At 39.0% G+C, this 128,294-nt stretch overlaps 5 protein-coding genes across 6 annotated transcripts; all 5 read right to left on the bottom strand.

Annotated features, from left to right (window-relative positions):
• Nucleotides 1-15,158: 15,158 nt before the first annotated feature.
• LOC135469901 (receptor-type tyrosine-protein phosphatase alpha-like) lies at nucleotides 15,159-52,219 on the bottom strand. The gene is made up of 24 exons (XM_064748539.1): nucleotides 52,155-52,219; nucleotides 50,625-50,806; nucleotides 40,993-41,202; nucleotides 39,946-40,095; nucleotides 39,154-39,303; nucleotides 30,921-31,073; nucleotides 27,510-27,621; nucleotides 27,191-27,267; nucleotides 26,810-26,967; nucleotides 26,325-26,412; nucleotides 25,120-25,193; nucleotides 24,836-24,872; nucleotides 24,313-24,410; nucleotides 23,458-23,583; nucleotides 22,973-23,124; nucleotides 22,484-22,619; nucleotides 21,901-22,050; nucleotides 20,627-20,726; nucleotides 18,944-19,017; nucleotides 18,585-18,719; nucleotides 17,869-17,991; nucleotides 17,505-17,662; nucleotides 16,759-16,894; nucleotides 15,159-15,233 (listed from the first exon to the last, which is right to left on the bottom strand). The coding sequence occupies exons 1-24, from the start codon at nucleotides 52,217-52,219 to the stop codon at nucleotides 15,159-15,161; spliced, it is 2,919 nt and encodes a 972-aa protein (XP_064604609.1).
• A 3,553-nt stretch (nucleotides 52,220-55,772) lies between these two features.
• Nucleotides 55,773-67,002, bottom strand: LOC135469902 (protein draper-like). The gene is made up of 7 exons (XM_064748540.1): nucleotides 66,804-67,002; nucleotides 65,458-65,562; nucleotides 64,800-65,030; nucleotides 60,575-60,784; nucleotides 59,728-59,877; nucleotides 56,623-56,772; nucleotides 55,773-55,876 (listed from the first exon to the last, which is right to left on the bottom strand). Exons 1-7 carry the CDS (start codon nucleotides 66,862-66,864, stop codon nucleotides 55,773-55,775), a joined length of 1,011 nt encoding a protein of 336 aa, XP_064604610.1. The 5' UTR covers nucleotides 66,865-67,002.
• A 6,809-nt stretch (nucleotides 67,003-73,811) lies between these two features.
• Nucleotides 73,812-105,707, bottom strand: LOC135469903 (multiple epidermal growth factor-like domains protein 10). Its single transcript, XM_064748541.1, has 22 exons — nucleotides 105,224-105,707; nucleotides 103,881-103,985; nucleotides 103,228-103,458; nucleotides 99,004-99,213; nucleotides 98,156-98,305; nucleotides 95,074-95,223; nucleotides 94,549-94,695; nucleotides 93,853-94,002; nucleotides 92,898-93,000; nucleotides 89,641-89,873; nucleotides 88,794-88,943; nucleotides 85,712-85,861; nucleotides 85,187-85,333; nucleotides 84,491-84,640; nucleotides 83,536-83,638; nucleotides 80,279-80,511; nucleotides 79,432-79,581; nucleotides 76,350-76,499; nucleotides 75,825-75,971; nucleotides 75,129-75,278; nucleotides 74,174-74,276; nucleotides 73,812-73,886 (listed from the first exon to the last, which is right to left on the bottom strand). The coding sequence occupies exons 1-22, from the start codon at nucleotides 105,282-105,284 to the stop codon at nucleotides 73,874-73,876; spliced, it is 3,186 nt and encodes a 1,061-aa protein (XP_064604611.1). The 5' UTR covers nucleotides 105,285-105,707; the 3' UTR covers nucleotides 73,812-73,873.
• A 2,910-nt stretch (nucleotides 105,708-108,617) lies between these two features.
• Nucleotides 108,618-114,209, bottom strand: LOC135471203 (uncharacterized). 2 transcript variants are annotated; one of them, XM_064750324.1, is made up of 4 exons: nucleotides 114,063-114,209; nucleotides 112,922-113,024; nucleotides 110,879-110,921; nucleotides 108,618-108,859 (listed from the first exon to the last, which is right to left on the bottom strand). In XM_064750324.1, the coding sequence occupies exons 1-4, from the start codon at nucleotides 114,202-114,204 to the stop codon at nucleotides 108,812-108,814; spliced, it is 336 nt and encodes a 111-aa protein (XP_064606394.1). In that variant the 5' UTR covers nucleotides 114,205-114,209; the 3' UTR covers nucleotides 108,618-108,811. The 2 variants fall into 2 exon arrangements, with proteins under 2 accessions (XP_064606394.1, XP_064606393.1); XM_064750323.1 differs by lacking the exon at nucleotides 110,879-110,921.
• A 581-nt stretch (nucleotides 114,210-114,790) lies between these two features.
• On the bottom strand, nucleotides 114,791-127,030 carry LOC135469904 (multiple epidermal growth factor-like domains protein 10). Its single transcript, XM_064748542.1, has 7 exons — nucleotides 126,593-127,030; nucleotides 125,245-125,349; nucleotides 124,560-124,796; nucleotides 119,019-119,228; nucleotides 118,172-118,321; nucleotides 115,238-115,454; nucleotides 114,791-114,890 (listed from the first exon to the last, which is right to left on the bottom strand). The coding sequence occupies exons 1-7, from the start codon at nucleotides 126,651-126,653 to the stop codon at nucleotides 114,791-114,793; spliced, it is 1,080 nt and encodes a 359-aa protein (XP_064604612.1). The 5' UTR covers nucleotides 126,654-127,030.
• Nucleotides 127,031-128,294: the final 1,264 nt, after the last annotated feature.

Here is a 128,294-nt window from a genome sequence, read left to right on the forward strand (position 1 = left end):
CATACCTCCTTGCTAGAATACACCACAAACAAAATCTATGGAGCACAAAATATGTCGTGTTTATGGATCTTTATTGTGAAATTCTAAATGTTCTCATGGTGGGATTTTGTGGAAAACTAACACCAACAAATTTTAGCCCCTAGCCAGTTGGCAACCATCGCTATGTAGCACGCTATTGCCAAAACTACATTTAACTACCTACAGATTTCTGAGGCGGAAAAGCAGTTCATCAGCACCCTACATTAAGGTTCTCCGCAGTGGAAATAAATGAAAAGAAAATCAGTTCCCGAAACATTTTAAAGAGTTTTGAAAGTTCCCCCCCCCCCCAATTCAAGGTTGCACTGAAATAATTTAGTCGCATGGAACATTTCAATGGGTTAAAGGAATATTTCGATGGTGTTCAAGCACAATGGAGTCACAGTATGTCCACTATCTATTTTATTTATTTATTTGTCTGATTGGTGTTTTATGTCGTACTCAAGAATATTTCACTTTTACGACGGCGGCATTTATGTATTTTAATCTATATAAAGGTAACAGGTGCAGCTAATAACACTCGTACACAATAATTACCTTTTCGTATTGATCCATAGGTTTTAGCGGCTTCTTGATCCATTGCTTTTGACTTCCATATAAACTTGTTGGTATCGTATCCAGATGTCATGCGAGCCGGAACATGGCTTTTCGTTGGCGTTAGGTTATATCACCCCTTAGCAGACACACGTATACGTGAACGAGTCAATCCGGAACTGTTGCAAGCTCCTGCCGTGTTAATTTAACCTTAAATTTGTCAATTATGTATTTTCGCCTGAGGGCATCAGCAACCGATAGACTTGATGAAACAGATAAAATAGCTCACACAGCTCGCTACTGTGTATCCCTATGACAAAGCTCCCACTATAGAATAGAGGATTTAACCAATAGTATATAATTCAGAAGTTTCCGTCAGAGTAACAGTCCTGTTAGCCAATTGCCTGAGAATTTGTTGGTAAATTGATTTAGTCATTTCTATTAGTGAAGACAACTAAACGTAAAAGATACACAAGAGTTACAAGGTGGAATTTGCGTAACACAAAATGGCAATGTAGAATCAAAAGAATCGCAGTTACCTGCCTTGCTCGTGCTCTGGATCGTGCCTTTCTCTACCGCATGTGCATTGGTAAAACCTAGTGTCAGATCCTACTGTCAAATAGTAAACTCTGTATAGATCAGTGTAAAATATATCACACATATTATAACTGTCGTATGTAAACTCAGACGCCGAAGTTGACTGTATTAGTAATGACCCATATTCTCTATTAGATATGCGGTTAGGTGTTATTCGATATGTTATAATGTACGCATTTTTTCACAATTCTGTTCCCGGACTTAAATGTAGTACTGGTATTTACAAAAATACACAAACAGTCATTTTTACCACTTACATGTACCATTTGGTTCACTAATATACGCTGTTCAAGTCAACGTTGTATATATTTTATATATGGGTAACAGTATATCAAATTTATTAAGCGAGTGGTGTAATTTGTATTTGTCCTGAGGTTTTGATTAGGAAATATGCACCACGAGTTTATAAAGGGTCACGGACTGCATATCATAATTTTTGTTATACGGTTTTGGCGGCTGAAAGATAAGACAACGTGTGATTATTTCGCCAAGTATATAAGTGAGATGTGTACATGTCGACATACTCGCATATTTCTGATAGGTTTAGGACCGAACCAAATATTTCACTTATTGCAATCATAAAGTGAGCCACTACATGTGAATTAATTCCCAAAGTATAGGTTTTCTAAAAATATTTTAAAAACTATACTACGCTTATCAACAGAATGAACAGAAAATGAACACGACGCCATTTTGTCACGTTTTAGATACCCTAACGTGACGTCACAAAACAGCTCTCCTTTACCATCTTTACAAACAATGTACTTGATCGGGCAAGAAAATGAGACACATACAAAAACGCCTAACCCCATGCTCAATATTATTTATTTATTTTATTGGTGTTTTACGCCGTACTCAAGAAGATTTCGACGGAGGCCAGCGTTATGGTGGGTGAAAACCGGGCAGAGCACATGGGAAACCCACCATTATCCGCAGGTTTCTGCCAGACCTTCCCTCCTACGACCGTAGACGAAGCCAGCATGAACTGGACTTTAACTCATAGCGACCACATTGTTGAGAGACTTCTGGGTCATTATGCTACGCTAGCGCGCTAACCAACATTCATGCACTGTCGAACGCCGGATTTTAATCAGCATTTCCGGTTGTCTTTGTTGAGGGCCCACGAAAACCGAACTAACAGGTTACTTCAGGTAAAATCTCTAGCTTTGTATGAGTATGAAATAGCATAGAGTGAAGAAAATACAAACATCTCATTTTACATTCAGCTTTTCCGTTATGTTTTATTAGCTAAAAATGTACAAGTGGCGAATAACAGGATAATAGCCATATAACAGTCATTCGGAAATGAATGTCATTAAATTGCACACCCGCCCTATTGCAAATTAAACCATCAATGTTTTTTTTAAATTTAAAAGTGTGGCGTACTCAGTCCCCGTTCTCCTCAAAGGTCTGTGTTCTTTACGTGGCGTACATATTGCCATATATACAAGCTGTTCCAAATACCAAATGACGATTTTGTGCGGGAGCTGGAGCCGAGTCTCATGTCTACACCAGGAAAGCTAGATGAATAATGTTATTGTTTCTAAACATTTGTTTGTACCGCTCGCCAATAGCACTCCAAAAGCTAGTCCGTTCAAGTGACATAATACTATTTCAATTGACAAAATACTGTTTCAATTGACAAAATACTGTTTCAATTCACAAAAATGTTTCTATTAACAAAATATTGTTTCAATTCACAAAATACTATGTTTTCCGAATGATGACAAAACAGATCGTGCGTTGCTACGAACTAGTACCTTATATATGAAAGACTTGTTTTCTTATGACAACAGGACACTTTTGTTGGTGTAATGGTGTTTTATGTTCTCCATAACATAGTATTGCGTGTCCATTACATAAGATTGTGTTCTCCATTACATAAGATTGTGTTGTCCATAACATACCATTGTGTTGTCCATAACACAACATTGTGCTGTCCACAGCATAACATTGTCTTGTCCATAACATAGTATTGTGTTGTTCATAACATAGCATTGTGTGGTCTATAACATAGCATTGTGTTGTCTATAACATTGTGTTGTCCATAACATAGTGTTGTGTTGTCCAAAACATAGTGTTGTGTTGTCCATATCATAGCATTGTGCTGTCCATAACATACCATTGTTTTGTCCCTATCATAGCATTGTGTTGTCTATAACGTAGTATTGTGTTGTCCAAAGCTTAGTGTTGTTTTGTCCATAACATAACATTGTGCTGTCCATAACATAGCGTTCTGTTGTCCTCGACATAGCATAGTGTTGTCCACAACATAGTATTGTGTTGTCCACAGCATAGTGTTGTTTTGTCTATAGCATAATATTGTGTTGTCCATAACATAGCGTTCTGTTGTCCACAACATAGTATTGTGGTGTCCAAAGCATAGTGTTGTTTTGTCTTTAGCATAGTGTTGTTTTGTCTATAACATAGTATTGTTTTGTCTATAACATAGGATTGTCTTGTCCATGACCTAGGAGAATCGACAAATCCACCAAACCAGTTCCTGCAGATGAATTTGCAAGCATTTAAAAATGCTCACAGTGTAGATCATTTATTACGAATGTTGACTGGACGAATAATCTGAAACTATACAACATAATTCATTTGTTTCAATAGTTTTGCATGTTAGTTATAGGTGTAGCAGCCACTGAAATGAACAGAAACTGAAAGGAACGTGGAAATGTATAGAATTAGACTAAAAAAAATTAATCTGTTTAATATAACAGAAAACCTGTTGTCTGAGTAACGCTAGAATGTATTCTGTTATTATAACTTAATATTGTGTCACATTCAACATAATTATCTGTTGGTCTAATAGGATGGTTATGCTGAATTAATAGAATAATCTGCTGCAATAACAGAATACATTTCAGTCTTACTCAGATAACACACTTTCTGTTTAACAGCTTAATTTTTTAGTGTAACTGTAAGTCCTGTCTTCTAATATACTTATCCTTCATGATATGCTGCCACTTGTTGAATGTTGGATATATGTTCTCAAAATGTCTTTGGTGTTTCACAGATTTTCAGCAAGACTTCCAGCTGGTGTAAAATAGTGAAATCGCACCTGTCGCTTGGCGGATTGGTGGTAATAAAAAGTACCCATATACAGTATCCTCTGGGAACACAGATCCAAATACAGATAGTAAGGATTGACCTCTATTCATACCCGTCAGCTTAATAATTGATAGTCCTAAGCTCTTTTTATTTTACCAATATTAGCATTTTAATTTTCAATAGTTTTAACAATTTTTTTTCAATCACAGCTTGCTGCTGTTAGGATATTTTTTAACCAAGAGTGACTTGGAAACTCCGTATTACTGAACCTGAAAGTTAATTAGAAAACCAAATGAAGTATTCAGAAAGGAAATCACTAATACATATACATATATTTATTTATTTATTTATCTAGTTGTCTATTTATTTATTTATTTGATTGGTGTTTTACGCTGTACTCAAGAATACTCAAGAATCTCACTTATACGACGGCGACAAGCAATATTTTGGAAGGAAACCGGGCAGAGCCCGGGGGAAATCCATGACCATCTGCAGGTTGCTACCAGACCTTCCCACTTACGGCCGGAGAGGAAGCCAGCCTGAGCTGGATTGAACTCACAGCGACCGCATTGGTGAGAAGCTCCTTGGTCATTACGATGCGCTAGCGCGCTAAGCAACTGAGCCACGGAGGCCCACACACTAATATATAGTGTCCAGGATAATTTTCACATGTAATAACCGTAGAATCCCTTCTTTATGAAATGAAGTAAAATAGCTAATTAAACTTTTTACCACAAATAAACAATTTTTTTAACCTAGGTCACTGATTGTATCATCTTCTATTACATCACTGAAACAATATGATGACTAATCCATGATAGCATTCGTTCATTCATATATAACTGTAAGCACCATGTTTTGGTGGTAGAGAGTATACATTTCGTGCAGTATTTTACAAATGACTAAATTGAATAAATCAATTATAGCTTTAGTGGCCAAACTTTGTCGTCTGTACTGGTCTCGTGCGTATTAGTCCGTTTTCGATATAGTTTCTCTTCGGCCTTTAGTTGAACCCGAATATAACAGGCCTCGGACCCCCATTAATTTTGCATAAGCGACAATGTTAACGTCTAGCGCTGTAGCTCAGTCCCAAACATTCCGTGGCTAATAAGCTTTGGTGCATACCTGGCCCAGCCTGTGAGAAAGAAGCCATAAAAATCTTGACATAGGTTGACCGTCAAAATCTGGACTTTTCCATGCGGGCAGCTGGGAGGCGTGCCTAGTAACGCTAAGGGGACGTCACTCGTAGCCTCATCACTACCTCACACCTTGTGTCCTCTCACCCAGAATTTCAAACTTTCATTAATAAAGCTCATACCTCCTCAAAGTTTAGACAGTTTCCAGCATTTTAATACCAAGCATGCACCTGTGCACCAAAAATGGACGCCTGGGAGCAAAAAAAGACTTTACACCCTAAAATTCACAGAACTACAATCGTCCCTACAGAAAAACGGAAGTTGTAATGGGGGCCTGTGTCCAACAGACGTGTAACCGTGTGCGAGACGCACGCTGCAGGCATCTAGGATTTTCAGTCTAATTTTGTGGATAACAGAGGTCTACCAAAACGGTAAAATATTATTATGAACTTTTTGATACTCATGATTAACGAAGTACTGCTTTACAATATATTTTGTAGATAAATTCACTGCTATCAATGAATGTTCTTACGATGTTTGTGTGTCAACGTTAAATGTGGAAAATGTACTCTGACAGCGATAGTTACAAGGAAAGGGAGATAACTCCATGTGAATTGGAGAGCAGCGTGCAGCTTAATTTTCAAACATCTTCTTTCTTGCTTTCAGTCAATCTGACACGGATACTGATTTGAATATTGATACAGAAACTACTGATTCGTATTGGAATGTGGTCCAAGATAAAAGGATGGTTTAAATATATATCACTGGGCACCAACATAAAGGTTACCAGTATCTATATCAGCAGTGGCGTGCAACCTCGTAGTGGAGTACAATAGCCTCATCACACATTTTTCAGCCAAATCAACTTATAGGTGACAGTACCTGTAGGGGCAACGTTCGGCTTCATATACAGTTACCGTTCAAGTTCACCGCACAAGGACCTCTAGCCCTATGTTTTCATCAACTGCATACTAGTATTATTTGTACAGATCCTGCTCAGTGACTGTCACAACAATTCGTGTTGTTCTGGACTAACCATTTAAATTCGATATGTGCATTTAACGTTGCAAACCTTGCGTGAATGAGTGCTTTGTAAGTTCCTTCAAGCAGGTGTTGCCGAGGATAAGCATGTATAGGTCTTTGAGAATATATAACCATAAGGTACAGAGTGTGAAAGCCTATAGCAGCCTTTCTGGCAGGAAAGTGATTTGATGGAAAATCATCCATAGGGAAAAGAAATTTAAGAGGAATTTTGACTAAACATTGAAATATTCAGGGTAGTGCTTTGAGTCCTAACTGCTACTAACTGGTGGGGCGCTGTCTTAAAAATTTTTTTTAAGAAATTTTTTTAAGCCTAGCTTTTTGTGTTTTCTTTGAAAAATAATTATAAGTTCTAAAGGTAATTTTTGTCTGATTGGTTACGTGCAATTAGGTTTGTTGGACAAACTTCACTCACGCAAATAAATCTAACATTTGACCAGGTGAAATATTAACTCTAACCATGTCTATGTATATAAATGAATGATGCACTTTTTCAAATTTCCAATCAACAAAGACCGAAAATAATAAACGATAAACTGCTGGCGATAATTTTTATTTCGAGGATTTGTCTAGAGCAGTCCCACATTATCGCGGTAATCTTTGCTGATTTCTTACCGGAGTTTTCATTTATGAATGATCATTTACGTGTAACACACATTCTAGACCGCAACAGTGCCGAAAATACCACAGACCATAAAGACGATAGCCAAAACCAGTCCAAGATCGACGAATGCTCTAAAATAGTATCACCGTAAACATTACCGTGATATTTACGGTATTAAGGTCGTCATTTATTAGGCTGGTGTTTATTGAAGAGCTTAGGTGTTTTGTACTTTTTAGATCCATGGGTGGAAGGAGAGGTTTATGTGATTGGTGTTTACGCCGTATTCAAAGAATATCTCACTTATTGGCGGTCAGCGTTATGGTGGGACGACCATTTGCAAGGAGAGAGAACTAGATTCATACGGAATATCATGCTGTGCCTTGTTTGACAAACACGTGACGGTTGGCAAACTTAATAGCCATCATCTCGGTCGTTGAGGGCCTCGCCTTCCATGTCCATCTTCATGCCCACTCTCACACACACAAACACCCCTCTGTTCTCACTATCCTCCCTGGTCCGACCATTTATATGCGTAAATGACATCAGGTCATTAACACTAAACTACCCCTATCATTAAAGGTGTAAATGACATCAGGTCATTAACACTAAACTACCCCAATCATTATAGGTGTAAATGGCATCAGGTCACTAACACTAAACTACCCCGATCATTATAGGTGTAAATGGCATCAGGTCATTAACACTAAACTACCCCAATCATTATAGGTGTAAATGACATCAGGTCATTAACACTAAACTACCCCTATCATTAAAGGTGTAAATGACATCAGGTCATTAACACTAAACTACCCCAATCATTATAGGTGTAAATGGCATCAGGTCACTAACACTAAACTACCCCGATCATTATAGGTGTAAATGGCATCAGGTCATTAACACTAAACTACCCCAATCATTATAGGTGTAAATGACATCAGGTCATTAACACTAAACTACCCCAATCATTATATGTGTAAATGACATCAAATGACCAATACTAATAACCCGACTCAGTGACCAAAAGGAACATGTTACAATAGTGTATCACAGCAGTGCGCCCCAGAAAATGGATAGTCTTTTGAATGTACGGACTTCGACACTGCATTGTGTCCACGCCCCATTTATGCCATTTAGAGATTAATAAATTGTGCAGATTTTCAATGTTCTGCGTAAATTTATCGTACTCAAGAATACTTCACGTATATGACGGCGGCTAGGGGAAACGCACGACCATCCGCAGGCTGCTGGCAAACTTTCCCACGTACAGCCGGGAGGGAAGCCAGCATGAGCTGGACTTGAACTCACAGCAACCGCATTGGTGACAGACTCCTGGACCATTGCGCGGTGTTGGCTAACCACCTCGACCGCAGAGGTCCTTCCCATATTTTCTGTACTATTTCAACCCCTTTATAATTTTCTGGTAACCTCTTCCTTCTCATTTACATCTGCTTCTTATTCCTATTAGTTTAACTCCAATTCTATAATGTTTTGTAAGGGAAGGGCCATATCAGATGTGGAACTTGCCAACCAACCCGTTTGGTCTACTTGAGGACATTTTCGAGGCTATAGTCATAATTTTGCAACGAGAGGAGTACATTACATAATCGATACTTGCACAATAATGTCTCTTTCTTACTTTTTACCAGGGAAATAAGCACCGACTGGGTAAGCGTACGTACAAACGTACATCATGGCTCATGTATCAGATGTAATGAGTTGTGATTTAAAATGTTTTAAGGTGTAAATAACTGTAAATGTGTCAATAACTAGAGCGTACGAATGCCCCTACCACAGAACAAGGGACATTACTCATAAATGGTAAAGAATCGTTTAAAAATTCCTCGGTCAATGTAACAGATTGTTGGCTGGCCAAAGTCCAAGCTGTGCACTACATTTCTTCCCAATTCGTTTAAAACTTTCTCTAAAAGTGCTGACCGATAAACAGGCAAGGATCAAAATTAAAACTCCTCTGACGAAGGTAAGCAAAGCTCATCGAAGATATGTATGACTTTAAAGAAAGCTTTGAAACTTTATTTTGTGTTTTAACATCGGACTCAAGAATATTGTATGTAGATGAGGTCTATAAGTTAAAGAAATCCGGCAATTTCACCGGTGAAGGAGCTGGCTTTCGGCAAGTTTCTGAGAAACTTCCTGGCAAAATCCACCCCCACGTCAAAGAAGAAGCTGTAATATCAGACACACAACACTTACCAGTATTACATTTTTGACCGGAGTATCCCGGCATGTGCCTGGGTGTTTTCTGTGGACAATGCCCTGATGTTGTGCCGCAAACAGACGGTCCCTCAGCACAGATCCCACATCTCTCCATGCAGTCTGATCCAAATGTAACTGCGAAGCAAACTAATAACACAATTCTTTGAGTCAGGTTGAAGAAATGAGCATCACTAACATTAACAGACTAGCCTCTTCATATTATCGTGTCATTAGTTATTATGTGTAAATATCAAAATTATTTTTTGGGGGGTTTTCAATGTGTGTATTCCAAACGATGTATAACGGCTTTGTGCTAATTCGCAGTACCAATTCGTAAGCGGCAGTGACAGAAATGATAATATTTATGCTAATTGTCAGTTTGCGATGTGAACAACTCCTGTCCAAGCATCACCGTTACACCGTCAGATGAACTTGGATTCCCAGACCAAAGAAATGTTGGCCATTCAACAATTGACCCTGAAAATGTTGATCGAAACAATTTGGTCAAAAGCTGGGACTATAATAGGCTGGTCACAACGACTTTCGACCGTAATTGTTCTGGTAAAGAGTGTGTATTAATCAAACAAATCTTGGTTTCTCACATGGATTTGCCTATGCTATTGTTATGCTTGATTATGTCCTTGCTATTGTCCTTGACCTTTATTATGTCCTTGCTATTGTCCTTGACCTTGATTATATCCTTGTAATTTATGGTATATGTTGTTTACTTGTGTATGTGAAAGCAAATAAAAAAAGTAAGAGAAGTAACTTCCTAATTTATTGCTTTTTCTTTTTAATTTAATGGAGTTTTTTTACATTAGAAATGGAGAAATTACCAAATCATGCGGGAAGTCAAATAATTCATAGGGGCACAGTCTGACATAGGCGTATTACCGTCGGGTTTGACATTAAAGCACAATGTCTAAAGAAAATCTCTCACTGTAACGCATCATCTTACATAAATACTTACATGATTAAGCAGAAACACAGTTCAGATCGGTGTGAAAGAAAACATCAACTAATAAAGATTGCAAATGGAAAACAATACTTGCTGTAGCGTAGACGCGGTAGAGAGTGTGTCTGTGGTACTTGTCGTCTTCACATGGTTTTCTGCATAGCAGCAACAACATCATAGTCGTACATACTGTATACAATCAGAACTTATCTCTTCCCATAATGTGTATGTAGTACCTGGCATTATTGTGTGGTATCGTGTGGAAGTGGATGTGACAAGCGAAAATATCGACATTAGCTGTATTTTTAAAAGTATAAACAGTTAATAAAGCAGTTAAAAAGGCTCTATTGGAGAATTTTGGGCGAAGTCATTTTCCACTAATCAAATAAAAATTTCTGTATTTAAAGTGAATAGCTCATATCATTGCATGTCCGTAAAGACCAGACTTTCACCTGCAATGTCTATAGTGGTAAAATGATTATAATGCGACCCGGTTTATTTCTTGTAGGTAATACCCGCAAGAGACGATGTTTTGTGAAAGATTATTTTGGTTGTTATAAAATAATAGCGAAATTTGGTTGGAATCACACTGATCGATGTTTGTGCCAAATATGTCCTGTATAGTCTTTCTAAACGTTATTGTTTTGGCCGATGCAGAATAATGCTGGAGAAGTGTTATGGCGCTAGACAAGAATAAAAATAAATGAAACCATCAGAAATGCATTTTGAAATGCAAATTTACACGAAGTAAATAAAACACAGGATATTTTTGCTCTTGGGCAAAAAAGGATTTGTATATACATACATAGCCTATATTATTCATTTCGACAGCAATTATGTAGCGCATTTTGATTTTAAAATCAGTTAAACTTACACGGACCACTTTTACAATTGTAAATCCTGAACGTGTGGATACTGTAAGATTTACCCAGTGTCACCGTCTAGAAGTGGTCCGTGCCGAGTTGGGTGTGAGTACACGGTGATCGCCGCAGATTATGCCCAATCTTCATATCACGAGCCATGTGAGACGTGTACGTAGGCGAATAAGTCGATGACTGTGTTGTAGGGCTATCTTTTCTGCCAACAAAGTTAGCACGAATTATAACAATTCAAATGTGATACACATTTACTCGTTTCTGCATTAGATCTGCAATCCAAGCAAGGAATCATCGATAGTCATCCGCTTCCCGTTACTTGCCAAAGGTTGGTGGTTTTAACAGTTATGAGCCTGATCGCATATACAAATTGTATTGTTCAGTCTCGCTGGGTCACATAAAAAATTGTTAAAATACAAATGGGCGAGAGAATGCACGAAATGCATTGCATACGTATAGCTTGGAATGTGTGCTATGCCATAACTGGTAAACGGCTTGCACTAGTTTGTAAGCAAAGACTTTTGTCACAGGCGCCATGTCTGTTCGTACTACAGGTGAACGCAACCAACGAAAGGTAGATCAATAATGTTACAATAGAGACTCTAACACAGTAACACGTAATAGGCCATTTGTACTTACGCCTTTGGTAAGTGGATCCGTCTGGGTCATTGCCACAGTTTCCGTCACAAACTTCTGTTTTAAGATCGCACGTGCCGAAATACTTGTTGTATAACAGCCTACCCTCTGACATTTAGATTCCATGACCACAGTGTGAGTTAATTCGGGTCCAATCTGTGTAGTCACTTGTTCATTTCTTTGCACTTAAATTTTGTGTGCAATCTGGTGGCATATTCCTCGTGCATTGCAAGATGACAATGGTCAGGTTTACATTGATGCGATTCACCATTAAATAAGGGAATTACCCCCAAAGTATGCATTAATCATTTCACATGTCTAAATTAGACGACTGTTCAGAATGAAAACATCGGAAATGCAGTCGAATGACGTCTACAGAACTGGTACAAGGTTTAAGTAATGTGCTGCTTACCGCTGACTGACATCAATATAGATCCAGTTTTTTTCTCAGAAGCCAGCTTGTCGCACTTGAGTATTTATGTAAACCCAGTTTTACATATAGGTAATTCTTCACAATTGTTACTTAGGCCCACATGCTGGTTCAAATGAACCAATGTATACCAAAGTTGCCATTTTTAAATGGACAATTTTATAACACTAGAGCTACACATACGTGAGGTGATCAAGTTCTGAAAATGTCCCCGGCAAGAAAGGATATTATTCTAGATGTTTCTACATGTTTATGTAACACATTTTTGATAATGTCGGTTATTGTTCGTCCCCTCACTTTTTCATTACACATGCAATAAAGACAATCTGACCCCATTAGTGAATATAATGTAGGCCACTGAATACAAATTTATTGATGCAGTTTTACCACAGAACGATTGTAATTTAAATTCACCCAAACTTATTAAAACAACTGTTTTCATATTAATTTGACAGTCGGCTTACCTTCAAGACAGCGCACAGAGTGCAAGATTAATGGCACTGAAAGAGCTAGTACTTGCACCGTGGTGAGTACTCCGTGGTTTGACTAGAAACAGCTATGCTGGTGGCCAGCTATGTTCACACTGGAGAGTTTAGATTCGTGTTACAAAATGCCAGGGCGAACTACACATAGTTACGTGTACATTGTTATTTTCCTAATTTATTAAAAAATTACTTTCTGTATCTAGGAACTGCAGGGAACAATTTCCCGTTAAACACTTTAATTTAGTGTTCAATTTTCATACACGAGGAAGAAAACGTGCATTAAAAATAATTTTTTTTTTACTTATCATATTGATATCAAACTGAAGAGAGCAAGGCAGTAATCTTGTGGTGGTAAAACTCGTTGTGAAATAAGAAGTTTCAATCCATTGTTTGTGTATATAGATTTTCTCATATCGATTCCAGGCGACGATTCCATACCAGGCAACGAGTCCATACCAGGCGGTTTCCATTTAAGGCAAGTGTCTATTCCAGGCGACTTGTTCACACAAGGCCATTTTTCCATAACACAAACAAAAAAACACTTGTGTTGAAATCAAACACAACAACTTGTGTTGTTTCATTCAACACAGAAATGTGTTCCCTCAACACAAGCATGTGTTAAATAAATGTGAAGCTCACATGCTTGTGAAGGGGCCTCCGTGGCTCAGTTGAGCGTGTTAGCGCAGCGTAATGACCCAGCAGCCTCTCACCAATGCGATCGCAGTAAGTTCAAGTCCAGCTCATGCTGGTTTCCTCTCAAGCCGTAGGTGGGTAGGTCTGCGGATGGTCGTGGGTTTCCCCGATTTCCTCCCACCCTAATGTTGGCCGCTTTCGCAGAAATGAAATATTCTTGAGAACGACGCAAAACACCAATCATAACTACACATGCTTGTGATACAAAATATTGTAACACAGAAAAGAGAGACTTGTCCAAATTGACACATATTAGATAAAAACGTATCTAATTCCAGCAACGAGTTTTCATATTATTCGGCAAATATGTCTACGTGTACATGTGATTCTGATGGGAGGCGAACATGTAACTCTGACGTTACATTATTTCGGTATCATATATTGTTTACATGTAATAGACAATACGTCTACAACCTTTTGCGGCAATATGCCTATATTTTATTCCAGTGACACCTCTACATATCTACGTGTTATTCCGGCATCAATTCTACATATTATCCTGACAACATGCCCACATGTTATTCCGAGATCAACTCTACGTGTTAGCCTGACAACATGTCCACATGTTATTCCGGCATCAACTCTACGTGTTAGCCTGACAACATGTCCACATGTTATTCCGGCATCAATTTTTCATATTATTCTTACAGCATGTCCTTATGTTGTTTTGACAACATATCTACATGCTATTTATCCACATGCTGTATCCGCATGTGATTCCGGCCATCATGTCTGCAAGTAATTCCCACCAAATGGAACGCATAAAATCGCAGCCAAATAAAAAGAAAATCATTAAATAAAAAGTCAGAACGTCAAGGATCGCGTCGATGGTCTAGTGATCGGAGCGTCCGCCTCAAAGCCGGAGACAGTGGATCAAACCCAGGTCTGATGATACCAAAGACTGTGAAAGATGTTGTTGCTTCCTCCCTTGGCGCTCAGGACTGAGAGATTAGAGCAGGGAAACAGGGCTGGTTGGCCTGTTGTCAGTGTAATGTGACTTGGTGAGTTTTCATGTCTGGTGTCTTAGACATGATATTTAATGTCGACAGCACTTTTGCGGCATGGCACAAGAAGACATAATATATGTACAAACACCTAAAAACTCCTCGCTGTAATATGATTGAAACATAGCTAAGGACGAAAGAAATCTCCAACGATACATACAGAAAAAACAGAATGCCAAAGAAAAGAACCGACGAAGTTCAAAGAATATAGAAAACCGTGTTTAATTTTGCATACTATTGCACTATTATGTACAAGAAAGTGGAAAGATTTACCGCTAGTGTCAAGTAGTAGGCTTAGAGCGAGAATCACAAAAAATTCACAATATTGCAAAATTATTCACAGTAACAGTTTATCGTTAATTTTGTAAGAATTTAGCTTTTGTGGCAATCCAAGCATTATTAATCCTAGAAGACACTGTATTTCTCTGACATTCTGAGATTTCAGTCATTTCATGTGCATGTACACGTGTAGCCCAAAGCATTCTCTATTTAAAGATTGCAGTGATGGCCCATTTTAATTTATTTTTTAATTACCAAGACAAGAATGCCAAATTAATACAGTTTTAATCCAAAAGTAACAAATGCTTAAAAAACAACAGCGTTTTATAATAATAACTAATTAATTTAGTGTCAGCATATTGTCTAGATAGCTAAATGGCAATTACCGCTACAACTGCTCTCTACCAATAAATCGAATAATTCCCCAAAATAACAGCTGCATTTGAGCTTAAAGTAGTGCATGAGATAAAGTTAGCTTGAGGATTATCACAAGACCAAATCGTAAAAGTGACGAATGAGCCGTTTAAGCCGGAGTCCTTAGTTACAGTCCATATTTCGGGCAGACCGGGAATGACAAGATGTTCACTCCAGGTTCTCATATGTGTGCGCCGTCTCCAGATACACCTTGGCCACTTGGTGTACGAAATGGAACTGCTCCTGTAAAGAAATTATCGGTGATGGATATACATAACAAAATCCGGTTATAAGTTGTGCAAGACTCTACTGGAGGCTGGGGAAGACGTTGTATTAATTTGATTTTATTTCATTGAGTTACGCCGTACTTAATAACATTTTACTTCTATGACGGAGGTCAGCATTATGGTGTGAGCAAACGGGGCAGAGCTAGGGGGAAACCCACGACCATCTTGTAGGATGATGTCCTGTAGGCATAGATTATTTTGTTTGATTCTTTTCACATGGGCGAGGAGACGTCTCCAATTGTACACAGAATGGAACTGATCTGTACATTCCCATTGTACTGTTGGCTACCGGGCCAATTCACTGGTAGCCTTAACTACCCCACGGATGATCTAGAAGTCTGCAAATGTCTATTTGATAGCTCAAGCACTAAGGTTTATTTTCATTTCATTTTGGCAATTATTCTACTAGACTTTCTACTTTATTCAGGCGTCGTAAACCTGTTCTCTATTGTAAATGACGCTCAGAGCACAGAATGCAGTTTATTCAGATATAGCCGGAAAATAACTCCTTACGGGTAAGATAAAATAGGTCCACGGATTTGTGCCTGAAAAGACCTCTCATTGAGGCAATCTGATTGGCCAAAGAGAGGACATCCGCTTAGACATGGCCTTTTAAGTAGGGCTCTCTTGTATAGACAGTCTTATTTAAAAATCTCATTTTGACTTTATTACTGTGCGTGTAAAGATCTTGTCTTCGAGAAGCAGCAAACAGAATAATATAAGGTTTCATTCTAACTGTTCATGTAAATGCTTTAATAGTAGCAAATTACACATCCGCTAGCACCAGGGCTTCAGCAAAATAAGATGAAAAAATGCAGTGCTAAAATTGCAATTTATTAGGTGTAACTCATCTAGTCTTACTCAAAACCCTGTGTTTTCGTCACATTTAACATACAATAACATTAGTTAACACTTTTTATAAATTCATATAACAAATGACTTATTCAATTCTTTTTATTTTCCATTAATGAAAATAACTGGAAAATCTGCACAATGCAAGATATTATTAGTCTCCATGTTGTGCTCCTTTATAGTCTATGTCCGTATAAAGGGGGATTACTCTGGTGGGCTAAACATCCCCGAGACCTGGTCCAATTGCATGCTTTCAATGTGATGGTTTTCTTAAAACATGATGACAATACAGATTCAGATTATTTCTACGTCAGTCACATTTTACAAGTTGCAATTAACGTCGTCTCTAATTCTAATTTAATTCCGTTTCAGCCCGGGTGCTAGCGGGTATCTAAAGTAATACATTTAATCATTTACATGAACAGTTAAATTAAAATCCCACCGAAGTAAATTGTCTGGACGCTGGATATCACCGGTTATGTGTGACCATTTGTCAACTATCGTGCTCTTGTCGATATTCTCATTTTACTGACTGTTCTGTGGGCTTTTGTATTCACAAGGTACACTACTACCGTGTATCCATGTCTCCAGCTTATATTATTGCCAGTATAGCCCTGTGTATTGCTTACCAGGTCAGTGAAAACCTCCGGTCTATTGGCCCTCATCTGTTTCACCGTGTGGACGATGTTCACTTGCTGGTCCACCTTCAGTCTCTCAATCACCGACGCAGCCACACAGAACACACCGCATTTTGTCACACCGTCTCTGAACATCAAAGCATTCTTTCACAGACAATTTAATAGGTAACTTTCGAACACTTTCGTAACTGAAGGTAAAACAACACAATCCTCATGTATCATTTAAAATGTGAAACATTTTTGGCTTGTCACATGACAGAATATGACATTTGTTTTACCTTTGTCGATAAAAGAGTTCGATCTCGAAATAAGTATTATGATACAGTATTCCTTGTTACTGCTACAACACAGTAACAGTATCCCTAATTACGCCTACAACACAATAACAGTATCCCTGATTACTGCTACAACACAATAAAAGTATCCCTGATTACTGCTACAACACAATAACAGTATCCTTGACTAGTGCTTCAACACAGGCAGTATCCCTTATTACTGCTACAACACAATAACAGTATCCCTGATTCCTGTTACAACACATTAGCGGTATCCCCGAGTACAATAACAGTATCCCTTATTACTGCTACAACACACAGACAGTATTAGTGGTTACAGGTTTCATTACGGCTTCAACTCAATAACAGAATCCATTATTACGGCTACAACACAAATAACCTTCAGTACAATGTTCAATTAAACCAGGACAAAGGCATAATGCTGGTGCAATAACAACTTACCTACAATGCACCAGAACAGGTTCGTTGCCCGTTTTCTGTTGCCATTTGGTCGCTTCGTTTATGATAGCCAGTAGAGATGGTATCGAGGAGGGGTCTGGTACATTTACACCTGGCCAGAACTTACATCGGAACTGCTTGATATGATGCGCTGCATTCTGTTAAATGTATAGAAATTTCATTGAACTTTTTCGATGACAGCAGTGAATCAAACCTAAAATTATTGATGTCGAAAATGAATACCCCGTTAAGTTTTCATAAAATGAGTACATAGTTATTAGACCAAACTGAGAATTCGTCTAAAAATACTGCCTAAATTACTAGGGAACTATACAATGGTTATATTGTACGTTTGTGGAGTCCTTACCGTCTCCTTGTGAGCCAAATGGTAGGTCCATACGGAGAAGCCCTCGCGCTCCACTTTGCCCTGAATTTTCACAACAAAGGGGTCGAACTGAGTCTCTTCTTTTGGCCAGTATACTCCAACATCCTTTGGAAAATATGACATTTTAACCGTTAGCACAAATCTCAGGATTTATTATCATTTAAAATATGGCCTATTAGGTAAAATTATTTAATCTGCTGTTTTTATCGTAAAACACTGATAAAAGGCACACAAAACTTTAAATGGGTTCACCTTCGTCTCAATCCCTGAGAGTTCAGTTATAATCCAGTTGCGGTCAAAAAGTTTTTTGTGAGGTGAAGTTACCTTATTTAGCATATATTTCTCTAATTGCTAAATTCTTTCATTTCAAATCGCTGTCATGTGAGAATACACCGGTCCATTTAAAAGTTATTTTGTAACAAAAATATTTTTGACCTCACTTAGGCTCACATTACTTTTTACGATGGCGACATACAGCCACAGAATCCAACAATTAAAATGGTTATAGCTCACATCTAAAAAAAAAAAAACAAAAAAAAAAATACTATTCCTGTGAGCGGAATTTAAAAGCCGTGATTAATCTCGTCTTTCAAGGCAAGTATCGTTCTGAAGTGTGCATGTGGATAAACCATACATTACACCTTGTGTGACCCAAAACGCCGTGTCTGACTCGTACGTTGATCAGTTACAAAACTAACCGTATCACGTGGCTTGACAACGTCTATCATGACGATAACACTTATGCCGTGGTCATACACCAGGCGCCAGAAATCCAGGACTGTGTTGGGTAGAGGAGTCTGGGTGACAATGAAACCCTTCTTCGATCTGAACGTCTGTAACATAAGAAGCAAGATGCAGGAATTGCGAAGAAACAAAGTCAACCTTTTCTTTTTATTCACTTACAAATAAGTACGGGGTTATGGAAAAGTGGGAATCTGTGACACAAATACAAGGAATACTCCTGTGTTGAATACAGTTAGGTGGCTATTACAACTATGTTTATTTGTCAGTTCATTTCCTGATTTTGTCACCAGGAAAATAAGCTCTCATCACTTACTGGTAAGAACACGGCATTGATGTAGTTGTTGCCCTCAGGTACCGGCGTGGACAGGTACGGTCTGCATATGTCCGCTGTCAACAGAGAAACAGGCGCACTGTCAGATCTCACCACCGCTTCCATCTCCGTATTTATAGCCGCAATCTGTTTTTCGACGACTACGGGGTTGATTGTTATGTTGGAGATGGCCTCCGTGGCTTAGCGCGCTAGCGCAGTGTAATGACCCAGGAGCCTCTCACCAATGCGGTCGCTGTGAGTCGCTGCTCACGCTGGCTTCCCCTCCGGTCGTACGTGAGAACGTTGCAAGCAACATGCGGATGGTCGTGGGTTTCCCCGGGCTCTGCCGGGTTTCCACTCACCATAAAGCTGGCCGCCACCTTATAAGTGGAATATTCTTCAGTACGGTGTGAAACACCAATCACATAAGTAAATAAAAAAATGTTATGTTGAAATCCCGGAAACCCGGGTAGCTACAGTCCCGGGCAAATTTAAGACAACATATTCGATAAATATTTCGTACTAAGGGGAATAGTGTAGAGCTTGTCCGTGGGAGAGCAATGTGTAACACGTGTATGCCTTGACGGTTGGTCAGAATCAAGGTTGTATATCCATTTATCATACACCTATCTGTCTACGGCATCCGATACAAGCCATCTGATACAAATTTTGTGTCAGACGAATACAGTGCTCTTTCTGGGACTACTCAGGAAGTCTCTGAGCTTGCTTGCTTTTGCAACTCTGATAACAAACAAATCGTCATCGGCAATCCTGCGAATTCTTTCCAAGCTGAAATTTGACAGTCACGTACAGCGTTGTTGAGAGCTGCAGTAATTGTGTTTTTTTTTAATCAAATTAGTTCAGTTATATTCCAGTTTGACATTTGATTTCTTTATGTTGTGGCTGTGAATCACAGTTTAGTGAAATTTCCCCTTCACTTCGTTGAATAAAGAGATATAAGATAAATAGATCATCACGACTGTGTATGTTCCGTGAAGTTGTATCAACCTCTCGTTGTCTGAGGTTGGGCTGTTGCATCAGCCTTGCCCGACGACAGCCCGACTCCAGACAACTCGATGTTGATACATCATCGCGGATAGCGCACAGTCATGACAATCTCCATGCGTCTCTACACTGTTCACGCACAGAAGCAAGTCTTTCGGTGACGTGGAACTGGGGAACACTACTCTCACAGGATTTTGGTGACACGATAGGCTACTGGTCTTATTCAAAGCTTATCAGCATTCACTAAGAATGAGGCAGAGTATAAAGATCGAGTCAATTGAACAGTTTTGATGTTACGTGCACTGGAAGAGGGTTTTAGGTGTTACGTCAGGACTATTAGTGAAATTTGCCCCACAACGTGGATAACGGAAGTATTCGCCTGTACCGTTGTATTGTTCCACCAAGTACCTGAAAACTGTTCTCTATCAAATTCACATGTTTCTATTCTTTGAGTACTGGGGGACCACAAAAGCAGCGATCACTTCTTGAGAATGTTGGGTGCAGTTTTCTGAGCTTGTGGCATATCTTATACGGGCAACACTCTTCACACGTGACCTTGCCGTTATGGTGAGCAGAAATACATGATCTCCGAGTATCAACATTTATTTCTCATGCTAAGTACCACAGAGGGTAGACACCCTGCCATGAGTAATTATAATCTAACTTCCAGACTGGACCAACCTGCCAAGATTCGGCTTGATCTGTTTTTGATGACATTGTCCGGATGACGGGCTGTGGTAAGCACGCCTTCGGTCAGAGGAGATGTCAGCCGCTGTAGACACTGTGTGATACACAAAAATAAATGGTATAGGGATATAACTACAATAAGCACGAAGGACCCATCCACAAATATTCTGTCAACTGAACGCCACAGCGTTCTGACACCGTTACACACCATTCACACACATAAATGTTATAGCAATATAAGTACAATAATCACGAAGAACCAATCCACACAAATGTTCTGTTAACTTAACGCCACAGCGTTGTGACACCGTTACACACCATTCACACACATAAATGTTATAGGACTATAACTACAATAACCACGAAGAACCCATCCACACAAATGTTCTGTCAACTTAACACCACAGCGTTGTGGCACCGTTACACACCATTCACACACATAAATGTTATAGTAATATAACTACAATATCCACGAAGAACCCATCCACACAAATGTTCTGTCAACTTAACGCCACGGCGTTGTGACACCGTCACGCACCATTCACACAGGTAAATGTTATAGTAATATAACTACAATAACCACGAAGAACCCATCCACACAAATGTTCTGTCAACTTAACACCACAGCGTTGTGGCACCGTTACACACCATTCACACACATAAATGTTATAGCAATATAACAACAATATCCACGAAGAACCCATCCACACAAATGTTCTGTCAACTTAACGCCACAGAGTTGTGACACCGTCACGCACCATTCACACAGGTAAATGTTATAGTAATATAACTACAATAACCACGAAGAACCCATCCACACAAATGTTCTGTCAACTTAACACCACAGCGTTGTGGCACCGTTACACACCATTCACACACATAAATGTTATAGCAATATAACAACAATATCCACGAAGAACCCATCCACACAAATGTTCTGTCAACTTAACGCCACAGCGTTGTGACACCGTCACGCACTATTCACACAGGTAAATGTTATAGTAATATAACTACAATAACCACGAAGAACCCATCCACACAAATGTTCTGTCAACTTAACGCCACCGCGTTGTGACACCGTCACACATCATACACACAGATAAATGTCTTCAAATCTGCTGCAGTATTTGTGACCACCGATTGGTCGTATTGTGACTTGAAATGATCAATAAAAATCCAAGATGGGTTTACGAATGTCACTAGGTCATATTCTTCACCTTGTGATAAAACGCACAACACACAACAAAAAAACACAAGTTTATCCTAACCTGGAACTGTTCTGCCATCTTGGTCATGCCGGTCTCTGGGTCAGGAGCACACAGCTCGGCAAAGACACGGTGGAATTCCGCCTCGCCAATATAGCTACTCCCAAGAACAAAAGCCTCGGCGAGGGCTTCGTGAAGGAATATGTATTGCTCCTAGATCAATTAACAGGTACAAAACACATATTTTTTAATTTGTAGATACAATCATATCCGTGACGACTTTTTTTATATCTGGGAATTATAGGTGATCAAGCATGAAACGAAGATGGACAAGTGAAAAAGAGCAACAAAAAGGCCAATATAACCGGCGCCAGAAACAATTTCTTCATTTCATCACGTAATAAAAAATTCCTCTTTCCTAGCGGACGGTTATTAAAAAAAACACATCAGTAGGTTTTTTGTAAATAAAGCAGCAGTAAAAAGCTATGCTATTATGATACAGAGAGTGTTTTTACCTCTTTCGGCACAAAATATGAATATCGTATCATTTTATCTTGGATAGACAGCTTCAGGTGGAGAACCTCATCTGAAGCAGTCTAGATTGGTCTGCCATCGGGGACCGGGGTTTGTAAAATGCCATATTTACCAATGCCTGGACCATGTTAACTCGCTGTTCCCGGAGCTGTCTCACACAGGCCGGCACATCCACCACCCCCTCGTCTTGAGCCTGGGAGATCAGATAATCCAGAGCTATGTATGTTCCCGTGCGACCCACACCAGCGCTATGTAAGGGAAAGGAAAATAAACGGCCAATTACTTCTCTCCGAACGACACGGCTACTGCCTCTTCAGCAAACACTCCATTGTCACTGTGATTAATACCGAAGTGAAAAAGTAAAAACACAAAAAATGCGAACAAAAAAAAAAACAGACAAAAGCAATAACAATTATCTCTTTATACTTAGTCGAAAGATACCCGGTTTGAAATAAATACTCAGAACGCGTTGCTCAAAAATTCCTAATTTTGATTGGTTGAAGTGGCGGTGTGTCTTCACTGATATGCATGCCTAACACGGAAGTAGAGTTTCAACCACCGAGCATAAAATCAAAAGCGCTTCCATTTGCAGATGGGTTACCTGCAGTGCACGACGATTGGTCCGTTAAGCTGCGTCTGATAAGCGTTAACTTTGTCCCGAAAATCCAGTAACCCAGTAGGTTGAGCAGGGGCTCCGTGATCAGGCCAGGCCGTAAAGTGGAACTGCTTGACCGTGTGGCTTTCCGTCTTTGTCTGAGCACCAAATAACATATGACGGGCAAGATAACAAATAAATCCTTCACCCTCCACCTCAGGGCAAAATTGGACGTTCGTAAAATGAATGATATAACTTTTTTCTAGGCTGGTCACATAATGTAATAATTTTTCTGTAAAAAAATCCTTACACAAAGAGTGGCTTGGAATTACCAAATGTCATTAAACAACATATACCGTTTGTTCAAAATGCTTAAACTTCACGAAGAAGAATTGAAAGAATATGCACAACGATTCACGATTAGATTTCAGGCATTGATAATATCCTTGAAATTCACAGTACACTTCGCGTAAAACTTCCCATCCACTCACCTGGTTGTGAGTCAGGAGCAGAGTTCTCACGATAAACTCCCCGTAAAACTCCTCATTCAGTAGTGTCACAGTAATCAGGCCAAAACTCTCTGATCCTTCGTCAGGCCAGTATTGGCAGCACTTGGTCTGCAAAACAGAAGAAGCTGGCGTGAAAATCCAAGCAAAACAATACAGTCACAGCTGGTATATTAGTGCCAGAACAAAAGGTGTCGCAATATGAATTCAAGCTGGTACTGTGAGCAGAACTTGTCTGTGTGGTTAAGGTGCTTGATTTTCTTCCTCTTCCGTCCAAAAACAAAAACGTCTTATGTATTTATCACAGAGGAATATTAATTAAGGTGATCAAAAACAAGTAAATAAACAATTAAATAAAGAATCGAGTTGATGTGGTATGTAGGACTATTTGGGGAGCTGTGTGGATCGTGAGCCGTTGTCGTGATGTCTTTAAACTGGTATTGTCACAAACTGTATGTTAACAGGTGTTGTCCCGAAAAGTACTTTAAATGAGATCGACTTTCATTATTTTCTTCAGCACGTGTTGCAGCAGCGTGTATTTCTGTCAGCCATGAAATGTTCTACATTTTATGTGTGTGGTGTATGCAGTTTGTCAGATAATTGAAACAATAGAATGGAGTCCTTAATTATACGTACATATTTCATCGTTAAACATATATTCTGTCAGTAAATATTTATTATAAATCTTATTGTACACTAATTTACACAACCTCGCCCTATCTCCATGGTCTAGACTACATCCCTTTAGTTGAAAATCGTGTATTCGAATAGAGTGAACATGCATAGAAAGATTTGGGGATAATTTTAACAAGATATACAGCAAACCCGCCGTTCACGTGCCTTTGTTGTCTCCATTAAGTTGGTCACCATGATAATCTTTCCAGACTTCTGTTCCCAGATCATGCGCAGAAAATCGTGTAGGATGACGTCATTAGGACCTGTGCAAAAATCAATCCACAGTACATTTGCCAAATGTCAATGTCAAAACGCCACTTAATTGTAAAAAAAATTACAAATTACCAAATTACATCCGTGGGAGTGAAAAAGAAATTAACCGCATTGTTTAAAATTTAGTTATAACTCATGAATCAACTTTCAATTTGGAATTCTTGCGAGGCCGCGAGATACACCATATTATAGAAACCGGAAAAACGATGCCCGTGACCTGCACTTTCTGTGTCATTATATAAAAAACGTATAAGAGGGATCGTGTAACGTAGCCGTGGAAATAGGTGTGTTATTGGGTTGTAGAAAACATTTCACTTGATTGGTTAACGCTGATATAGTATGGTGGCGCATTCCACTTTATGATGTGCTGGATTTTGTTTACTTTGAACTGAGATATCTGCGTTATATTACTTGCCTTGAGATGCGATGTATTTCTTCGGTTCGTTGTAACCCTGTAAATCCACAAAATCGTTAGACATCCGTTCCTATTTTCTAGCGGATAAATACCACGATCTTCCATTAAACCTTGCATTTACTCGAAATGGTTTAAATCGTTTTAACTAATCAACAACTCCGTTAAAAGTCTAGGGGTAACTTAGCTTCCACACTTATAAATCATTTCTGTTTATTGTTCTGTCTCCTTTTATCTTTCTGTGATTAGCAAGACCAATCGGTTGACGTTTAAATATTGTAACCCACATTTATGTAGCAGGCATTGATGTAGTCAGTAGCCTGGCCGTCTGTCACAGATAACAACACCCTGGAATGGTCGTCTGAAAGCAGAATACGAGACATAACTTGAACATTAAGTATAATCATGGATGTTTGTTACATTTGTTATAATAGATGGTTTCACTTTGTCTGAAATAGACGACCCACTTATAGTATTCATTTGCTTCCCATATAAGAAAAGGCTTGTGTTTCGAAATCTCAGTATGAATTATATCAAAACTACATTGCATAATAATACCAGAGGGCAACCGAGCTCTGCGCGTGGATATTCTACAGATAGTAAATAGCAGCCAAAACACTCATCAAAAGTCAAGACACTGGGTTTAGTAATATCTGCACATTTTCTGTTGCAGATTGCAGATGGAAACGGTCTATTGTAACCTCATCAATAGAACATAGATATTGTATATTAGAAGCATATAAATGGATATTTTAAGTACAGAGAAGTACATTTATGTCACACACTCGTTAGATGATTCTTTATCTGCTTACTCTCAATTCACACTGATTGGAGCATACAAGCATGGAAATAATCTCAGGCGTCTTCTCATGGGTCATTGCGTCGCCATTCACTGTGGTAAGATTAACAGTGCAGAAGCACCATGGGTATAACACAGTGGCAGGCCTCTACGAACTTATGTACTGCTGCTCCCATGTGTACAACCCGTACACAATCTTCTAAGGCAGCAATATGTTTAAGATCTCGAAGGATAGGAAAGGAAACAACTCAAGAATGGTGTCATTTGTAGGTCGCAGATCCAGATGTGTATTTTTGGTCTTTAAGTCCGAAGTCGTCTAGCGTTATACATGTACTATAAATTCCACAATGCATGTATATCAGTCATTTCTAATTTTGTCAAACATTTCGATTATTCACTGATATAAATCTGAAGGAATCTAAAACACTACACTAAATTTTCTGTTAGAAGTTTGTCTTTGAACAAAGGTTAGGACGGCAGTGGTAAGCTGTGGGTGATGTTATTGACCTTTCTGTGAAAAAGTAAAGATCTTTATATTGTTAACATCGAGTTTGTCTTGCACTTGACGTTTACACAAAAAGTTTATCTATTGTAGTGTATATATGTGCATGTTTGTCACACGCTTGGCATTTATCAGACCATCGGAGGAAAGCTCTGCACATTTTGTGCACATTCTAAGGGTACCACACTCACACGCCACGAGGCTTCGATAGCGGCTTTTCGCTTTATTCTCAGGTTTGTCAGCCGCGTCATGCTTCGCGTGCAAACCAACGGGGAATTTCTGAAATATATAGATAGTATACGAGGAGTTAGCAAACTCCTATGCGTATATTCAGATATCAGTTTCTGTAAATCTCGCCTGATGACTGTGGAAAATATAACACACTGTTGATAAAGTTTTTTTTCGTGTAAATAATTTGTAATCTATGATGCAATGCCACAAACGAATCCATTAAGTGCTTAAGTAACCAACGGTCATACAAAACAACTGGCAAAGTAACCAAATTTCTATCGTTCTAATCCCGACACTTTTTCATTTGCCGTAGTCAGTTTGTGTGTGAGGTAGAGGAAGTAGCCATAATCGGTTTCTTGCAGAAGAATGGTGGACTCCTAAGCTCTACACAGACTGGGAATGCTAATCATTTCAAAACAATTCAAACGTTTGTGAGTTTGTTTACTTCGAATTCTTTCTTGAAGCCATTCGCTGCTTTCTTCCTCGCACCGTAGTCTGGGAATTCGCTCACAGACACTTCGGTCGGGACGACGTCGGCGTTAACGTATGGATTAACGTCACCCTGTGAGTTGTCTTCCTGATCGTCGCTGTCTTCCTGAAACGCTGCCAGCGTGAAATAGGAAAAGATATTTTATTTCAATATTCACACACTTCATAATTATTTTATACAACACGCTTAATTAAAAACTAATACTTTTTGAGAACAAGATGACATACTTTCGAGAAAATCATCCTTTAAACAAATATAATGTTTAAATGAAGAAAAGTTCAACGCTTAACTTAATGAGTCTATTGGAAGAGTTGGTGCGGAAATGAATATCTATACCTATGTTATTCTGTGGCTGCCTGTCCACTTCTATTTCTTCCCGGCCATCATATTTACAGTGCGCTTTACGCCGTCTCCTGTAAAAGATGTAAAATAAAGAAAACTACTAGCAAAGGCAAAATTGATCAAAGTTGCACGAGATAACTACAAGGAAACTGCAAACTTCCCTTTGAATGAACCTGAATTTTATGAAGCGTATAAAGTATGCTTAGTCCTTACATGTAACAGGAAAGGCATAGAACAACCAAGCAGGATGCTGGTTTGACCACTAAAGTATTTTGATTGTATATTTTGTTGGATTCACATAACAAATACATACCTAAATATGATAATGACAGCAACTGCCACTATGATGATTAAAGCGACAGCTCCAGCCACACCACCTCCTATGTAGGCAGGGTTAACACCACCTTCTGCAGACGCTTTTGCTTCTGGAGTGAAAAAAGAAAGATCAATAAATACTGATGAGAATCTATTGTCCTAATCAGTTATATCTGAATTCAGCTTTATTTCCACTCTAGATTTATGACACGCCATTATATCTCCCTATCTGTTCTAATGATCGCTTTGCTGTTTTGATTTATTTCACTTTCACATACCTTAACTTTATTAGTATCGTTATCGTTATCGTTCTACACTAGGGCTTAGGGTTACTTTCCAACAGTTGGGGTTTTAACCCTTTCCTCTTCAGTTGGGTTTAGAAGATGTTATATACCCACAGGTCATTTGACATGCTTAAATGTAAATAACGTACGACCACACTTAATTAAGATCCGATCCAGATTGCAATCTTCATGCGCAGGAGCAGGTAATTTCCAACAATACTGTATTTAACAGCCAGGTGGCCGTTCCATGTGTTTGATGTGCGTCTCATATAGATATCTATACGAAAGGGACAACATTCGAGAGTTCTTCTTACGAGAAAAGCGTTAATTTCAAGGGTTATTTTATTCATTAAGGTTCATTTCAGATTTATCCATGGGTTAATATGGGTACTTGAGAAAACCGCACATTTATTTCCGGCGAAATAGGAACGATGAAAGGCGCTATATTCACTTGTTTATGTTGAACTTCATCAATTTTTAGGAATTTCAGAAATTTCATTAAGTTTTAACATCAAAATAACAGCAACTGATGGGCTTTAACTGATTCATATCACTACCGTTTTGATGTGCCGAGTGCAATCGTGTATGCTTAAAAACGGCCAATACAAGCTACAAAAGGTGATGTTTTTGAAAATGTATAGGGGTTAGTTCAGCTTACTTTGAGGTCTACTCAGAGGGAGTGAAAACAATGTATAGGCTAACGCACAAGATAAAACTGTGAAAACCGGATGCCAATACATGTATCTCTGGAAAGGGTCGACACCCTGCTTTTCGATGTGCAAACCTTTAGAAAGATTTTTAAGAACCTTTATTGTAAACTGTTTGGAATAGCATTGAGCCAGCGCTTTTCAGATTCTCATAAATGCAGCGATTGCAACCTTTACCATTTTTGTTCAGACGACATTCCCAATCCATTTCTTATATACTTCTGTGACTCTGTCACAGAGCAGTTCTGGCGTAACAGATAATAATAATAAACACCTTCTAAAACATGTCTCTGCTAGACGGACGGACAACGATTGTTTTCTTAAGGCATTGCATTAAATATAAATTCCATACGTGGCACGTTGTCACAATGATTATGTAGAGTTACCTCCCCTTCTTAACTCTCTGCGAGTGGAAGATAGAGATGCTGATGGAGCATAGTTCAGCGGTGCAGATTGTTGTTTAATGGTTTGTTGTTTTGTTATTTTCTTAATGTTTGCAGTTTTTCTAGCTCTAAACACCATTGTGGCATTTGAAAGGAACTGTTCATGGTGCCAGCCATTATCCGATTTCATTGACAAAGTGTAGTGTGAGAGAGCTCTGATGTAGTTCGGAACTTCTTCGCTGTTGTAAAAGTGTTGTTGATGGCGGGAAATCTTGTAAGATGTCATGAATGCCTAGATCAGAGAATTATGTAACTGTATATATTAGCATGAGTTGAACACGTTATAGTATATAACTGACAAGGAAATATTTTTTTTAAATATACAGCTGGTCTAGACTTGCTGGGGGGTTTTGTGAATGTTTGAACATGCTATCGTTGCTGTGACTAGTCGACACCCTGCATTTGCTTATTGTCATAAGGTAATAGTGAATTAAACCTTTCTTAATTTGCTGACTTTATTGCTATTGCTGGTTGTACTAATTTTGCTGTAAACAGGGAACTAGCCACATATAGTTTTATGTAATGTTACTTAGTACACTGTAAAAACCGTTACACCGTAAAAATATGTGTAACTGTGAGATGTCACTCAAGATGTCATTTTTGTTCTCTTATAGCTGTAACCAGCATTATTCTGCCTGCCTTTGATGCTTTGATCAGTCTGCATGGTGAGCAGTGAGGTAATTTTGCTAGTATTTGATGATTATTTCTAATTAAGAGACTAAATGTACAATTCAGTGTATTGCATAATGATGCATTTGTTGTTGACATGTATACTGCGCATGTTCATTTCTCTGAGCTAAGTGAATGTATACTCAATAGGATTTAGCTGTTATGCAGATGTGTGTGTTGTGTTGTTGAAATACTGGTGTAGCATAGCATTTGAATAGTGCAGATAGTTACACTGTTGTGGAACTATTGATGTTTCAGTGAGGACCACTGCGTCTAAGTGAACGCCGTTCGGTTAGAAAATTTGAAAGTTATGGGTCATCGTATTCGTCCATGTATATAGTGTTCAGTGTTACCTAATGTAGGTTACATTTGGTTCTAATTGATATTGAGGTCTTCTCGTTATTGACTTTATTAACGATTTGCAACTGTGTGGCTGCAAATATTTTCTTTTGTTTAACAATTTCTTGAAATCTTGATGTGATGTAAATGTAGTTTTGGAGTTGATAGTTAATTCAATGCAAGCTGATATTGTATGGCAGCACTAAAGTGCAGGGTCAATGATATTTTGAGATGTGACACCAGTAAACTCATGGCTGTAAGTTAATAAGGTTATAAGTGAATTAAGTTTCTGATAATCCTTTTCATTCGCTCTACAGTATACCAAAATACTGCGCAGTTATGTATGTGAATGTTTTTTCATTTGGATAACCACTATGTTGTACTCAGGTGATTGATTTAGTGTGATTAATTACTTTTAATAGCTCCCGATAGGTTCTAGGTGTAGTGTTTATGCACAGAACTAATTAAATCGTTCTGTCATTGTACAGGCTCCATGAGGTACCCGACCCTGGTCACGTTTCCCATGTTTCACCGTCACTGAATAAACTTGACCATGTACATCAGCCATGATGATGTCTTTATTATTTGTTGACATTTCCCCCAAGAACGAACCTAACCGGTCACACACATATAGGTTCACAGCTATTTGCTCTAGCCTCCAAATTGATGTAGAAAACTAGATATAAAAAAGGAACAAATAACTACAAGCCCCCCACAAGAAAGCTAACTTAACTTTACTGATATTTTGGAGGATTTAGATTCAATACTGATATTTTGGAAAGTGCAGGGGAAGGGGCAGTCATGCATTCCGATCTGAGATGACCGAGATGATTCTGTAACACTGGTATACTTAAAAGTGAAAGTTTTAAAGGTTGCTCTTGTTGTGTTTGTCACGTATTGTTGAACAATTAAAGCCAGAAAATTCAATGAAATAAGAATCCATCGCTTTTTAAATCTATATACTCACGTGCCACACAGTCCCTTCCGGAATACCCTGGGTCACATCGGGGATTCCGCGCATCTATAAGGCAATCCCCAGTTGTTGTGTTACATTGGCTATTGTTGTAACATTGTCCACAAGACTTTGAGCAGTTAACTCCCCACGTGTTGTTACTGCATTCTGTAAAATACATCAACACAGAGATGATGCCGGTGAACAATTTATTAATAATATCGATTATGTTATGTTATGTTGCAGACTTACATGTTCACGACGTTTGGATTGTTATTTAACAGTAGACGCATAGGTATCACCCATAAACAAGCTATTCACACGAACTTGTGTCAGCTAATTTACTATAGCATTATTAGGTGTCATTTAAGACCCAAAAGTGCGATACCTTTACAAGGGAGATAACCTATATGGCTATGTGTAGTAGGACACAGACCCCCATTACGACTTACGACTGTAGTTCTGTGTATTTTAGGGTCAAGTCATTTTTTGCTGCCAGCCTGCCGTTTTTGGTGTACAGGTGGATGCTTGATATCAAAAGGATGGACACTGTCTAAGCTTTAGGCAGGTATGAGTTTTAATGATGAAAGTTTGAAATTCTGGGCGAGAGGACACAAGGAGACAGGTGGTGATGAGGCTGCGAGTGACGTTCCCTTGGCGTTGGGACTAAATGGTTGGGACTGAGCTACAGCGCTAAACGCTAACATTGGCAACTAATGGGTTTCTGACGCCAGTAGAGTAAGATGGCGTGTGGACACCACCGATGTCTTTTTAGTGAAACTGGTGGAAAAGCTGGAGGTTGAAAGCGTTATTTCTTGAATTTCGGAGACACTGCGTGGTGGTGATCGAAAGTCGTTTCATACCTTTACTTCTCGTATATACGTACGAGGCCATTATATATCATATATAGGGTTTACGGACTGAATTCGAGCGCCTGCGTTTCATCTTTTAATCCAAAGCTGCAAAAGTGAAGCAAAAAATCCAACGACAGTAAAATGTCTAGATCAGGCCAACTGATGGTTAGATTTATCTCCATTTCCTAGAGAATTGAGCATGAATCCAGTTGTACATCTATCCTGTTGTAGTCATGTAACATTTATTACGGGTCAATATCATATCAGTGAAGTTTGCTCCCAGTTGCCGGTTCCTGCTTTCATATCCAAATCAGAATATCGAACTGGGAACTGGGAGCTAACTTCAAATATTTATTGTAATATTTTGCTCTTAATGTGGCACCTAGATGTATTGAACGTAGCACATGTACACTTTCAGACATGCCACACCTTATGGTACCAGCAGTTCCAAGTTACGACGCTAGGGGGCGCATATGCAGATGAACATCAAAACGGGAGCTGGGTCTGAACAGCTATTAACATTGTATCTACGTGTATCAAACTTAGTATGTGCACACATTAAGGCATGCTGCGCCTGATGGTATCAGTACTTCTAAGTAATGATGCTAGGGGGCGCATGTGCAGATTAACATCGAATCGGGAACTGGGTGTGTACAGCTGTTAATGTTGCACCTAGATGTAGTAAACGTTGAATATGTACACTTTAAGACAGGCCCCAGCTGAGGGTACCAGTAGTTCCAAGCTTTGACAGTAGGGTGACATGTACCTGAACATCGAATTGGGAACAAAGTTTTTAAGGCTTTTATTATTGCACTTCGAGATACCCAACAAAGTACATGCACACTTTAGGACATGCCACATGTAATAAACTTGATTGACCCGCACGTATTGTAAGTTGTCGGCTGTGATTGTCGCCCTTGAATTTATAAATCACCAGGAGACGACCAAAACACGTGTAACTCACGTGTAAAGGAAAGCCATCTTGATCCAATCATTCATCTAACGTTCCCTATAACATGAAAATCTCACAGAATGAACAAGGTTTTGACATGAGGCGCAAACCTTTTCTTTAACCGTTGTCGTAAGTTCACATGAGAGTATTTAGTCAATAACCTATTTATTATACACCACACCAAAAAATTCACCTATGGAACAAAAATTAATTAATCTTAAACACCGAAATGACAATTCGACACAAACGTTTCACGAACCATAATTAAGTAAAATTCATAGTAACTATTTTACAAATTGCGCAAGAATATGTACAAAGAACAGACACAGCGTCACTGAATGACGTCATGTAGCTAATGTTGAAGAGATGGTAAAATTACAGTGGCCCTTTTGTGTCATTCGAAATTCCTAACATTTTTTTTACTGATTTACAATCATTCACTTTCTAATAAAACTTGTCATTACGAACAAACAATTTGAATTATATGCAAATGCAGATTAAGGCAGACACAAAAATATTTTAAACACAACTGATAAGTTCAACTATAAAGTTCTCTAAGTTTAGAGAAAAGGCTTACAGCTCCGAGAAAACCTTCTCGCCGCGGAGAAAACCATTACACTGCGGACAAAAATTTGTAGCGCGTTGAAAATGTTTAAACCGCAGAATTAGGTTTACACAGGGGAGAAAACCTTTCTACCGCGGAGAAAAGGTTTAGACCACAGAGAAAAATTTTGCACCGATGAGAAAATGTTTTCTCCTACGTCTAAATCTTTGTAATTCGTGGGGAAACGTTTGAACCGCGGAAAAACCTTTTCACTACGAAGAAAAGGTTAAACCCCCGAAGAAACGTTTATCATTGTTTGAAATAAGTTTATGGTCGTATTTATCGTTTTTATAGCTTTTGCTTCTTTGTATGCGCTAGTTCATTTTTTGTACGCTCTTTTTAAATTGATTCGTCGGTTTAAGTAGTCAAAAGGTGTCACTGCGAACAAAGAATTAAAAGTATACACAGCGACCTTTTCTTTGCGGAAGAAAGAGGTCTTTGCGATGCGAAAATTTTCTTCGCGTTATAAAGTATCAAACAAAAAAATTAACATAAAAAAACTGTATGACCGTGATTTTGTTAATATCTTGACAGGTGCAATACACCAGTACATTGAAAAACCAATTCATTGACAAAACAGCAATCAAACCAACTATAAACCAACCATTTCATTAGCATTCAATCCATTATACAGTAAGCATACCTATTGGACAACACTAAATCGTCATCTACCGACTTCATATTTATCATTTTTGCTCACAATTCGATCGATTATTCGCTATTTTTCGGTGTTCTTAAAGGAAAACGTTATACTAAGGAGAAAATCCAAACCAGTTAAAACTTCCTGTTCGCCAAAACGTTAAGCGCTTTATAAACACTTGCTGGGAGATGTGCCGACGGATGTCGGAACCGGTTGAGCAGTTTACAGGTCTAAACAGCTGTTCATCCCACATGACAAAGCCTTTGGAAATGCCATTAAACATCTTGTCGGATGTTTCTTTTGTGCAACTCTACTGAACCTGACAATGTCAAGGCAGTATATCCTGTGCTTGGTTTTGTTCTCGTGTAGGTTGTGACAGGACGTCGCAAAAACACAGCACCAAATAGCAGTGTTAGCACATATGACGAATACATACATAGTCCTTAAGAGCGTTGTTGCAGAGATGGGTGACAAGACAATTGCCCGGTGTTGTCCATTCTAAGACCTATTCGGCAAAGACAATCCCCTGCTCTGCCCTGCAGCTCTTGAAAAGTACATGTCATTTTACCCTTTATTAAGAGTTAATATGCTTGAGCCCTTATACCGATATATCCCTGGAACAGGCCCCAAAATTGTCATACAAACAAGGTCATCGAACGCCTCAGTAGAAAGTTAGCCTTGACAAGGCTGTCAAACTAGATGTACTGAAACGGAAAACAAAACTGTCACCGCTCTTCTTATTTCTAAACTGAAATAGTCCTCCATTGGGCGTGTGAAAGAAACTCAGTATACTGACATCCTCGGGCCTAAATTTCGCAGAAAAAAAGCCTGACTACATTTGCTTAAGTGAAGAAAACTGGTGTCGCCGAAAAGCACGTAAATGTAACAAATACCACCCAAGACTAGTAACGCAACGAGGAAGTGAATAAACGTCTGACAAGGAGAGCCTTCTTACGGTACCGAAGTGCGGAGGCGAGCATCATGGAAAGGTACTAGTAAATACATGGGCGCTGGACAATTTTTTGGCCATTTTTCGTGTCATTGACATGGAATGTGGGGATCTTCGGGATGCGTGCAACAATTTGAATCAGCTGCGTGGTACATTACTGAAACGTTTGGATTCCCTGAGAGAATCAACATTGGATGCAGCAAAGCTGACATGGGCCATCAGGCGACCAGACATTCCTCTTAAATTTTCAGGTAATCTTTGTGGGTCTGAAGCAGATGTGTTCGCAAATGGTTTTGTGACAGAAATCAAAAGTACACTGGTAGCCACCTGTACTAATCCTACATTCCTTGAAGCTCAAAGACGAAGAACCCTGAGAGGCGTATGTCTGTGGTAAGTGAAAGCTTTTGGTGCAGCAGTAAACATCATAGCTATGATTTTAGAAGTAAATGCTGTATGCATTCTATACACCCAGTTGCTAAATCAAGATGATTATATTCAGAGAAGTATAAAACAAAGTTTAACCTGATATTTCCGACCCTGACATAACAAAGTTGGGCCCCCAATTAATCAATGACAGTGTCACTGAATCTCGGTTTAAGCAGGCATAAATATAAGACTAAAACCTTACGAGTTCATAGTTAGCTCTTGTAGCTCTATGATCACGTATCTGCCTTGGGGACAACACTCCAGTTCTGTTTCTTGCACACATACCGCTGCGAACGTTTCGAGGAAGCGATATCTGTTCCTAAAAGTGTTATTTAGAGACCTACCTTAACGCCCAAACTAACAAATATGGAAGTTACATTGTTGTGTTTTTTTTTCTTTGCTTTCTTAGAGCGCAAAGAAGGCACCCAGGATATGAGTACAATCTCAGAGATGGTGGATGCATGGCTGTTTTGAGACCCCAGCCCACGCACTGCGTAGTCAGGAGACAGATGTTCCAGAAAAGACGTCTTTGCTGACGCTGAAAGGATTGAAAGGTTCAACCTCTTCAGCTATCGCCTCGATATAGCTGAAATATTGCAGATGTGGCGTCAAGCCATAATCATTCATTCATTACTTTAAATCTGCAACCCCGTGCAGGGAAAATGAGACTAAAGGCGGGATGAGCTGGCGGATATTTTATCTTACAGCACGCCATTAATTGCCCACAAAATACATCGACAGAATTCGCAGCATAGTTGCAGACACATTTGTCGTGGACAACAAACCCTGTCATGTGACCCAGTAAATCATGTCAAACAAACTAAACGTCACAGGCCAACACAATACCATGTTGTCTGATTGGTCAGTTAGGTGGTCCCTATCTCGCAAATTCGCTGGAGCGGACAGAGTGGAATTGACGGCGTCTTTTTTCTCTAGTATCTGACATGTTTGATGCCAGTAAATTTCAGAGCGGACTAGATCGCCGGCGAGATACGCAGTTGCCAGAGCAGACACATTAAGCGGATATAGTGTGTCCCCGGCTTAATGAATAATTGATTAATGCAATGTTTTGATTCGATTGCAGTAATTTTGTTTTAATTTAGGAAAACACTGCGATGTCGAGGTATAACACATTAGACGAGAAGCCTGGAAGCACTGCCACCAATCCTTGTGTTCTATATCTGAGACCAAGTCGCACTGGAAAAGACTTCCTCAAAGGTTCAAGAGTTCTCCGGAGAGATAGAACTGAATGAGCAGATGTTTCGCCATGCTGGGGTCAGACAGCATCGACCTGACTACTTCACTTGTGTTGTAAGTTCCATACGACAGGGCTGGTTGTATTACGACGACATTGTGGTCAAGCTGGCAAATTTCAATCCGTCTACTATCCTAAACTATACTTCAAGTTAGGTGGCTTAAATTGCAAGGAGGATGTGAGCAAACTGTAGTCTGAATTCTTTGAAGGCTATGTCCCCACACCAGATTGTAACACGCGTGTATATTTGACACAAAACGGGTACAAGTACGCCCTAACGCAGGTATTTGCAATTGATAACTGATCTAGCTTTGAGGATAACTTCTAGCCCTTGCACCCCAAAAAACAAAGTTAAAAAAAAGCCACAATAAGGTTAAAATGACTCGTATTTACGTAGGCCTTCACAGTCGTGCAAAATTTCACACCTGAAATTTCCTGGGGTGTATTTTTCGCCCCAACACGTGCCGTTATTATTCTTTCTGTGCTTATAGGTACACGTTTGCCAGATACTCGTCAAATTCTTCTCGCACGAACTTTGATAATCGCCCGCGTTCGTGTGTGTTTGTGCCTGTAAGTTGACGTGCTAGCGCAAAAATTGCCGCTTGCACTTAGCAGTTTTATAAGCTGCAAATTGTACCACTGAAGATGAAGAGTAAAGGCTTCAATAAATGTCAACTTACAAACAGGATATGTGGTATAGTCGTTGTCTTACCCAAGTGTGGTGTGTGGCAAAGTCAGGTAATCAAGCTAATCTTATAACCTTTCTAACTTAATACAGAGTAAGGTTTTTTTGGCCGCTGAACAAATTTGAGTTTGACCCATGTTCCTTATCATTTTTGGTGTTTTAAGAAAAGATACCAGTTTTCATAGGTAGTATACATTATGTTACTACTGTCCTTGTTTTATGCATTTCTTGTTCTGTCATATTTCTTGTGTTGGTACATGTACTATCATGTATGCCGTTATAAACGTCTATTCACGTGTAAAGATTTCAAACGTAACGTTTGCTGAGTATATATCTCATCTATGTACTTCGTTTTCTTTTCTAGCCAAGAATGAATCCGTGTTTTCTCGAACCTATAGTAGGACTTTAATAGATGTGGAGAGCAAAATTGTCACTGGAAGCTACAGGCTATCATAAGAGATCAAAATTGTTACCGGAAACTACAGGCTGTCATAGGAGATCAAAACTGTCACCGGAAGCTACAGGCTGTCATGAGAGATCAAAATTGTCACCGGAAGCTACAGGCTGTCATAAGAGATCAATATTGTGACCAGAAGCTACAGGCTGTCACAGGAGATCAAAATTGTTACCGGAAGCTACAGGCGGTCATAAGAGGTCAAAATAGTCACCAGAAGCTACAGGCTGTCATAAGAGATCAAAATTGTCACCGGAAGCTACAGGCTGTCATAAGAGATCAAAATTGTCACCAGAAGCTACAGGCTGTCATAAGAGATCAAAATTGTCACCAGAAGCTACAGGCTGTCATAAGAGATCAAAATTGTCACCAGAAGCTACAGGCTGTCATAAGAGATCAAAATTGTCACCGGAAGCTACAGGCTGTCATAAGAGATCAAAATTGTTACCGGAAGCTACAGGCTGTCATAAGAGATCAAACTTGTCACCGGAAGCTACAGGCTGTCATAAGAGATCAAAATTGTCACCGGAAGCTACAGGCTGTCATAAGAGATCAAAATTGTTACCGGAAGCTACAGGCTGTCATAAGAGATCAAAATTGTCACCAGAAGCTACAGGCTGTCATAAGAGATCAAAATTGTCACTGGAAGCTACAGGCTATCATATGAGTCTGTGGACTGATGGACAAATAGGGTAAATGTATGTGGTATTGAAGACAATGTCGCATCCACATTGTTTGGTGCATTTCTTACACGGCGGGATGAAGTAATTCGGAAAATGTCAGAACTTGGAACTACCGGTACCATCACGTGCGGGATGTCTGAAACTCTACATGTACCACGTTTGTACATATAACTGCAATATTAAGAGCTGTAAACACCCAGCTCCCGATTCGATGTTCATCTGCAGATACGCCCCCTAGAGTCGTAACTTGGAACTACTGGTGCCATCACGTGCAGCATGTCTAAAAGTGCACATGTACCAAGTTTTGTACCTCTAGGTGCAATATTAAGAGCAGAATAGAATAAATATTTGAAGTCAGCTCCCAGTTCCCAGTTCGATATTCAGCTCTGAATATCGAACCAGGAACTGCGAGCTAAGTTCACATTTGAATGTCGAACGAGGAACAGGGAACTGGGAGCTTACTTCACTGACAATTCAAAATTACCAGCACAGTCCCTCTTGGTGGCCCCAACGGTTCAAGAAATATTCTTCCAGTATGTCCAATTTCCGATAAAACTGTGTATATTTTCTTGAGACTTCATCGCCTAAGTCCACAACTTTTATCTACCGCAGGCTACTGGTTATACTATTATAGGGAAAATACCTTCGACGTTAGAGATCTAGAGTAAAGGCGCTGGAACTTACTAATAGATTGCCAACAGTTACATGTTTGGACATGGTGAAACGTCAACAATCTAACAACACACCTTCATCACATTTCTCAGTGCGGTATCCCGGCATGCACCTTGGTGTTCTCTGTGGACAATGCCCGGATGTTATGTCACAGACAGACGGTCCCTCACCACAGTTCCCACATCTCTCCCCACAGTCTGGTCCGTATGTCCCGGGTGTGCACACTAATAAACACACCCACAACATCATAAAGATGGACGTGGATTTAGGGGCACGATATATTACCACATATCCACAAACAAACAACGAAAGTGTAAATAAACATAGTATACATCTTTAAACTAACATTATATAATTTTACCTCTCTAGTATTTATTTTATCACTGTATCCAAATACCACAGCCATTGCCATTCTGTGCAAACGACTGTGTCAAGACGAAGTTTCACTAAGCTTTTCTTGGGTTTTAAAAATCAAAAAATATATTTAATGTTGTTTTCAGGTACGTTCAGTCTGTCAGTGGACATAAACATTTAGTCAGGTGCTGTCATTCACTTTAAAGATATTTTCAGGAACTTATGCACTTTGGTGTGATGTCGAAAGGTTGAAGTAAACTGAAGAATGATTAATGTGATTACATATACTATAATACAGTAAAGATGCAAGTGTCATTTTAAATGCTAAGGTAACTTTTCCGACACCGTTCACTTGACGAAGAAGAAAGCAAACACAACATGAGTTTGTAGTGATCGCGATGCATGAAACTTGTAATGTACTAACCACAATCCTTTGTTGAGTTCTACACTAGATTTCCAAGAAGTACATATTTGGACATGATGAAACATCAACAATCTAACGAACAACACACCTTCATCACATTTCTCAGTGCGGTATCCCGGCATGCACCTCGGTGTTCTCTGTGGACAGAGCCCGGATATTGTGTCACAGACAGACGGTCTCTCACCACAGTTCCCACATCTCTTCCCACAGTCCGGCCCGTATGTCCCGGGTGTGCACACTAATAAACACACCCACAACATCAAAAAGATGGACGTGGATTTAGGCGCACGATATATTGCTACATATCCACAAACAAACAACGAAAATAAACATAGTGTACATCTTTAAACTAACATTATGTAATTTTACTTCTCTAGTATTAATTTTATCATTGTATGCAAATATCACATTCATTGCTATTCTTTGCAGACGACTTTAGAACTTTGTTTAGAGGTTTGTCAAACTCCTCAAAGAGAGCATTGGTTTACCAAGTACATTCGGGGGCCTCCGCGGCTCAGTTGGTTAGCGCGATAGCTCGGCGTAATGACCCAGGAGTCTCACACTAATGCGGTCGCTGTGAGTTCAAGTCCAGCTCATGCTGGCTTCTTCTCCGGTCGTACGTGGGAAGGTCTGTCAGCAAACTGCAGATGGTCTTGGGTTTCCCCCGGGCTCTGCCCGGTTTCCACCCACCATAATGCTGGCCGCCGTCGTATAAGTGAAATATTCTTCAGTGCGGCGTAAAACACCAAACAAATAAATCAAATACTAAGTACATTCCGGTTTGTTGACTGCCATAAATTCCTAAGCATAGATTTTATCATCGATCATATGGGTAAGTGAATATCTCTTTGACAGAGGGTTCAGCAATTTGGTTCTCACTTGTATTTCTCTTACTAATTGTACGTTTGCTTTTGAAAGTTCGCCTGTTTATTTCCTAAATACTAAAGTTTTGTCAACTACAAATCTCCACATTTTACCATCTTTTTGCCTATTTACATTTGCTTTGAGAGTATCATTGAAGAAAAGATAACTGAAGTATTTTGTCCATGGGAATGTCTAAGATATATTTACGAAATGAAATGCATAATCACTTCTATTTCATAGTAACAGAATTCTTCCCATTCAGACACCATACCGAATATCTGTACTTCACACAGGGTGAGTGGCCAGGAATTGTTGATCATAATCTTCACTGTGTCTCCTAATACCGGGCTGCTGGTGTTACAAGATCCATCAATAATGTCCACTGGGCCGGTGTAGTTTGTGGTGGTGTCCTGGTAACACACTGTGTAATTCCGGGAGGAGTTTCCCACGGACAGCTTAAAACCGTTAAGACGGTTACCGCCTGAAATACAAACCAAAGAGTTTTCTGAATAATGTAATTACCATCAGACATTTAACCGGAAGCAGCAAGCACCAGGACAACTTTTGTTAATGCGCACAGTGATGTTAATTATCAACCCAGGGTGTACTGTACCACAGATAAAAAGAAAACTGTGCCACTGATGATTGAAATCTTGTGTAAGACATGAAAGTGATACAACATCACAGATGAAAGAAATCATGTTCCACAGATCACAAACACATCGTCACATCCAGCAAAGTAAAGAATTACTTTGCCATAGATTAAAGGAACCCTGCACTAAAACTGAAAATCCCGCAAATCTTTCCAAAGAAGTAATGTACCACAGATCCACGGACCTATATCTGTATCACAAACGAATGCTCGGTCACAAATAAAATTACGACCATTAGCAAATGTAGCTACTTTATACTATTGGTTATCGTGAAGTGTTGTGCACATTATTGAGTGGTATTGCATGAGTCACAACCTGGACGAATACAGTACCAGCCCATGATTTACAAAACGCGTCACATTGACCTCTTTATTATATAGCTGAACTTGTCTATGGATTTTCACCTCCCACAAAACAATTGATTTGCTTTGACATTCGCTTTACTATTTAGCAAATAATACTTATACCAGTGTGTTTAGTGCGTACACGGCCTGACATTTCGTCGAAATGATCAACAATTCAACGAGCCCGACGTGCGAGTGTAAATATTGATATTCGACCTTAATTGAGCCAATAGAAAAAATATTTGATTTAAGTCAACTGCTAGTTAGCCATTTTCGATTTAATTTGCAAGGGTGTGGAATTTAATTGTGTCAGATATATGTTAGGAGATGTTTTCCTCATATTTTTCATTAAAACCCTTTTAAAAGTTGTTGACTGGTACATTGCCAACGGGTGTTGCTATAAGCCGGCACTTGCATTCCTGATTTTGGTTTCATGCTTAATGAACCTATGTGTTACTTCTCGGTAGAGCTGCTCTATGGCCTTAGCGGCTGACCACGGTTTACATATCGTTTGTCTTTTCTGCAGTTTAATCTGGTGCAGGTATACACCTGTATGTATTGGGTTGATTACTTGTTTATTGGATAAAAGAGTTAAGATGGTGGAATTTCATAATACAATACCAACATTCAAATTTGAGTTCTAGATATTCGTGAGTTTTTTGTGAGGATTTCGAATCAGAGGACCTTGTGTGCTTGCTGTGAAGGATGTATTTTTTTTCCATTTTTTTTTATTACAAAGTTACGCTCCATGAACTCAGTTTGGAGCGTGTGCAGGACATATTGGTAACAGTAATCCTACCTATCATCATATCGAGGGTCGTTTTGTAACCTTCTTGTATAATACCATAATAGCACTTTGATAATATGTAGCATTGCAAATATTATTCACTGCCTTATGATAATATTTGATTACAATTAATAATAATACGAAATGCTATGGAGACTGATGAACTGAAAGATCTGAGTTATTACGTCATTTCATCAGGAGAAACGTTTGATCTAAGATGTAATGATGATATCCAGTAATGGCATGTTCCTGACGTCACAGAATCCAAGGACACGGAAACCGTTTAGTGGAGACCGTTTACTGTTTCCGTGACATGTCACGAATAGCAAAATTTGGGACAACCAGTGGCAGAAGTTCAAAACTCATTAGTTCAAGCTCGGATAAAAGGAAATAATACTATAGGCCTAGTAGTCTAAACGCAAGAGATAATTAGTTATTGCCTCGTGGTCGATGGCTGTTTTTCTTGAATGTGATTATTATGTGACTTTACTTCGTTGCACATCAGGTTTTGAGGAATACAATTTGACCGTGTATTAATCTTTAAATATCTATCTATGATGACAATTCTTCTCAAGCATAACAGTCTAATTGGGTGTTAGTCCGAATATCTTGACTAAAACTTGCAGCAGTTACTGTGATAAGCCTGCCTCTTGATTTCCTCAGAAGTCCATCGTCAGGTTAGAATAAAACAGTTTAGAGTACAGCTTTAAGTATAAAACAAAAAAGAAAAATAAATAAATCCATGGCATAAGCGATCGTCAACGACCACAGTGTGACGTACACCGTTGGAGTGTGTACGCACTATCAGCCATCCAATTAATGTGCGTTGGATTGTATTTAGAGTGAGTGAGTGAGTGCTTGGGGTTTAACGTCGTACTTAACAATTTTTCAGCCCTATGACAAAGAAGGAATCCTTAGAGTGCATGTAATGTGCCTCCTTGTTGGAGGTCGGATTTCCACCGGTCTTTTACCTATTTCTGCTTCACTAAGACGCCTTACCTTAGGCGAGTAAGACGCCCCGCCCGAGCCATTATACTAATACGGGTCAACCAGTCGTTGCAATATCCCATTTATGCTGAACTTCCTCTTTAAAGGCATTAGGTGTGACTTGACCCAGGATTGGATTGTATTTAGAGACCAAAGGCTTATCAAATTAATATTGTGGTGAATCAGTATCATCCCAATCAACCTATCCTTTCTGTTAAAGATACCCATTTTAATTTAAAATATCGAGCGAAAACTTGCTAATTAATGTTCAATCCAAAAACAATTTGAAAATTGTACACAGAGATTATTATGAGATAACTACCAGATAATTAAAATATGCATCATCTGAAATATATGTGATTAAATCTTTATTTGCAGAATCAAATAATGGATCACATTATTAACATTGAAAAGAATTTGCTGTATATCATTAGTGCCATATTACTAGTTTTACTCATTGGTTACTTTCTTACAGATTTCAATCACAACAGAAAGGCAACAAAAAGGGAAAAATACGAAGACAAAATAACCTGAAATGGTTTTCGCAGAAGATATATTTCTTTGGCGTGGAAATATTTGCGAAAAAAACCTGAGGAAAATGTTTATAATCAGTCGGGTAACGCGTTCTTCAGTAAGATTTACACTTCAGTGCCAAAACTAATCTCTTTATTTTATTTGAGAAAACATCAAAATTTGTAATCATCATCACAGCATGTTATGTGCACAATTGCCGTCAGCTTCTAAATTTAGCTTGCTCCTGTTTACATATGCTAAGTTCAGGGCATGCTGTCTGACTCTACCTTAGAATGTTCCAGAATACGCTCAGTTCGGTTCCTGTTTGTTTACATCAAGTGTTCAGGAATTTTCTTATTCTAGACAATTCCACCAGGCTATATAAGACCTATGAAAGCAGGTCAATTGGGATAAAGGAGAATTATTGAGAGTTTTGGATGCTTTCGCTGTGTATTACTTTAGTAGGCCTTTTGTGCTGAATTTTGGTGTCTTTAAAGCCTCTGGCTTTGTTATATCCTGTCTCCACCGAGCACTTGTTCAGTCTGAACTTAAAATATTTAATTTGTGCTCTTGTGTGCACAGTGCTTATTAGTACACGGGCCCTGTCGGTGGAATTTTGTGTATATTTCGTCATACACTCAGTTATACTGTGGATTTTCCTTCTTATTTCTGCATTTATGCCTGTATGGTTTTCCGCATTGTGGAATATATGCGTCCGTTTGGACTTGACACCGTTGTACATGTAAGTACTTTAGTATTTGTATAGATACTGCTATCCTTTCTTGTTAAATTTAAGTACTTTAGTATTTGTATAAGTCTTATTATCTGTTCTTGTTAAAGCTAATAAATTGTTGAAAAATAAAATCTGCTGGTTTTGGTTACTTTTTTGTGCGGCTAAACTGTCGTGTATTTCGAACAAGTCATCTCTTTATAATACAGACAGTTTGGGTCGTAACACAGCAACATAAATGTTTGTGAACAATCAGATTTCAAAGGGTATCAATGTTTTAGCAAATATTCACATTCAAAATTATTATAATATTATTTAATCTCATGAAGGTTGACTTTTGAAAGACCATAAGTCTATTTATTTGTAACATGTCGCCAACGCCGGGTATTTACAAATTTTTGGTTGTTGTAAAGATAAGTAAACTCACATGGTCCGCCTGCACAACGCTCCTTTCTGTTATAGATCCTGAAGCTGTAGATGTTGTACTGTGTGTCCAGTGTCACTGTCCAGTTCGCGGATTGTACTTTTTCTCGTGTGTGAGTACATGTACTTACAGGGGGTGTCCCAAACAATTCTTGTACTGTCCCACCGTCCACGGCGAGTTCGGATGTGTATTGGCTATAGGTCGATGATTGTGTGGTGTTTCTCTTCAATGCCACATTCTCTGTTAACCAAAATATTAAAACAGACAACTATTAGACAGAACAGTTTCTTAGCATCGTAACGTTTGTTACACTAGAATTACTTTTATACAATAATATGCTGATAAAGACACCTAAACATTTGAAACATAACAGTGAGTTCGTGCGCCTGTACTATATAACATCATAAAAACAATTGACAACATGTGTTCTAAGCAAAATAATGTTTTGTATATTAAGCATTTTAAACTCCTCCGTCCAAGTCGTAGTTTTTTGCGGAGAGTGTTCAGTGTTACAGCTCCACTCCAGCTATCAGCAGTAAAAACAGAACAATGGCTGATTTTGAAGTTCTAAAGCGGTCAAGCGACACTTGTCTGGCTTTGCGTAACGGCATACACGTTATTATCAGTTAATGCATTGTTACGTTTGTTACATTATACGGTGATGCTTACCTCTGGAGCAGATGGGACCATCCCAACCAAGACTACAGCTTCCGGAACATTCACCTGTCTCTTGATCACACCCACTCTGACAATTCTTGCATAGCTGCCCGAAAACTGAAATTAAAGCTGTTTATCTATAAACACGCATAGCCAAAAATTAATGATATCTCTACAGTGAAACGTTGTGACGGCTATAGTTCTACAGCATACCCTGTTGTGTAAAGACATATTGTAGGGAGATCAACAGCACGGCAAATGACCCAGGGGCGTCCTACTGATGCGGTCTCCTTGAGTTGAAGTCCAGATCATGCTGTCTTCCTCTCTAGCCGCACGTGAGACGGTCTTCCCGCAACCTGCGGGTTGTCGCCGGTTTCACCCCCCCCCCCCCGGCTCTGCCCGGTTTCCTCCCACCACAATTCTGTATAAGTGAAATATTCTTGAGTACGGCGTAAAACACCCATCAAATTAAATAAATAATTTTATGCAGAAAATGCTGACTAAACCATGATAGGTAAAGCGAACACGATTATGTATATGACAAACACATACGATTTTAGGATAATCAACTGGGTACCTTCAATGTACTGTTATACATTCAAGGTAACTATCTATATGGGCACCTGTTATACATTCAGGGTAACCATATGGGCACCTATTACATTTAGGGTAACTATATGGGCACCTGTTATACATTCAGGGTAACCATGTGGGCACCTGTTATACATTTAGGGTGACCATATGGGCACTAAAGAGTGTTCACCCAGTACACAAAGGCACAATTTAGTAGCTCTATACGGAAAAACGCTTTCTCTGTCAGTATTATAAAAGGCATCAGATTTGCATGCCGAGGAAGCTGCATTAACATGGAGGTTTCTGTTACGTACATCATGTCCCGAATTATCGAGATCAATAAAGTGTACTTGAGATATTTGATCTCCAATGCAAGGAAAGAAATGCTGTCTAGTGTACTCTTACAACGCCTTGTACTTATCACCACCATGTACAGCCGGTGACTAACGAATGTTACACACATCGTCTTCATGTAATATTTATATACTTATTTCATTGGAGTTTTACGCCGTACTCAAGAGTATTCACCTATTAGACGGCGACTGCATTATGGTGGCAGGAAATTGGGCTGAGCCCTGGAGATACCGAAGACACAAGCAGGTTACTGACAGGCAATCCTTCGTAGGGCCAGAGAGGAAGCCAGCATGAGCTGGTCATAATTTCACAGCGATGATAAGAGGGGTCAATGCATGCACTAGCGCAGCAACAGAGGCCTCCACTTCATGCATTAGCTGAATAACTAAGTAATATACAAGTAAATACCAATTTACCCATGACTTACCTAATGTTATGTACATCATCACGAGAAACACTCTGCTGATCTGTGGCTTATGTTTCCCCATGTCTACCAGGAATCTTCGTAAACCGCCTTTCGATTACAAAAGGTTGTTCATCTCTATCCAGAGAGGATTTCCCACCATGAAGCTGTTCTCACGAAACATACAATGCTTCTAAAAGTTATTATCTTCACATATACAAGTTCTATCCATATGTAATTTAGGAAAATCCAATCGAAATTTGCAGATTCAATCACTAGTCCATCTGAAATATATCATTAGACATGAGATGAAGTAGATCTAAGAGTGTGTACCAGTCCCACTGGTAAGGCGTTCTTGTCAGTTTTTAAACTGTTTGCCTGTATACAGACAGATATACGTGCTGAGAATTTGTATATGTGTGCAGCATTTCACAAAGGCATGCCCTGATGTCTTTGTGTTCACTTTTGTAGATATCTATGTCGTCGTGCAAAGCATAGATCCACGATCGGCAGAATAGCAGATACTAAACTTACGTAAAGGGACACAGTCTGTATTCTTCTGTTGATCTTAATGTGCTGTGTATGGTTGTATACATCGTCAATGCCCAAACTAAATGCAGATCATAGTGTTACTGAAACATCTTGAGAATGGCATTAGGCAACAAGTAAACACCTACATGTACCTGGCCTGGCTATACTGTGCTCTATTGAGATATTCGTGTCACTAACCAGGAAGTCACGCTCCCATTGCGTTTAGTATACAGCTGAATAAGTAAAAAAATGAATGAGTGTGTCTGTTACGCATGCGCAAATACACCTTCAGCTTTAAACCATAGTGATTACCCCTTTATACACAAATCCCTTCTATAACTATATGTACACGACTTTCAGGTTGGTTGAAGCTGCAACTTTTAACACCCGGCTGTATCCACACAGAAATGGTCATTTTGGATTCAAATACCCATGGTATGAAGGAAATGTCAGCCTACAAAACAGTGTATGATATGCAGATTTAATGTAGTCCTTTCATGTCTACCTGTAGCAGCTTGTTTTTCGCCATGCTTTCTAGACGTATTTCTGTCTGGATAACTTTCACCAAGTGTTAGTCTGTGGTAAGGTAATCACTACAGAACGTTTAACGAATATGTGCCGTCCCTGGTCTACTGACACAAAAAGGGATTGTAGGGAAACATTAACAAGAACAACAACAACACAAATGTCATAAAGTATAACAACCTTCTAATCGATGCGACTGCTGTATTATATGTAGGTGTTTTGCCCATAAGACTTTTCTTATGTGCTATCGTTTCACGCATACCATTCACCAAGATCTGGATTTGAACACCTGTCCCTAATCAACAAAATGTTTTCTGTCTATAGTCACGTTTCATTCCAAAACACATTTACATATTTTACATGTAAGAGCTGCTACATATGTTAACACACGTGCTCTTCATGCAACTTGGTCCAAGATTTTCCTTCAAATATAGTAACTGGAGCAAGGATTGGACAATACCACCACACAGACATTATAGATAGGGAATGCATTAGAAATGTCAATTTTGTTTTGTTGCAACAAGTAGCCGGAATTTTGTTTGTTTTGGATTGAACCCTATTTGCCCAGGATTACTACCCAAGCCCAGTGGTACCACCATGGTGACATAAATGGTATCATTTTAATTCCAGCGTTAATAGTTATAAACATGGTGATCGTGTTGTGTATGTTGGTTTATTAATTTGACAGGAAGAGTGGATTTGATTTGATTTGATTAATTCATTGGTGTTTCAGGCCGTGCTCAAGAATATTTCACTTATACGACGGCGGCCAGTATTATGGTGGGTGGAAATCGGGTAGAGCCGTGTATATATATATACACATGCATATCTGTATATATAAATTTACCAATGTGTGCAGCTGAACTTTGATAAACACCTTATTCTGATCCAAGACTAGCTTTAGTGATACACAATTATACACTGCCAATCACTTACATGTACTGTGACTCACAAATCATTAATTAGACACAATTTTATCTCCAGATAGTTGACGTACCAATTAGCAATAAAGAGCGCTCAGGTATGGTTTTGTGACTTTAATTTCTGTTTTATTCTAACAATGTTGAGCCATTTAATATTTTTTATGTACTAGCATCATATAAAAGGATTCTCACCAAACGTTTTAAAAGAAAACTGTCAGTTTATGGTTTCCAAACGTCCAGTTCCTTGATTTGGTCCCGAATTGAAGATATTTGCCCCCGAATTCTGCACTGACTGAATAATATGAACACACAGATATTATAAAAGGCGGTGACACCGCATATTTCTTTACTGTTACTTGGCTCATGTTTAATATTTGGACGAATTTGTAGGGGGTTTAAAGTTGTTACATACTGGCGTTAAACACAATTTAAATATATAATTGAAAGATAATAAAATAATTTCTGCAAGTTTTCAGAGCCAAATAAAATATGAAACCACGAAAGAAATTATTACTTTATTGCATCATTTATTGATCATATTTAACACCACCTACATACATATTGTATAATCTCTCCCCAGCTTGTACAGTGAGAATAATATCCAGGTGGTGGAATTGTTCCAACTCATGGTGGAATATTTTCTAAATTCCTCAAGTATGTCAAGAAATGTGGATTAACCATGAAGACAAAATGCTGCGATGGAACATATTTGATGCTGATTTTGTTAAGATTTTTGTTCTCCGACATATTTCGTAAAACACGTCATGAGTAGGCCTATAATTCAATATCAGCAGGGGAAGCCAGCGTGAACTGGACTTACATCACAGTGATATCTTTGGTAGGGGGCACCCGGATCTATGCTTCTGTGCTAGCACGCTAAACACTCGGCCACACATGCCTCAGTTTAAAATTTTAACAAGAGTACATGTATATAAAAAGGCTGTGTTGAAATTCTCCGATGTATACAGCCAGCCTACATGTCAGGCAATAAAAGAAAATAATTAAACGACAGATCTGCCGCATGCAGACTGTACATGACAATTTGTGGTTAGTATTTTGGCCAGTTTTGTGAAATTTTGACTGGATAGGCAAATTGAGAAGGCTTGAATCGAGCTCCATTAATAAAGCCTTTTTGGACAGATCTGTTATATTAGTCCCAAGACATAAGTATCATTTATTGCACAGCTGAAAGGATAACTTCCAGCACGGAATAACTGAAATGGGCAAAACAACCTCATTGTGTAGGACCTGGAACTCCAAGTGATACGCTGTCCTGTCTCCACATTGTTCTAAATCATTGAATTAAACCGTTAATATGTGTTAATCAGTTAAAAATATCCCATATTGTGACAAGCCCAACGCTAACGACGGCTTACACATTAGGTCAACATTCTACATCCCCACATCAGTACACTAGGCTCTCCAAGTCATTCACAACTGTCTATCGTGGATTATCTTGATCACACGTCTCTACCATTAAACTCAACGGCTGTCCTGACGAATGGTTTCATAAGGGTGTTCTTCTACCGAATTCTGGTTCCATGCATCATACATCCGTTCTGGCTCGGGTATTTCATTTCCTTCTTCAACTTCCGACGGAGCGGATCTCTCCTGGGCTGCAGCACTGTTTGGTTCAGACTGCGTAGCGCCGCCTGTCTGTAGGTTTCGCTGAAACCTCCTCCTGAAAAATAAGCAATTAAAAAATAAGTGACTCAACGCTAGAGTAATATGAAATAGACAAAGCCTAGGTTGGCAAGCAGTGCATTACTTAGCCTACAGTGAATTATAGACATTGTGTGCTAACAATACAATGTATTCATTGTTCTACAACATACTCTGATTAACTATGTATAACTATGTAACTATGTATGTATATGTGGAATTTTCAGGAGCTTCATCTATTCATTAGTACCTCTTTCTTGCCTGATAAGATAGCCATTGGCTTTTCCCAAGACGCACTAGATATACACCTTTACCCTGATAAGATATACTGGAGATATACATACTTGAGCTACATCAGGGGTGTACCACTGAGGTATAACATATCTGATCTGAGGTGTATGTGAGGTATAATGAAGGTGTAACTGAGGTTCTGACAATTATGCAAAGTAATACCCCCAGTACACCTAAAGTACACCTCAGTGCAGGTGTAACCTGGGGCGAGTAGGTGAAAAACTGAATGTCTGAGGTGCAGAGCTTCGATAGAGAACAGCTGCAAAACACTTAGATTTTGGCTGAATAAATTATAGATCAAGTTGTAAGTTGTAATTATTTGTTTACAGTAGGCCTATCCGTAAATCTCAGCTGGTTTACAACATCAACATTCACATACATTTACACGAGGCTTCCCAGCTGATTCATCAACATTTATTACTACTCCTTTTCCGTGAAATTTAAAGTTTTTCGTGTGCCCACACAGGGTACAAATTATGCACCAGAAAGTATCGGCCAATGCATAATTGGGTTTGTTTTCCCACAGCCTAGACATGCACATTGTTAGGGGCAGTCATCTTGGAATAATCGAGGGGACAATATATTTATGCTGGCTCATTGGTCAATATTTGCCAAAAAATGCGAAATCAGTATAAGGTGTGGAAAAGGTTGTATTCATTTCGTAAACAGTGTTGTTTTGCACATGCATAAACATTTGTAATTTTGTAGTCTCCTTTTTCTTTATAGTAAAATGTGAACATCACATTTCTTATTTTAAAATTGTCCAAGGTTCGAAGGTGTACCTGAGGTACATCATTCAATTTTTTGAACTTTCAATGTTTCTGATTTGTACATCAGGTATATCTTCTAACTGTTTTTTTTTCAACCCATATTAAGTGTAACCATGATATACGTGAGTATTTGTCACAAATTTTCAAATTTGTGCTTGACTAGGTTTGTTCCAGCACTTACACATTTTCAAATACTGTGTAATTATCTTGTAAGACAGTGTTATATCCCTCCAGGCCATTGACCCTATCAATAATTCTGGAAATTTCTGATAGTAATAATCATTCATAATTGATTATTTATCTCACTGTACACCAGTTTTGTCAATATGTTCAATGCTATGAACTATGGAATTTTCAAACATCACAATCATGGTACCTTACATGAATATGTGAAGACCACTGTAGCTTTTAATTTACACTTATGAGAATGAAAAGAGATTTACTCATTGTTTTAGTGCAAGCTTTTTTCTTAGGTACGTCTTCATTAAGATTTTGTGTGTATTTTCCATGCAATAAGGATTATTTTGAGTCAGTATAAGCAAAATATAGTTGACTATGAATTTACAGAAATATCACATACCATCAAAGTCAGTTGGATAGATACAGGCAGATATGTGATGTGAGAACATGCAGACCACATTGAGGTCTTCAAGAAACGTTTAACTTTGTCGAACACTTATCGCCACCAAGGTCCCTACTGAAAGCTGGGATTGAACCCTCACCTTGTGTATTGAAATACAGGACCAATCAGCCATGACCCGCTCTCTATATGAATAATAGCATACATGTATATAAATATCTTAAGTGGTGATTATGAGTGGGAGGCTTTTCATCTGAAGAACCTGTAGAAGAATCTGTAGTTAATGGTTAAAGAAATCAGTTTGAGGACTTCACTGGGTTATTTTATTTTGTAATAAATTCTGATTTCGAAGAATATGTTGGCTGTGTGTAGGCATCTGGCTATGCTAGGAAAATAAGATCATACCTCAGTGACTTTCAATTTTATTCTAAACGTCTCAACTTTTTAAATTTCTTTTTTGATCGTGAGGAAGTGTGTTTGATGGAATTTATTTATTTGATGAGCCTGATTTTTAACACACACATCTGTTCTTAATGATTTCCATTCATAGTCAAAACTATTTCATTTTTTATTTCCTAATTATAAAACTAGCGGATATGACAAAAGAGAAATTAAAGCAAAATAGTGCATAGTCAGTAAAATGAAAGTCACTGAAAGTATCACTTGCAAAGATTATGTGTGGGGGAGGGGGGAGGGGGCGTGCGTGTGTGTACGTGTGTACGCAAACGAAGCTGTAGAACCTTTCAGAAAGTCTAGCGATATGGCTCACTGAGGAGCGCTCTGGTATCAGGATGAGTGAGGAGATTCCCGCTTAAGTGTTACGTGATTGGTTGGATGACATCGTGTGGTCTTACCAGTCCACCTGTTCAACCTTCCGTCTTTAAACGGAAGAGCAAATGAGAGACTAGAGAGTAAAACTGATGTAGATTTTAGCAAGTAGTAGCTTAGTGGTTCGAACTTTGTTGAAGGTGGGGATATTTTCGTGGAAAGTTTTGTATGTTCTGAGAGATAAATCGGTGTATGTGCTCAACAACATCGGAAGGAAACGGGCATTTCCGATTTGAGCGTAGACTGGACAGGCTAATGTTCGAATAGTTGCTGGAATTGTGTACTGGCGCGAATATAATTTGGATGCATGGTGTTTTCGAAAATAGACCTTTTCTAACGCGATCATCTCGGGCTGAATGAAATTAAAGTGCCGAGGGACTCTCCCAGACTATAACATTCCAAAATGGATGTGTGACAGGAACTTTAAATTCAGAACGAGGTTCGTTCTGAGACGTTCGATTCTGCCAGTACTTTTTCACTTCCCTGCACTGTGCATAAGGGTAGATAACTGTGTTATTTGTCTATTTTCCCCCATCCGTACTCTTGTGTTTACCTGTAGCTCCCACTGCGAGCGTTACCACAAATTCTTGACAGCATAATAGTCAATATGCTAATCTATAATATTTTCCCGTACATAACTTACAGATTTCACCCACAGAGTGAGCGCAGTTTATTTGTGATATTGATGAAAGTCAAGTAGTATCCATCAAACTTCTAGTAAAAACCACATAAACAGCTCTCACAGCGGTGTTGACGGTTGGTCGATCTCAATACCTCAGAAAGTGGTTTCATCTGAATGTTGCAAATTCCTTCAGAGGCTTGGGTCGAACTAACACAATCTGGCTGAACGATTCAAAGAGATTCATCTGGACCGAGGGGCCTCCACCCACTATTACACACCTATGATTGATACCTATGTGGTAGTAATGTGAAACAATAATGATTTATTTATTTATTTATCTTTTATTTCGTGTTTTTATCCGTACTCAAGAATGTTTCACTTTTACGATGGAGGACAGCATTAAACTTGGAGGAAAACATGGGGGAAATCCATGACCATCCGCAGTCGAACAACAATGAAAAAGAAATTAACAGAAGATAAAGGTTAAACATGTTTAAGTGTGCAACCCTCAGATGACTATATAAATACAATCATAATGTCAAACCAACTTACATACAGTAAAACATTATCAGACTTACATCAATATTGCAATGACAACGACTCCGATGACTAAGACAAGGATGATTCCAACTGCACTGCCGGCAATGACTCCCGTGTAATTCGGAGGGTTTACGGGCAATTCTGAAAATGTAAGACCGATTACGTCTGCAATAAGCAGGATTTGGATGGTAATGGTATTGTCCATTGTCGCAAGATTTTCATTTGCCTGAGTTGAATTGATTATCGGTCATCAATCTGTTGAATTGGTTTATATGAGCCCGTAAGTGTAATTCCGTTCTGTTGAGGTATAATGATGGCTTGACGATACTGTAAATCAATATACTGGCAATGATCTACCTTATCGTATGTCTCAACAGACAATGGGAATGAAGACTAACAAGACAATTTGCTGACAATGGGAAAATGACACTTGGAGGCAGCTTGCTTCCTTGTTACTTTCAAGCATGGACAAAATTGCTGTGTGTTACTGAAGTGCCTAACAGTGGCATTTTTGTGATCGGTACAAATTAATTTCAGAGTTATTGTACTCAGTTGAAGCCACGATATATTAACGGCCGATCTGTGCTATAACGATCTCTTGCCAGGACTTAATTAATTTGCTACTTTTACATCTACATGAACAGTTAGAATAAAACATTAAACGATTTATTTGATGGGTGTTTTACGCCGTAGAAATCGGTGGGAAGAAACCGGACAGAGTCCGGGGGAAACACATGACCATCCGCCGGCTGCTAACAGACCTTCCCACGTACGGCCGGAAAGAAAGCCAGAATGAGCTGGACTTGAACTCACAGAGACAGCATTGGTGAGATTCTCCCGGGTTATTACGCTGCGCTAGCGCGAACTCTAAATGAGGAAAATTGACAATTTCATCGCTAATTTCATCGTAATTCTTCTATTATATTGAGGGTAAAATATTTATAGAAGAAAACCAAAGAGGAAGACACTTTTCACATGCAGCACTTGAAATACCTGATTTGCACCAGAGCTCGTAATACCCTTCTGCACATCGTGGTTCTCGGTCGGGACAGTGCCCGGATGTGGTGTTACACACAGCGTTTCCTTCGGCACAGGAGCCACAGGTTTCTATACAATCCGGACCATAAGTGCCCAGAGTACATTCTGCAGCAGAATTTACAAACCTTTTATTCGAAGCATCGAATATGCAGACTTGTCTGAAATATTCAATATTTCTAATAATATAAATAATCAGGTCATTTAAAATATTTGGGGAGACAATTTTTCAAATCATTTCTACGGTTTAAACATATTTTAACTGACCAGCCAAACACCAGCTGTTCGGCAGTACAGTCAGGAGTGAAATACGACTACCCTATATATAGTCATGATAACTACTACGCGTACTCCGCCTTACTAGGGAGGTTAGGGCCTCTGTGTCAGAGTGGTTAGCCCAGAAGCCTTCCACCAGTGCGGCCGCTGTAAGATCAAGTCAAGAGGTCAATGAAATAAATAAAGAGATTAAATAAACAATTCACATTTTTACAGCAAAATCGGCTCTTGGCAATCAGACATTTTGGGTTTGAGGGTGGGGAGGTGGGGTTGGTAGATGGAGGCAGGGATACTAATGGGAAATGCAACAGAAGCGGGGACTCTTGTCGTCAGTAATAGCTATCCGTCTATCACAATGACACCCCGCGCTGACCTAACCTGTATCACACTTTACACCGGTGTATCCCGGCATGCACTTGGGTGTTCCCTCTGGGCAGTTCCCGGATTTAGCGTCACAAACAGATCGGCCTTTGGTACAGTTCCCACATCTCTGCAAACAGTCAGGACCGTAATTTCCCTCGCAAGCTAAACGAACGAGATTTATGACCGATTTACTTCGATGTTACACTGCACTGTGATCAAACCAGGACATGGCCCTTGGTATACGGCATAAAAAAAGGTGTATTGTTACCTAGGAATTGGACAATGGTAAAAATGATTCTGACTGAACTTACGTCTGTTCGCCTAGAACATCTATTCAACACACACCTTTACAACACCACTGAATCATTTCAACAGAACATTACTTGACATTTCAGTTGTCTGTCTGATTTTGAATCTACGACGTTTTAGAGAAAGCCTAAGATGCCATTTACTCGCGTCATACTCTGTGATAGATACCAAGAGCGTCAGTGCCTTAAGTATGCGTCTAGAACAGGTAACAGATAAAGTACCTGTATCACACTTCGGACCAGAATATCCCGGCATGCATCTGGGCTTTGTGTCGGCACACGTTCCGGATACAGTGTCACAAGATAATTGGTCATCCGCACAATGTCCACATCTCATAGCACAATCAGGTCCGTAGTTTCCTAAGGTGCAGACTGATAACACAGTGATAACACAGTTGAGTGTGGTTATTCAACATTGTAAGGAGTCTGGTAATTTTTGGCACATAGGCGTATGAAGGCTGACACATTTAGGAAAGGAGGAAAGTAAAGATGTAGAGAGTAAGCCAACGGTTTCACCACGTACATCTAATTGGCGAAGACCCTAACTAATCTGTGAACTTATTCCTTTGGAGAGAATTGAATGCCGCTGTAAAATATTTTAATATTAAAAAACATATCTTGAGAAGATATTGGTGGCATTTGTATAATATACTTGCGGTGATACAAAAAGGAAATATATTTCAAAACACGAGTTGACGTCTCTTAAAGTAAAAAAAGACAGCACCTGACTAATGTTTATGTCCAATGAAAGACTACAATTAAAAGTACAGTCAAACCCGTTGTATGCGGCCAGTCAAAGGACACGTTAAAAGTAGCCGCATATGACAGTTGGCCACATAAGACAGGTTGTGAAGACCAAGCCAGATCACAATAGAATTAAGTTTCAGGAAATCAACACATGTAGACCTACATAATAATCTTATACATAATTGTTACAGCACTAACTTGGTCAGCTACATAAATTTCATAGAAATATAACAATTGTAGTAAAATAATAACTCAATAATTTCAAGTTTTGGGGGGTAGACCTATGGATTTCACGCACTTAACAGCCGATTACACAAAGAGTTTCAGGTGAGGGCACGCATGACAGGAGAACTTTCTTCTCGTCATTGTCAAGCCCTAAAAATCCGTGTGCTAGTTTGGCCTACGTAGCTATAAATGACTATTCTAACAGAGTTTTGGACTGTAAATGGCAAACTGCTGAGATGTTCAATCACATTTGCCATTACCGGTGAAACAACAACATGTACAAGTGAAGGAAGATCAATTTCTCCATGTGTTCGTTACAGGTAATATTTTGGCCACGCAAAATGAAAACACAGCACCATTTGCCTGCAAAGATAATGGCCAAGCAAGTCAGATAATTTGTCAAAGAAACCATTCATGGGAGGAACCACAGGAGGTCAGATTATATCCGATTATATCGAGTCTGCCCGCTGTTTATGGCATTCATTGCGCGAACCTCAGCATGGAGCAAATCCACTGCCACAGTGCAGGGGTGTCCGGACAATAACCAGCTAGGCCTGATTAAAGAACAGTAGAGTTCACTGCTATTGACCAATAATGTTATCGTTTTACTTCTCATCACAAAGTGGCAGATTGTAAGTTTTAATCACTATAAAAACTATTGAAGTCGGGTGGTCGCCATTTTTAAATTTTTGATTGTCCGATGCGGCAATCATCATTACAGTTGAAAGTCTCGGCCGCTCAGGACAGGCTGATATAGAATTTGGTGGCAAAATATGTTGGCCAGTGGACGCGTTGGACAGGTGCCCACATATTACAGGTCGTTTAACATGGAAAATTGTTTGGTCGCGGCAGAGAGTGGCCGAATACGGCAGATGGACGCTGATTACAGGTGGCCGTAGGTACAACTTTAACTGTATCTTAAACTGGCATTAAATATTTTTTTAGATTTTTGTCAAACCCACTAACAGTTTGGTGAATCTTCGTCTTGACACAGATTCAGTACGTCTCCATTACCGAGAGCAAGGAGACGTCACGTTTACTCTAGCTCTCTGACGTTGAAGTTATTTTTCGTATGATAGTCTAAGCAGTAGCCTATGGCAGATAAAAGTTGAAGTCTTCAGCAATGAAGGACAAAGTGATCAATATAGTCTTTCTCGGAAAATGGACATACTGGAAGATTGTTTCTTTCACTGCTTGAACTATTGATACAGTAGACCTACTATATCAATTATAAGGAACTCTAGCGACCCTGTTTAAATAGAGATATTCCTGGTTCAGGTCGTATCCTACGGAGGGGCTGTGCTGGTGATTTTGACCCCTGTTAAATGTTTACAAAGTTACTATAGGGTTGTTGTACAAATGTATCCATGGTCACCTCTGAAAGAAATGGAACTAAACCTATGCACCACTGAAGCTGGTCTAGGTAATCGACTGTCCCTAGTCATCGTGGACGTCAAAGAAAGCACATCGGCTTGAACACGGCGTTTCAATAAATTTACTGTATTTTATAAAGAAAACAGAAAAATACCCCTTATAATGCGAGAAAGACGAAGGAGCAAAATATAAATTCTCAAGTTGCAACAGATTCAGAGAAAATTGTATAATCAGGTATAGCCTAATGAAGTTTAAGTGTTGTCCGGTGACATGCCGTCTTCTCATTCCCACAAACCTTCGGCATTCCTAATGAATTTTGCACTGACTCTGATATTTGTTTTTTCGAAAACGCAAAAATGAACAACAAAATTTTTTGGGGGGAAATGAATGTAGTTTGGACCGTAACGGTATACTAGTGCCTGACATAATTTAATTGTGATACCGTCGTTGAATATTACACGGTTTGTAAATCAACTGAATTTGCGTCTGTGGTGATTCGTAAATAACAGAGACCTGCCCTACAACATTTGGTGAAATCCCACTTCGATATTCAGCTTTGAATATCAAACCAGGAAATAGGAACTGCGAACTAGGTTCACATCTGATTGTCGACGCGGGAACTGGGAACTGGGAGCTTACTTCACTGACATGTCAAAATCACTAGCACAACCCCCAGTGGCTACGGCAGCGTGGCTGGAATACCCTGTCAGTGATACAGTACGACTACTGCATCAACGGTTTAAGCAGTGAAAGAAATATTCTTCTAGTGTGTCGAATTTCCGATAAAACTATGTTTATTACTGGGGGCTTCATCGCTGTAGACCACAACTTTTATCTACCAAAGGGTACAGTTTAGACTATTGTGCGGAAAATGGCTTCGACGTTACAGATAAAGAGTAAAAGCGCTGGAACTTGTAATTTATCAAGAACAGGCACATGTTTGGACATGGTGAAACTTCAACAATCTATCAAACAACACACCTTCATCACATTTCTCAGGGCGGTATCCCGGCATGCACCTCGGTGTTCTCTGTGGACAGAGCCCGGATGTTGTGTCACAGACGGACGGTCTCTCGGCACAGTTCCCACATCTCTTCCCACAGTCTGGTCCGTATGTCCCGGGTGTGCACACTAATAAACATACCCACAACATCAAAAAAGGATGCTGATTTAGGGGCACGATGTATTGCCACATATTCACATACAAACAACGGAAAAGTAAATAAACATTGTATACATCTTTAAATTAACATTATGTAATTTTACTTCTCTCCACACTTTACTACCTTTCTACACATTTACTTTGAGAGATTCATAGAAGGAAAGACAACTGAAGGATTTTGTCTATGTGTTATTAGAGAGATCAGTTTATCGAACAGGATAGCCGTACGACAAAAACTGGTCATGATAAGTAAAAAGCAAGGAGCCATATCCAGATCGCGCCATGACTGAGCTGGCGTCTTTTGGGGACAGTAAAACACATTGTCAGAATCTCCACTTTTCTGGACCGTTTATTGTATTGAGTGTTGAGCCAAACCTATTTGATTTGCTCAGAATAAACATTAAACCTAGAGCAAAGGAGATTAAATAGTTACTTCTACAGTTGTCAAAAATATGGAATTAAATATCACTTGCTCGTTTGTTTTGTGATTTTTATCGACATTGGCCTACTTTCATGAAGGAATATTTACAGACATACAGGTAGTGTTCTTTTTCGTTTTCTGTTACACATTTATCTCCGAAACAATATCGAATGAAAGTAAAGAAATGAACTGGAAAATCAGTTGCATTTCTTAGTCATAGAATTCTTCCCATTCAGACACCATACCGAATATCTGTACTTCACACAGGGTGAGCGGCCAGGGATTGTTGATCAAAATCTTCACTGTGTCTCCTAATATCGGGCTGCTGGCGTTACAAGATCCATTAATAACGTCCCCTGGACCGTAAATAGCCCTGGTGGTGTCCTGGTAACACACTGTGTAATTCCGGGAGGAGTTTCCCACGGACAGGGTAAAACCATTAAGACGGTTACCGCCTGCAATACAAGCCAACAGTTTTCTAAATAAACGAATTACTATCAGACATCTTTTGTTAATGCGCACAGTAATGTTAATTATCAACCCCGGGAATACTGTACCACCCATAAAAAGGAAACTTTACCACTGATGACTGAAAATCTTGTGTGAGACACGAAAGTAATGCACCATCACATATGAAAGAAATCATGTTCCTCAGATCACAAACACATCGTTACGTCCAATACATTAAAGAATTCCTTTGCCATAGATTAAAGGAACCCTGGACTAAAATTTAAATTAATCCTGCAAATCAGACCAAAGAAAACATGTACCACGGATCAATAGACCTCTATCCTGTATCACAAAGGAATTCTCTGTCACAAAGAAATTTTCGATTAGCAAATGTGGCTACTTTATACTATGGGTTATCGTTAAGTCTTGTGTACATTATTTAGTGGTATTGCATGAGTCACAACCTGGACCAATACAATACCACTCCATGATTTGCAAAACAGGTCTAAATGACCTATTTATTATATAGCTGAACTTGTCTATGGATTTTCACTTCCTGTTAAAATAACGCTTTATATGCTTTGATGTTCGCTTTACTAATTTGTTTAATTTGGGAATAAATCTATACTACTTATACCAGTGCGTTGTGTGGGTATACGGTATACATTTCGTCAAAATGCTCAATAGTCCCACTAGCCCGATGTGCGAGGGCAAATATTGATCTTCGATCATAATTGAGCCGAGAGAAAAATGCTAGCTAGATATTTTCGATTTAATTTGCAAGGGTGTGGAATTTGATTGTGTCAAAAATATGTTAGGGTATGTTTTTCCACATGTTGTTTATTAAAACTCTTTTGAAAAGTTATTGACTGATCCATTGCCAACGAATGTTGCTATTAGCCGGCACCTGCTCGTCCCTCACTCCGTGGGTATGCAGCCAAGCGTTGCTATCCTCTGGCACGTGCATTCCTGATTTTGGTTTCCTGCTAAATGGATTTATGTGTTACTTTAAGGATCTATGCTATAAATCTTCCGAATCAGATGAGCATTGGGGGGGAGGGGGTCCATTTTTTTATGACAAAGTTACGCTCCATCAGTTCAGTCTGGAGCGTGTGCAGGACATATTGGTAACAGGAATCCTACCTATCATCATATCGAGGGTCGTTTTGTAATATGCTTGCATAATATCATGATAGCATTTTGATAATATGTACCTTTACAAATATTGATCACCGCCCTTTAATAATATTTAATAATTATAATGGGAATCGCTATGGAGACTTGAGTTATTACGTGATTTCATCAGGAAAAATGTTTGATCCAAGATGTAATGATGATAATCAGTAATGGCATGTTCCTGATGTCACAGAATCCAAGGTCACGGAAACCCTTTACTGGAGACTAACAGTAACCGTTTACTGTTTTCGTGATATGTTACGTAAAGTAAAATTTCGAACATCCAGTGACACTCATTCGTTCAAGCTCGGCCTAGTAGTCTAAACGCAAGCGATCATAAGTTATCGCCTCGTGGTCGATGGCTGTTTCTCTTGAATGTGATTATTATGTGATTTTATTTCGGTTTGCTATCGCTGCACATCAGGTTTTGTGGAATAAAATTTGACCGTGTATTGATCTTTAAATATCTGTCTATGATGACAATTCTTCTCAAGCATAACAGTCTAATTGGGTGTTAGTCCGAATATCTTGACTAAAACTTGCAGCAGTTACTGTGATAAGCCTGACGACATGCTACAGTTCTAGCCAAAAGTCGTTCAATTTATTCATTAAGAGTTTCAGCTTTGTCGAAGACTTCGTTGGTCAAAATATTGATCAATATCAACTTACCAGGCACAAAACTATGGACGAGGAGAGAACGACTAAAAGTAGTTGGATGTAACTTCTGGTCAGAAAATTCGGACTACATATACGTGGCTGTATGATTGTCACGACTAAGACAGAATCTTGCTTGCCGTTTTGCCTGGAGGTATGTCAGTTACCTCTTGATTTCCTCAGAAGTCCATCGTCAGGTTAGAATAAAACAGTTTAGAGTACAGCTTTAAATATAAAACTAAAAAGAAAAATAAATAAATCCATGGCATAAGCGATCGTCAACGACCACAGTGTGACGTACACCGTTGGAGTGTGTACGCACAATCAGCCATCCATTTGATGTGCGTTGGATTGTATTTAGAGTGAGTGAGTGAGTGCTTGGGGTTTAACGTCGTACTTAACAATTTTTCAGCCCTATGACGACGAAGGAATCCTTAGAGTGCATGTAATGTGCCTCCTTGTTGCAGGTCGGATTTCCACTGGTCTTTTACCTATTGCTGCTTCACTAAGACGCCTTACCTAAGGCGAGTAAGACGCCCCGCCCGAGCCATTATACTAATACGGGTCAACCAGTCGTTTCACTATCCCATTTATGCTGAACTTCCTCTTTTAAGGCATTAGGTGTGACTCGACCCAGGATTGGATTGTATTTAGAGACCAAAGGCTTAGCATAATCAATATCAAATTAATATTGTGGTGAATCAGTATCATCCCAATCAACCTATTTTTTCTGTTAAAGATACCAATTTTAATTTAAAATATCGAGCGAAAACTTGCTAATTAATGTTCAATCTAAAAAAAAATTTGAAAATTGTACGCAGAGATTATTATGAGATAACTACCAGATAATTAAAATATGCATCATCTGAAATATATGTGATTAAATCTTTATTTGCAGAATCAAATAATGGATCATATTATTAACATTGAAAAGAATTTTCTGTATATCATTAGTGCCATATTACTAGTTTTACTCATTGGTTACTTTCTTACAGATTTCAATCACAACAGAAAGGCAACAAAAAGAGAAAAATACGAAGACAAAATAACCTGAAATGGTTTTCGCAGAAGATATATTTCTTTGGCGTAGAAATATTTGCGAAAAAAACCTGAGGAAAAGGTTTATAATCAGTCGGGGAACGTGTTCTTCAGTAGGATTTACACTTCAGTGCCAAAACTAATGTCTTTATTTTATTTGAGAAAACATCAACATTTGTAATCACCATCACAGCATGTTATGTGCACAATTGCCGTCAGCTTCTAAATTTAGTTTGCCACTGTTTACATATGCTAAGTTCAGGGCATGATGTCTGCCTCTACCCTAGAATGTTCCAGAATACGCTCAGTTCGATGCCTGTTTGTTTACATCAAGTGTTCAGGAATTTTCTTATTCTAGACAATTCCACCAGGCTATATAAGACCTATGAAAGCAGGTCAAAGGGAGAGAACGGAGAAGTATTGAGAGTTTTGGATGCTTTCGCTGTGTATTACTTTTGTAGGCCTTTTGTGCTGAATTTTGGTGTCTTTAAAGCCTCTGGCTTTGTTATATCCTGTCTCCACCGAGCACTTGTTCAGTCTGAACTTGTATATTTAATTTGTGCTCTTGTGTACACAGTGCTTATTAGTACACGGACCCTGTCGGTGGAATTTTGTGTATATTTCGTCATACTCTCAGTTATACTGTGGATTTTCCCTCTTATTTCTGCATTTATGCCTGTATGGTTTTCCGCATTGTGGAATATATGCGTCCGTTTGGACTTGACACCGTTGTACATGTAAGTACTTTAGTATTTGTATAGATACTGCTATCCTTTCTTGTTAAACTTAAGTACTTTAGTATTTGTAAAAGTCTTATTATCTGTTCTTGTTAAAACTAATAAATTGTTGAAAAATAAAATATGCTGGTTTTGGTTACTATTTTGTGCGGCTAAACTGTTGTGTATTTCGAACAAGCCATCTCTTTATAATACAGACAGTTTGGGTCGTAACACAACAACATAAATGTTTGTGAACAATCAGATTTAAAAGGGTATCAATGTTTAAGCAAATATTCACATTCAAAATTATTATAATATTACTTACTGTCATAAAGGTTGACTTTTAAAAGACTATAAGTCTATTTATTTGTAACATGTCGCCAACGCCATATATTTACAAATTTTTGGTTGTTGTAAAGATAAGTAAACTTACATGGTCCGTCTTTACAATCTCCCTTTCTGTTATAGATCCTGAAGCTGTAGATGTTGTACTGTGTGTCCAGTGTCACCGTCCAGTACGCGGATTGTACTCTCTCTCGTGTGTGAGTACATGTAGGTGGTGTCCTTAACAACTCTTGTTCTGTCCCACCGTCCACGGCGAGTTTAGATATGTATTGGTTATAGGTCGATGATTGTGTTGTGTTTCTCTTCAATGCCACATTCTCTGTTAACCAAAATATTAAAACAGACAACTATTAGACAGAACAGTTTCTCAGCATCGTAACGTTTGTTACACTAGAATTACTTTCATACAATAATATGCTGATAAAGACACCTAAACATTTGAACATAACAATGTCCGTGTGCCTGTACTATATAACATCATAAAAACAAATTGACAACATGTGTCCTAAGCAAAATAATGTTTTGTATATTAAGACTTTTAAACTCCTCCGTCCAAGTCGTAGTTTTTTGCGGAGAGTGTTCAGTGTTACAGCTCCACTCTAGCTATCAGCAGTAAAAACAGAACAATGGCTGATTTTGAAGTTCTAAAGTGGTCAAGCGACACTTGTCTGGCTTTGCGTAGCGGCATACACGTTATTATCAGTTAATGCATTGTTACGTTTGTTACATTATACGGTGATGCTTACCTCTGGAGCAGATGGGACCATCCCAACCAAGACTACAGCTTCCGGAACATTCACCTGTCTCTTGATCACACCCACTCTGACAATTCTTGCATAGCTGCCCGAAAACTGAAATTAAAGCTGTTTATCTATAAACACGCATATCCAAAAATTAATGATATCTCTACAGTGAAACGTTGTGACGGCTATAGTTCTACAGCATACCCTGTTGTGTAAAGACATATTGTAGGGAGATCAACAGCACGGCAAATGACCCAGGAGCGTCCTACTGATGCGGTCTCCTTGAGTTGAAGTCCAGATCATGCTGGCTTCCTCTCTAGCCGCACGTGAGACGGTCTTCCCGAAACCTGCGGGTTGTCGCGGGTTTTCCCCTGGCCCTGCCCGGTTCCTCCCACCATAATTCTGACCGCCACTGTATAAGTGAAATATTCTTGAGTACGGCGTAAAACACCCATCAAATTAAATAAATAATTTTATGCAGAAAATGCTGACGAAAACCAATATAGGTAAAGCGAACACGATTATATATATGACATGCACATACGATTTTAGGGTAACCAATTGGGTACCTGTTATACATTCAAGGTAACCATATGGGCAGCTGTTATACATTCAGGGTAACCATATGGGCACCTATTATACATTTAGGGTAACTATATGGGCACCTGTTATACATTCAGGATAACCATGTGGGCACCTGTTATACATTCAGGGTGACCATATGGGCACTAAAGAGTGTTCACATGTATATAGTTACCCAGTACACATAGGCACAACCCAGTAGCTCTATACGGAAAAACGCTTTCGCTGTTAGTATTATAAAAGGCATCAGATTTGCATGCCGAGAAAGCTGCCTTAACATAGAGGTTTCTGTCACGTACACCATGTCCCGAATTATCGAGATACACTGTAGTGTACTTGAGATATTTGATCCCCAATGCAAGGAAAGAAATGCTGTCTAATGTACTCTTACAACGCCTTGTACTTATCACCACCATGTACAGCAGGTGACTAACGAATGTTACACACATCGTCTTCATGTAATATTTATATACTTATTTCATTGGAGTTTTACGCCGTACTCAAGAGTATTCACTTATTAGACGGCGACTGCATTATGGTGGGAGGAAATTGGGCTGAGCCCAGGAGATACCGAAGACACAAGCAGGTTACTGACAGGCAATCCTTCGTAGGGCCAGAGAGGAAACCAGCATGAGCTGGTCATGATTTCACAACGATGGTAAGAGGGGTCAATGCATGCACTAGCGCGGCAACGGAGGCCTCTACTTCATACAATAGGTGTATAACTAAGTAATATACAAGTAAATACCACTTCACGCATGACTTACCTAATGTTATGTATATCATCACGAGAAACACTCTGCTGACCTGTGGCTTATGGTTCCCCATGTCTATCAGGAATCTTCGCAAACCGCCTAAGATTACAAAAAGTTATTCACCTCTATCCGGAGAGGATTTCCCACCATGAAGCTGTTCTCACGAAACATAAAATGCTTCTAAAAGTTATTATCTTCACATATACAAGTTCTATCCAGTTGTAATTTAGGAAAATCCAATCGAAATTTGCAGATTCAATCATTAGTCCATCTGAAATCCACCATTAGACACGAGATGAAGTAGATCTAAGAGTGTGTATCGGTCCCACTGGTAAAGCGTTCTTGTCAGTTTTTAAACTCTGTGCCTGTATACAGACAGATACACGTGCTGAGAATCTGTATATATGTGCCCTGGTGTGTTTGAGTTTACTCCTGTAGATATCTGTGCTGTCGTGTAAAGCGTAGATCCACAATTGGCAAAATAGCAGATACTAAACTTACGTAAAGGGACACAGTCTGTATTCTTCTGTTGATCTTAATGTGTTGTGTATGGTTTTATACATCGGCAATGCCCAAACTAAATGCAGTTCATAGTGTTAGTTCACGCGTCTCGAGTATTGCATTAGGCAACAAGTAAACACCTACATGTACCTGGCCTGGTTATACTGTGCTCTATTGAGATATTCGTGTCACTAACCAGGAAGTCACGCTCCTATTGCGTTTAGTATACAGCTGAATAAGTGAAAAATGAATGAATGTGTCTGTTACGCATGCGCAAATTTACCTCCAGCTTTAAACCATACTGATTACTTGATACACAAATCCCCTTCTATAACTATATGTACACGACTTTCAGGTTGGTTGTTGCTGCAACTTTTAACACTCGGCTTTATCACACAGAAAAGGTCATTTTGGATTCAAATACCCATGATATGAAGGAAATGTCAGCCTACAAAACAGTGAATGATTTGCAGATTTACTGTAGTCCTTTCATGTCTACCTGTAAGCACCTTGTTTTCCGCCATGCTTTCCAGACGTATTTCTGTCTGGATAACTTTCACCAAGTTTTAGTCTGTGGTGAGGTAATCACTACAAAACGTTTAACGAATATGTGCCGTCCTAGGTCTACTGACACAAAACAGGATTTTAGGGAAACAGTCCATTAACAACAAGAACAACACAAATACCATAAAGTATAACAACCTTCTAATCGATGCGACTATTGTATTATATGTAGGTGTTTTGCCCATAAGACTTTTCTTATGTGCTATCGTTTCACACATACCATTAACCAACATCTGGATTTGAACACTTGTCCCTAATCAACAAATGTTTTCTGTCTCTAGTCACGTTTCATTCCAATAACACATTTACATATATACATGTAAGAGCTGCTACATATGTTAACACACGTGCTCTTGATGCAACTTGGTCCAAGATTTTCCTTCAAATAAAGTACTGGAGCAATGATTAGACAATATCTCCACAAAGACATTATAGATAGGGAATACATTAGAAATGTCAGCTTTGTTTTGTTGCAACAAGTAGCAGGAATTTTGTTTGTTTTGGATTGAACCCTATTTGCCCAGGGTCACTACCCATGCCCAGTGGCAATACCATGATGACATAAATGGTAACATTTTATTTCCAATAGTTATAAACATGGTGATCGTGCTGGGTATGTTGGTTTATTAATTTGTTAGGAAGAGTGGTAGCTGTGTCACGTGCATATCTGTACATATATACATTCACCAATGTGTGCAGATGGACTTTGACAAACTCCTTATTCCTATCCAAGACTTTCTTTAGTGATACACAATTATACACTGCCAATCACTTACATGTACAATGACTCACAAATCATTAATTAGACACAATTTTATCTCCTGAACATTGTATTCCAGATAGTTGCAGTACCAATTAACCATAAAGAGCGCTAAGGAACGCTTTTGCAATTTAAATTTCAGTTTTATTCACACAATGTTGAGCCATTTAATATACTTTTTGTACTAGCACCATATAAAATTATTATAAAAGGTTTTTTTCAAAACTGTCTGTTGGGTTGCAAACGTCCAATTCTTTGACTTGGTTCCGCGTTGAAGACATTTACCCCGAATTCTGCACTGACTGAATAATATGGACACACAGATATTATAATAGGCTGATGTCACACCACACATTTCTTTACTGTTACTTCGCTCATGTTTAATATTTAGGCGAATTCGTGTCAGGTTTAAAGTTGTTACATATAGGCGTTAAACCCAAGTCAAATATATAATTAAAATGTAATAAAAGAAATTATGCAAGTTCTAAGAGCCAATTAAAATATGAAACCACGAAAGAAATTATTATTTTGTTTCATCATTTATTGATCATATTTTACACCACCTACATACATATTGTATAATCTCTACTCAGTTTGTACAGTGAGAATAATATCAAGGTGGAGGAATTGTTCCAACTCATGGTGGAATATTTTCTGAATTCCTCAATTATGTCAAGAAATGTGGATTAACCATAAAGACAAAATGCTGCGATGGAACATATTTGATGCTGATTTTGTTAAGATTTTTGTTTTCCGACATATTTCGTAAAACACGTCATGAATAGGCCTATAATTCAATATCAGCATGAAAAGCCAGCGTGAGCTGGACTTACATCACAGTGATACCTTTGGTAGGGGGCACCTGGGTTATGGTTCTGTGCTAGCACGCTAAACACTCGGCCACGGATGCCTCAATTTAAAATTTTAACAAGAGTACATGTATATAAAAAGGCTGTGTTGAAACTCTCCGATGTATACAGCCAGCCTACATGTCAGGCAACAAAAGAACATAATTAAACGACAGATCTGCCACATGCAGACCGTACATGACAATTTGTGGTTAGTATTTTGACCAGTTTTATGAAATTTTGACTGGATAGGCAAATTGAGAAGATCTGTTATATTAGTCCCAAGACATAAGTATCATTTATTGCACAGCTGAAAGGATAACTCCCAGCACGGGATAACTGAAATGGGCAAAACAACCTCATTGTGTAGGACCTGGAACTCCAAGTGATACGCTGTTCTGTCTCCATATTGTTCTACATCATTGAATAAAACCGTTAATATGTGTTAATCAGTTAAAAATATCCCATATTGTGACATGCCCAACGCTAACGACGGCTTACACATTAGGTCAACATTCTATATCCCCACATCAGTACACTAGGCTCTCCAAAACATTCGCAACTGTTTATCGTGGATTATCTTGATCACACGGCTCTACCATTAAACTCAACGGCTGTTCTGACGAATGGCTTCATAAGGGTGTTCTTCTACCGAATTCAGGTCCCATGCATCATACATCCGTTCTGGCTCGGGTATTTCATTTCCTTCTTCAACTTCCGACGGAGCGGATCTCTCCTGGGCTGCAGCACTGTTTGGTTCAGATTGCGTAGCGCCGCCTGTTTGTAGGTTTCGCTGAAACTTCCTCCTGAAAAATAAGCAATTAAAAAATAAGTGACTCAACGCTAGAGTAATATGAAATAGACAAAGGCTACATTAGCAAGCAGTGTATTACTTAGTCTATAGTGAATTATAGACATTGTGTGCTAACAATACAATGTATTCATTGTTCTACAACATACTTTGATTAACTATGTATAACTATGTAACTATGTATGTATATGTAGAATTTTCAGGAGCTTTATCCATTCATTAGTACCTCTTTCTTGCCTGATAAGATAGCCATTGGATTTTCCCAAGACGCACTAGATATACACCTTTACCCTGATAAGATATACTGGAGGTATACATACTTGAGGTACATCAGGGGTGTACCATTGAGGGATAACATATCTGATCTGAGGTGTATGTGAGGTATAATGAAGGTGTAACTGAGGTTCTGACAATTATGCAAAGTAATACCCCCAGTACACCTAAAGTACACCTCAGTGCAGGTGTAACCTGGGACAAGTAGGTGAAAAACTGAATGTCTGAGGTGCAGAGCTTCGATAGAGAACAGCTGCAAAACACTTAGATTTTGGCTGAATAAATTATAGATCAAGTTGTAAGTTGTAATTATTTGTTTACAGTAGGCCTATCTGTAAATCTCAGCTGGTTTACAACATCAACACTCACATACATTTACACGAGGCTTCCTACCTGATTCATCAACATTTAGTACTACATGTACTCCTTTTCCCTGCAATTTAAAGTTTTTCATGTGCCCACACATGGTACAAATTCTGCACCAGAAAGCATCGGCCAGTGCATAATTGGGTTTGTTTTCCCACAGCCTAGACATGCACATTGTTAGGAGCTGTCATCTTGGAATAATCGAGGGGACAATATATTTATGCTGGCTCATTGGTCAATATTTGCCAAAAAATGCGAAATCGGTATAAGGTGTGGAAAAAGTTTGTATTCATTTAGTAAACAGTGTTGTTTTGCACATTCATAAACATTTGTAATTTTGTAGTCACCTTTTTCTTTAAAGTAAAATGTGAACATCACATTTCTTATTTTAAAACTGTCCAAGGTTCTAAGGTGTACCTGAGGTACATCATTCAATTTTTTGAACTTTCAATGTTTCAGAGTTCTACATCAGGTATATCTTCTAACTGTTTTTTTTTTTCAAACTTACTGAGGTGAATTCTGGGGTATATCTTTTTAGTGCTTAGTTTTTTCAGACTTGCTGAGGTGTCTCTGAGGTACATTATCTCATACTCAAAAAGGGCTCTTTCCTGAGCAATATCTGATGTATATACATGTGGGTGGGGTATACTTGGGGTACACCTCATCTATGCTTCACACTCCTTCACAAAGTGAGATATGGCAGTTAAGTTAAGTACAAAGGGTTTTTTTACCTTTTTTTTACTCCACCCATATTAAGTGTAACCATGATATACGTGAGTATTTGTCACAAATTTTCAAATTTGTGCTTGACTAGGTTTGTTCCAGCAATTACACATTTTCAAATACTGTGTAATTATCTTGTAAGACAGTGTTATATTCCTCCAGGCCATTGACCCTATCAATAATTCTGGAAATTAGTAACAATCATTCATAATTGATTATTTATCTCAAGGTACACGAGTTTGGTCAATATATTCAGTGCTGTGAACTATGGAATTTCCAAACATGGTACCTTACATGGTACCTTACATGAATATGTGAAGACCACTGTAGCTTTTAATTTACACTTATGAGAATGAAAAGAGATCTACTCATTGTTTTAGTTCAAGCTATTTTCTTTGGTACGTCTTCATTAAGATTTTGTGTGTATTTTCCATGCAATAAGGATTATTTTGAGTCAGTATAAGCAAAATATAGTTGACTATGAATTTACAGAAATATCACATACCATCAAAGTCAGTTGGATAGATACAGGCAGATATGTGATGTGAGAACATGCAGACCACATTGAGGTCTTCAAGAAACGTTTAACTTTGTCTAACACTTATCGCCACCAAGGTGCCCACTGAAAGCTGGGATTAAACCCTCGCTTTGTGTATTGAAATACAGGACCAATCAGCCATGACCCGCTCCCTATATGAATAATAACATACATGTATATAAATATCTTAAGTGGTGATTATGAGTGGGAGGCTTTTCATCTGAAGAACCTGTAGAAGAATCTGTAGTTAATGGTTAAAGAAATCAGTTTGAGGACTTCACTGGGTTATTTTATTTTGTAATAAATTCTGATTACGAAGAATGTGTTGACTGTGTGTAGGACTCTGGGTATGCTAGGAAACTAAGATCATACCTCAGTGACTTTCAATTTTATTCTAAACGTCTCAACTTTTTAAATTTCTTTTTTGATCGTGAGGAAGTGTGTTTGATGGAATTTATGATGAGCCTGATTTTTAACACACACATCTGTTCATAATGATTCCCATTCATAGTCAAAACTATTTCATTTTTTATTTCCTAATTATAAAACTAGCGGATATGACGAAAGAGAAATTAAAGCAAAACAGTGCATAGTCAGTAAAATGAAAGTCACTGAAAATATCACTAGCAAAGATTATGTGTGGGGGAGGGGGGAGGGGGCGTGCGTGTGTGTGCGTGTATACGCAAACGAAGCTGTAGAACCTTTCAGAAAGTCTAGCGATATGGCTCACTGAGGAGCGCTCTGGTATCAGGATGACTGAGGAGATTCCCGCTTAAGTGTTACGTGATTGGTTGGATGACATCGTGTGGTCTTACCAGTCCACCTGTTCAACCTTCCGTCTTTAAACGGAAGAGCAACTGAGAGACTAGAGAGTAAAACTGATGTAGATTTTACTCTCCACTTTTGTGCAAGCAAGTAGTAGCTTAGTGGTTCGAACTTTGTTGAAGGTGGGGATATTTTCGTGGAAAGTTTTGTATGTTCTGAGAGAAAATGTGCTCAACAACATCGGAAGGAAACGGGCATTTCCGATTTGAGCGTAGACTGGACAGGCCTATGTTCGAATAGTTGCTGGAATTGTGTACTGGTGCGAATATAATTTGGATGCATGGTGTTTTCGAAAATAGACCTTTTCTAACGCGATCATCTCGGGCTGAATAAAATTATAGTGCCGAGGGACTCTCCCAGACTATAACATTCCAAAATGGATGTGTGACAGGAACTTTAAATTCAGAACGAGGTTCGTTCTGAGACGTTCGATTCTGCTAGTACTTTTTCACTTCCCTGCACTGTGCATAAGGGTAGATAACTGTGTTATTTGTCTACTTTCCCCCATCCGTACTCTTGTGTTTACCTGTAGCTCCCACTGCGAGCGTTACCACAAATTCTTGACAGCATCATAGTCAATATGCTAATCTATAATATTTTCCCGTATATAACTTACAGATTTCACCTACAGAGTGAGCGCAGTTTATTTGTGATATTGATGAAAGTCAAGTAGTATCCATCGAACTTCTAGTAAAAACCACATAAACAGCTCTCACAGCGGTGTTGACGGTTGGTCGATCTCAAGGCCTCAGGAAGTGGTTTTATCTGAATGTTGCAAATTCCTTGGGAGGCTTGAGTTGAACTAATACACTCTGGCTGAACGATTCAAAGAGATTCATCTGGACCGAGGGGCCTCCACCCACTATTACACACCTATGATTGATACCTATGTGGTAGTAATGTGAAACAATAATGATTTATTTATTTATTTATCTTTTATTTCGTGTTTTTATCCGTACTCAAGAATGTTTCACTTTTACGATGGAGGACAGCATTAAACTTGGAGGAAAACATGGGGGAAATCCATGACCATCCGCAGTCGAACAACAATGAAAAAGAAATTAACAGAAGATAAAGGTTAAACATGTTTAAGTGTGCAACCCTCAGATGACTATATAAATACAATCATAATGTCAAACCAACTTACATACAGTAAAACATTATCAGACTTACATCAATATTGCAATGACAACGACTCCGATGACTAAGACAAGGATGATTCCAACTGCACTGCCGGCAATGACTCCCGTGTAATTCGGAGGGTTTACGGGCAATTCTGAAAATGTAAGACCGATTACGCCTGCAATAAGCAAGATTTGGATGGTAATGGTATTGTCCATTATCGCAGGATTTTCATTTGCCTGAGTTGAATTCATTATCGGTCATCAATCTGTTGAATTGGTTTATATGAGCCCGTAAATGTAATTCCGTTCTGTTGAGGTATAATGATGGCTTGACGATACTGTAAATCAATATACTGGCAATGATCTACCTTATCGTATGTCTCAACAGACAATGGGAATGAAGACTAACAAGACAATTTGCTGACAATGGGAAAATGACACTTGGAGGCAGCTTGCTTCCTTGTTACTTTCAAGCATGGACAAAATTGCTGTGTGTTACTGAAGTGCCTAACAGTGGCATTTTTGTGATCGGTACAAATTAATTTCAGAGTTATTGTACTCAGTTGAAGCCACGATATATTAACGGCCGATCTGTGCTATAACGATCTCTTGCCAGGACTTAATTAATTTGCTACTTTTACATCTACATGAACAGTTAGAATAAAACATTAAACGATTTATTTGATGGGTGTTTTACGCCGTAGAAATCGGTGGGAAGAAACCGGACAGAGTCCGGGGGAAACACATGACCATCCGCCGGCTGCTAACAGACCTTCCCACGTACGGCCGGAAAGAAAGCCAGAATGAGCTGGACTTGAACTCACAGAGACAGCATTGGTGAGATACTCCCGGGTTATTACGCTGCGCTAGCGCGAACTCTAAATGAGGAAAATTGACAATTTCATCGCTAATTTCATCGTAATTCTTCTATTATATTGAGGGTAAAATATTTATAGAAGAAAACCAAAGAGGAAGACACTTTTCACATGCAGCACTTGAAATACCTGATTTGCACCAGAGCTCGTAATACCCTTCTGCACATCGTGGTTCTCGGTCGGGACAGTGCCCGGATGTGGTGTTACACACAGCGTTTCCTTCGGCACAGGAGCCACAGGTTTCTATACAATCCGGACCATAAGTGCCCAGAGTACATTCTGCAGCAGAATTTACAAACCTTTTATTCGAAGCATCGAATATGCAGACTTGTCTGAAATATTCAATATTTCTAATAATATAAATAATCAGGTCATTTAAAATATTTGGGGAGACAATTTTTCAAATCATTTCTACGGTTTAAACATATTTTAACTGACCAGCCAAACACCAGCTGTTCGGCAGTACAGTCAGGAGTGAAATACGACTACCCTATATATAGTCATGATAACTACTACGCGTACTCCGCCTTACTAGGGAGGTTAGGGCCTCTGTGTCAGAGTGGTTAGCCCAGAAGCCTTCCACCAGTGCGGCCGCTGTAAGATCAAGTCAAGAGGTCAATTAAATAAATAAAGAGATTAAATAAACAATTCACATTTTTACAGCAAAATCGGCTCTTGGCAATCAGACATTTTGGGTTTGAGGGTGGGGAGGTGGGGTTGGTAGATGGAGGCAGGGATACTAATGGGAAATGCAACAGAAGCGGGGACTCTTGTCGTCAGTATCAGCTATCCGTCTATCACAATGACACCCCGTGCTGACCTAACCTGTATCACACTTTACACCAGTGTATCCCGGCATGCACCTGGGTGTTCCCTCTGGGCAGTTCCCGTATTTAGCGTCACAAACAGATCGGCCTTTGGTACAGTTCCCACATCTCTGCAAACAGTCAGGACCGTAATTTCCCTCGCAAGCTAAACGAACGAGATTTATGACCGATTTACTTCGATGTTACACTGCACTGTGATCAAACCAGGACATGGCCCTTGGTATACGGCATAAAAAAGGTGTATTGTTACCTAGGAATTGGACAATGGTAAAAGAACCTTTACTGTGATTCTGACTGAACTTACGTCTGTTCGCCTAGAACATCTATTCAACACACACCTTTACAACACCACTGAATCATTTCAACAGAACATTACTTGACATTTCAGTTGTCTGTCTGATTTTAAATCTACGACGTTTTAGAGAAAGCCTAAGATGCCATTTACTCGCGTCATACTCTGTGATAGATACCAAGAGCGTCAGTGCCTTAAGTATGCGTCTAGAACAGGTAACAGATAAAGTACCTGTATCACACTTCGGACCAGAATATCCCGGCATGCATCTGGGCTTTGTGTCGGCACACGTTCCGGATACAGTGTCACTAGATAATTGGTCATCCGCACAATGTCCACATCTCATAGCACAATCAGGTCCGTAGTTTCCTAAGGTGCAGACTGATAACACAGTGATAACACAGTTGAGTGTGGTTATTCAACATTGTAAGGAGTCTGGTAATTTTTGGCACATAGGCGTATGAAGGCTGACACATTTAGGAAAGGAGGAAAGTAAAGATGTAGAGAGTAAGCCAACGGTTTCACCACGTACATCTAATTGGCGAAGACCCTAACTAATCTGTGAACTTATTCCTTTGGAGAGAATTGAATGCCGCTGTAAAATATTTTAATATTAAAAAACATATCTTGAGAAGATATTGGTGGCATTTGTATAATATACTTGCGGTGATACAAAAAGGAAATATATTTCAAAACACGAGTTGACGTCTCTTAAAGTAAAAAAAGACAGCACCTGACTAATGTTTATGTCCAATGAAAGACTACAATTCAAAGTACAGTCAAACCCGTTGTATGCGGCCAGTCAAGGGACACGTTAAAAGTAGCCGCATATGACAGTTGGCCACATAAGACAGGTTGTGAAGACCAAGCCAGATCACAATAGAATTAAGTTTCAGGAAATCTACACATGTAGGCCTACATAATAATCTTATACATAATTGTTACAGCACTAACTTGGTCAGCTACATAAATTTCATAGAAATATAACAATTGTAGTAAAATAATAACTCAATAATTTCAAGTTTTGGGGGGTAGACCTATGGATTTACACAAAGAGTTTCAGGTGAGGGCACGCATGACAGGAGAACTTTCTTCTCGTCATTGTCAAGCCCTAAAAATCTGTGTGTTAGTTTGGCCTACGTAGCTATAAATGACTATTCTAACAAAGTTTTGGACTGTAAATGGCAAACTGCTGAGATGTTCAATCACATTTGCCATTACCGGTGAAACAACAACATGTACAAGTAAAGGAAGATCAATTTCTCCATGTGTTCGGTACAGGTAATATTTTGGCCACGCAAAATGAAAACACAGCACCATTTGCCTGCAAAGATAATGGCCAAGCAAGTCAGATAATTTGTCAAAGAAACCATTCATGGGAGGAACCACAGGAGGTCAGATTATATCCGATTATATCGAGTCTGCCCGCTGTTTATGGCATTCATAGCGCGAACCTCAGCATGGAGCAAATCCACTGCCACAGTGCAGGGGTGTCCGGACAATAACCAGCTAGGCCTGATTAAAGAACAGTAGAGTTCACTGCTATTGACCAATAATGTTATCGTTTTACTTCTCATCACAAAGTGGCAGATTGTAAGTTTTAATCACTATAAAAACTATTGAAGTCGGGTGGTCGCCATTTTTAAATTTTTGATTGTCCGATGCGGCAATCATCATTACAGTTGAAAGTCTCGGCCGCTCAGGACAGGCTGATATAGAATTTGGTGGCAAAATATGTTGGCCAGTGGACGCGTTGGACAGGTGCCCACATATTACAGGTCGTTTAACATGGAAAATTGTTTGGTCGCGGCAGAGAGTGGCCGAATACGGCAGATGGACGCTGATTACAGGTGGCCGTAGGTACAACTTTAACTGTATCTTACACTGGCATTAAATATTTTTTTAGATTTTTGTCAAACCCACTAACAGTTTGGTGAATCTTCGTCTTGACACAGATTCAGCACGTCTCCATTACCGAGAGCAAGGAGACGTCACGTTTACTCTAGCTCTCTGACGTTGAAGTTATTTTTCGTATGATAGTCTAAGCAGTAGCCTATGGCAGATAAAAGTTGAAGTCTTCAGCAATGAAGGACAAAGTGATCAATATAGTCTTTCTCGGAAAATGGACATACTGGAAGATTGTTTCTTTCACTGCTTGAACTATTGATACAGTAGACCTACTATATCAATTATAAGGAACTCTAGCGACCCTGTTTAAATAGAGATATTCCTGGTTCAGGTCGTATCCTACGGAGGGGCTGTGCTGGTGATTTTGACCCCTGTTAAATGTTTACAAAGTTACTATAGGGTTGTTGTACAAATGTATCCATGGTCACCTCTGAAAGAAATGGAACTAAACCTATGCACCACTGAAGCTGGTCTAGGTAATCGACTGTCCCTAGTCATCGTGGACGTCAAAGAAAGCACATCGGCTTGAACACGGCGTTTCAATAAATTTACTGTATTTTTTAAAGAAAACAGAAAAATACCCCTTATAATGCGAGAAAGACGAAGGAGCAAAATATAAATTCTCAAGTTGCAACAGATTCAGAGAAAATTGTATAATCAGGTATAGCCTAATGAAGTTTAAGTGTTGTCCGGTGACATGCCGTCTTCTCATTCCCACAAACCTTCGGCATTCCTAATGAATTTTGCACTGACTCTGATATTTGTTTTTTCGAAAACGCAAAAATGAACAACAAAATTTTTGGGGGGGAAATGAATGTAGTTTGGACCGTAACGGTATACTAGTGCCTGACATAATTTAATTGTGATACCGTCGTTGAATATTACACGGTTTGTAAATCAACTGAATTTGCGTCTGTGGTGATTCGTAAATAACAGAGACCTGCGCTACATTTGGTGAAATCCCGCTTCGATATTCAGCTTTGAATATCAAACCAGGAAATAGGAACTGCGAACTAGGTTCACATCTGATTGTCGACGCGGGAACTGGGAACTGGGAGCTTACTTCACTGACATGTCAAAATCACTAGCACAACCCCCAGTGGCTACGGCAGCGTGGCTGGAATACCCTGTCAGTGATACAGTACGACTACTGCATCAACGGTTTAAGCAGTGAAAGAAATATTCTTCTAGTGTGTCGAATTTCCGATAAAACTATGTTTATTACTGGGGGCTTCATCGCTGTAGTCCACAACTTTTATCTACCAAAGGGTACTGTTTAGTCTATTGTGCGGAAAATGGCTTCGACGTTACAGATAAAGAGTAAAAGCGCTGGAACTTGTAATTTATCAAGAACAGGCACATGTATGGACATGGTGAAACTTCAACAATCTATCAAACAACACACCTTCATCACATTTCTCAGGGCGGTATCCCGGCATGCACCTCGGTGTTCTCTGTGGACAGAGCCCGGATGTTGTGTCACAGACGGACGGTCTCTCGGCACAGTTCCCACATCTCTTCCCACAGTCTGGTCCGTATGTCCCGGGTGTGCACACTAATAAACATACCCACAACATCAAAAAAGGATGCTGATTTAGGGGCACGATGTATTGCCACATATTCACATACAAACAACGGAAAAGTAAATAAACATTGTATACATCTTTAAATTAACATTATGTAATTTTACTTCTCTCCACACTTTACTACCTTTCTACACATTTACTTTGAGAGGGTCATTGAAGGAAAGACAACTGAAGGATTTTGTCTATGTGTTATTAGAGAGATCAGTTTATCGAACAGGATAGCCGTACGACAAAAACTGGTCATGATAAGTAAAAAGCAAGGAGCCATATCCAGATCGCGCCATGACTGAGCTGGCGTCTTTTGGGGACAGTAAAACATATTGTCAGAATCTCCAGTTTTCTGGACCGTTTATTGTATTGAGTGTTGAGCCAAACCTATTTGATTTGCTCAGAATAAACATTAAACCTAGAGCAAAGGAGATTAAATAGTTACTTCTACAGTTGTCAAAAATATGGAATTAAATATCACTTGCTCGTTTGGTTTGTGATTTTTATCGACATTGGCCTACTTTCATGAAGGAATATTTACAGACATACAGGTAGTGTTCTTTTTCGTTTTCTGTTACACATTTATCTCCGAAACAATATCGAATGAAAGTAAAGAAATGAACTGGAAAATCAGTTGCATTTCTTAGTCATAGAATTCTTCCCATTCAGACACCATACCGAATATCTGTACTTCACACAGGGTGAGCGGCCAGGGATTGTTGATCAAAATCTTCACTGTGTCTCCTAATATCGGGCTGCTGGCGTTACAAGATCCATTAATAACGTCCCCTGGACCGTAAATAGCCCTGGTGGTGTCCTGGTAACACACTGTGTAATTCCGGGAGGAGTTTCCCACGGACAGGGTAAAACCATTAAGACGGTTACCGCCTGCAATACAAGCCAACAGTTTTCTAAATAAACGAATTACTATCAGACATCTTTTGTTAATGCGCACAGTAATGTTAATTATCAACCCCGGGAATACTGTACCACCCATAAAAAGGAAACTTTACCACTGATGACTGAAAATCTTGTGTGAGACACGAAAGTAATGCACCATCACATATGAAAGAAATCATGTTCCTCAGATCACAAACACATCGTTACGTCCAATACATTAAAGAATTCCTTTGCCATAGATTAAAGGAACCCTGGACTGGATTTAAATTAATCCTGCAAATCAGACCAAAGAAAACATGTACCACGGATCAATGGATCTCTATCCTGTATCACAAAGGAATTCTCTGTCACAAAGAAATTTTCGATTAGCAAATGTGGCTACTTTATACTATGGGTTATCGTTAAGTCTTGTGTACATTATTTAGTGGTATTGCATGAGTCACAACCTGGACCAATACAATACCACTCCATGATCTGCAAAACAGGTCTAAATGACCTATTTATTATATAGCTGAACTTGTCTATGGATTTTCACTTCCTGTTAAAATAACGCTTTATATGCTTTGATGTTCGCTTTACTAATTTGTTTAATTTGGGAATAAATCTATACTACTTATACCAGTGCGTTGTGTGGGTATACGGTATACATTTCGTCAAAATGCTCAATAGTCCCACTAGCCCGAAGTGCGAGGGCAAATATTGATCTTCGATCATAATTGAGCCGAGAGAAAAATGCTAGCTAGATATTTTCGATTTAATTTGCAAGGGTGTAGAATTTGATTGTGTCAAAAATATGTTAGGGTATGTTTTTCCACATGTTGTTTATTAAAACTCTTTTGAAAAGTTATTGACTGATCCATTGCCAACGAATGTTGCTATTAGCCGGCACCTGCTCGTCCCTCACTCCGTGGGTATTTTGTGTGTATTTTCCATGCAATAAGGATTATTTTGAGTCAGTATAAGCAAAATATAGTTGACTATGAATTTACAGAAATATCACATACCATCAAAGTCAGTTGGATAGATACAGGCAGATATGTGATGTGAGAACATGCAGACCACATTGAGGTCTTCAAGAAACGTTTAACTTTGTCTAACACTTATCGCCACCAAGGTGCCCACTGAAAGCTGGGATTAAACCCTCGCTTTGTGTATTGAAATACAGGACCAATCAGCCATGACCCGCTCCCTATATGAATAATAACATACATGTATATAAATATCTTAAGTGGTGATTATGAGTGGGAGGCTTTTCATCTGAAGAACCTGTAGAAGAATCTGTAGTTAATGGTTAAAGAAATCAGTTTGAGGACTTCACTGGGTTATTTTATTTTGTAATAAATTCTGATTACGAAGAATGTGTTGACTGTGTGTAGGACTCTGGGTATGCTAGGAAACTAAGATCATACCTCAGTGACTTTCAATTTTATTCTAAACGTCTCAACTTTTTAAATTTCTTTTTTGATCGTGAGGAAGTGTGTTTGATGGAATTTATGATGAGCCTGATTTTTAACACACACATCTGTTCATAATGATTCCCATTCATAGTCAAAACTATTTCATTTTTTATTTCCTAATTATAAAACTAGCGGATATGACGAAAGAGAAATTAAAGCAAAACAGTGCATAGTCAGTAAAATGAAAGTCACTGAAAATATCACTAGCAAAGATTATGTGTGGGGGAGGGGGGAGGGGGCGTGCGTGTGTGTGCGTGTATACGCAAACGAAGCTGTAGAACCTTTCAGAAAGTCTAGCGATATGGCTCACTGAGGAGCGCTCTGGTATCAGGATGACTGAGGAGATTCCCGCTTAAGTGTTACGTGATTGGTTGGATGACATCGTGTGGTCTTACCAGTCCACCTGTTCAACCTTCCGTCTTTAAACGGAAGAGCAACTGAGAGACTAGAGAGTAAAACTGATGTAGATTTTACTCTCCACTTTTGTGCAAGCAAGTAGTAGCTTAGTGGTTCGAACTTTGTTGAAGGTGGGGATATTTTCGTGGAAAGTTTTGTATGTTCTGAGAGAAAATGTGCTCAACAACATCGGAAGGAAACGGGCATTTCCGATTTGAGCGTAGACTGGACAGGCCTATGTTCGAATAGTTGCTGGAATTGTGTACTGGTGCGAATATAATTTGGATGCATGGTGTTTTCGAAAATAGACCTTTTCTAACGCGATCATCTCGGGCTGAATAAAATTATAGTGCCGAGGGACTCTCCCAGACTATAACATTCCAAAATGGATGTGTGACAGGAACTTTAAATTCAGAACGAGGTTCGTTCTGAGACGTTCGATTCTGCTAGTACTTTTTCACTTCCCTGCACTGTGCATAAGGGTAGATAACTGTGTTATTTGTCTACTTTCCCCCATCCGTACTCTTGTGTTTACCTGTAGCTCCCACTGCGAGCGTTACCACAAATTCTTGACAGCATCATAGTCAATATGCTAATCTATAATATTTTCCCGTATATAACTTACAGATTTCACCTACAGAGTGAGCGCAGTTTATTTGTGATATTGATGAAAGTCAAGTAGTATCCATCGAACTTCTAGTAAAAACCACATAAACAGCTCTCACAGCGGTGTTGACGGTTGGTCGATCTCAAGGCCTCAGGAAGTGGTTTTATCTGAATGTTGCAAATTCCTTGGGAGGCTTGAGTTGAACTAATACACTCTGGCTGAACGATTCAAAGAGATTCATCTGGACCGAGGGGCCTCCACCCACTATTACACACCTATGATTGATACCTATGTGGTAGTAATGTGAAACAATAATGATTTATTTATTTATTTATCTTTTATTTCGTGTTTTTATCCGTACTCAAGAATGTTTCACTTTTACGATGGAGGACAGCATTAAACTTGGAGGAAAACATGGGGGAAATCCATGACCATCCGCAGTCGAACAACAATGAAAAAGAAATTAACAGAAGATAAAGGTTAAACATGTTTAAGTGTGCAACCCTCAGATGACTATATAAATACAATCATAATGTCAAACCAACTTACATACAGTAAAACATTATCAGACTTACATCAATATTGCAATGACAACGACTCCGATGACTAAGACAAGGATGATTCCAACTGCACTGCCGGCAATGACTCCCGTGTAATTCGGAGGGTTTACGGGCAATTCTGAAAATGTAAGACCGATTACGCCTGCAATAAGCAAGATTTGGATGGTAATGGTATTGTCCATTATCGCAGGATTTTCATTTGCCTGAGTTGAATTCATTATCGGTCATCAATCTGTTGAATTGGTTTATATGAGCCCGTAAATGTAATTCCGTTCTGTTGAGGTATAATGATGGCTTGACGATACTGTAAATCAATATACTGGCAATGATCTACCTTATCGTATGTCTCAACAGACAATGGGAATGAAGACTAACAAGACAATTTGCTGACAATGGGAAAATGACACTTGGAGGCAGCTTGCTTCCTTGTTACTTTCAAGCATGGACAAAATTGCTGTGTGTTACTGAAGTGCCTAACAGTGGCATTTTTGTGATCGGTACAAATTAATTTCAGAGTTATTGTACTCAGTTGAAGCCACGATATATTAACGGCCGATCTGTGCTATAACGATCTCTTGCCAGGACTTAATTAATTTGCTACTTTTACATCTACATGAACAGTTAGAATAAAACATTAAACGATTTATTTGATGGGTGTTTTACGCCGTAGAAATCGGTGGGAAGAAACCGGACAGAGTCCGGGGGAAACACATGACCATCCGCCGGCTGCTAACAGACCTTCCCACGTACGGCCGGAAAGAAAGCCAGAATGAGCTGGACTTGAACTCACAGAGACAGCATTGGTGAGATACTCCCGGGTTATTACGCTGCGCTAGCGCGAACTCTAAATGAGGAAAATTGACAATTTCATCGCTAATTTCATCGTAATTCTTCTATTATATTGAGGGTAAAATATTTATAGAAGAAAACCAAAGAGGAAGACACTTTTCACATGCAGCACTTGAAATACCTGATTTGCACCAGAGCTCGTAATACCCTTCTGCACATCGTGGTTCTCGGTCGGGACAGTGCCCGGATGTGGTGTTACACACAGCGTTTCCTTCGGCACAGGAGCCACAGGTTTCTATACAATCCGGACCATAAGTGCCCAGAGTACATTCTGCAGCAGAATTTACAAACCTTTTATTCGAAGCATCGAATATGCAGACTTGTCTGAAATATTCAATATTTCTAATAATATAAATAATCAGGTCATTTAAAATATTTGGGGAGACAATTTTTCAAATCATTTCTACGGTTTAAACATATTTTAACTGACCAGCCAAACACCAGCTGTTCGGCAGTACAGTCAGGAGTGAAATACGACTACCCTATATATAGTCATGATAACTACTACGCGTACTCCGCCTTACTAGGGAGGTTAGGGCCTCTGTGTCAGAGTGGTTAGCCCAGAAGCCTTCCACCAGTGCGGCCGCTGTAAGATCAAGTCAAGAGGTCAATTAAATAAATAAAGAGATTAAATAAACAATTCACATTTTTACAGCAAAATCGGCTCTTGGCAATCAGACATTTTGGGTTTGAGGGTGGGGAGGTGGGGTTGGTAGATGGAGGCAGGGATACTAATGGGAAATGCAACAGAAGCGGGGACTCTTGTCGTCAGTATCAGCTATCCGTCTATCACAATGACACCCCGTGCTGACCTAACCTGTATCACACTTTACACCAGTGTATCCCGGCATGCACCTGGGTGTTCCCTCTGGGCAGTTCCCGTATTTAGCGTCACAAACAGATCGGCCTTTGGTACAGTTCCCACATCTCTGCAAACAGTCAGGACCGTAATTTCCCTCGCAAGCTAAACGAACGAGATTTATGACCGATTTACTTCGATGTTACACTGCACTGTGATCAAACCAGGACATGGCCCTTGGTATACGGCATAAAAAAGGTGTATTGTTACCTAGGAATTGGACAATGGTAAAAGAACCTTTACTGTGATTCTGACTGAACTTACGTCTGTTCGCCTAGAACATCTATTCAACACACACCTTTACAACACCACTGAATCATTTCAACAGAACATTACTTGACATTTCAGTTGTCTGTCTGATTTTAAATCTACGACGTTTTAGAGAAAGCCTAAGATGCCATTTACTCGCGTCATACTCTGTGATAGATACCAAGAGCGTCAGTGCCTTAAGTATGCGTCTAGAACAGGTAACAGATAAAGTACCTGTATCACACTTCGGACCAGAATATCCCGGCATGCATCTGGGCTTTGTGTCGGCACACGTTCCGGATACAGTGTCACTAGATAATTGGTCATCCGCACAATGTCCACATCTCATAGCACAATCAGGTCCGTAGTTTCCTAAGGTGCAGACTGATAACACAGTGATAACACAGTTGAGTGTGGTTATTCAACATTGTAAGGAGTCTGGTAATTTTTGGCACATAGGCGTATGAAGGCTGACACATTTAGGAAAGGAGGAAAGTAAAGATGTAGAGAGTAAGCCAACGGTTTCACCACGTACATCTAATTGGCGAAGACCCTAACTAATCTGTGAACTTATTCCTTTGGAGAGAATTGAATGCCGCTGTAAAATATTTTAATATTAAAAAACATATCTTGAGAAGATATTGGTGGCATTTGTATAATATACTTGCGGTGATACAAAAAGGAAATATATTTCAAAACACGAGTTGACGTCTCTTAAAGTAAAAAAAGACAGCACCTGACTAATGTTTATGTCCAATGAAAGACTACAATTCAAAGTACAGTCAAACCCGTTGTATGCGGCCAGTCAAGGGACACGTTAAAAGTAGCCGCATATGACAGTTGGCCACATAAGACAGGTTGTGAAGACCAAGCCAGATCACAATAGAATTAAGTTTCAGGAAATCTACACATGTAGGCCTACATAATAATCTTATACATAATTGTTACAGCACTAACTTGGTCAGCTACATAAATTTCATAGAAATATAACAATTGTAGTAAAATAATAACTCAATAATTTCAAGTTTTGGGGGGTAGACCTATGGATTTACACAAAGAGTTTCAGGTGAGGGCACGCATGACAGGAGAACTTTCTTCTCGTCATTGTCAAGCCCTAAAAATCTGTGTGTTAGTTTGGCCTACGTAGCTATAAATGACTATTCTAACAAAGTTTTGGACTGTAAATGGCAAACTGCTGAGATGTTCAATCACATTTGCCATTACCGGTGAAACAACAACATGTACAAGTAAAGGAAGATCAATTTCTCCATGTGTTCGGTACAGGTAATATTTTGGCCACGCAAAATGAAAACACAGCACCATTTGCCTGCAAAGATAATGGCCAAGCAAGTCAGATAATTTGTCAAAGAAACCATTCATGGGAGGAACCACAGGAGGTCAGATTATATCCGATTATATCGAGTCTGCCCGCTGTTTATGGCATTCATAGCGCGAACCTCAGCATGGAGCAAATCCACTGCCACAGTGCAGGGGTGTCCGGACAATAACCAGCTAGGCCTGATTAAAGAACAGTAGAGTTCACTGCTATTGACCAATAATGTTATCGTTTTACTTCTCATCACAAAGTGGCAGATTGTAAGTTTTAATCACTATAAAAACTATTGAAGTCGGGTGGTCGCCATTTTTAAATTTTTGATTGTCCGATGCGGCAATCATCATTACAGTTGAAAGTCTCGGCCGCTCAGGACAGGCTGATATAGAATTTGGTGGCAAAATATGTTGGCCAGTGGACGCGTTGGACAGGTGCCCACATATTACAGGTCGTTTAACATGGAAAATTGTTTGGTCGCGGCAGAGAGTGGCCGAATACGGCAGATGGACGCTGATTACAGGTGGCCGTAGGTACAACTTTAACTGTATCTTACACTGGCATTAAATATTTTTTTAGATTTTTGTCAAACCCACTAACAGTTTGGTGAATCTTCGTCTTGACACAGATTCAGCACGTCTCCATTACCGAGAGCAAGGAGACGTCACGTTTACTCTAGCTCTCTGACGTTGAAGTTATTTTTCGTATGATAGTCTAAGCAGTAGCCTATGGCAGATAAAAGTTGAAGTCTTCAGCAATGAAGGACAAAGTGATCAATATAGTCTTTCTCGGAAAATGGACATACTGGAAGATTGTTTCTTTCACTGCTTGAACTATTGATACAGTAGACCTACTATATCAATTATAAGGAACTCTAGCGACCCTGTTTAAATAGAGATATTCCTGGTTCAGGTCGTATCCTACGGAGGGGCTGTGCTGGTGATTTTGACCCCTGTTAAATGTTTACAAAGTTACTATAGGGTTGTTGTACAAATGTATCCATGGTCACCTCTGAAAGAAATGGAACTAAACCTATGCACCACTGAAGCTGGTCTAGGTAATCGACTGTCCCTAGTCATCGTGGACGTCAAAGAAAGCACATCGGCTTGAACACGGCGTTTCAATAAATTTACTGTATTTTTTAAAGAAAACAGAAAAATACCCCTTATAATGCGAGAAAGACGAAGGAGCAAAATATAAATTCTCAAGTTGCAACAGATTCAGAGAAAATTGTATAATCAGGTATAGCCTAATGAAGTTTAAGTGTTGTCCGGTGACATGCCGTCTTCTCATTCCCACAAACCTTCGGCATTCCTAATGAATTTTGCACTGACTCTGATATTTGTTTTTTCGAAAACGCAAAAATGAACAACAAAATTTTTGGGGGGGAAATGAATGTAGTTTGGACCGTAACGGTATACTAGTGCCTGACATAATTTAATTGTGATACCGTCGTTGAATATTACACGGTTTGTAAATCAACTGAATTTGCGTCTGTGGTGATTCGTAAATAACAGAGACCTGCGCTACATTTGGTGAAATCCCGCTTCGATATTCAGCTTTGAATATCAAACCAGGAAATAGGAACTGCGAACTAGGTTCACATCTGATTGTCGACGCGGGAACTGGGAACTGGGAGCTTACTTCACTGACATGTCAAAATCACTAGCACAACCCCCAGTGGCTACGGCAGCGTGGCTGGAATACCCTGTCAGTGATACAGTACGACTACTGCATCAACGGTTTAAGCAGTGAAAGAAATATTCTTCTAGTGTGTCGAATTTCCGATAAAACTATGTTTATTACTGGGGGCTTCATCGCTGTAGTCCACAACTTTTATCTACCAAAGGGTACTGTTTAGTCTATTGTGCGGAAAATGGCTTCGACGTTACAGATAAAGAGTAAAAGCGCTGGAACTTGTAATTTATCAAGAACAGGCACATGTATGGACATGGTGAAACTTCAACAATCTATCAAACAACACACCTTCATCACATTTCTCAGGGCGGTATCCCGGCATGCACCTCGGTGTTCTCTGTGGACAGAGCCCGGATGTTGTGTCACAGACGGACGGTCTCTCGGCACAGTTCCCACATCTCTTCCCACAGTCTGGTCCGTATGTCCCGGGTGTGCACACTAATAAACATACCCACAACATCAAAAAAGGATGCTGATTTAGGGGCACGATGTATTGCCACATATTCACATACAAACAACGGAAAAGTAAATAAACATTGTATACATCTTTAAATTAACATTATGTAATTTTACTTCTCTCCACACTTTACTACCTTTCTACACATTTACTTTGAGAGGGTCATTGAAGGAAAGACAACTGAAGGATTTTGTCTATGTGTTATTAGAGAGATCAGTTTATCGAACAGGATAGCCGTACGACAAAAACTGGTCATGATAAGTAAAAAGCAAGGAGCCATATCCAGATCGCGCCATGACTGAGCTGGCGTCTTTTGGGGACAGTAAAACATATTGTCAGAATCTCCAGTTTTCTGGACCGTTTATTGTATTGAGTGTTGAGCCAAACCTATTTGATTTGCTCAGAATAAACATTAAACCTAGAGCAAAGGAGATTAAATAGTTACTTCTACAGTTGTCAAAAATATGGAATTAAATATCACTTGCTCGTTTGGTTTGTGATTTTTATCGACATTGGCCTACTTTCATGAAGGAATATTTACAGACATACAGGTAGTGTTCTTTTTCGTTTTCTGTTACACATTTATCTCCGAAACAATATCGAATGAAAGTAAAGAAATGAACTGGAAAATCAGTTGCATTTCTTAGTCATAGAATTCTTCCCATTCAGACACCATACCGAATATCTGTACTTCACACAGGGTGAGCGGCCAGGGATTGTTGATCAAAATCTTCACTGTGTCTCCTAATATCGGGCTGCTGGCGTTACAAGATCCATTAATAACGTCCCCTGGACCGTAAATAGCCCTGGTGGTGTCCTGGTAACACACTGTGTAATTCCGGGAGGAGTTTCCCACGGACAGGGTAAAACCATTAAGACGGTTACCGCCTGCAATACAAGCCAACAGTTTTCTAAATAAACGAATTACTATCAGACATCTTTTGTTAATGCGCACAGTAATGTTAATTATCAACCCCGGGAATACTGTACCACCCATAAAAAGGAAACTTTACCACTGATGACTGAAAATCTTGTGTGAGACACGAAAGTAATGCACCATCACATATGAAAGAAATCATGTTCCTCAGATCACAAACACATCGTTACGTCCAATACATTAAAGAATTCCTTTGCCATAGATTAAAGGAACCCTGGACTGGATTTAAATTAATCCTGCAAATCAGACCAAAGAAAACATGTACCACGGATCAATGGATCTCTATCCTGTATCACAAAGGAATTCTCTGTCACAAAGAAATTTTCGATTAGCAAATGTGGCTACTTTATACTATGGGTTATCGTTAAGTCTTGTGTACATTATTTAGTGGTATTGCATGAGTCACAACCTGGACCAATACAATACCACTCCATGATTTGCAAAACAGGTCTAAATGACCTATTTATTATATAGCTGAACTTGTCTATGGATTTTCACTTCCTGTTAAAATAACGCTTTATATGCTTTGATGTTCGCTTTACTAATTTGTTTAATTTGGGAATAAATCTATACTACTTATACCAGTGCGTTGTGTGGGTATACGGTATACATTTCGTCAAAATGCTCAATAGTCCCACTAGCCCGAAGTGCGAGGGCAAATATTGATCTTCGATCATAATTGAGCCGAGAGAAAAATGCTAGCTAGATATTTTCGATTTAATTTGCAAGGGTGTAGAATTTGATTGTGTCAAAAATATGTTAGGGTATGTTTTTCCACATGTTGTTTATTAAAACTCTTTTGAAAAGTTATTGACTGATCCATTGCCAACGAATGTTGCTATTAGCCGGCACCTGCTCGTCCCTCACTCCGTGGGTATTTTGTGTGTATTTTCCATGCAATAAGGATTATTTTGAGTCAGTATAAGCAAAATATAGTTGACTATGAATTTACAGAAATATCACATACCATCAAAGTCAGTTGGATAGATACAGGCAGATATGTGATGTGAGAACATGCAGACCACATTGAGGTCTTCAAGAAACGTTTAACTTTGTCTAACACTTATCGCCACCAAGGTGCCCACTGAAAGCTGGGATTAAACCCTCGCTTTGTGTATTGAAATACAGGACCAATCAGCCATGACCCGCTCCCTATATGAATAATAACATACATGTATATAAATATCTTAAGTGGTGATTATGAGTGGGAGGCTTTTCATCTGAAGAACCTGTAGAAGAATCTGTAGTTAATGGTTAAAGAAATCAGTTTGAGGACTTCACTGGGTTATTTTATTTTGTAATAAATTCTGATTACGAAGAATGTGTTGACTGTGTGTAGGACTCTGGGTATGCTAGGAAACTAAGATCATACCTCAGTGACTTTCAATTTTATTCTAAACGTCTCAACTTTTTAAATTTCTTTTTTGATCGTGAGGAAGTGTGTTTGATGGAATTTATGATGAGCCTGATTTTTAACACACACATCTGTTCATAATGATTCCCATTCATAGTCAAAACTATTTCATTTTTTATTTCCTAATTATAAAACTAGCGGATATGACGAAAGAGAAATTAAAGCAAAACAGTGCATAGTCAGTAAAATGAAAGTCACTGAAAATATCACTAGCAAAGATTATGTGTGGGGGAGGGGGGAGGGGGCGTGCGTGTGTGTGCGTGTATACGCAAACGAAGCTGTAGAACCTTTCAGAAAGTCTAGCGATATGGCTCACTGAGGAGCGCTCTGGTATCAGGATGACTGAGGAGATTCCCGCTTAAGTGTTACGTGATTGGTTGGATGACATCGTGTGGTCTTACCAGTCCACCTGTTCAACCTTCCGTCTTTAAACGGAAGAGCAACTGAGAGACTAGAGAGTAAAACTGATGTAGATTTTACTCTCCACTTTTGTGCAAGCAAGTAGTAGCTTAGTGGTTCGAACTTTGTTGAAGGTGGGGATATTTTCGTGGAAAGTTTTGTATGTTCTGAGAGAAAATGTGCTCAACAACATCGGAAGGAAACGGGCATTTCCGATTTGAGCGTAGACTGGACAGGCCTATGTTCGAATAGTTGCTGGAATTGTGTACTGGTGCGAATATAATTTGGATGCATGGTGTTTTCGAAAATAGACCTTTTCTAACGCGATCATCTCGGGCTGAATAAAATTATAGTGCCGAGGGACTCTCCCAGACTATAACATTCCAAAATGGATGTGTGACAGGAACTTTAAATTCAGAACGAGGTTCGTTCTGAGACGTTCGATTCTGCTAGTACTTTTTCACTTCCCTGCACTGTGCATAAGGGTAGATAACTGTGTTATTTGTCTACTTTCCCCCATCCGTACTCTTGTGTTTACCTGTAGCTCCCACTGCGAGCGTTACCACAAATTCTTGACAGCATCATAGTCAATATGCTAATCTATAATATTTTCCCGTATATAACTTACAGATTTCACCTACAGAGTGAGCGCAGTTTATTTGTGATATTGATGAAAGTCAAGTAGTATCCATCGAACTTCTAGTAAAAACCACATAAACAGCTCTCACAGCGGTGTTGACGGTTGGTCGATCTCAAGGCCTCAGGAAGTGGTTTTATCTGAATGTTGCAAATTCCTTGGGAGGCTTGAGTTGAACTAATACACTCTGGCTGAACGATTCAAAGAGATTCATCTGGACCGAGGGGCCTCCACCCACTATTACACACCTATGATTGATACCTATGTGGTAGTAATGTGAAACAATAATGATTTATTTATTTATTTATCTTTTATTTCGTGTTTTTATCCGTACTCAAGAATGTTTCACTTTTACGATGGAGGACAGCATTAAACTTGGAGGAAAACATGGGGGAAATCCATGACCATCCGCAGTCGAACAACAATGAAAAAGAAATTAACAGAAGATAAAGGTTAAACATGTTTAAGTGTGCAACCCTCAGATGACTATATAAATACAATCATAATGTCAAACCAACTTACATACAGTAAAACATTATCAGACTTACATCAATATTGCAATGACAACGACTCCGATGACTAAGACAAGGATGATTCCAACTGCACTGCCGGCAATGACTCCCGTGTAATTCGGAGGGTTTACGGGCAATTCTGAAAATGTAAGACCGATTACGCCTGCAATAAGCAAGATTTGGATGGTAATGGTATTGTCCATTATCGCAGGATTTTCATTTGCCTGAGTTGAATTCATTATCGGTCATCAATCTGTTGAATTGGTTTATATGAGCCCGTAAATGTAATTCCGTTCTGTTGAGGTATAATGATGGCTTGACGATACTGTAAATCAATATACTGGCAATGATCTACCTTATCGTATGTCTCAACAGACAATGGGAATGAAGACTAACAAGACAATTTGCTGACAATGGGAAAATGACACTTGGAGGCAGCTTGCTTCCTTGTTACTTTCAAGCATGGACAAAATTGCTGTGTGTTACTGAAGTGCCTAACAGTGGCATTTTTGTGATCGGTACAAATTAATTTCAGAGTTATTGTACTCAGTTGAAGCCACGATATATTAACGGCCGATCTGTGCTATAACGATCTCTTGCCAGGACTTAATTAATTTGCTACTTTTACATCTACATGAACAGTTAGAATAAAACATTAAACGATTTATTTGATGGGTGTTTTACGCCGTAGAAATCGGTGGGAAGAAACCGGACAGAGTCCGGGGGAAACACATGACCATCCGCCGGCTGCTAACAGACCTTCCCACGTACGGCCGGAAAGAAAGCCAGAATGAGCTGGACTTGAACTCACAGAGACAGCATTGGTGAGATACTCCCGGGTTATTACGCTGCGCTAGCGCGAACTCTAAATGAGGAAAATTGACAATTTCATCGCTAATTTCATCGTAATTCTTCTATTATATTGAGGGTAAAATATTTATAGAAGAAAACCAAAGAGGAAGACACTTTTCACATGCAGCACTTGAAATACCTGATTTGCACCAGAGCTCGTAATACCCTTCTGCACATCGTGGTTCTCGGTCGGGACAGTGCCCGGATGTGGTGTTACACACAGCGTTTCCTTCGGCACAGGAGCCACAGGTTTCTATACAATCCGGACCATAAGTGCCCAGAGTACATTCTGCAGCAGAATTTACAAACCTTTTATTCGAAGCATCGAATATGCAGACTTGTCTGAAATATTCAATATTTCTAATAATATAAATAATCAGGTCATTTAAAATATTTGGGGAGACAATTTTTCAAATCATTTCTACGGTTTAAACATATTTTAACTGACCAGCCAAACACCAGCTGTTCGGCAGTACAGTCAGGAGTGAAATACGACTACCCTATATATAGTCATGATAACTACTACGCGTACTCCGCCTTACTAGGGAGGTTAGGGCCTCTGTGTCAGAGTGGTTAGCCCAGAAGCCTTCCACCAGTGCGGCCGCTGTAAGATCAAGTCAAGAGGTCAATTAAATAAATAAAGAGATTAAATAAACAATTCACATTTTTACAGCAAAATCGGCTCTTGGCAATCAGACATTTTGGGTTTGAGGGTGGGGAGGTGGGGTTGGTAGATGGAGGCAGGGATACTAATGGGAAATGCAACAGAAGCGGGGACTCTTGTCGTCAGTATCAGCTATCCGTCTATCACAATGACACCCCGTGCTGACCTAACCTGTATCACACTTTACACCAGTGTATCCCGGCATGCACCTGGGTGTTCCCTCTGGGCAGTTCCCGTATTTAGCGTCACAAACAGATCGGCCTTTGGTACAGTTCCCACATCTCTGCAAACAGTCAGGACCGTAATTTCCCTCGCAAGCTAAACGAACGAGATTTATGACCGATTTACTTCGATGTTACACTGCACTGTGATCAAACCAGGACATGGCCCTTGGTATACGGCATAAAAAAGGTGTATTGTTACCTAGGAATTGGACAATGGTAAAAGAACCTTTACTGTGATTCTGACTGAACTTACGTCTGTTCGCCTAGAACATCTATTCAACACACACCTTTACAACACCACTGAATCATTTCAACAGAACATTACTTGACATTTCAGTTGTCTGTCTGATTTTAAATCTACGACGTTTTAGAGAAAGCCTAAGATGCCATTTACTCGCGTCATACTCTGTGATAGATACCAAGAGCGTCAGTGCCTTAAGTATGCGTCTAGAACAGGTAACAGATAAAGTACCTGTATCACACTTCGGACCAGAATATCCCGGCATGCATCTGGGCTTTGTGTCGGCACACGTTCCGGATACAGTGTCACTAGATAATTGGTCATCCGCACAATGTCCACATCTCATAGCACAATCAGGTCCGTAGTTTCCTAAGGTGCAGACTGATAACACAGTGATAACACAGTTGAGTGTGGTTATTCAACATTGTAAGGAGTCTGGTAATTTTTGGCACATAGGCGTATGAAGGCTGACACATTTAGGAAAGGAGGAAAGTAAAGATGTAGAGAGTAAGCCAACGGTTTCACCACGTACATCTAATTGGCGAAGACCCTAACTAATCTGTGAACTTATTCCTTTGGAGAGAATTGAATGCCGCTGTAAAATATTTTAATATTAAAAAACATATCTTGAGAAGATATTGGTGGCATTTGTATAATATACTTGCGGTGATACAAAAAGGAAATATATTTCAAAACACGAGTTGACGTCTCTTAAAGTAAAAAAAGACAGCACCTGACTAATGTTTATGTCCAATGAAAGACTACAATTCAAAGTACAGTCAAACCCGTTGTATGCGGCCAGTCAAGGGACACGTTAAAAGTAGCCGCATATGACAGTTGGCCACATAAGACAGGTTGTGAAGACCAAGCCAGATCACAATAGAATTAAGTTTCAGGAAATCTACACATGTAGGCCTACATAATAATCTTATACATAATTGTTACAGCACTAACTTGGTCAGCTACATAAATTTCATAGAAATATAACAATTGTAGTAAAATAATAACTCAATAATTTCAAGTTTTGGGGGGTAGACCTATGGATTTACACAAAGAGTTTCAGGTGAGGGCACGCATGACAGGAGAACTTTCTTCTCGTCATTGTCAAGCCCTAAAAATCTGTGTGTTAGTTTGGCCTACGTAGCTATAAATGACTATTCTAACAAAGTTTTGGACTGTAAATGGCAAACTGCTGAGATGTTCAATCACATTTGCCATTACCGGTGAAACAACAACATGTACAAGTAAAGGAAGATCAATTTCTCCATGTGTTCGGTACAGGTAATATTTTGGCCACGCAAAATGAAAACACAGCACCATTTGCCTGCAAAGATAATGGCCAAGCAAGTCAGATAATTTGTCAAAGAAACCATTCATGGGAGGAACCACAGGAGGTCAGATTATATCCGATTATATCGAGTCTGCCCGCTGTTTATGGCATTCATAGCGCGAACCTCAGCATGGAGCAAATCCACTGCCACAGTGCAGGGGTGTCCGGACAATAACCAGCTAGGCCTGATTAAAGAACAGTAGAGTTCACTGCTATTGACCAATAATGTTATCGTTTTACTTCTCATCACAAAGTGGCAGATTGTAAGTTTTAATCACTATAAAAACTATTGAAGTCGGGTGGTCGCCATTTTTAAATTTTTGATTGTCCGATGCGGCAATCATCATTACAGTTGAAAGTCTCGGCCGCTCAGGACAGGCTGATATAGAATTTGGTGGCAAAATATGTTGGCCAGTGGACGCGTTGGACAGGTGCCCACATATTACAGGTCGTTTAACATGGAAAATTGTTTGGTCGCGGCAGAGAGTGGCCGAATACGGCAGATGGACGCTGATTACAGGTGGCCGTAGGTACAACTTTAACTGTATCTTACACTGGCATTAAATATTTTTTTAGATTTTTGTCAAACCCACTAACAGTTTGGTGAATCTTCGTCTTGACACAGATTCAGCACGTCTCCATTACCGAGAGCAAGGAGACGTCACGTTTACTCTAGCTCTCTGACGTTGAAGTTATTTTTCGTATGATAGTCTAAGCAGTAGCCTATGGCAGATAAAAGTTGAAGTCTTCAGCAATGAAGGACAAAGTGATCAATATAGTCTTTCTCGGAAAATGGACATACTGGAAGATTGTTTCTTTCACTGCTTGAACTATTGATACAGTAGACCTACTATATCAATTATAAGGAACTCTAGCGACCCTGTTTAAATAGAGATATTCCTGGTTCAGGTCGTATCCTACGGAGGGGCTGTGCTGGTGATTTTGACCCCTGTTAAATGTTTACAAAGTTACTATAGGGTTGTTGTACAAATGTATCCATGGTCACCTCTGAAAGAAATGGAACTAAACCTATGCACCACTGAAGCTGGTCTAGGTAATCGACTGTCCCTAGTCATCGTGGACGTCAAAGAAAGCACATCGGCTTGAACACGGCGTTTCAATAAATTTACTGTATTTTTTAAAGAAAACAGAAAAATACCCCTTATAATGCGAGAAAGACGAAGGAGCAAAATATAAATTCTCAAGTTGCAACAGATTCAGAGAAAATTGTATAATCAGGTATAGCCTAATGAAGTTTAAGTGTTGTCCGGTGACATGCCGTCTTCTCATTCCCACAAACCTTCGGCATTCCTAATGAATTTTGCACTGACTCTGATATTTGTTTTTTCGAAAACGCAAAAATGAACAACAAAATTTTTGGGGGGGAAATGAATGTAGTTTGGACCGTAACGGTATACTAGTGCCTGACATAATTTAATTGTGATACCGTCGTTGAATATTACACGGTTTGTAAATCAACTGAATTTGCGTCTGTGGTGATTCGTAAATAACAGAGACCTGCGCTACATTTGGTGAAATCCCGCTTCGATATTCAGCTTTGAATATCAAACCAGGAAATAGGAACTGCGAACTAGGTTCACATCTGATTGTCGACGCGGGAACTGGGAACTGGGAGCTTACTTCACTGACATGTCAAAATCACTAGCACAACCCCCAGTGGCTACGGCAGCGTGGCTGGAATACCCTGTCAGTGATACAGTACGACTACTGCATCAACGGTTTAAGCAGTGAAAGAAATATTCTTCTAGTGTGTCGAATTTCCGATAAAACTATGTTTATTACTGGGGGCTTCATCGCTGTAGTCCACAACTTTTATCTACCAAAGGGTACTGTTTAGTCTATTGTGCGGAAAATGGCTTCGACGTTACAGATAAAGAGTAAAAGCGCTGGAACTTGTAATTTATCAAGAACAGGCACATGTTTGGACATGGTGAAACTTCAACAATCTATCAAACAACACACCTTCATCACATTTCTCAGGGCGGTATCCCGGCATGCACCTCGGTGTTCTCTGTGGACAGAGCCCGGATGTTGTGTCACAGACGGACGGTCTCTCGGCACAGTTCCCACATCTCTTCCCACAGTCTGGTCCGTATGTCCCGGGTGTGCACACTAATAAACATACCCACAACATCAAAAAAAGGATGCTGATTTAGGGGCACGATGTATTGCCACATATTCACATACAAACAACGGAAAAGTAAATAAACATTGTATACATCTTTAAATTAACATTATGTAATTTTACTTCTCTCCACACTTTACTACCTTTCTACACATTTACTTTGAGAGGGTCATTGAAGGAAAGACAACTGAAGGATTTTGTCTATGTGTTATTAGAGAGATCAGTTTATCGAACAGGATAGCCGTACGACAAAAACTGGTCATGATAAGTAAAAAGCAAGGAGCCATATCCAGATCGCGCCATGACTGAGCTGGCGTCTTTTGGGGACAGTAAAACATATTGTCAGAATCTCCAGTTTTCTGGACCGTTTATTGTATTGAGTGTTGAGCCAAACCTATTTGATTTGCTCAGAATAAACATTAAACCTAGAGCAAAGGAGATTAAATAGTTACTTCTACAGTTGTCAAAAATATGGAATTAAATATCACTTGCTCGTTTGGTTTGTGATTTTTATCGACATTGGCCTACTTTCATGAAGGAATATTTACAGACATACAGGTAGTGTTCTTTTTCGTTTTCTGTTACACATTTATCTCCGAAACAATATCGAATGAAAGTAAAGAAATGAACTGGAAAATCAGTTGCATTTCTTAGTCATAGAATTCTTCCCATTCAGACACCATACCGAATATCTGTACTTCACACAGGGTGAGCGGCCAGGGATTGTTGATCAAAATCTTCACTGTGTCTCCTAATATCGGGCTGCTGGCGTTACAAGATCCATTAATAACGTCCCCTGGACCGTAAATAGCCCTGGTGGTGTCCTGGTAACACACTGTGTAATTCCGGGAGGAGTTTCCCACGGACAGGGTAAAACCATTAAGACGGTTACCGCCTGCAATACAAGCCAACAGTTTTCTAAATAAACGAATTACTATCAGACATCTTTTGTTAATGCGCACAGTAATGTTAATTATCAACCCCGGGAATACTGTACCACCCATAAAAAGGAAACTTTACCACTGATGACTGAAAATCTTGTGTGAGACACGAAAGTAATGCACCATCACATATGAAAGAAATCATGTTCCTCAGATCACAAACACATCGTTACGTCCAATACATTAAAGAATTCCTTTGCCATAGATTAAAGGAACCCTGGACTGGATTTAAATTAATCCTGCAAATCAGACCAAAGAAAACATGTACCACGGATCAATGGATCTCTATCCTGTATCACAAAGGAATTCTCTGTCACAAAGAAATTTTCGATTAGCAAATGTGGCTACTTTATACTATGGGTTATCGTTAAGTCTTGTGTACATTATTTAGTGGTATTGCATGAGTCACAACCTGGACCAATACAATACCACTCCATGATTTGCAAAACAGGTCTAAATGACCTATTTATTATATAGCTGAACTTGTCTATGGATTTTCACTTCCTGTTAAAATAACGCTTTATATGCTTTGATGTTCGCTTTACTAATTTGTTTAATTTGGGAATAAATCTATACTACTTATACCAGTGCGTTGTGTGGGTATACGGTATACATTTCGTCAAAATGCTCAATAGTCCCACTAGCCCGAAGTGCGAGGGCAAATATTGATCTTCGATCATAATTGAGCCGAGAGAAAAATGCTAGCTAGATATTTTCGATTTAATTTGCAAGGGTGTAGAATTTGATTGTGTCAAAAATATGTTAGGGTATGTTTTTCCACATGTTGTTTATTAAAACTCTTTTGAAAAGTTATTGACTGATCCATTGCCAACGAATGTTGCTATTAGCCGGCACCTGCTCGTCCCTCACTCCGTGGGTATGCAACCAAGCGTTGCTATCCTCTGGCACGTGCATTCCTGATTTTGGTTTCCTGCTAAATGGATTTATGTGTTACTTTAAGGATCTATGCTATAAATCTTCCGAATCAGATGAGCATTGGGGGGGGAGGGGGTCCATTTTTTTATGACAAAGTTACGCTCCATCAGTTCAGTCTGGAGCGTGTGCAGGACATATTGGTAACAGGAATCCTACCTATCATCATATCGAGGGTCGTTTTGTAATCTGCTTGTATAATATCATGATAGCATTTTGATAATATGTACCTTTACAAATATTGATCACCGCCCTTTAATAATATTTAATAATTATAATGGGAATCGCTATGGAGACTTGAGTTATTACGTGATTTCATCAGGAAAAATGTTTGATCCAAGATGTAATGATGATAATCAGTAATGGCATGTTCCTGATGTCACAGAATCCAAGGTCACGGAAACCCTTTACTGGAGACTAACAGTAACCGTTTACTGTTTTCGTGATATGATACGTAAAGTAAAATTTCGAACATCCAGTGACACTCATTCGTTCAAGCTCGGCCTAGTAGTCTAAACGCAAGCGATCATAAGTTATCGCCTCGTGGTCGATGGCTGTTTCTCTTGAATGTGATTATTATGTGATTTTATTTCGGTTTGCTATCGCTGCACATCAGGTTTTGTGGAATAAAATTTGACCGTGTATTGATCTTTAAATATCTGTCTATGATGACAATTCTTCTCAAGCATAACAGTCTAATTGGGTGTTAGTCCGAATATCTTGACTAAAACTTGCAGCAGTTACTGTGATAAGCCTGACGACATGCTACAGTTCTAGCCAAAAGTCGTTCAATTTATTCATTAAGAGTTTCAGCTTTGTCGAAGACTTCGTTGGTCAAAATATTGATCAATATCAACTTACCAGGCACAAAACTATGGACGAGGAGAGAACGACTAAAAGTAGTTGGATGTAACTTCTGGTCAGAAAATTCGGACTACATATACGTGGCTGTATGATTGTCACGACTAAGACAGAATCTTGCTTGCCGTTTTGCCTGGAGGTATGTCAGTTACCTCTTGATTTTCTCAGAAGTCCATCGTCAGGTTAGAATAAAACAGTTTAGAGTACAGCTTTAAATATAAAACTAAAAAGAAAAAAAATAAATCCATGGCATAAGCGATCGTCGACGACCACAGTGTGACGTACACCGTTGGAGTGTGTACGCACAATCAGCCATCCATTTGATGTGCGTTGGATTGTATTTAGAGTGAGTGAGTGAGTGCTTGGGGTTTAACGTCGTACTTAACAATTTTTCAGCCCTATGACGACGAAGGAATCCTTAGAGTGCATGTAATGTGCCTCCTTGTTGCAGGTCGGATTTCCACTGGTCTTTTACCTATTGCTGCTTCACTAAGACGCCTTACCTAAGGCGAGTAAGACGCCCCGCCCGAGCCATTATACTAATACGGGTCAACCAGTCGTTTCACTATCCCATTTATGCTGAACTTCCTCTTTTAAGGCATTAGGTGTGACTCGACCCAGGATTGGATTGTATTTAGAGACCAAAGGCTTAGCATAATCAATATCAAATTAATATTGTGGTGAATCAGTATCATCCCAATCAACCTATTTTTTCTGTTAAAGATACCAATTTTAATTTAAAATATCGAGCGAAAACTTGCTAATTAATGTTCAATCTAAAAAAAAATTTGAAAATTGTACGCAGAGATTATTATGAGATAACTACCAGATAATTAAAATATGCATCATCTGAAATATATGTGATTAAATCTTTATTTGCAGAATCAAATAATGGATCATATTATTAACATTGAAAAGAATTTTCTGTATATCATTAGTGCCATATTACTAGTTTTACTCATTGGTTACTTTCTTACAGATTTCAATCACAACAGAAAGGCAACAAAAAGAGAAAAATACGAAGACGAAATAACCTGAAATGGTTTTCGCAGAAGATATATTTCTTTGGCGTAGAAATATTTGCGAAAAAAACCTGAGGAAAAGGTTTATAATCAGTCGGGGAACGTGTTCTTCAGTAGGATTTACACTTCAGTGCCAAAACTAATGTCTTTATTTTATTTGAGAAAACATCAACATTTGTAATCACCATCACAGCATGTTATGTGCACAATTGCCGTCAGCTTCTAAATTTAGTTTGCCACTGTTTACATATGCTAAGTTCAGGGCATGCTGTCTGCCTCTACCCTAGAATGTTCCAGAATACGCTCAGTTCGATGCCTGTTTGTTTACATCAAGTGTTCAGGAATTTTCTTATTCTAGACAATTCCACCAGGCTATATAAGACCTATGAAAGCAGGTCAAAGGGAGAGAACGGAGAAGTATTGAGAGTTTTGGATGCTTTCGCTGTGTATTACTTTTGTAGGCCTTTTGTGCTGAATTTTGGTGTCTTTAAAGCCTCTGGCTTTGTTATATCCTGTCTCCACCGAGCACTTGTTCAGTCTGAACTTGTATATTTAATTTGTGCTCTTGTGTACACAGTGCTTATTAGTACACGGACCCTGTCGGTGGAATTTTGTGTATATTTCGTCATACTCTCAGTTATACTGTGGATTTTCCCTCTTATTTCTGCATTTATGCCTGTATGGTTTTCCGCATTGTGGAATATATGCGTCCGTTTGGACTTGACACCGTTGTACATGTAAGTACTTTAGTATTTGTATAGATACTGCTATCCTTTCTTGTTAAACTTAAGTACTTTAGTATTTGTAAAAGTCTTATTATCTGTTCTTGTTAAAACTAATAAATTGTTGAAAAATAAAATATGCTGGTTTTGGTTACTTTTTTGTGCGGCTAAACTGTTGTGTATTTCGAACAAGCCATCTCTTTATAATACAGACAGTTTGGGTCGTAACACAACAACATAAATGTTTGTGAACAATCAGATTTAAAAGGGTATCAATGTTTTAGCAAATATTCACATTCAAAATTATTATAATATTACTTACTGTCATAAAGGTTGACTTTTAAAAGACTATAAGTCTATTTATTTGTAACATGTCGCCAACGCCATGTATTTACAAATTTTTGGTTGTTGTAAAGATAAGTAAACTTACATGGTCCGTCTTTACAATCTCCCTTTCTGTTATAGATCCTGAAGCTGTAGATGTTGTACTGTGTGTCCAGTGTCACCGTCCAGTACGCGGATTGTACTCTCTCTCGTGTGTGAGTACATGTAATTGGTGTCCTTAACAACTCTTGTTCTGTCCCACCGTCCACGGCGAGTTCGGATGTGTATTGCCTATAGATCGATGATTGTGTTGTGTTTCTCTTCAATGCCACATTCTCTGTTAACCAAAATATTAAAACAGACAACTATTAGACAGAACAGTTTCTCAGCATCGTAACGTTTGTTACACTAGAATTACTTTCATACAATAATATGCTGATAAAGACACCTAAACATTTGAACATGACAATGTCCGTGTGCCTGTACTATATAATATCATAAAAACAAATTGGCAAGATGTGTTCTAAGCAAAATAATGTTTTGTATATTAAGACTTTTAAACTCCTCCGTCCAAGTCGTAGTTTTTTGCGGAGAGTGTTCAGTGTTATAGCTCCACTCTAGCTATCAACATTAAAAACCGAACAATGGCTGATTTTGAAGTTCTAAAGCGGTCAAGCTTGTCTGGCTTTGTGTAGCGGCACACACGTTATTATCAGTTTATGCATTGTTACCTTTGTCACACTATACGGTGATGCTTACCTCTGGAGCAGATGGGACCATCCAAACCAAGGCTACAGCTTTCGGAACATTCACCTGTCTCTTGATCACATCCACTCTGACAATTCTTGCATAGCTGCCCGAAAACTGAAATTAAAGCTGTTTATCTATAAACATGCACAACCAAAAATTAAATGATAGGTCTACAGTGAAACGCTGTGACAACTGTAGTTCCACAGCATACCCTGTTGTGTAAAGACGTATTGTAGGGAGATCAGCAGCACGGCAAATGACCCAGGAGCCTCCTAATGCGGTCTCCTTGAGTTGAAGTCCAGGTCATGCTGTCTTCCTTTCTAGCCGCACGTGAGACGGTCTTCTCACAACCTATGGGTTGTCGCGGGTTTTCCCCTGGCCCTGCCCTGTCCCTCCCACCATAATTCTGACAGCCACTGTATAAGTGAAATGTTCTTGAGTACGGCGTAAAACACCCATCAAATTAAATAAATAATTTTATGTAGACAATGCTGACTAAACCAATATAGGTAAAGCGAACACGATGATATATATGACATACCAATACGATTTTATTGTAACCAATTGGGTACCTGTTATACATTCAAGGTAACCATATGGGCAGCTGTTATACATTCAGGGTAACCATATGGGCACCTATTATACATTTAGGGTAACTATATGGGCACCTGTTATACATTCAGGATAACCATGTGGGCACCTGTTATACATTCAGGGTGACCATATGGGCTTTTAAGAGTGTTCACATGTATATAGTTACCCAGTACATATAGGTACAACCCAATAGTTCTATACGGAAAAACGCTTTCGCTGTTAGTATTATAAAAGGCATCAGATTTGCATGCCGAGAAAGCTGCCTTAACATAGAGGTTTCTGTCACGTACACCATGTCCCGAATTATCGAGATACACTGTAGTGTACTTGAGATATTTGATCCCCAATGCAAGGAAAGGAGTGCTGTCTAATGTACTCTTACAACGCCTTGTACTTATCACCACCATGTACAGCAGGTGACTAACGAATGTTACACACATCGTCTTCATGTAATATTTATATACTTATTTCATTGGAGTTTTACGCCGTACTCAAGAGTATTCACTTATTAGACGGCGACTGCATTATGGTGGGAGGAAATTGGGCTGAGCCCAGGAGATACCGAAGACACAAGCAGGTTACTGACAGGCAATCCTTCGTAGGGCCAGAGAGGAAACCAGCATGAACTGGTCATGATTTAACAACGATGGTAAGAGGGGTCAATGCATGCACTAGCGCGGCAACGGATGCCTCTACTTCATGCAACAGATGTATAACTAAGTAATATACAGGTAAATACCACTTTACGTATTACTTACCTAATGTTATGTATATCATCATGAGAAACACTCTGCTGATCTGTGGCTTATGGTTCTCCATGTCTACCAGGAATCTTCGCAAACCGCCTTAGATTACAAAAAGTTATTCACCTCTATCCGGCGAGGATTTCCCACCATCAAGCTGTTCTCACGAAACATAGAATGTTTCTAAAAGTTATTATCTTCACATATACAAGTTCTAGCCATATGTAATTTAGGAAAATCCAATCGAAATGCGCAGATTCAATCATTAGTCCATCTGAAATCCATCATTAGACACGAGATAAAGTAGATCTAAGAGTGTGTATCGGTCCCACTGGTAAAGCGTTTTTGTCAGTTTTTAAACTGTTTGCCTGTATACAGACAGATATACGTGCTGAGAATCTGTATATGTGTGCGGCATTTCACAAAAGCATGCCCTGATGTCTTTGTGTTCACTTTTGTCGATATTTATGTCGTCGCACAAAGCGTATATCTACTATCGGCAGAATGGCAGATACTAAAATTACGTAAAGGGACACAGCCTGTATTCTTCTGTTGATCTTAATGTGTGGTGTATTGTTGTATACATCGTCAGTGCCCAAACTAAATGCAGATCACAGTGTTACTGAAACATCTTGAGAATGGCATTAGGCAACAAGTAAACACCTACATGTACCTGGCCTGGCTATACTGTGCTCTATTGAGATATTCGTGTCACTAACCAGGAAGTCACGCGCCCGTTGTATTAGTTATATGCAGCTGAATAGATGCAAAAAGAATGAATGTGTCTGTTACGCATGCGCAAATTTACCTCCAGCTTTAAACCATAGTGATTACTTCATACACAAATTCCCTTCTATAACTATATGTACACGACTTTCAGGTTGGTTGTAGCTGCAACTTTTAACACTCGGCTTTAGCACACAGAAAAGGTCATTCTGGATTCAAATACCCATGGTATGAAGGAAATGTCAGCCTACAAAACAGTGTATGATTTGCAGATTTACTGTAGGCCTTTCATGTCTACCTGTAAGCACCTTGTTTTTCGCCATGCTTTCCAGACGTATTTCTGTCTGGATAACTTCCACCAAGTGTTAGTCTGTGGTGAGGTAATCACTACAGAACGTTTAACGAATTTGTGCCGTCCCAGGTCTACTGACACAAAACAGGATTTTAGGGAAACAGTCCATTAACAACAAGAACAACACAAATACCATAAAGTATAACAACCTTCTAATCGATGCGACTGCTGTATTATATGTAGGTGTTTTGCCCATAAGACTTTTCTTATGTGCTATCGTTTCACACATACCATTCATCAAGATCTGGAGTTGAACACCTGCCCCTAATCAACAAATGCTTTCTGTCTCTAGTCACGTTTCATTCCAATAAAACATTTACATATTTACATGTAAGAGCTGCTACATATGTTAACACACGTGCTCTTCATGCAACTTGGTCCAAGATTTTCCTTCAAATAAAGTACTGGAGCAAGGATTGGACAATATCTCCACAAAGACATTATAGATAGGGAATACATTAGAAATGTCAGCTTTGTTTTGTTGCAACAAGTAGCAGGAATTTTGTTTGTTTTGGATTAAACATTATTTGCCCAGGGTCACTACCCATGCCCAGTGGCACTACCATGGTGACATAAATGGTATCATTTTATTTCCAATAGTTATAAACATGGTGATCGTGCTGGGTATGTTGGTTTATTAATTTGTTAGGAAGAGTGGTAGCTGTGTCACGTGCATATCTGTACATATAAACTCACCAATGTGTGCAGCTGTACTTTGATAAACTCCTTATTCTTATCCAAGTTTTGTGATGCACAATTATACACTGCCAATCACTTACATTGTACAATGACTCACAAATCATTAATTAGACACAATTTTATCTCCTGAACATTGTATTCCAGATAGTTGAAGTACCAATTAACCATAAAGAGCGCTAAGGAACGCTTTTGCAATTTAAATTTCAGTTTTATTCAGACAATGTTGAGCCATTTAATATACTTTTTTTTATACAATGACTCACAAATCATTAATTAGACACAATTTTATCTCCTGAACATTGTATTCCAGATAGTTGAAGTACCAATTAACCATAAAGAGCGCTAAGGAACGCTTTTGCAATTTAAATTTCAGTTTTATTCAGACAATGTTGAGCCATTTAATATACTTTTTGTACTAGCATCATATAAAATTATTATAAAAGGTTTTTTTCAAAACTGTCTGTTGGGTTTCAAACGCCCAGTTCTTTGACTTGGTTCCGAATTGAAGACATTTACCCCGAATTCTGCACTGACTGAATAATATGGACACACAGATATTATAATAGGCTGATGTCACACCACATATTTCTTTACTGTTACTTCGCGTATGTTTAATATTTAGACGAATTTATGGGAGGTTAAAAGTTGTTACATATAGGCGTTAAACCCAAGTCAAATATATAATTAAAAAGTAATAAAAGAAATTATGCAAGTTCTCAGAGCCAATTAAAATATGGAACCACGAAAGAAATTATTATTTTGTTTCATCATTTATTGATAATATTTTACACCACCTACATACATATTGTATAATCTCTCCTCAGCTTGTACAGTGAGAATAATATCAAGGTGGAGGAATTGTTCCAACTCATGGTGGAATATTTTCTGAATTCCTCAAGTATGTCAAGAAATGTGGATTAACCATGAAGACAAAATGCTGCGATTGAACATATTTGATGCTGATTTTGTTAAGATTTTTGTTTTCCGACATATTTCGTAAAACACGTCATGAATAGGCCTATAATTCAATGTCAGCAGGGGAAGCCAGCGTGAGCTGGACTTACATCACAGTGATGTCTTTGGTAGGGGGCACCCGGAAATATGCTTCTGTGCTAGCACGCTAAACACTCGGCCAGTTTAAAATTTTAAGAAAAGTACATGTATATAAAAAGGCTGTGTTGAAACTCTCCGATGTATACAGCCAGCCTACATGTCAGGCAACAAAAGAAAAAAATTAAACGACAGATCTGCCGCATGCAGACCGTACATGACAATTTGTGGTTAGTATTTTGACCAGTTTTGTGAAATTTTGACTGGATAGGCAAATTGAGAAGGCTTGAATCGAGTTCTATTAATAAAGCCTTTTTGGACAGATCTGTTATATTAGTCCCAAGACATAAGTGTCATTTATTGCACAGTTGAAAGGATAACTTCCACGGTATACGGGATAACTGAAATGGGCAAAACAACCTCATTGTTTAAGACCTGGAACTCCAAGCCATACGCTGTTCTGTCTCCATATTGTTCTACATCATTGAATAAAACTGTTAATATGTGTTAATCAGTTAAAAATATCCCATATTGTGGCATGCCCAACGCTAACGACGGCTTATGTCCAAAACATTCGCAACTGTTTATCGTGGATTATCTTGATCACACGGCTCTACCATTAAACTCAACGGCTGTTCTGACGAATGGCTTCATAAGGGTGTTCTTCTACCGAATTCTGGTTCCATGCACCATACATCCGTTCTGGCTCGGATATTTCATTTCTTTCTTCAACTTCCGACGGAGCTGATCTCTCCTGGGCTGCAGCACTGTTTGGTTCAGACTGCGTAGCGCCGCCTGTTTGTAGGTTTCGCTGAAACCTCCTCCTGAAAAATAAGCAATTAAAAAATAAGTGACTCAACGCTAGAGTAATATAAAAAAGACAAATCCTAGGTTGGCAAGCAGTGCATTACTTGGCTTGTAGTGAATTATAGACATTGTGTGCTAACAATACAATGTATTCATTGTTCTACAACATACTTTGATTAACTATGTATAACTATGTAACTATGTATGTATATGTAGAATTTAGAGGAGCTTCATCTGTTCATTAGTAGCTCTTTCTTGCCTGATAAGATAGCCCCCGGCTTTTCCCAAGACGCACTAGATATACACCCTTACCCTTATAAGATATACTGGAGGTATAGATACTTGAGGTACATCAGGGGTGTACCATTGAGGTATAACATATCTGATCTGAGGTGTATGTGAGGTATAATGAAGGTGTAACTGAGGTTCTGACAATTATGCAAAGTAATACCTCCAGTACACCTAAAGTACACCTCAGTGCAGGTGTAACCTGGGACAAGTAGGTGAAAAACTGAATGTCTGAGGTGCAGAGCTTCGATAGAGAACAGCTGCAAAACACTTAGATTTTGGCTGAATAAATTATGGATCAAATTGTAAGTTGTAATTATTTGTTTACAGTAGGCCTATCTGTAAATCTCAGCTGGTTTACAACATCAACAGTGATATACATTTACACGAGGCTTCCTAGCTGATTCATCAACATTTAGTACTACTCCTTTTCCGTGAAATTTAAAGTTTTTCGTGTGCCCACACATCGTTCAAATCCTGCACCAGAAAGCATCGGCCAGTGCATAATTGGGTTTGTTTTCCCACAGCCTAGACATGCACATTGTTAGGGGCAGTCATCTTGGAATAATCGAGGGGACAATATATTTATGCTTGCTCATTGGTCAATATTTGCCAAAAAATGCGAAATCGGTATAAGGTGTGGAAAAGGTTTGTATTCATTTAGTAAACAGTGTTGTTTTGCACATGCATAAACATTTGTAATTTTGTAGTCACCTTTTTCTTTAAAATAAAATGTGAACATCACATTTCTTATTTTAAAACTGTCCAAGGTTCTAAGGTGTACCTGAGGTACATCATTCAATTTTTTGAACTTTCAATGTTTCTGAGTTTTACGTCAGGTATATCTTCTAACTGTTTTTTTTCTCAAACTTGCTGAGGTGAGTTCTGAGGTATATCTCTTTAGTGCTTATATTTTTCAGACTTGCTGAGGTGTCTCTGAGGTACATTATCTCATACTCAAAAAAGGCTCTTTCCTGAGCAATATCTGATGTGTATACATGTGGCTGGGGTATACTTGGGGTACACCTCATCTATGCCTCACACTCCTTCACAAAGTGAGATATGGTAATTAAGTTAAGTGCAAAGGGTTTTTTTACTCTTACTCCACCCATATTAAGTGTAACCATGATATACGTGAGTATTTGTCACAAATTTTCAAATTTGTGCTTGACTAGCTCTGTTCCGGCACTTACACATTTTCAAATACTGTGTAATTATCTTGTAAGACAGTGTTATATCCCTCCCGGCCATTGACCCTATCGATAATTCTGGAAATTTCTGATAGTAATAATCATTCATGATTGATTATTTATCTCAAGGTACACGAGTTTGGTCAATATATTTAATGCTATGAACTATGGAATTCCCAAACATGGTATCTTACATGGTACCTTACATGAATATGTGAGGACCACTGTAGCTTTTAATTTACACTTATGGGAATGAAAAGAGATCTACTCATTGTTTTAGTTCAAGCCATTGTCTGAGAAATTTCTTAGGTATGTTTTAATTAAGATATTGTGTGTATTTTCCATGCAATAAGGATTATTTTGAGTTCAGTATATACAACATATAGTTGACTATGAATTTACAGAAATATCACATACATCAAAGTCAGTTGGATAGATACAGACACATATGTAATGTGAAAACATGCACACCACATTGAGGTCTTCAAGAAACGTTTAACTGTGTCTAACACTTATCGCCACTAAAGTACTTACTGAAAGCTGGGATTGAACCCTCACCTTGTGTATTGAAATACAGGACCAATCAGCCATGACCCGCTCTCTATATGAATAATAACATACATGTATATAAACATCTTAAGTGGTGATGATGAGTGGGAGGCTTTTCATCTGAAGACTATGTACAAGAATCTGTAGTTAATGGTGAAACAAATCAGGTTTGAGGACTTCACTGGGTAATTGTATTTTTTTTTATAAACTGTGATTACGAAGAATGTGTTGGCTGTGTGTAAGCTTCTGGGTATACTGTGAAACTAAGATCATGTCTCAGTGACTTTCAATTTTATTCTAAAATTCTCAGCTTTTTAAATTTCTTTTTTGATCATGAGGAATTGTGTTTGATGGAATTTATTTATTTGATGAGTGTTTCATGGTGGTACTCAAGAATATTTCACTTATACAATGAGAGCCAGAGATATGATGGAACATAACCAGTACCGGTAGGCCTACAGCCTGATTTTTAAACCCACATCTGTTCATAATCATTTCCATTCATCGTCAAAACTATTTCATTTCCTAATTATAAAATTAGCTGATATGACGAAAGAGAAATTAAAGTAAAACAGTGCATACTCAGTAAAATGAAAGCCACTGAAAGTATCACTAGCAAAGATCTATATATATTTGTGTATGGGTTTGCGCGTGCGTGTGTGTACGTGTGTACGCAATCGAATCTGTAGAACCTCTTTGAAAGCCTGGCAATATGGCTCACTGAGGCTCTGGTATGAGGATGACTGAGGAGATTCCCGCTTAAGTGTTACGTTATTGGTTGGATGACACCGTGTGGTCTTACCAGTCCATCTATGCAAGCTTCCGTCTTTAAATGGCAGAACAACTGAGAGAATAGACAGCGCTTTTGTAAAACTGATGGAGATTTTACTCCGCGCTTTTGTGTACGCAAGCAGTAGCTTAGTGGTTGGAACTTTGTTGAACGTGGGAATATTTTTTGGACATTTTTGTATGTTCTGAGAGATAAATCGGTGTAGTACTCAACGACACCGGAAGGAAGTGGGCATTCCCGATTGGGGCGTAGAATGGACTGTCAAGTTGCTCGAATTCTGTACTGGTGCGAGCATAATTTGGATGCATGGTGTTTTCGTAACTTGACCTTTCCTAACGCGATACTCTCGGGCTGGATGAAATAAAATTGCCGATGGAATCTCCCAGACTATAACATTCCAAGATGAATGTGTGACAGGAACTTCAAATTCAGAGCGAGGCTCGTTTTGAGACGTTCGATTCTGCCAGAACTTTTTCACTTCCTTGCACTGTGCATAAGGGTAGACAACTCTGTCTATTTGCCTATTTTCCTCCGTCCCTGCCACTGTGATTACCTTCTGCGTGCATTAATACAAATTTACGACAACATCATAGCCAATATGCTAATCTAGTCGGCATGAATTGAGTCGATTTGAACAAACGTTTATGTATGAAAAATAGCTAACAACAAGTAGGAGTTGGTCGAATAGTTTCACCAAATGCATAAACATACACTGCATTTATTTCATCTCTTTTCCTGATTGGAGGATACCGCACTGCCCGAAAAAAAATATATCGACCTTGTGCAAGAGACTGGGGATATTTTCCGGTATATAACTTACAGATTTCACCTACAGAGTGAGTACAATTTGCTTGTGATATTGATGAAAGGCAAGTAGTATCCATCAATTAAAACAACATTAAACGCCTCTCACAGCGGCCTTGATAGTTAGTCGATCTCAAAGCCCCAGGAAGTTTCATCTTAATGTTGTAAATTTCCAGTGGGGGGAGGGGGGGGGGGGCTTGGGTTGAACTAACAAAACGATTCAAAGAGAGGCATCTAGACCGAGGGGCCTCTACCCACTATCACACTCTAGATTGATACCTATGTGGTAGTAATGTAGAATAATAATGATTGTCGAATCGAACAACAATGGAAAAAAATAACAAACGTGCATAAGATAAAGGTAAAATATGTTTAACTGTGCAACTCTCAGATGACTATATAAATACAATCATAGTTCCAAACCGACTGGGCATACGGTAAAACATTATCAGACTTACATCAATATAACAATGACAATGACTCCGATGACCAAAACAACGATGATTCCAACGGCACTGCCGGCAATGACTCCCGTGTAATTCGGAGGGTTTACGGGCAATTCTGAAAATATAAGACCGATTAAGTCTGTAATAAGCAAGATTTGGATGGTAATGATATTGGTCTATTGTGGCAGGGTTTTCACTTGCCTGAGTTGAATTCATTATCGGTGATCAATCTGTTGAATTAGTTTTTATGAGCACGTAAGTGTAATTCCGTTCCGTTGATGTATAATGATGGCTTGACGATACTGTAAATCAATATACTGGCAATATGTTACCATATGTCTCAACAAACAACGAGAATGAAGACTAACAAGACAATATGCAGACAATGGGAAAACGACACTTGGAGGCAGAATGCGTCCTTGTTACCTTCAAGCATGGACAAAATTGCTGTGTGTGACTGAAGTGCCTTACACAGTCGCCGCCGATTCTTTCCGCGTAACAATTACGAATTGCGCAATGTATAACCGATCACATATTTGTCAGCTTGGCTAGCAGTTGTGAGCCACACTCTCGCCAAGCGTATGAGTGGCAAGGTTAAATTAATTTTTGTGATCGGTAGAAATTAATTTCAGAGTTATTGTACTCAGTTGAACTGATGATAAATTAACGGCCGATATGTGATATAACGATCTCTTGCCAGGACTTCGATAAATTCCTACTTTTTAAGCCTTTACATGAGCAGTTAGAATAAAACGCTAAATGATTTATTTGATTGATGTTTTACGCCGTACTCAAGAATATTTCACTTATACGACGGCGGCCAGCATTGTAGTGGGAGGAAACCGAACAGAGCCCGGAGGAAACCCACGACCATTTGAAGGTTGCTGGCAGACTTTCCCACGTACGGCCGGAGAGGAAGCCAGCATGAGCTAGACTTGAACTCACAGCGACCGCAATAGTGAGATACTCTCGGGTCATTACGCTGCGCTAGCGCGAAACACTAAATGAGGTAAATTGACAATTTCATCGCTTATGTGTGACCATTTGTCAAATATCAAACTGCCATTGTAAGTCTTCTATTATAGTGAAGGTAAAATATTTATAGACGAAAACCAAAGAGGAAAACACTTTTCACATGGAGCACTTGAAATACCTGATTTGCACCAGAGCTCGTAATACCCTTCTGCACATCGTGGTTCTCGGTCGGGACAGTGCCCGGATGTGGTGTTACAGACAGCGTTTCCTTCGGCACAGAAGCCACAGGTTTCTTTACAATCCGGACCATAAGTGCCCATGGTACATTCTGCAGCAGAATTTACACAACTTTTATTCGAAGCTTCGAATATGCAGACTTGTCGGAAATATTCAATATTTCTAATAATATAAATAATAGTCAGGTGATCAAAACCATTTAAGGAGACAAGTTTTTAAATTGTTTGTACGGTTTAAACATATTTCAACTGACCATCCAAACACCAACTGTTCGGCAGTACAGGCAGGAGTAAAATACGACTACTCTGTATATAGTCATAATAACTACTACGTGTACTCCGCCAAAGTAAGAAGATTAGGGCCTCTGTGTCTGAGCGGTTAGTGTGTTAGCATAGACCAATGGCACAGAAGCCTCCCGCCGGTGCGGTCGCTGTGAGTTCAAGTCAAAAGGTCAATAAAATAATAAAGAGATTAAATAGAAAATTCACATTTTTACAGCAAAATCGGCTTTGGGCAATAAGGCATTTTGAGGGTGGGGAGGTGGGGTTGGTAGAAGGAGACAGGGATACTAATGGGAAATGCAACAGATACGGGGAATCTTTTGTCATTAGTGTCAGTTATCCGTCTATCAGAATGACATCACCAAGCTGAACTAACCTGTATCACACTTTACACCAGTGTATCCCAGCATGCACCTGGGTGTTCCCTCTGGGCAGTTCCCGGATTTAGCGTCACAAACAGATCGGCCTTTGGCACAGTTCCCACATCTCTGCAAACAGTCAGGACCGTAATTTCCCTCGCAAGCTAAACGAACCAGATTTATGACCGATTTACTTCGATGTTATACTGCACTGTGCTGAAACCAGGACATGGCCTTTTGTATACGGCATAAATAAAGGTGTATTGTTACCTAGGAATTGGACAATGGTAAAAGAACCTTTACTGTAATTCTGACTGAGCTTACGTCTGTTCGCCTAGAACATCTATTCAGCACACACCTTTCCAAAACCACTGAATCATTTCAACAGAACATTACTTGACATTTCAGTTGTCTGTCTGATTTTAAATCTACGACGTTTTAGAGAAAGCCTAAGATGCCATTTACTCGCGTCATACTCTGTGATAGATACCAACAGCGTCAGTGCCTTAGGTATGCGTCCAGCACAGCTAACAGATAAAGTGCCTATATCACACTTTAGACCAGAATATCCCGGCATGCATCTGGGCTTTGTGTCGGCACACGTTCCGGATACAGTGTCACAAGATAATTGGTCATCCGCACAATGTCCACATCTCGTGGCACAATCAGGTCCGTAGTTCCCTAAGCTGCAGACTGATAACACAAAATCACAGTTGAGTGTGGTTATTCAACATTGTTTGTAGTCTGGTAATTTTTGGCACATAGGCGTACGAAGACTGACACATTTAGGAAAGGAGGAACGTACAGATGTAGAGAGTAAGCCAACGGTTTCACCACGTACATCTAATTGGCGAAAACCCTAACTAATCTGTGAATTTATTCATTTGGAGAGAATTGAATGCCGCTGTAAAATATTTTAACACTAAAAAACATATCTTGAGAAAATATTGGTGGCATTTGTATAATATACTTGCGGTGATACAAAAAAGGAAATATATTTCAAAACACGAGTTGGCGTCTCTTAAAGTAAAAAAGACAACACCTGACTAATGTTTATGTCCAATAAAAGACTACCATTCAAAGTACAGTCAAACCTGCTGTATGCGGCCAGTGAAGGGACACGTAAAAAGTAGCCGCATATGACAGTTGGCCACATAAGACAGGTTGTGAAGACCAAGCCAGATCACAACAGAATAAAGTTAACACATGTAGGCCTACATAATAATCTTATACATAATTGTTAAAGCACTAATCTGGTCAGCTACATAAATTTTATAGAAATATAACAAAACTCAATAATTTCAAGATTTGCGGGGTAGACGTATGGATTTCACGCACTTAACAGCCGATTACACAAAGAGTTTCAGGTGAGGGCACGCATGGCAGGAGAACTTTCTTCTCGTCATTGTCAAGCCCTAAAAAGCCATGTGCTAGTTTGGCCTTCGTAGCTGTAAATGACTATTCTAACAAAGTTTTGGACTGTAAATGGCAAACTGCTGAGATGTTTAATCATATTTGCCATTACCGGTGAAACAACAATTCATGGCGCGGACCTAGTGCAGGGGTGTCCAGACAATAACCAGCTAGGCCTGATTAAAGAACAGTAGAGTTCACTGCTATTGACCAATAATGTTATCACTTCACTTCTCATCACAAAGTGACAGGTTGTAAGTTTTAATCACTGTAAAAACTATTGAAGTCGGGTGGTCGCCATTTTTAAATTTTTGAATGTCCGATGCGGCAATCATCATTAAAGTTGAAAGTCTCGGCCGCTCAGGACAGGCTGCTATAGAATTTGGTGGCAAATTATGTTGGCCGGTGGACATGTTGGACAAGTGCCCACATATTACAGGTCGTTTAACATGGAAAATTGTTTGATCGCGGCAGAGAGTGGCCGCATACGGCATATGGACGATGATTACAGGTGGCAGTAGGTACAAGTTTGACTGTATCTTAAACCGGCATTAAATATTTTTTTTAGATTTTTGTCAAACCCAGCAACAGTTTGACACAGATTCGTCTTGACACAGATTCAGCACGTCTCCATTACCGAGAGCAAGGATTCGTCACGTGTACTCCAGCTCTCTAACGTTGAAGTTATTTTTCGTATGATAGTCTAAGCAGTAGCCTATGGCAGATAAATGTTGAGGTCTTCGGCAATGAAGGCCCAAGTGATCAATATAGTCTTTCTCAGAAAATGGACATACTGGAAGAGTATTTCTTCCACTGCTTGAACTATTGATACAGTAGACCTACTATATCATTTATAAGGAACTCTGGCGATCCTGTTTAAATAGAGTTATTCCTGGTTCAGGTCGTATCCTACAGAGGGGCTGTGCTGGTGATTTTGACCCCTGTTTTAAATGTTTACAAAGTTACTATAGGGTTGTTGTACAAATGTATCCATGGTCACCTCTGAAAGAAATGGAACTAAACCTAGGCACCACTGAAGCTGATCTAGGCAATCGACTGTCCATAGTCATCGTGGACGTCAAAGAAAGCACATCGGCTTGAACACGGCGTTTCAATAAAGTTACTGTATTTAACAAAGAAAACAGAAAATACCCCTTATAATGCGAGAAAGACGAAGGAGCAAACTATAAACTCTTAAGTTGCAACAGATTCAGAGAAAATTATATAATCAGGTATAGCCTAATTAATTTTAAGTGTTGTCCGGTGACATGCCGTCTTCTCATTCCCACAAACCTTCGGCATTCCTAATGAATTTTGCACTGTATCTGATATTTGTTATTTAGAAAACGCAAAAATGAACAACAAAAATGCATTTGGGGAGATGAATGTAGTTTGGACCGTAACGGTATACTAGTGTCTGACATAATTTAATTGTGATACCGTCATGGAATATTACACGGTTTGTAAATCAACTGAATTTGCGTCTGTGGTGATTCGTAAATAACAGAGACCTGCGCTACATTTGGTGAAATCCCGCTTCGATATTCAGCTTTGAATATCAAACCAGGAAATAGGAACTGCGAACTAGGTTCACATCTGATTGTCGAAGCGGGAACTGGGAACTGGGAGCTTACTTCACTGACATGTCAAAATCACCAGCACAACCCCCAGTGGCTACGACAGGGTGGCTGGAAATCTCTGTCAGTGATACAGTACGACTACTGCATCAACGGTTTAAGCAGTGGAAGAAATATTCTTCCAGTGTGTCGAATTTCCGATAAAACTATGTTTATTACTGGGGCCTTCATCGCCGTAGTCCACAAGTTTTATCTACCAAAAGGTACTGTTTAGTCTATTGTGCGGAAAATGGCTTCGACGTTAGAGATCTAGAGTAAAAGCGCTGGAACTTGTAATTTATCAACTACAGTCTTTTGTTGATTGGCAACAGGCACATGTTTGGACATGGTGAAACTTCAACAATCTAACAAACAACACACCTTCATCACATTTCTCAGGGCGGTATCCCGGCATGCACCTTGGTGTTCTCTGTGGACAGAGCCCGGATGTTGTGTCACAGACGGACGGTCTCTCGGCACAGTTCCCACATCTCTTCCCACAGTCTGGTCCGTATGTCCCGGGCGTGCACACTAATAAACACACCCACAACATCATAAAAGGACGCGGATTTGGGGGCACGATATATTGCCACATATTTACATACAAACAGCGGAAAAGTAAATAAACATAGTATACATCTTTAAATTAAAATTATGTAATTTTACTTTTCTCCACACTTTACTACCGTTCTACACATTTACTTTGAGAGGGTCATTGAAGGAAAGACAACTGAAGGATTTTGTCCATGTATTATTAGAGAGATCAGTTTATCGAACAGGATAGCCGTACGACAAAAACTGGTCGTGATAAGTAAAAAGCAAGGAGCCATATAGAGATCGCGCCAAAACTGAGCTGGCGTCTTTTGGGGTCAGTAAAACATATTGACAGAATCTCCACTTTTCTGGACTGTTTATTGTCTTGAGTGTTGAGCCAAACCTAATTGATTTGCTCAGAATGAACATTAAACCTAGAGCAAAGGCGACTAAATAGTTATTTCTACAGTTGTCAAAAATATGGAATTAAATATCGCTTACTCGTTTGTTTTGTGATTTTTCTCGACATTGGCCTACTTTCATGAAGGAATATTTACAGACATACATGTAGTGTTCTTTTTCGTTTTCTGTTACACATTTATCTCCGAAACAATATCGAATTAAAGTACAGAAATGAACTGCAAAATCAGTTGCATTTCTTAGTAATAGAATTCTGGCCAATCAGACAGCATACCGAATATCTGCACTTCACAAAGGGTAAGCGTCTGGGAATTGTTGATCATAATCTTCACTGTGTCTCCTAATATCGGGCTGCTGGCGTTACAAGATCCATTAATAACGTCCCCTGGACCGTAAATAGCCCTGGTGGTGTCCTGGTAACACACTGTGTAATTCCGAGAGGAGTTTCCCACGGACAGGGTAAAACCATTAAGACGGTTACCGCCTGTAATGGAAGCCAACGGTTTTCTAAATAAACGAATTACTATCAGACATTTAACCGGAAGCAACAAGCACCAGGACAACTTTTGTTAATGCGCACAGTAATGTTAATTATCAACCCCGGGAATACTGTACCACCCATAAAAAGGAAACTTTACCACTGATGACTAAAAAACTTGTGTGAGACACGAAAGTAATGCACCATCACTGGTGAAAGAAATCATGTTCCTCAGATCACAAACACATCGTTACGTCCAATACATTAAAGAATTCCTTTGTCAAAGATTAAAGGATCCCTGCACTAAAATTTAAAGTAACCCTGTAAATCAGACCAAAGAAATCACAAAAGACAACTTCGTTCACCAATAAAATCACTACCATTTGTAAATGTGGCTACTTTATACTAATGGTTATTGCGAAGTTTTGTGTACATTATTGAGTGGTATTGCATGAGTCACAAGCTGGACCAATACAATACCACTCTATGATAAACAAAACAGGTCACATAGACCTATTTATTATAAAGCTGCACTTGTCTATGAATTTTCACTTCCTGTAAAAATAACGCTTTATATGCTTTGATGTTCGCTTTACTATTTTGCTTAATTTGGGAATAAACAAATAATATTTATACCAGTGCGTTGTGTCGGTTTTTACATTTCGTCAAAATGCTCAATAGCTCCACAAGCTTGAAGTGCGAGGGCAAATATTGATCTTTGATCATAATTGAGCCGAGAGAAAAATGCTAGCTAGATATTTTCGATTTAATTTGCAAGGGTGTGCAATTTGATTGTGTCAAAAAGATGTTAGGAGATGTTTTTCCACATGTTGTTTATTAAAACTCTTTTGAAAAGTTATTGACTGGTCCATTGCCAACGAATGTTGCTATAAGCCGGCACCTGCTCGTCCCTCACTCCGTGGGTATGCAGCCAAGCGTTGCTATCCTCTGGCACGTGCATTCCTGATTCTGGTTTCCTGCTAAATGGATTTATGTGTTACTTCTCCGTAGATCTGCTCTATGGCCTTATGGCCTTAGCGGTCTTTATCACTTGACCACGGTTTACATGTTGTTTCTCTTTTCTGCAGGTTAATCCACTGTATGTATTGCGTCGATAAAACATTAGAATTTCGGAGTTGTGATTATGAATGGAACTCACCTGGAAATTTATGATACAAGACCACAGTCAAATTTGAGTTCTAGATATTTGTGAGTTTAATTTAAGGATCTATGCTATAAATCTTCCGAATCAGATGAGCATGTGTGCGAGTTGTGGAGCTTCCATTTTTGTACTTATTTGGTTTTTTTTTGTATTTTTGGGGGTTTTATTTGTTTTTTGTTTTTTTTTTTTTTTGTTTTGTTTTTTTTTTTTTGTTCTTTTTTTTGGGGGGGGGGGGGAGGGTTTCCATTTTTTTATGACAAAGTTACGCTCCATCATTTCAGTCTGGAGCGTGTGCAGGACATATTGGTAACAGGAATCCTACCTATCATCATATCGAGGGTCGTTTTGTAATCTGCTTGTATAATATCATTATAGCATTTTGGTAATATGTATCCTTACAGATACTGCTCACTGCCTTACAATAATATTTATTTATAATTATAATGGGAATTGCTATGGAGACTTTACGCTATGCTATGGAGAGTTATTACGTGACTTCATCAGGAAAAACGTTTGATCCAAGATGTAATGATGATAATTAGTAAAGGCATGTTCCTGATGTCACAGAATCCAAGGTCACGGAAACCGTTTACAGGAGACTAACAGTAACCGTTTACTGTTTTCGTGAAATGTTAGGTAAAGTAAAATTTCGAACATCCAGTAACACTCATTCGTTCAAGCTCGGCCTAGTAGTCTAAACGCAAGATATCATTAGTTATCGCCTCGTGGTCGATGGCTGTTTCTCTTGAATGTGATTATTATGTGACTTTATTTCGGTTTGCTATCGCTACACATCAGGTTTTGTGGAATATAATTTGACCGTCTGTTGATCTTTAAGTATGTATCTATGATAATCCCCATGATCTTCCACAGTTGCCGATTCTTCTCAAACATAACAATCAAATTGGGTGTTAGTCCGAATATTTTGACCGAAACTTGCAGCAGTTACTGTGATAAGCCTGACGACATGCTGCAGTTCGAGCCAAAAGTCGTTAAATCTAAAATCATTAAGAGTTTCAGTTTTGCCGAAGGTTTCGTTAGTCAAAACATTGTTCAAAATCAACTTACCAGGCACAAAACTATGGACGAAGAGAGAATGGCTAAAAGTAGTTGGATGCATGTGAAACAAGAAGATAACGTGGGTTATTTAGCGTTACCATCGTTGTTTGAAAACGCTCAGTAATTTTAAATGGAGCGACTTCTGACAAGAGCTGCAGCATACCGTCAGGCTCATCTCAAAATCTCCTGAAACTTCTTGTCAGAAAATGCGAACTACATATACTTGGCTGTTTATTTCTTACGACTGAGATTTAATCCTGCTTGCCTTTTTACCTAAAGGTATATCAGCTACGATTTGATTATCTCAGAAGTCGTCATTCCACCGTCAGGTTAGAATAAAACAGTTTAGATTACAGCTTTAAGTATAAAGCAAAAAAGAAAATGCATATAGAATACATGTGAATCCTTGTGCACCAGAAACATACCTAAATAATACGGCTAGCCGACAAAATCCAGCTTTGGACAGTATTTGAAGGCCTGCAATGTCCCCTCTTTTTCAACACAGGTAAACGATGTTCAGAAGACGTAGGGTACATATATAGCGCTTTGCACTCAGTGATAATCAGCTTTACAGCTATAGCCGTTTTGTGACCTCCCTGTACATGCTGTAATTTGGAAGGGGGGAGTGTAGCGCAAAGATTTTTAGCACACATAAAGAACATGTATAGCACTATTCATTGGGCGATCTTCAGCTTTACAGCTTTAACAGTTTTCTGGCATGTCATTTGCAAAAATGGCGGAAAATGCGACTTTTCGCAATTCGATTGCAATTTGCGACAAAAATATGCATCGTAGCAAAGAAATAAGATTAGATTCGTGATCAGGACGTCAAACTAGGTCGGATAGCTGGCTGTCAACATTTCTACTTTCATCTTAGTCATAAACGCATTTATAATGCATTGTATAACATGGGGACGTCAAAGTGCCAAATATAATAAATCAGCCTTTGAACAATTTTTCAAGTACTTCAACTCCCACATTTAATAAGCCATTTGAAATATTTTCTGCACACACACAAAAATGGTTGAAAATTGCAACTTTTCGCAATTTGATCACAGTTTGCGACAAAAATGTGCACTATTGGAATAAAATAAGACCAGATTTGTCATCAGGACGTCAAATTAGGTCAGGTAGCATATTTAAAAGACTGGACAATGATTTGAGATGACGTCAAGTTCGTCTCCGGTTTTTTCCTGACATGTTACATTCTGCCTCTGTCAAAATAATTTAGAGGCAACAGTTGTTCCATGTAGAAAATTTCAGGTCAATCGGATGTTAAGTTCAAAAGAAAATGCTTCCCAAATCTTTTAGTAGCAAACCAACATGGCGGCTGGGTCACGTGACCTGGGACACCTAATCTTTTATTCGTATAAAAGACAGTCCCCACTCCTACTATCTAGTTAAATTTCACGCACTTCTGTCATGCTAATTTAGCCGCAGAAGTTTTTCATTTTTAAAACTTGTAAAAATAATCATTTTTGTTTTGGTATGTACTACTTCCGGTTTGCTGACGTAACTTCCGGTTATGTCAAATTTCTCTGCATGTCTTGGAATGATGTTAGGTCTTAAGACTGCGACTCCAGCTTCATTGGTTTTGAAAATATTAACATTTTGAGTTTTGATGAAGTCACTTCCGGTTTCCCAAAATTAGTATATCTGGTCTCAGCGCCCAAAACTGCAGCAGGCACGACATCATCGACAAAAAGTGTAGAAGTTATTAGCAAAAAAACGAATTTTTCGGTCGCATGGCATATTCACCAATAGCGAGCTTCTACATTTTTTCAAGGTTTTGAACAAAATCCAATATTGCCGCCAAGTCACGTGACCATATCGGCCCAAAAGATTCGATGCACAACTTCTAGGTATGCAGATAAACATACTAAAATTTCATAAACTTTGGTCTAACCAATTTCGCTAGAAAGGCGTCACAGTTTTACCGAGAATAATAAAAATAAAGACAAATAATCCTAACAGATACAAAAAGGATTTTAAGCCTGAATGGCTTGAACCCCTAATAATCCTTGACATAAGCGGTCGTCAAGGTTCATAGCGTGACGTACACTGTTGGAGTGTGTACGCACAATCAGCCATCCAGCTGATGTGTGTTGGATTGTATTAAGAGTGAGTGAGTGCTTGGGGTTTAACGTCGTACTTAACAATTTTTCAGTCATACGACGACGAAGGAATCTTTAGAGTGCATGTGCCTCCTTGTTGCAGGACGGATTTCCACCACTCTTTTATCTAGTGCTGCTTCACTGAGACGCCTTACCGAAGGCAAGTAAGCCGCACCGCCCGAGCCATTATATTGATACAGGTCAACCAGTCCTTGCACTATCGCCTTCATGCTGAACGCCATGCAAGAAAGTTACAACTTCCTCTTTTAAGGTCTTAGGTGTGACTCTACCCAGATTGGATTGTATGTAGAAACCAAAGGCTTAGCATTATCAATATCAAATTCATATTGTGTTGAATCAGTATCAAAAATATTTTTGAAAATTGTACGGCCAGATTATTATGAGATAACTACCAGATAATTTAAAATCACCTGAAATTTATATGATCAAATCTTTATTTCCAGAATCAAACAATGGATAACATTATTAACATGGAAAGGAATTTACTGTATATCATTAGTGCCATATTACTAGTTTTTACCCACTGGTTATTTTGTTACAGATTTCAGTCACAACAGAAGGACAACAAAAAGGGAAAAAACGAAGACGACATAATGACCTATAATGGTTTTCGCAGCAGACATATTTCTTCGGTGTGGAAATATGTGCAAAAAAACATCAGGAAAAGGTTTGTGATCGGTAGGGTAACGTTTACTTCAGTAGGATTTACACTTAAGTGCCAATAATAATGACTAATTTTTATTTTATTTGAGAAAACAGAAGCATTTGTAATCACCATAACAGCAACATAAATGTTTTTGAACTATCAGATTTAAAATGGTGTCCATGTTTGGCAAATACTCACATTTAAAATTATTATAATATTATTTACTGTCCTAAAGGCTGACTTTTAAAAGACCATAAGTCTGTTTATTTGTAACATTTCGCCAACGCCGGGTGTTTACAGATTTTGGTTGTTGTAAAGATAGAATTTAAACTTACATGGTCCGCCGCCACAGCTTTCTTTTCTGTTATAGATCCTGAAGCTGTAGATGTTGTACTGTGTGTCCAGTGTCACCGTCCAGTACGCGGATTGTAGGCCTACTCTCTCTCGTGTGTGAGTACATGTATGTGGTGTCTTGAACAACAAATGTTCTGTCCCACCGTCCACGGCGAGCTCAGATATGTATGGGCTATAGGTCGATGATTGTGTGGTGTTTCTGTTCAATGCCACATTCTCTGTTAACCAGAATAATGAAACAATGACACACAGGTATAAGACAGTACAGTTTCTAGCATTGTAACGTTTGTTAGATTTTAAACGTTACAATAAATAAAAAACGTGCTGATAAAGACACCTAAACATTTGAACATGACAATGTCCGTGTGCCTGAACTATATAATATCATAAAAATCAATTGACAACATGTGTCCTAAGCTAAATAATATTTTGTATATTGAGATTTTTAAACTCCTCCGTCCAAGTCGTAGTTTTTTTTTAAGTATATATGCTGAGAGTGTTCAGTGTTATAACTCCACTCTAGTTATCAACAGTAAAAACAGAACAATGGCTGATTTTGAAGTTCTAAAGCGGTCAAGCGACACTTGTCTGGCTTTGCGTAGCGGCATACACGTTATTATCAGTTTATGCATTGTAACGTTTGTTGCACTATACGGCGATGCTTACCTCTGGAGCAGATGGGACCATCCCAACCAAGACTACAGTTTCCGGAACATTCACCTGTCTCTTGATCACATCCACTCTGACAATTCTTGCATAGCTGCCCGAAAACTGAAATTAAAGTTGTTTATCTATAAACATGCACAGACAAAAATTAAATGATATCTCTACAGTGAAACGCTTTAACAACTATAGTTCAACACCATACCCTATTGTGTAAAGACGTATTGTAGGGAGATTACCAGCACGGCAAATGACCCAGGAGCCTCCTACTAATGCGGTCTCCTTGAGCTGAAGTCCAGATCATGCTGGCTTCCTCTCTAGCCGCACGTGAGACCGTCTTTCCGAAACCTGCGGGTTGTCGCGGGTTTTCCCTCCGGCTCTGCCCGGTTTCCTCCCACCATAATTCTGACCGCCGCTGTATAAGTGAAATATTCTTGAGTACGGCGTAAAACACCCATAAAATTAAATAAATAATTTTACGCAGAAAATGCTGACTAAACCAAGATAGGTAAAGCGAACACGATTATATATATGACATACACATACGATTTTAGGGTAACCAATTGGGTACCTGTTATACATTCAAGGTAACCATATGGACAGCTGTTATACATTCAGGGTAACCATATGGGCACATATTATACATTCAGGGTAACCATATGGGTACCTGTTATACATTCAGGATAACCATGTGGGCACCTGTTATACATTCAGGGTGACCATATGGGCACTAAAGAGTGTTCACATGTAGATAGTTACCCAGTACACATAGGTACAACCCATTAGTTCTATACGGAAAAACGCTTTCGCTGTCAGTATTATAAAAGGCATCAGATTTGCATGCCGAGGAAGCTGCCTTAACATGGAGGTTTCTGTCACGTACACCATGTCCCGAATTATCGAGATACACTGTAGTGTACTTGAGATATTTGATCCCCAATGCAAGGAAAGGAGTGCTGTCTAATGTACTCTTACAACGCCTTGTACTTATCACCACCATGTACAGCAGGTGACTAACGAATGTTACACACATCGTCTTCATGTAATATTTATATACTTATTTCATTGGAGTTTTACGCCGTACTCAAGAATATTCCCTTATAAGATCACGCCTGCATTATGGTGGGAGGAAATTGGGCTGAGCCCAGGAGATACCGAAGACACAAGCAGGTTACTGACAGGCAATCCTTCGTAGGGCCAATGAGGAAGCCAGCATGAGCTGGTCATGATTTCACAGCGATCGTAAGAGGGGTCAATGCATGCACTAGCGCGGCAACAGAGGCCTCCACTTCATGCAATAGCTGAATAACTAAGTAATATACAGGTAAATACCACTTTACGTATTGCTTACCTAATGTTATGTATATCATCACGAGAAACACTTTGCTGATCTGTGGATTATGTTTCCCCATGTCTACCAGGAATCTTCGTAAACCGCCTCAGATTACAAAAAGTTGTTCATCTCTATCTCGAGAGGATTTCCCACCATAAAGTTGTTCTCACGAAACATAAAATGCTTCTAAAAGTTATTATCTTCACATATACAAGTTCTATCCAGTTGTAATTTAGGAAAATCCAATCGAAATTTGCAGATTCATTCACTACGAAAACAAGTCCATCTGAAATATATCACGTATATACGTGTGCGGAATTTCACAAAAGCATGCCCTGATATCTTTGTGTTCACTTTTGTGTCGTCGTATGTTGTATTTATGTCGTCACGCAAAGCGTAGATCCACAATAGGCAGAATAGCAGATACTAAAATTACATAAAGGGACACAGTCTGTATTCTTCTGTTGATCTTAATGTGTTGTGTATGGTTGTATACATCGGCAATGCCCAAACTAAATGCAGATCATAGTGTTAGTTCACGCGTCTCGAGTATGGCATTAGGTAATAAGTAAACACCTACATGTACCTGGCCTGGCTATACTGTGCTCTATTGAGATATTCGTGTCACTAACCAGGAAGTCACGCGCCCGTTGCGTTTAGTATACAGCTGAATAAGTGGAAAATGAATGAGTGTGTCTGTTACGCATGCGCAAATATACCTCCAGCTTAAAACCATAGTGATTACCCCTTTATACACAAATCCCCTTTTATAACTATATGTACACGACTTTCAGGTTGGTTGGAGCTGCAACTTTTAACACTCGTCTGTATCACACAGAAAAGGTCAATTTGCATTCAAATACCCATGGTATAAAGGAAATGTCAGCCTACAAAACAGTGCAGATTTACGGATTTAATGCTGGCCTTTCAGGTGTACCTGTACTCACTGGATAACTTTCTCCATAAAATGCTGACGAAACCAAGAACGTTTAACGAATATGTGCCATCCCAGGTCTACTGACACAAGACAGGATTGTAGGGAGTCCATTTCACTTACATGTTATCGTTTCACGCATACCATTCACCAAGACCTGGATTTAAACACCTGCCCCTAATCATCAAATGTTTTCTGTCTCTAGCCATGCACGTTCCTTTCCAATGACACATTTAGACGCATGTTTACATGTAAGAGCTGCCACTTATGTTACACAGTGCTCTTCATGCAACTTGGTCCAATAAAAGTACTGGAGCAATGATTGGACAATATCTCCACAAAGACATTATAGATATGTGATACATTAGAAATGTCAGCTTTGTTTTGTTCCAACAAGTAGCAGGAATTTTGTTTGTTGTGGATTGAACATTATTTGTCCAGGGTCACTACCCATGTCCAGTGGCACTACCATGGTGACATAAATGGTATCATTTTATTCCCAATAGTTATAAACATGGTGATCGTGCTGGGTATGTTGGTTTATTAATTTGTTAGGAAGAGTGGAAGCTGTGTCACGTGTATATCCGTATATATACATTCACCAATGTGTGCAGCTGTACTTTGATAAACTCCTTATTCTTATCCAAGTTTTGTGATACACAATTATACACTGCCAATCACTTACATTGTACAATGACTCACAAATCATTAATTAGACACAATTTTATCTCCAGAACATTGTATTCCAGATAGTTGAAGTACCAATTAACCATAAAGAGCGCTAAG

This window comes from Liolophura sinensis, chromosome 7 (assembly GCF_032854445.1).
Source record: "Liolophura sinensis isolate JHLJ2023 chromosome 7, CUHK_Ljap_v2, whole genome shotgun sequence".
NCBI lineage: Eukaryota > Metazoa > Mollusca > Polyplacophora > Chitonida > Chitonidae > Liolophura > Liolophura sinensis.

Bases quoted from the DNA above. Each gene is read 5' to 3' on its own strand.
- LOC135469901 (XM_064748539.1), bottom strand. From the start codon at position 52,219: ATGATTGTGATGTTTGAAAATTCCATAGTTCATAGCATTGAACATATT. The intron at 41,203-50,624 runs GTCAGGACAGCC...TTTGTATTTCAG, and splicing joins ACACCCTTATGAAACCATTC to GCGGTAACCGTCTTAACGGT. The intron at 40,096-40,992 runs GTATGGTGTCTG...TGTGTTTATTAG, and splicing joins GTGTGAAGTACAGATATTCG to TGTGCACACCCGGGACATAC.
- LOC135469902 (XM_064748540.1), bottom strand. From the start codon at position 66,864: ATGGGGAACCATAAGCCACAGGTCAGCAGAGTGTTTCTCGTGATGATA. The intron at 65,031-65,457 runs GTAAGCATCACC...TTTGGTTAACAG, and splicing joins TGGTCCCATCTGCTCCAGAG to AGAATGTGGCATTGAAGAGA. The intron at 60,785-64,799 runs GTAAGTTTACTT...CTTGTATTGCAG, and splicing joins AGATTGTAAAGACGGACCAT to GCGGTAACCGTCTTAATGGT.
- LOC135469903 (XM_064748541.1), bottom strand. From the start codon at position 105,284: ATGGAGAACCATAAGCCACAGATCAGCAGAGTGTTTCTCATGATGATA. The intron at 89,874-92,897 runs GTAAGTCTGATA...TCGTTTATTTAG, and splicing joins GTTGTCATTGCAATATTGAT to AAAACTGTTGGCTTGTATTG. The intron at 76,500-79,431 runs GTGTGTTGTTTG...CTGTGTTATCAG, and splicing joins CCCTGAGAAATGTGATGAAG to TCTGCACCTTAGGAAACTAC.
- LOC135471203 (XM_064750323.1), bottom strand. From the start codon at position 114,204: ATGGGCACTTATGGTCCGGATTGTAAAGAAACCTGTGGCTTCTGTGCC. The intron at 113,025-114,062 runs GTATTTCAAGTG...TTATATTTTCAG, and splicing joins CGAGCTCTGGTGCAAATCAG to AATTGCCCGTAAACCCTCCG. The intron at 108,860-112,921 runs GTAAGTCTGATA...CTTATTTTTCAG, and splicing joins ATTGTCATTGTTATATTGAT to GAGGAGGTTTCAGCGAAACC.
- LOC135469904 (XM_064748542.1), bottom strand. From the start codon at position 126,653: ATGGGGAAACATAATCCACAGATCAGCAAAGTGTTTCTCGTGATGATA. The intron at 124,797-125,244 runs GTAAGCATCGCC...TCTGGTTAACAG, and splicing joins TGGTCCCATCTGCTCCAGAG to AGAATGTGGCATTGAACAGA. The intron at 119,229-124,559 runs GTAAGTTTAAAT...CTTCCATTACAG, and splicing joins AAGCTGTGGCGGCGGACCAT to GCGGTAACCGTCTTAATGGT.